We start from the raw sequence: 144,179 nt of genomic DNA on the forward strand, positions 1-144,179 counted from the left end.
AAATTGAGGTACCATTTAATCCAATGTTATACATTTTTACCAGATAAGCATGACATGATGGGTGAGGTACTAGATTATTGAATTCTGCCTATTAGGTATATTACAAGGATAAAAAAAAAATCACAGCTTACATTTTAATTTTTATATTTTTTCCCCTTAATAAAAATGTTATTTTTTCTATAATTTAGTTGATTTTGCAATAAAGCTTAGGTCTACTACGTAAGTATGGACTATTGAAAGTCACAGAAAAAAAATTAGAGCAATGTTTTATAAACTTTAGGAAATATTTGTACATGAATTCTGAAAAATACAACTTGCGGGAAATTGCGCATGAAGATATGAGTCCAATTAAACTGTGCCTCAGAACATTCCTGAAGCATAGTCTTCATCCTGCAGCATTTCTTCATCTTCAAGCTTCCTCTTGGCATTCCTTTTTGCACTTCTTGCTTCTTTGGTAACTTGAAGAACGAATCTTTTAGTTTCATGCACCCGTTGTCTGTCACAGGCAATCAATGGATCTTCCATATTAGAGCCACATTTTATGCCTAAATTTCTCAGGTCTTGCAACCTTCCTGTCAATCCATCATTGATACATTTCACTGCATCTAGTACACCAACTTTTAATGTATTTAGTCCTACAAAAACATTCTTGTGTAATCTTTCCCATATGCATTGGTTGAATCTTTCATTTATATTCTGAGTCCCACCATGAAGACATTTACTAAGCAAAACAGGGTCACTCAGGTCTCTAAAAATTGGTTTTATTTCATTCACAACAGGCTCAAGAAGTGTGTGCTTATGATGTTAAATTTGACCACTTTCTTTTGGTAACCACACCAAGAATCTGCTCCTTTAGTGCAAAGTCCGTGAACAGGATGTTCATCTGTGGACAACTTATGAAAGTAGGTGGCCCATACAGCTTTTCTCATTGCTGTAGCATCATTCAGAGTTGCAGATCATCTAATGGCCTGTCCATAATAACTCCGAAGAAGGTCTATTTCAGTTTCTGTCAATGTGCCTCGGCCAGAAAGAGATTTTCCTTCGGATAGCAACTTTCCTTTCATTCTCTTCGTAGCATCCTCAATCTAGCACCCATCCTCTTTTGCACATATCCACAACACTCCAGTTTTGTTACCAAGGTATCACCATAAACATTGAACTCATTAATTTTTTTGAAAGCTTTGGAGTCCCCATGGCCTAGGTACTTCGTATCTCTAACATTATAAATGGGCACCGACCTCTAAAATATTTTTAGAGCTCCATCGCACTCCATACCTCCACTGTAACCATCATAATTCTTAGAACATTGATGTTCAAATATGTCCTTCAGTGTTACCATGGCAGGTGCGGCAGTACTTAGATAAGCACTCAACATCAACAACTTTTCCATTCTCTAGAGAAGTAGCACTTACAACACCATTCAAGGAACGATGTCCTTGACATTGCCATGTCCCATCAAGTGCAACAGCACTAATATTTACAGTTCCTTCTACTACATGTTTCATAGATGCTTTAGACACAACTGTCAAGGCACCTAAAAGTATTTTTATGTACTTGCTGAACCTACTGGGAGGAGGAGGAAACTATCAAACCACAAAACTTTTGAGCAGCCTTTCTGCCTTTTCCTATTGCACATATTGCATACAGTAACTTCAGATTCACATCATATGAATTATATACAATGTTTGAAGTCATTTTTGAGGTAGATTTATTGCAGGATCTACACAGAACAACTAATTTTGATGCTAAACCCTTCCCGCTACTTTGTTGTTCAGTTATTTCCAGACAGCCTACACCATCACATTGTTTACATTTCACCACTTCCTTTACCAAAGAAGATAAGATGCTCACATCAACAACAAATAATCCACTACAAACAGCATCATTGTTAACACAAAAATTTGAATCACCAGGAGGCAAGCCATGTGGGAATTTCTTCCTTGAAGAACTGATACATAGTTTACTTTCAAGAGTGTGGCTTGCTTTGTTTGTGAACTGGTTACCACGGAATTTCCTTTTATTGAATTTCTTGATGTGTGGCAGTCCATATTTATTGCACACTAAAGTATATGTTCTTCCACAAATATATGTAGCATTTGGGCAACAAACATTCAGTATCACGTGAACAAACTGCTTCAGCAAAACAGAAATAAATACTAGCAAAGATAATCATTTGCAGACACTAGAAACCTGCACTGTTGCCAACATATAGAATGTATCATAGGTACAATCGCTGGAAAAAGAAAGTTCACAGTTCAGTTCTTTTCAAAATATTACTGGTTTCTGTAACAGAAATAAAGGGGGCATGGCAGCATACCTGATCATAGCTTTAAAATTTGGTATATATTGGTAATTTTTCATTTGAAACCCTGTAATGTATATATAAATGTAATCAGGAAACACTATAGAATTTAATAAAGACATAAAAATCGATTTTCCACTATTTTATAAGTACCCTATATCTTTAACGCACACACAACCCCTCCCCCCCTCCCCAGTATGAACAGCAGTTCTTTTTCCCTGTATTATCTACATGGCAGTTAAACTAGCAGCTTAGAGATCTCACACTTTTAAAGCTTCAACATACTGGGAGTATCATCTTATACAGCAGTTTCCTCTTGAAAACTGACATTTACTCTCCATCTCATCCATTGTCTTCAACTAGTGCAGTGTTTTATATGGCCACCCCAATACTGCAACCACCACAGTATTCGTTTGGACACTGAGCCATGTAGGCACCCCAAACAAGGTTTATGCTGCTATAGCAGTTACGGTTGCCACTGGGATGGACACACCACAGAACACTTATTCAGAGCTGACTTACAGGTATAACTTACGCACAATATCTTACAAAAGTGGAAGGAGAATGTCTGATCAAACATACTCCAAATCAAACTTCCTGGCAGATTTTATCTGTGAACCAAAAGGGGACTTTAACCTGGAGCCTTGCCATTTGGGGGCAATGTTCTTACTGAGCTATCTAGACACGACTCACAACTTGCCTTCACAGTTTTACATCTGCCAGTACCTCTCTCCTGCCTCAGGAAGTTTCAAAAACCACACCTCATTGCACTTCATTCTAGAAACAATGCCCCAGGTTGTGGCTGAGCCATTGCTTTGCAATATCCTTCCTTCCATGAATGTTAGGCCCACAAGGTGTGTGGAAGAACTGCTTTGAAGTTGTGAGTCATGCCTGGACAGCTGAGTCAGTAAGAGAGCATTGCCCATGAAAGACAAGGGTCTGGGTTTGGATGCCAGTCCAGTTGTTGTTGTTGTTGTGGTCTTCAGTCCTGAGACTGGTTTGATGCAGCTCTCCATGCTACTCTATCCTGTGCAAGCTTCTTCATCTCCCAGTACCTACTGCAACCTGCATCCTTCTGAATCTGCTTAGTGTATTCATCTCTTGGTCCCCCTCTACGATTTATACCCTCCAATACTAAATTGGTGATCCCTTGATGCCTCAGAACACGTCGTACCAACCGATCCCTTCTTCTGGTCAAGTTGTGCCACAAACTTCTCTTCTCCCCAATCCTATTCAATACTTCCTCATTAGTTATGTGATCTACCCATCTAATCTTCAGCATTCTTCTGTAGCACCATATTTTGAAAGCTTCTATTCTCTTCTTGTCTAAACTATTTATCGTCCATGTTTCACTTCCATACATGGCTACACTCCATACAAATACTTTCAGAAATGACTTCCTGACACTTAAATCTATACTCGATGTTAACAAATTTCTCTTCTTCAGAAACGCTTTCCTTGCCATTGTCAGTCTACATATCCTCTCTACTTCAACCATCATCAGTTATTTTGCTCCCCAAATAGCAAAACTCCTTTACTACTTTAAGTGTCTCATTTCCTAATCTAATTCCTTCAGCATCACCTGACTTAATTCGACTACATTCCATTATCCTCATTTTGCTTTTGTTGATGTTCATCTTATATCCTCCTTTGAAGACACCATCCATTCCGTTCAACTGCTCTTCCAAGTCCTTTGCCGTCTCTGACAGAATTAAATGTCATCGGCGAACCTCAAAGTTTTTATTTCTTCTCCATGGACTTTAATACCTACTCCGAATTTTTCTTTTGTTTCCTTCACTGCTTGCTCAATATACAGATTGAATAACATCGGGGAGAGACTACAACCCTGTCTCACTCCCTTCCCAACCACTGCTTCCCTTTCATTTCCCTCGACTCTTATAACGGCCATCTGGTTTCTGTGCAAATTGTAAATAGCCTTTCTCTCCCTGTATTTTACCCCTGCCACCTTTCAAAATTTGAAAGAGAGTATTCCAGTCAACATTGTCAAAAGCTTTCCCTAAGTCTACAAATGCTAGAAATGTAGGTTTGCCCTTCCTTAATCTATTTTCTAAGATAAGTCGTAGGGTCAGTATTGCCTCACGTGTTCCAACATTTCTACGGAATCCAAACTGATCTTCCCCGAGGTCGGCTTCTACTAGTTTTTCCATTCGCCTGTAAAGAATTCGGGTTAGTATTTTGCAGCTGTGACTTATTAAACTGATAGTTTGGTAATTTTCACATCTTTCAACACCTGCTTTCTTTGGGATTGGAATTATTATATTCTTCCTGAAGTCTGAGGGTATTTCGCCTGTTTCATACATCTTGCTCACCAGATGGTAGAGTTTTGTCACGACTGGCTCTCCCAAGGCCATCAGTAGTTCCAATGGAATGTTGTCTACTCCAGGGGCCTTGTTTCAACTCAGGTCTTTCAGTGCTCTGTCAAACTCTTCACGCAATATCATATCTCCCATTTCATCTTCATGTACATCCTCTTCCATTTCCATAATATTGTCCTCAAGTACATTGCGCTTGTATAGACCCTCTATATACTCCTTCCACCTTTCTGCTTTCCCTTCTTTGCTTAGAACTGGGTTTCCATCTGAGCTCTTGATGTTCATACAAGTGGTTCTCTTACCTCCAAAGGTCTCTTTAATTTTCCTGTAGGCAGTATCTATCTTACCCCTAGTGAGGTAAGCCTCTACATCCTTACATTTGTCCTCTAGCCATCCATGCTTAGCCATTTTGCACTTCCTGTCGATCTCATTTTTGAGACGTTTGTATTCCTTTTTGCTGCTTCATTTACTGCATTCTTATATTTTCTCCTTTCATCAATTAAATTCAATATTCCTTCTGTTACCTAAGGATTTCTACCAGGCCTTGTCTTTTTACCTACTTGATCCTTTGCTGCCTTCACTACTTCATCCCTCAAAGCTACCCATTCTTCTTCTACTGTATTTCTTTCCCTCATTCCTGTCAATTGTTCCCTTATGCTCTCCCTGAAACTCTGTGCAACCTCTGGTTCTTTCAGTTTATCCAGGTCCCATCTCCTTAAATTCCCACCTTTTAGCAGTTTCTTCAGTTTTAATCTACAGGTCATAACCAATAGATTGTGGTCAGAGTCCACATCTGCCCCTTGAAATGTCTTACAATTTAAAACCTGGTTCCTAAATCTCTGTCTTACCATTATATAATCTATCTGAAACCTGTCAGTATCTCCAGGCTTCTTCCATGTATACAGCCTTCTTTTATGATTCTTGAACCAAGTGTTAGCTATGATTAAGTTATGCTCTGTTCAAAATTCTACCAGACAGCTCCCTCTTTCATTTCTTAGCCCCAATCCATATTCACCTACTATGTTTCCTTCTCTCCCTTTTCCTACTACCGAATTCCAGTCACCCACAACTATTAAATTTTTGTCTCCCTTCACTACCTGAATAATTTCTTTTATCTCGTCATACATTTCATCAATTTCTTCATCATCTGCAGAGCTAGTTGGCATATAAACTTGTACTACTGTAGTTGGCATGGGCTTCGTGTCTATCTTGGCCACAATAATGCATTCACTATGCTGTTTGTAGTAGCTTACCCGCATTCCTATTTTCCTATTCATTATTAAACCTACTCCTCCATTACCCCTATTTGATTTTGTGTTTATAACGCTGTAGTCACCTGACCAGAAGTCTTGTTCCTCCTGCCACCAAACTTCACTAATTCCCACTATATCTAACTTTAACCTATCCATTTCCCTTTTTAAATTTTCTAACCTACCTGCCCGATTAAGGGATCTGACATTCCACGCTCCGATCCGTAGAACGCCAGTTTTCTTTCTCCTGATAACGACATCCTCTTGAGTAGTCCCTGCCCGGAGATCCAAATGGGGGACTATTTTACCTCCGGAATATTTTACCCAAGAGGACGCCATCATCATTTAATAATACAGTAAAGCTGCATGCCCTCGGGAAAAATTATGGCCAGTCCGCTATAAAGTTTAATCAGGAAGTAAATTTCCAAACAGGTCATGCTCCAGCTTCAGAACAAATGATTAATCTGAATGCTCCAAATGATTAATACCTCCACTCTACAAGGGGGCTCTATTAATAATTACTTCTCACCAGGGATCCTGCTCATTTAACCCTTTTGCAGATGCAATTTTTTTTTTGTAGTGAACTTAACTTTTTGTATTGGAAAGAATGCACAGAAAATGTTATGGGGGAGACAAACCAAAGACAGTGTTTTATTGGCAGAATGCTTAGAAGATGCAACAGATCTACTAAAGAGATTGCCTACACTACACTTGTCCGTCTTTGTTTTATAGTACTGCTGCCTGGTGTGGGATGCTTACCAGATAACATCAGTGGAGCACATTGAGAAACAAAGAAGAGCAGCATGTTTTGTATTATTGAAAACTAGGGGAGAGTGTGTCAACAGACATGATACAGGATTTTGGGTGGACATCATTAAAAACAAAGCTCTTTTTCGTTGAGGTGGATCTTCTAATGAAATTTCAATCACCAATCTTCCAATGCGGAGATTTTTCGTTGACGCTGACCAACATAGGGAGAAACGATCATCATCATAAATAGTAAAAGGGGTAGTACAGCGGTTAGCACACTGGATTCACGTTTAGTAGGATGATGGTTCAAACCTGTGTCTGGCCATCCTGATTTAGGTTTTCCATGATTTCCCTAAATCCCTGAAGGTAAATGCTGGGATGGTTCCTTCAAAAGGGTCTGGCTGATTTCCTTCTCAATCCTTCCCTAATCCAAGGTTGTGCTCTATCTCTAATAACCTCGTTATCGACAGGACGTTAAGACACTAATCTCCTCCTCCTACTCATTCTTATAATAAAATGATGGAAATTGGGGCTCGCACGGAAAGATATAGGTGTTCGTTTTTTTCCACACACTCTTTGAAAGTGGAATAGTAGAGAATTATTGTGAAGGTGGAAACCCAGAAATTTTGTTTATTGAACAATAAGGAAATGAGCTGATCCAAGACACAATAAAACTTATTGTAGAAACGAAGCAATGCATTCAGACTTCAAAGACACACAGTAGTGATCTCATCAGAAACATAAACTGATTATTGTAGCAGTTTTTATACACATGGTACAGGATCAGGCACATGCAGATGTGGTAAGACATATTAACAAAACTTTTGTAAAACTGTAAAGTTGATGGTGATTAGGCTTTCCAAAACCTTCAAGACAGTCTTATGGTAAGCATACTTCACCGGCCTACAGGAGAAATTACTTTGGTGGCAGGTATACTTCCCAAGGGCCTTTCAGTGTGAAATTCCTTTGTTATGGGTTGTAACTAATTCTTAATTGATCTGCCATCTCGATGGTATTTATAAAAAAAGTTACTTATTCAATGTTGACAGTCACTATGTTACATTGTTTTGAAGCTGTGGACCTGCTACTCAGTTCCACTAATTATACTGCGTGGACAAATTAACTCAAGCGCTTTTGAAAGAACTTTTCAGTATTTTGTTGCTAAAATAAGACCACTACATAGATGGGTGAAGAGGTATCACATTAGGTCAAGCAACATAAATGGAGCGAATCATATCAAAGAGTACATCGAGTAAAGTTACATTTCAGACATTTAAGTTGTTTTTTCGGGCATTGATACTGCAGACAACACCCCCTTCTCTCTGCCATCCAAAACACTGCCAAGCCATGGTGCCAAAGCATAGTGACCCCTTCACAGCAGGTGGAGATGATCAATCATCGTTGTGCTTTGCTGATGTTCTGTGTCTGTGATTTGTTCATCATTTCTGCACTTATCAATGTGAAGCATGCACAGCTGAATGTTTGCTATCTGATGCTACCTAAGATATATTTTTTACTTTCACAAGCAACTTTCGGTGGCCTAGGAGGATAATCGGGGAACGTTATTCCAGAGAATCTCGTGTTACACTTCAGATTTCTTCCATTTAGATGAAAGATGATGTGAAACTCAACTTGCATAACTAATAACAATATTTTTATAATCCAAAAGTTTCATTAAAAGACTATTGTTCTTCAACTTAAACTCTGATAAGAACAAACTCCATTTTACAACTAACAGTTCGGTTTATCATTGTGAAGCCTTTTAGCTTGTTTTCCAATTTGTGTAAGTATTTAGCAAGTGTTCACACAAATTTAGTGAAAGTATAAAAAGTTTATTTCTAAGTTCAATCTTTCTTAATAAACTTTGTTTAATTTGCTAGTGGATATTTATTTAACCTGGGGTTTGTTTGATGTCTAAATACGATCCATGGAAGCCATATGTTGTGTTACATCAGGCTAAACCACGATGTCATTACCGTTGCTCCAAGTAACCAGCTTTATGCTGTCTTTAAACCATAGTATATAACATCACTTGGTGCTCAAATGTACTCAGGTAGAAACAGGAACACGTGTATATTTGCTGTAAGGCGTTACATGCTGACATTTTGCTATATACTGCTTTCTGCAATCACAGATTTATGATAAGCCAATATGTACATATGGAGAATACGTCATTAGTGTAACCACCAGCACCAGTACAGCTTCCCACCTTTCACCTTATCCTTTAGGCAGATACTGTGTACATATATTGTCGTCTTTGAGATGCAGGTGTCCATATCCTTACCACTACACCTAAAAGAAACTGTACAGGTCAATCCTTATGTGTATGCATCTGACCCAGGTGTAGATCATACTATCCTTTCACTCTCCCAATATCATAATAATCTGCAGGCCATTCCTTCCATGGATGCACCTGACCAAGGTTTGGACCATCCTCTTTCTACAGTCCTCACACTCATTACTTTCCAACACCTACATAAAATTAAGTCTATATCTACATCTACATGGATACTCTGCAAATCACAATTAAGTGCTTGGCTGAAGGTTCATCGAACCACCTTCACATTAATTCTCTATTACCTGTATCTTTTCGTGTGAGCTCTGATTTCTCTTATTTTATGATGATGATCATTTCTCCCTATGTAGGTGGGCATCAACAAAATATTTTTGCATTCGGAGAAGAAAGATGGTGATTGAAATTTTGTGAGATGAAAAATGCCTTGTCACAATGATTTCCACCCTAAATCCTGTATCATGTCCATGACACTCTCTTCCCTAGTTCCCAATAATATAAAACATGCTGCCCTTCTCTCAACTTTTCGGATGTATTCTGTTAAAACCTATCTGGTAAGGATCCCACACTGTGGCAGCAGTAGTCCAAAAGCGTAGTGTAGGCATTCTGTTTTGTAGATATCTTACATCTTCTAAGTGTTCTGCCAATAAAATACACAACATTTTCTATGTGTTATTTCCAGTTTAAGTTTTTTGCAATTGTAATTCATGGCTATGTAGTTGAATTTGATTCATTTATAGAGTAACTGAAGTTTAATGGATTCCTTTTAGCACTCACATAGATGACCTCACTCTTTTCATTGGTTAGGGTCAATTGCCAGCTTTCACATTGTACAGATATCTTATCTAAATCGTTTTACAGTTTGTATATCTTCTGATCACTTTACTAGGCAACAAACGACAGCATCATCGGCAAACAATCTAAGATGGGTGCTCAGACTGTCTCCTAATAAGAAGCAGCAGAGGGCCTGCAACACTACCTTGGGGAACACTGGAAATCACTTCTGTTATACTGTTCTCGATTTGAATTCTGGAATATTTACTTAACCTTATTTGGTGAAGTAATTTCAGAAGGCTGTGTTTAGTAACTCTGCTTTAGCAGCCCTGTCATCGATAGTATTTCCATTGCTATCATGCAGAGAAGGCATTGATTTTGTCTTGCTGCTAGCTTACTTTACATACCAGAATCTGTGTGGATTTTCTGCCAGGTTTCGAGACAAATTTTCATTGTGAAAACTATTACAAGTGTCTCATATTGAAACTTACACTCAATTTTGAGATTCTATAAAGGATTGACAATGAGGATTTTGCATTTGTTTAAATTTGGTGTGCTTTTTAGTTGTTCCTGGAGTAGTGTTCTGAACCTGTTTTGTGTACCATACGGGGTAAGCTCCATCTTTTGTTAATTTATTTGGTACAAATCTGTCAATTGCTGTTGATACTATTTCTCTGTTCTACACTTACACTGTTAATTTGGAAGGAGTGGAGATTGTTTCTCAGGAAAGCGTCATGTGAATTTTTATCTGGTTTTGTGAATATGTATACTTCTTATTTATTTTTGGAGAATTTGGAGGTTACAATATTCAGTCTCACTACGACAACCCTATGTTCACTAATCCCTGTATACATTTTGATTCTTGTTATTAGCTCAGGATTATTTGTTGCTAAGAGATCAAGTGTGTTTTCACAATCATTACTATTCGTGTAGGCTCATGAACTATCTGCTCAAAATATTTTTCAGACAATGTGTTTAACACAATTCCAGATGATTTTTTATTCTTACCTCCAGATTTAAACAAGTATTTTCACCAACATATTGAGGGTAAATTAAAGTCGCTGCCAACTATACTGAAGAGCCAAAGAAACTGGTACACCTGCCTAATATTGTGTAGGGGCCCCTGCAAGCATGCAGAAGTGCTGCAACACGACGTGGCATGACTCGACTAATGTCTGAAGTAGTGATGGAGAGATTTGACACCATGAATCCTGCAGGGCTGCCCATAAATCTGTAAGAGCATAAGGGGATGGAGATCTCTTCTGAACAGCACATTCAAAGCATCCCAGATATGCTCAATAATGTTCATGTCTGGGGAGTTTGGTGGCCGGCGGATGTGTTTTCCTGGAGGCACTCTGTAGCAATTACGGATGTGTGGGGTATCGCATTGTCCTGCTAGAGTTTCCCAAGTCAATCTGAATGGATGCAGATGATCAGACAGGATGCCTACATATTGGTCACCTGCCAGAGTCATATCTAGGGGTATCAGGGGTCCCATATCACTCTAACTCTACATGCCCTACACCATTATAGAGCCTCCACCAACTTAGACAGTCCCCTGCTGACATGCAGGGTCCACGGATTCATGAGGTTGTCTCCATACTGGGGTACACATCGCTCGATACAATTTGAAATGAGACTTGTGCGACCAGGCAACATGTTCACAGTCATCAACAGTCCAACGTCAGTGTTGACAAGTCCAGGCAAGGTGTAAAGGTTTGTGTTGTGCAATCATCAAGGTTACTCAAGTGGGTCTTCAGCTCCGAAAGCCTGTATCAATAATGTTTCATTGAATGGTTCACATGCTGACACTTACTGATGGCCCAGCACTGAAATCTGCAGCAGTTTGCAGAAGGGTTACACTTCTGTCTCATTGAACGATTCTCTTCAGTCATCATTGGTCCCATTCTTGCAGCATCTGTTTCTGGCCACAGCGATGTCAGAGATTTGATGTTTTACCAGATTCCTGATATTCAAGTTACACTCATGAAATGGTCGTACAGGAAAATCCCCACTTCATCGCAACCTTGGAGATGCTGTATCCCATTGCTTGTGTGCCAACTATAACACCACGTTCAAACTCACTTAAATCTTGATAACCTGCAATTTTAGCAGTAGTAACCAGTCTAAGTTTATATATCTCTGTATTTGAATATGCATGCCTATACCATTTTCTTTGGCGCTTCAGTGTATAATTGTATGAGTTGGATACATGTTCGAAATTACACTCAAGTTTTCTTTGAACCTTTCAGTAAATGTATCACCTGAGTTGGGAGGTTGGTACAAGGATTCAATTATTATTTTATTCCAGTTACCAAGAATGACTTCTATCCATACTATCTCACAGGAACTATCTACTTTAGTTTTGCTGTACGATAAACCACTACTAACAGTAACAAACATGCTACCGCCAGCCGTACTTAGGCTATCTTTTCTGAACACTGTTAGGTCCACAGAAATTTTGGCTGAATGTACCTCCAATTTTAGCCAGCTTTCAGTGCCTATAACAATTTGAGCATGGTGCTTTCTATTAGCACTTGGAGCTCTGGTACCTTCCCAACACAACTACGATAATGTACCACTCTGATACCAATGGTTCTTAGATCTACGTTCTTCCTGTGTTCGAATTGCACCCTTTGAGACTGAGAAGTGTACTAGATTTACCCACATCCTTGAAAGTCACTTAAAAATCCTATTACTGTATCTGTGTTGGTTTGTTTAACTGCATAGTTTTATATACTTTGACAAACATTCTGTAAGTACAAGAATACAAGTCACCCCATCTCTAACTGTACATGTACTTAAGTGCTCATAAAAAAGTTAGCAGCTGTTAAATCATATAATATTTAGGGTATTATGGGGTATAACTTATAATTTAGTTGAACAATGGAAAATCCAGGATGGAATGTAACAATATTATGAGATGGAAAGTTGCTACTCATTATATAGCGGGGATGCTGAGTCGCAGATAGGCACAACAAACACACACACACCCCCCTCACTGGCACTGTGGTTTCAGTTGCCTGGGACTGCAGTAGATTGTGTGTGGTTTCAGTTACCCGAGACTGCAGTCGTGTGTTTGCGTGAGAGTTAGTGAGTGCGTGTTGGTGACGAAGGCATTAATCACTGAAAGCTTTAATTGTTAAGAGTCTCTTTGTTGTGCCTATCTGCGTCTCAGCATCTCTGCAATATGGTGAGTAGCAACTTTCCTTCTCATAATATTGTTATAATTTAGTTGAATATTTTTCTCCTTAACTTCTTGACATACCACACATGATCATACTAACTTTACTACTTTCATATTTAGGTTCTTAAAGTAATAAAATTTATTAATATGTTTAATTCATTTGCAAATACCGAAAAGTCTGTATCATGTATGTATAAACCATATTAGACCACCTCCTACATTCTTAGGTATACATAGCTTGCAATTAGGTATCATGTTATTTACTCTTTGGAATAAAATTCTGTCAGTAATGATCTATAACTCTGGTTCCTCTGTAAAATCACTGCATTTGTGCATTGCTGAAATTTAACACTAAAGTAATCATCTTCTTTTATTCCCTGCTGTATTCTTTAAGCTATGTTACCTACCTCATTATTAGTGTAATCTAAGGTTAAGAAATTAACACCAAAAATGACACCATGTCCCTCGGGATGTTTTATTTCATTCACAGTGAAAGGTAACATGGACAGTGGATCAGGGACAAGATTTTGAGAACCCTTATGTAATTTATTTCTGTTTGAAATTTTTGTAGAAATAAGGCCCACATCATTAGATAGTTATGTAATAGCTTACTTCGATTAAAAATGCCACTGCTTGATGGTCAGTATAAATAATTATCTTTGACCCCCAAAGTAATGTTTGAAATTTTTGAATACTCCAAATGATAGCTAGTATTTCATTTTCTGTAGCTGTGTTATTTAATTAATGATTATTAAGGCTTCTACTTGTGAAAGCAACGGTTTTGTGTTCACCAATTTCTGGATCCCATTCTTCCTGAAATAAGTCCGATACAATACTGTACTCTGACACATCTGTGGCCAACTTGAATGGTTCGTACATTGCAGGATGATTAAGCCTTTTGCAATGAGACTTTGCAAACTAATGGTGATATCTTTTTCCATAAAACTTCTGTAAATTTTCTGTTAGTAAAGTAAAACACTACTCTCACACTTTTAGGTGCTAGTAAGGTGTCATCTACATGGCTAATGAATTCCTGTGATAATTCTTTCCCCAAAGCTTTATCTAATGCATGAAAACACTGAAACCAAAATACTCAAGTCAAAAGGTAACACTTTGAATTGATACAAATTTTCATAAAACAGGAAAGCTGTATATTACTTCTAATTCTTGGTAATTTTACTCGCCAGTAATCATCTGTTGAAAACATTGAACTGAAGTATCTAGCTTGTTCAAGTTTAGCAAGCAGTTCATTGATGCATATAGGTCTGTCACTTTTAGTTTTTATATGTTTATTCAAAGTCTGTGTGTCTGAGAGGAGGTGCACCCCACCTTTTGCTTTCTTAGCCACTAATAACGGATTGTGACAGACACTTACACTACATTCAATTACCTGGTTTTCAATCATACTGTTTATTTCCTTCTTGTAGTGATGGTCGAAAACTTAGAAGTATGGGATAGGGTTTACAAAAGGAAGGACGTGGATCTTTTATTTTAAATTTACAAAAATACTCCCCTATTACTCCTGGTTTATTAAGGAATACTGTTCTACAGGGTGTCTCTCCTATGGATCATCAGGTGACTTTTCTCTGGTGTTTTAGCAGATATTTGCAATTTTGTTTCTGCAATGTGTAGCTGGAGTCAGCTCAAACAACTACTGCTTCTCTCGTCTTTCACACGACACCCATTGCATACGGCAACTGTCTTTTTGTTTATTTTTATGAGTAAAATGATTTTTAAAGCAAAATTTTGTGTGTCCATTTGACTGAGCCACCTTAAATTAGTCTAGTGTCATATTTGGTTTATTAGTGTGTATTAACAGGTACACTTAAACATGAGAAAAATACCAGCACCCCGGCAGTAACAGCACCAACCATGCCTGCGCTGACTGCTATTGCCACACAGCAGTGCTGCTCAGTAACTACTGCTGGAGTACTCGTTATTCTTCACATTTTACTGTCCACATTAATACATATCAATAAAACGAATGTCATACTAGATTAACTTGAGACCGTTCAATTGAATGGATATCTAAAAGTCTGCTTCAAAAAATCATTTCCTTGTAATGAGGAACAAATCACCATGTTCCATTGGTACTCGCTTCGCGTGAAAGACTTGATGAGCAGTATTTGTTTGGGCTGACTCCAGCTACACATTGCAGAAACGAAATTGCAAGTATCTGCCAAAATAACACAGTAAATGCGTCTGAGGACTCTAGGAGGAGGGGTATCATATATTTCCATAAAATGTTGTATTATTCCTTTTTCTGTTTTTCTCCTAAGAGGATAGGTTCATATGTTTTACTATATATTCGATTTTGATATCAATTATGGGTTCTTATCTAATGCTTAACTCTGCAGTTACCATTAGTCATATACTGTTATGTCACTCCATCTTGTTTATCAGTTTTATCTTAAATTGTACTAATCTTTAAAAACCAATAATTTTGCTTCAAAATCTAAAGTTACCATATTTTTAATTTACCAATCTAGACCAAATAATATTTGGAAGTTAGTGTTAAGCCACTACGAGGATTTTATATTTATTGGTATTTATTTTTACTGCAAATAATACCTACAATATACACACCAGTAACTGGTAGTATATGACACAGATCCTTATTCTGAATAAGTGTAACCTCCTTTTATGTGCGTGTTCTGCTGCCGCATGGTGAGTCGATTTTTTAGCTATTCAGTTACATTTCTTCTTCTTCTTCGCGCATGGATCACTTAGGACCATGCGTAATCAACATTTGTTGGCCTTCCTTTTCGCCCAGTATTCCTTCATAAACAACGAATGGGCTAGCTTTCGTTGTGTAGACCATGTATGTCGGTTAGTTTTTCTCTCTTCTTCCTCAAAACCCCGTGTGTTTGTGATTTTTCTGATTTCATTTCTATCATGTAGATTTGGAGACCCTAATTCTCTCAGGTCTTTTTCTGTCTGTTTGTACCAGTTCAGTCTTGTAGTTTTGTTCTTTAAAAATGTATGGATTTTGTGTGTTAACCTGTTTGAGTCCATTCTTTCTAAGTGCCCCATGAATTGGATTCTTCTCATGTGCATTGTGTCTGTTATTTTGGAGATATTTTTATATATTTCTGCATTGGATTTTGGCTAATGTACCCCATCTTTAGTTCTTGGTCCTAGGATTTTCCTCATTATCTTACGTTCTTTCACTTCTAATTCCTCTTTTAGTGTTCTGTGTTGAAGGTTTAGTGTCTCAGATGCGTAGAGAGCTTCGGGTCTAATTGCTGTTGTGTAGTGTCGTATTTTGCAGTTCCACGAGAGACTCTTTTTGTTGTAAATGTTTTTTGTTAACTGAAACGCCGTCTCCATTTTCTGGACTCTTGATCTGACAGATTTCTTTTCATTACAATTTTCTGCAATCCATTCACCTAAATATTTAAATTCTTTTACTCGAGAGATGTAGTTATTACCAATTTTGAGATCAGAAGGTGCATCTTTGACGTCAGTCATAAATTTTGTTTTTTCAAATGAAATTTGTAATCCTATTTTAGCTGCCTGTTCTTGTAATAATTCTAGCTGTTTCTGTGCATCGGTAATGTCTTGTGCGATCAGTGCCATGTCATCAGCAAATGCTAAACAGTGTAATTCTATGCCCTTATGTCTTGGTCCCAGTCTGTGTGCTGGTGCGCCTGCTTTTTTCCATTCTCCAACAACTTTTTCAAGAGCACAATTGAAGAGCACTGGGGACAGTACATCCCCTTGTCGTACTCCTGTGTCTATTTCAAATTCTGTGCTCAATTCTCCCATAAATTTTACTTTGGATTTGGTCTCCGTGAGTGTTTCTTTTATGATGTTTGTTGTCTTTTGATCTAGTCCAAATTCTGCTAATACTTCAAAAAGGGATTCTCGGTCTATACTGTCATATGCTTTTTTAAAGTCGACAAACGTGATGACATAACTTTTGTTTGAAGTACTATGTAAATATTTCATTGAGTTTTTCAAGTTAAGGATTTGTTCTACGCAAGATCGACCTTTTCTGAACCCACCTTGGTATTCGCCTAGTTTTGAATCCAGCTGAGGTTCTGCGCGGTTTACATTATACATATAAAGTTACATTATATTATGTAATATGAATAATATTTGTTTAATAAACAGTGATTGATAAGTGTCATTAAGAAACTGTCTTCTTCTTCTTCTTCTTCTTCTTCTAGGAGTAAGAACAGCAATAAATCCCTATCTCTCATAATGTGCGTCTACTTCCATGGACTGTTCATGACTGAGATGCAAGCTACTCGCACGTGCTGCACTCAGGCAGTGTGCTCAAGTAAAATACAGTGATTTAACTTTTGTTTTCTCCATACAACATGGAGGTACGGCTTTCTTTCCAACTTTAAAACCAATTTTGATGTTTGCTACAATGAGTACATAGAAATATTTAACTTGAAATGAACCAAATATAATATAGCATGTGACCACAGTTTTCAATGCAAACCCTTCAAATTTTATGCTACATAGTACTTGGAAATTAAGGACCACAGTAATTATGGCCATTACTGAAAAAATACACACATCATCATCAAGCTGTGATATGAAAGTATAAGATATGAAAGAAATCAATTTCGTGTGTCATTTAGTTTCTTCAGAGAGATTGTGAAGAAAATTTGCAAATCTGAAACAGGTCATTTTTAATTTTTTGAAGGAAAAAATAGAACATCTAACAAAAAAACTACCCAAGGAGTTAATGTAGCTTTGTTCCAGTTACATAGAGTACTTCTTACAGTTCAGTGTGACTTTACTGTTTAAAGCAAGAAAATCTGAAGACTAATTTTTCTCATTTACTGCTATCAGCTGCTTTGTGAGAACCACTCATCACATTCCCGTACGGCCTTTTCTCTTACTGCTGCTCATTATAATGATGGCAAACCTAAAAGTATTAACACATATTTCTAGCTTTTACAGTACATCAAACAACTGTTTATTTATAGGTAAGCCCATCAGCTAACATGCACAATTAATAAAATAAGCAAAACCAATCCATTCGCCTTTGAATTCGAAAGCAGCTGTTAACTCGGTCTCAATATGCCCAACTTCATGCATGCACACTAAATTTTGGAGCAAGGATTTCAGCCAAGTTTCCTTTCTGTATATTCCCTATTCTGCGCAGCAGCTGCAAACACCTCCTCCACCACTCTCAGTGGCAGAAGTAGCAGTGGGCAAACGGAACCCATACTGCCAAATTTGAATGTGCTAAGCATGATTTTAACTTGCATTTAATGTAACTGGGACTCCGACTTCCAAAAATGGATGTACTATCCAGGAATATGAGGCAATGAAGAACATACTACTGTGATTCCACTGTAGATGTGAAAGACGGGTAAGACAGTGAAGGTGGGCAAGTTTCTCCACCTAGAAAGCAGCTAGAGGCTCTCAGGACATACGCGATGGGAGACCCACCCTCTGCATCTGACTGGTGTCTCATAATCCTCCATTACCACAAGAAAACTAACAATGCTGACAAGTTGGTAAAATCTCAGAAAAGAAAACAAATGATAATGAGACAGTAAACCAATGACAGATGTAAAAGAATAAGAAGAATTAAAAAGGATGAGAAGGGCAGTAGCCTGGCTGGACCAGCACCAATGAAGGGCATCTGTGGACCTCAGGGTTGAAGGAGGCTCATCTCCAATTCCTCGAGTGACTGACGAGGCCAATATGCCTTACCTCACAGAGAGAGTGAGAAACTACCTTCACGGATAAAATGTAAAACCAAATCACGCGCCTTGGTGTCGTCTCATCGCACCATTTCAACAAGTTTAAGGCTTTACCATAAGGTGACCAAATTGGCTCAGTGCAGTAGGATGTGGGTCACCTTCAGACAGGCACCACGCCAACTGGGAGTGGATATTCATCTCAGAATCTGGCCATGGGTCAAGTCGATAGAATGGTAGTTTCTCTGCCAGAAGCACGAAGGGAAGACGGCCATGTGGACGTGATTCCATGTATTGCTCGCAGTTTGTTAGGAGAAACCAGAAGTTTTCCAAGCTTCCAGTTAATGGTGTGGAGTCAACCAAAGGTCTGGTTCCAGTACCTCTATCTCCAAAGATGGCTTCCTGGTAGCCAACTTGGCCAACTGGTAAGCAAGTTCACTCCCTGGGATCCCAATATGACCTGGGGTCCAGACAGGGACGGCTGACCGACCTGCTTGATGGAGGTCAGTAAGGAGGTTCTGATAGTCATGATCAATGGTCAATAGCCTGAAAATGGCCAATAGCCTGAAAATTTGTCAGGGAGTCACTGCCCATTAAGAACATCTTGCTGGTGCAAGAATGAACATAACTGAGGGCTTAAGTGGTGGCCAATTCTATAGTGAATACACTGCATCCTTTTGACAGTGTGTGTAGATCCTTGCACCCTGTATGTATGTAGGCAAAACCAATTCATCCGTTGACTGTAGAGCCATCAGTGTTACCACTTCCAAACCTAGAAATGCATCAAGGACAGCCAGGAACAGGCAGCAAAAAACCATCAACAGTGTCTTTCAGCTTAAAGGACAGGCTGAGACAGAGCCAAGAACCAGGTACATACACGACTGCTCCCTGTCAAGAAGTGGCAATGAGGGAAGTCACAGGTCACAGCAGAGACACTGTGTGCAAACTGTGATCATGACTCCAGCACTGAGCTTCTTTTGTGGGAGGTGGATCTCCCTACTAGCAAAAGGGTTATGTTAGTTAAAATGTTGACGGGGGGCAGCGAACGTGTATTGCGTAGTTGATAGTTGAACAGCAGCTGTTGGTGCTTGATCTGTAGTGGACACTGTTCACATCGCTGGTCTGAAAGGCGCCTGATGCAAGTCGGATGACACAATGGTGAATCAGGCCCAGCATCCGCAATGCTGATCATATACTAGGCTCCTGCAATCAAGATGGGACAGAATCGGAGCTTTGTGAGGCACCAAAAGTGTAGAACAGTAACTGAGAAAGCAAAGAGCACTGAGGTGTGACCAACATGTTTACTTAAGTTGGTGAAGATGGGAAAGCAAACTTTCTGACAGATTAAAACTATGTGTCAGAACAAGCCTCAAACTAGGACCTTTGCCAGTTGCTAGCAAATGCTCTACTGACTGAGCTACCCAAGCTCAACTCACGATCTGTCCTCACAGCATTACTTCTGCCAGTACCTCATCTCCTACCTTCCAAACTTCATGGAACCTCTCCTGCAAAACTTGCAAGACTAACACTTCTCGGAGAAAGGATATTGTGAGGAATGGTGTAGCCACACCTTGGGGTTGTTTACACAATGCCTTCGCAATATCCTTTCTTTCATAAGTGCATCCTTGGCCAATTTTAAGTGATCTTGTATTTTCAAAGTCAGTCTGTAGATTACTGAAATCTTCCATTTTTTCAAGATTTTTCCCAAGCGGTCAGTAATGTCCTTAATGAAAGGTAGGAAAACTCTTAGTTTCACAAGCGCTCACGCATCATTATGATTTCTGCATGGTGGTCTTAGCGATTTTTTTTACCTCAGCGGACGAATAACCATTCTTGAGCAATGCACTGATTGATGTGATGTTTTAATTCTGCATCAAGCAGCTCTGGTTTGCGGATGTTCCATGCTCTATCCACCAATATTTTTATGATGTCTCTTTTTTGTTGTGGGTGGTGGTTTAAATCCTGATGCAGGTAATGGTCTGTGTGTATGGGTTTTCGGCAAACCATGTGGCCTAAGCTACCATCTTCTTTCTCAAAAACTAGCTCATCCAGAAAATTTAATTTTCCACCTGACTGCTCCTCATGCTAAACTGAACCTTCATACTGATTCTGTTGAGATGTTTTTACCGGATGTGCTAGTTTTTAAGAAAGAAGATAGCAGCTTAGGTCACATGGTTTACCGAAAACCCATGCATACAGGTTATCACCTACGTGGGATTTAAACCACCACCCACAAAAAAAGTGAGGCATCACAAAAGATGCTGGCAGACAGAGCAATGAACATCTGCGAATCAGAGGTGCTTGATACAGAATTACAACATCTCATCAATGCACTGCTCAAAAATGGTTATTGTCCATGGAGGTAAAAAGAGCATTAAGACCATTGTGCAGAAATCATCATGATGCAAGAGTGCCTACGAAAGTTTTCCTGCCTTTCATTAAGGATGAAAGTGACCAAATAGGAAAAATCTTGAGAAAAACAGAACACCGCAGTAATGTAAAAACCCATGCGGCAGATAAGAGATCATCTAAAATCGGCCAAGGATGCTCGTCAATCCCTGAAAAAAAGCAAGAATTTATGGGATTCTGTGTCGTCGTGGGAATGCATACATGGATATTACAAAAAGAATAGTCAAAAACCAGCTAGAAGGGCACAAGGGCAATTGCAGAAGAGGGAAGGTTGACAGATCAGCTGTTATGGAATATTCTTTCTAGCCAGGAGACCACCCCATTCATCCTGGTATGACTCAAGTACTGGCAGCCATAAGCAGATACCATGAAACGCTATATGGTAGGCTACTGTGATTGTAAAACACCCCAGGAATTTCAGTAGGAAGGAGTAGCTGGTGAAATTGAACAAGATTTGGATTCCTGTGCTGAAGATGATGTGTACCGGTCTTCTACCATGGGGTGATAGCAACAGTGGATGACAGCAGTCGACAACAGCCAACTGTGCTCAGGTATTCAAAACACTGTGCAGAAGGACATGTAAAGGAATTTTGATACAGTAAGTAGTGAGCCCTGGTGTGAATTGGACACTCAAAGAAGTTACAATCACCCTTGAAAATGGATCCGCAGATGAGGATGAAACATTGGGTTTAAATGTGAAATCCATTCGACCAGGGGATAATAGCCCAGAACAGTTTATTAATTGGATCATTAACATTTTGTACTTATATTTTTTCTAGACCTTGAATTAATTTCACAAATATGTTAAATTTCTGACGCGTTCATGGCATGTGTATAAGATTTCAGTTTTGGCACTGCAAGGGTCTACGGATTGCGCGCAGCCATAACACGCACTTGCCAGCCGACCTGTCTAGAATGCTGACAATTTGCTTTGTCAGTAGACACACGTCCGGCCGCACTGCGACGCAGAGTATGCCACTGGCCGCCGGCCGCAGCATTGACTAGCGTGACCTCGGGCGCGAATATGTCTCTTTTCTTAGCTCACGATGGAGCCTTTCGATACGACCGTAATTAGCCGCTGTTAGGATGTCAGACATAGTGATGATGGGTGCACATAGTAAGCATGTTTTATAATCTGCCTTTGTTAATAAAACTGTTTAAACTTACTTCTTGTGGTCACGTATTGCTGTACCTCAAGGACCCACCGCTTACAAATCCTGACAAATATTTCGCCTAATTACCATCCGGGGCAACAACACAAACAAACACCCTTATAGAAGTGGTGACAGCATGGGGATAATTATTGAAAATCTACAGTCCTGAAGAGGTGCAGCAATATGTGAACTTCTGAGCAGCAGCAACAGCAGCATGAACACCTTTCGACTACGCAGGGACATCCAACGCTGGAATTCAGGTTGGTCTACTCCAGTTTGGCTAGAGTATGAAAGGCAGTGATGGATTTTTATTTTACATTTCTGTGACTCATTGGCATTAAATTAGATGAAATGTCGCAGTCCAGTCAGAGTAATGTTATCGATCTACAAACTGCTATTATCGAACTGCAAGAAGAGATTCGGCAGTTAAAAGCAGAAAGAAGCGAGCGTAACATTCCAAAAGACTTGGCAAATGATAGTTCATGCAGTACAGGTACAACTACAACAAAGATTTTTTCATTATTGCCATCATTACTAGTGTTTAGCGGGAAACCCGAAGATGATGCGAAGGTGTTTTATCGTAAACTTGAAGGTGCCGCCCTGTTAGGATCATGGACAGATTCCGATAAGCTAGTGGTTGCCAAATTAAGAATTCAGGGAGCAGCACAAGATTTCATTAGTGTGGAGCCTACTTGCATGAAAACAGAAGATTACAATGAGTTTAGAATGTTTGTTGTTCAGAGATTTAAATGTAAAAACGGGATCAGGTTACAGAGAGCAGTTTTACAGTTTTCGAATGCGACGAGATGAATCTATCGAGCAGTTTGCAGACAGAATTCAAAACATCAACGCTCAAACGTACAAGTTAGTAGAAGATGAAAATGAAAACCGCATTCAGTTGTTCGAAGCCGACTAGAAAGCCTCGGACACATTCATTCATGGGTTGCACGGAGAGGAAGTAAGCAAAGCTGTTTGATTGGCGCGATGTAAAACATTTCAGGAAGCAGCAGAATCAGCTGTTTGTTTCATTGAAGCACTAAGACGACCAAATGAGATGCAGAAACAAGAATGCAGAGTTTTCAACACAACAGTACAATGCTACAGATGAAATAAGCTGGGTCACTAGTGTAAGGTTTGTAAAGAGAATTGAATCTGCTATCATTGCAGGATGCAGGGTCATGTTTCGAGAAATTGTTGCAACAAGAAGAAAGGTAATGTGAACAACAGACAATCTGCCAGATCTTTATAAATGAGTACGGGGACGTAGGGGCCACCACTCCGTACGCCCCTTGCCAGAGACAGTGATTCCTGTTAGTTCCAGCAAAAATGACTTCATGATAGGTGCTGTATATCGTGGGAGAAACATCAAACTACTTATTGACACAGGAGCACAGACGTCATTAATGTGGTGTCACACAGATAAACGAGATAAATTGAAACAGCCGCTATTAAAAGTGCGAGGGTTAAACAGAGGAAAGCCATGTAACTATGGAGAAGTTGACGTAGAATTAATTCTTGGCCAAGGCCAAGATGAAGGTGAAAATAAAGATAAATACACAGCAATGGCGCAAGTAGTTTCAAATAACGAAATGCATTACGACGGTGTACTTGTATTTGATTTCTTGTCCACTAACAAGGCAGAGATATTTGTCGCAGAAAGAAAGATCAGACTAGGCCATAGCAACTACAACCTAGGAAATCGTTCTTCAGATCATACTCAAAGGAGCAGCAATACTGACGTCGTGGGAATGGACCACCCAAATGATGCATCAGTTCAAACAGTCCGAGTTGATGTTCAAATTGATCAGCCTCAGCAAATTCCCAAGGGAGCAGGAAAGACAATCTACGTTGAAGTTAAGTCACCTCGATGAAAGGAAGGAACTTTATTATTAATTGAGCGATCCGAAAAAAGTGAGTTACTGGAGACAATGAATTGTTATGTTGCTAGAAGTGTAGGTTTCGCTACAATGGTGAGACAGAATGTCGCAAAAGCCCCAGTTACAATAACGAATATGAGCAATGAGGATGTTGTTTTGCCACGAGGAACAAAAGTTGCTGAAGTGTCGAGCGTAAGTAACAGTAACATAATACAGATTCCAGATGAGGTAACAAATGCTGCAGTTATAAACACAGATTTTCGTAACAGTACCCCAAAATTACGAGTAGGCGAAGTTAATAATGAACTGAAGCACAAGATTTGGAAGAAGATAGAACATTTGATAGCTGATGAACAGAAGATATTAGCGCCTTTTTTGTTGAGTATGCAGATTTATTCTGAGAATGTGCAAATTTACCAGTCACTCATTTAGTTCAGCATTGTATTCATACAGGGAATGCAGCCCCAAACACAGAGAAACCTTACCAAATACCATTCAGTCAAAGAGAGTTGGTAGAAGACATGGTTAAAGAACAATTATAAGCCAGAGTTATAAAACAAAGAGATCCTTCAGACCCACCATGGTGTTCGCCTGTTGTAATTGTAACGAAGAAATCAATTTCTGTTGAACCACAGTTCCGTTTTTGTGTTGATTATCGATCTTTGAATGCTGTGACCACACCCGAGATTTAACCCTTACCAAATTTAGTGGAAACCTTGGATTACTTGAGCAGATGTCGAACTTTTTCAGTATGTGATTTAACAAGTGGTTATCACCAGTTAACAGTACATCCAAATAATCAAGCAATAACTTCATTTGTAACAGCAACAGGAGTATACAAGTATCTTCATATGCTGTTTGGACTTCGTAATGCTCCAGCTACATTTCAATGCCTGATGGATTCAGTTTTACAAGAGCTCTCCCCAACACAAGTACTTGTTTACCTTGATGATGTAATAATTTTTGGTGAAAACATGAAGCAGCATACTGAGAGACTACAAGCTGTTTTTGAGTGTATAAGAAGTGCAAACCTGTCTTTATCAATAGAGAAATGTCATTTTGCACAAAGTAAAGTTAACTATCTTGGTCATGTTATAGCCAGTGAAGGTGTTCGACCTGATCTGAAATTAATTGAAGATGTAAAGAAATTTCCTGAACAACAGAATTTGAAATAACTACAATCATTCTTGGGATTGTCAAATTTCTGCAGATGATTTATAGCCGGTTACGACAATATAGCACGCCCAATGATACAGCTACTGAAGAAAGGAGCCACATTTAATTGGTCAATAGAATGCAAAAAGGCAATGGAAGACTTAAAACTGCTCTAACCACAGCCCCAGTGTTAGCCTATCCAGATTTCAGTAAACCTTTTATTCTTTCAAAAGCTACATCAAATATTGCCATAGGTGCAATCTTGGCTCAAGAAGTTGATGGCCAATCTCATTTGCTTCCAGACAATTAAATAAAGCAGAATGTAATGATACTACTACTGAGAAGGAGCTTTGTACTTTGGTTTTTGCTATAACACATAACAGATATTTCTCAACTGGAAAAATTTTCAGTTATTACAGATTATGCCGCACTTAAATGGTTATTGAACTTAAAGGATCCAAGTTCCAGATTAACAAGATGGGCATTAAGACTGAGTGAGTACCAAGTTAAGGTTATTCACCGACCTGGTAAACAACATGTGAATGCTGATGCAATGAGTCGAAAAGTCAATGTTTGTGTTACAATGAGTCGAGAAGAAGAGTTAAAAGCAGCTCAAGAAGAATATCCACAATGCAAATTATGTAAAAATGATCAACGTTTTGTCGAAATAGATGGATTACTGTACAAAATCACTAGTAAAGGAAACCGGCTAGTTTTTCCAGAAAGCACGAAAGAGCGATACAATTCTTTATTATCAGGACATTCTGGTAAAAAAGCAACAAACATTAAAATAGCTCAAATGTTTCGGTGGCCAAGCCACGAAACTGACATTTTCGAGTTTGTTTCACAATGTGAGTCCTGTAACAGACAGAATAATGTGGGAAAAAGTAGAGCAACATTGCAAGAACTGCCAGAGACAAGTGAACCATTTCGACAAGTAGGAATAGATGTCATAGGACCATTGCCTAAGACTAAAGATGGAAACAAATACATATTCACAATGTTAGATCATTTCTCTAGATACCTTCTCATGATACCAATACTTGATCAGAGCACTGAGACTATAGCTAAAGTTTTGGTAAAATAATGGGTTCTTAAGTTTGGATCACCATTAAGTATAATTAGTGATCAAGGAAGAATTTTATGAGTAAATTACTTAAACAGACTTGTAAGCTCATGCAAATAATTCAATTAAGGACTACACCAGCACACCCTGAAGGAAATGGAAGAGTCAAGAGTGTCCACAGAACAATTATTAAAATAGTTAGCCACAAGACAACACGACCGCCAAGCAGCAGTACCACAGTATCGAGTTGGAGATCTTGTATATCTGAGCAATGTGGTGTTGAAGAAAAGTCAAGTCAAAGATTTTAAGAAGTTTTGGAAAGAACCTTATCCATTCTTGGAGGTGTTGTCGCCAGTCACTCTTAAGCTCCAACTGCCCTTTTGTTCGATTGTCGTTCATGTCAATCATGTAAAGCCATTTCTGGGTAGATTTCCTGTAGTATTGCAAGACGACGAGGACCGACCGAGAGGCAGACCTGCTGTTCTCAAACCCAGGAAGCGAGAATTGCGAGGTCACAGTCCAGACTTCGAGGCCGAGGCAGCGCCACGTTCCGAGCAATCCTGTTCCAGACACCCCTACAATCTGTGTAAACATGTGCAGTGTGTGAGTGCAATGCGTGTGTTTATTTCAGCCATGAGCTTATGTGAATGTGTTGTGAAAATTTAGTATTGAAGCTACTGCATGAGTGCACCAGTGAAAATATATCTTTTATTCCACAGGTTACCACAAGAAACTCATTTCTTTTATGTTTGTTGTTAACTCTAGTATTTAGAACTAATTAACCATGTTAATTTTTATTGTTAAGTTTGCTATGATAGCGTATTCTACTAATGCTGTAGTAATAGTACCACAGAGTACAGGTGTTTTGTTTGAACCACGATCAGACATAGTAGTTTCAACAACTAATGCAAAACTTGTCCTCAAGTACAATCTGAGTAAAATCCAGCAACAGTTCACTTCTGTAAAGAAGCAAATTGATCTAATTTGTTCTGTTAATGGTAATGATACAATTTTGGAAATGGGTACATCTTGGTATAATAACTGGATCACAGCCAAAATGCAGGTAGAGTCTACATTTGCAAATTATGAAGAAGAGATTTACTGTTTTTTAAAACTTTTGCCACACAACTTTAATTAGGTGTAAACGTGCCTGGTTTGTTTTTGGTGGGAGTATCCTTCGTACTGTATTTGGTACTTTAACTAGTAGAGATCTACTGGAAGTTAAAGGCAAAATATTAGCTCTTGAACAACAGTCCGGTACAGATTCAACTAACCTCTCTAATGAAATGATCATATTAAAGAATATGCAAAGAACCATCACTAACCACAGTTTTAATTGAACAGACTGTAAAGCAATTTATTTCACATTTCCACTTAATCCACAATGAAACGAATGCAAATATCCAAGAACTGTTCCAAGGATTAAATGCTGTGAGTGCACACTTAGATTTAAAAACTCTTTTGTTAAGGATTACTGATAGTTTATCAAATGCTAGAATTGATGCTCTTAACTTAAGAACAGCCTTAGAAAGTAGTTCAAATGATTGTTTGAGCAGTGTACTACTACATCCAGAACAATTTTTACACATCCTACTATCAGTTGAATGAAAGCTAGATGCAACATATACTGTGATTTACCCTGTTAACACAATTTATATGCTTACTATAAGTTAACCACCACACACTCTTTAATGATTGAAGATGAATTAACTGTTATTGTTTCTATATTCATCGCTAGATCAAAGCATAATTTTGAAATGTATAAGATTTATACTTACCCTGTGAAATGGAGATAGGCAGGTATTCATGTAAAGTACGTACTGAATGATTATCTACTGATCCGCAAGGATCGAAGATATTTTGTGTCCCTAAATGAAAATTATTTGCATATGTGTAAATGTAGTCATAAGTTAATTTCCCCTGAATCAGCAGTATTGTTAGATAGTAGAGTGTACAGCTGTGAGAAAGAATTGTTTATGATTCATCCCCCAAGAGATGGTTGCCCTAGAATTTTAACGCATCTTTATCATCCATTTCTTAAACGATCTTCTGAAGGTATAATTTTTTCATTTAACTCCACCCTTGATGTCACATTTACATGTAAAAATTATGGTACACCTGAGCTACCCTTTACACTCAAGTTGAATTTCACACACTGTGATTTATCATGTGAACTATTTGATATGCCTAGTGTATTGCCAACTACATTTCATGCAACTGGACATTTGCTATTAACGAGAATGTTATCTGTTTATTACAATGATTCATACATATTAACATATGGAAAGCATTCCTTTTCAAGTTTTTCTGAAGACAATAATTTAATAAGGACATCCATGAAAACGTAATCTCTTCCAATAATGAGTTAAACTTCATTAAAGCAGCAAATAGAATCACGTCCTTCGATTCATTCAGTAATGTTAATGCATACTTGATTGTCAGTATTGTGCTTTTATTGCTTTTATTAATTTGTCCTTTGTCAACAGCATTTGTCATGTATGAAATTGTCATCCTGAAGGCATGCTTCTCTGTACTGAACGTTATTGTGTCTGCAAATGAAAACCTTAAATTTGTAATAACAAATTGAAATTTCGCGCCGTTATCCTGTAAGTTGGTAAGCATGCTACAAACAGCGCGCAGAATGGCCTGTAGGTGGCAGCAGAGTGCAGATGCACACATACCATCATAGTACCAGTATAAAGATGGCCATTCCACCTGCGACTTGCACCAGGGAAGAACAGTGTTCTGTTATTCAGTTTTTGCTTCATCGATGAATGAAGGTTCAGTACTGTGATGCATGTTTGTCACAGCAGCAAGTCTACGAATGGAGTAGGAAGTTCGCAAATGGTGTGACTTCAGTGGAAGATGCTCCTCGTCTAGGCCAGGCACGAGTTGTGACTCCACAGAACATTGCAGCAGTTGAAGTCATAGTGAAGGAAAACCACCAAGTGACACTGAATGAAATTGCAGCATGTTTACAGATTAGTCATGGGTCAGCACACCACATAGTGCATGATGTGCTCCAGTTTCACAAAGTGTCTGCAAGATGGGTGCCACGGCAGCTGACTCCTGAAATGAGAGAACGACATGTTGATGCTTGTGAAGAACTTCTTCGGCGCTTTGAACGAGAAGGTGATGGCTTCCTTGCAAAAATCGTTACTGGGGACGAAGCATGGGTTCATTTCCACCAACTGGAAATGAAGAGAACAAGCAAGGAATGGTGCCATTCCTCATCACCAAAACCAAAGAATTTTCGAACAGGATCATCAGCAAGGAAGGTTATGCTGACTATCTTTTGGGACGAAAAAGGTGTCGTTTTGGAGCATTACATGCCTAGAGGGACCACTGTCACCAATGCACCATACACAGATCTCCTAAAAAATCAACTGCGGCATGCAATCAAATCAAAGCAATGCGGATTGCTGTCAGCAGGTGTCCTTTTGCAACATGACAATGCAAGGCCCCACACTGCCCGTACAACAGTTGCAACAACCACAGACCTGCATTTTGAGTCTCTCCCTCATCCACCATACTCACCAGACCTTGCCCCAAGTGATTTCCATTTGTTTGGACCACTCAGAGATGCAATGGGAGGAAAGAAGTTCCATTCTAATGAAGAGGTACGCCACGTGGTGCACAAGTGGTAGCGCAGACTATCAAAAGAATTTTTTTCTAAAGGAATTTATACACTTTGTAAGTGCTGGAGGACTTGCATTGAGCATGGGGGAGATTATGTTGAAAATTGATACAGCTTTGTACCACTTTTGCACAATAAATAATATTTAAAAAATATTTAAGGTTTTCATTTGATTCACCCTCGTAGATTCATAACGCCAAGGGGGTAGTTTTGAGTCACCAATGGTTGCTCTTTTTCTCTGGGGAGAGTAATGTAAGGATCTACGGATTGCGCGCAGCTGTACAGTATGTAACACGCGTTCACCAGCCGACCTGTCTGGAATGCTGACAATTTGCTTGGTCAGTAGACACGCGTCCGGCTGCACTGCAAGCACTGTACACCACTGGCCGCTATCTGCAGCGTGCAGTATTAACTAGCATGGGCTTGGGCGTGAATATGTCTCTTTTCTTAGCTCACCATGGAGCCTTTTGATACGACCGTAATTAGCTGCTGTTAGGATGTCAGACACAGTGATGATGGGTGCGCATAGTGTGCATGTTTTATAATCCGCCTTTGTTAGTAAAACTGTTTGAACTTACTTCTTGTGTTCACGTATTGCCGTACCTCAAGGACCGACCGCTTACAAATCCTGACAAATATTTCGTCTAGTTATCATCCGGGGCAAAAACACAAACAAACCCCCTTATATCACATTTTAAGTGATAACAAAAACTTTTTCCTCTGAACAATTTCATTATGTGGTGCAACAGTGTGACAATATGTGATGGGCAACATAAACAATATCTTTGCCCTTGTTTTTATAACTGCTGTGCATTTCGTTTTTGCCTAATTTCCAAAAATGGAAGCTTCAGTTTCACAATCTCAGGATTCTGTAGCCACATTTAAATATCACGATTCATTTAACAGCTGGTTCCTAGTTTCAGTATGTGTAACCTATCCTCCTTCCTTCCATTTCCCCATTCAAAGAGCATGTTTTCTGTTTTGCATTCATATCCTCTCAAAATATCTTCACAAACTGACATTTCTTTTATTCTCCCTATATTTTCTGTTGTAAATTTTCTTTTTAAATTTCTCTATGAATCTATTTTTATGATATATGTTCATGTTGTGTTGAGTATTCTTTCATTTCTTCACCTTATATGTTTTCCTGGGGATTTACTATTCCTACATCTGCAGATTTGGAGATTGTCCAGTGGATACGATTTCTGTTGCACCTAGTGTTGCTATTTTTGTGATACCACAGTTGTGTGTTTGTAGTAGTAATTTGTTTGCCTGTTGGAAGTGGAAATTAGTCAGAACTAGTGTCAAGTGCTGATGTCAACATGAGTTCTCTATCTATCTAACAGTACTATTTTATCATTGCCAACAACAAGCCATGGCACATTCAGGTTAGCAGCTGTTTCTAGTACCTACAAAAGCTTTCTACAAAATGAGAGTAACAATGATTCTAATACTGAATGTTACCTGTATAATTTCTCATTAAATAGGGTATCAGTTCATTAATAATGATCCTTGGACAGATTAGTTACTGCTATATTATAAGTAGCATTTTAGGACAATTCTGAGCCAAAGAGTGTTGATTTAACAATGTGAATGTGTTTGATTTACTGTTTAGCACAGAAACTTTCTATCTGCACAGCTGACAAACATCTGATGTGACTAAATGAACCTGCTTGATTCAGAGTGTCGTACAATAAATTTTCTAACAAGCTGAAGATACATTTCAGTTCCACATTTGTAATGGTCAACAATTAAATATCTTTTAATCAAGCACATCAAATTTTTTATATAAAAACAGTAAAGCATAATAATACCAATTGAAGCTCACATGTTAGGTGTTAAGTATGTATGTATGTCAGTTTTCCAGGATCCCTGAGACTCAATACGAATAAAATAATTTTATTGATCAACTATCCCCATGTTAATTTGATTAGCTACAAACTAGTCAGGTACTAAGTTTTTTATGTGTGTTTAATACACGAGACCATACCACTCATTCTCCACTATAAGAGTTCATCTGAAATTTACCACTGAACTGAATTTCTTGGTAAGAACATCATCCACAGGCAATTCAACTGTATTTTGAGCAGAAGACACTGTAGGATGCTTGTTTTCCTTATTTGAACAATTACCCCTCCCTGTCCGGGGAATGGTACCTGCCTTCTTCCACTGGCTGAATACATGCCTATGTGAACTGTCCACATTATTCTGGTTGATATTGTCAACATTTTGGAGAACCTGAGCAGAGGACTTTCTGTGCAATACATTTTTCTTGCTGATGCAACCAGCAGTTTCAGAATGCATATGTTCGTTAGTTTTACCAATTGCAGGCTTCTTAATGCAAAGGGTACTACTTCTGCCATAAAATGTATACTCAACAGCATCCAGTATTGGTACAGTATCAAAATGAACTCTCCTTTCATTTGGTTTTTTTATGAAACATTCTTTAGCATCTGCAATCAGTTTTGCAGAAGTTGGAAGGATACTTGTGTCACCTGTGTCTGCACTGAAAGAAGTGTCTTCATTCTTCATAGGCATATGGTACAAGTGTGGAGTTTTCTGCTTCCATGCTGTCAACTGAACATCACGATATTTATGCTGACTTTTTCCCTCAGTCATAAACCTTCCTTCAGCTGTTGTTGCTGTGTACAAATCTCTCTCTTTCTTTTGAACAGCTCGTTCTCTTTCAGCAACTGCAAACTCTTTTAACTGTAATGCTGCCTCTTTTCTTTTGAGCTCCTCCAGTTTTTTTGACAATATGTCCTGAAACTTATAGTCAAAGCCTTTTGAGAAACTGTCATTTGGTATCACCTGAACATCAGCAAGATTGGCAGCTGCAATGTTATCTTGTAGGAATACTTTAACCTTTTCAGTTGTTTCACATGGATTTTGCAGAGTTTGAAGACTTTTAGGTACAGATAACTTTGCATTAATGCAATCTTGAATGACATGGGAAAGAACAACAGGATTCTGAATTAAAACATCAACTGTTGGGCGATCACAGGGCTTAGAACTTAGCATTAGTGAAATTATGTTTTGGAGGTCTTCAGAATAGTGTGCTGGAATTCTTGGAAACCTGTAAGATTAAAATAATAACTGCATTAATAGTGCGAGAATATTAGCCAGGGTAACACATCTATTTTAACGCAGTCCAATTAAAATTATTTGATAGTTGACATCTGTCTTTTGCTGTTAGGGCATTGTCACATTGGCTGCTGGCTACCGCTCTATTATAGGTGATACAAAAACATGGTGTGGCACTTCACAAATGCTGTTAATATGTAACATGGAACAATGTTGGAAATGACTACCAGAAGTATATTGGTAATGTGAGATTCTCTGTTGACAGCTGATTTTAAGTGTCCAATGACTAAAATGCAATATATGACACATCTTGTAGCCCACAACCTTGTGATGTGCAATGTATCTGAGAAAATGATGTTCAATAATCTGTAGCAAAACTAAAATCATGATCATTTTGTTCACAATGATCAAGGCTAACCTCAATGAGCATGACAAAAAATTCAATTTCAGCGCTAAAAGTAAAATTTAATTTCTCACTATTATTGGTTTTTGAAACTGTCCTCACATTGGCTACGCCAGGTTCTGCATTACCAACCGACGAGCAGTCCTCACTGACATTTGGCTGCAGATTATAGGTTACACAGTCAGATTCCAAACAAAAATAATAATCAATTTTTTATTATATGCAGAAATAAAAAAAAAAAAAAAAAAAAATGCTACAGTCGATGTGATTCAAACCTACAATCTTCTGAGCTTCAGGTTTATATGTTAACCATTGTGGTCTGCAACAACACTGTCTTAAATAGTTGTATTTATAACTGTAGAGATCAAGTCACAATGATGAATATCATTTATGATGAAATAAAAGTGTCTGAACCATGATTCAGGATCCAAACATATCAATAAAGAAAGCTAGGCAAAGAACTGGAAGTCAACTAACCGACTGTGACAGTTTGGGAATGGCAAACAGTTTGGGCATGACGCTGAGCTCTCTGACTGGCGGAAACCAGCTCCAACATGTGAAGTGCCAACTATCCAGTAATTTTAATCGGATTATACACTTTAAATAATATACTTTTGAATTTTAGCTTTTTTGTATGTATTCTTAATATGGTGGTCATACAAAGATTAAATCTCAAGATATCTGATTAAACAACAAGGTACTCTAGCATGCATAGTCTCTTATATTTGAACAATGGATAACAAACAACTATTAGACCTACACAAAACTGAATAAAGCATCATAATATATTAAATGGAACATAATTTCATCTTACAAATATTCATTTGGGAAACAGAACCATAGAGTCCATGTCTACTGGTTGTTCTCAGGTTATTCAGCAGTGTCGCCATAATATAACTGCATATTTACTGATCCTTAGGGTACCACAATAGTATGACTTGTTATAAATGAAGTTACCTCAATATTTATATGTAGTCATGGAAACAGAATTACTAATGAAAACAAGGAATGGAATTGAAATTTTATTTGAGAGGGTGAAAGTCATTGTTAAAGAGATTGCCCCTGCTTGCGCTCTTGATCATATCAAAATAATACTTTGCAGATACAAACTATGTAATACTCAAGTTAAGGAATGCATTTTACATGCTTAAGATAAACACTCCTGGCTGAAACTTCCTGGCAGATTAAAATTGTGTGTCAGATCGTGACTCGAACTCGAGTTCAAGTCTCAGTCCAGCACACAGTTTTAATCTGCACTATCCCTGAGTTCCCTCAGGTGTATTGTACCCAGCAGAAGCTGCTCATTGATGAGAGCTACCAAATTGATGGGACTTTCTTTCCTAGATTTCACCCATTGTACCCAACAGTTCCAGGCACCATTTATGGGACTAAGATCAGCTGATTTAGTGAGCTAGCTGAAGTGTAAAAGAGTATCTGATAGTTCATAAAACTAGGGATATATGCGTACAGCCATGTGAACATGACTTTTGTCATCTTGGAAGATGGCAGAATCCACATCATGACGATGTAAAAGAAAGAGCAATTTTTGTTCACAGTAATGTTGGAATAAATATTCTGGTTCATGTTTGGAGTAACCTGAATGAGTGGGACCAAACACATTATGAAAAGGAAAGTTGTCACTCACCAAAGAGCGGAGATGTTGAGTCGAAGATAGGCACAACAAAAAGACTGTCACAATTAAAGCTTTCAGTCCTTAAAGCCTCACACACACACACACACACACACACACCACACACACACACACACACACACCTGCAGTCTCAGGCAACTGTAGCCACAACTATTACAAACGTTCGCAAAAGTCACATAACCACCTCCATCCTCAATTACACCCTCTATTCACTACAAATTAAACACCTCACTGGACGATCAGTACTCTAGACACCTTGTGTCATTTAAAAAAAGACAAAATCTTGACTCGCCAGGCTACACTACACACCTCCAGTAAGCTGCCGACAATTTTCTGTGTTGTTTGGTCCACTCAAGATTTGCAGCTTTGTGTGTTGCTGTGAACAATCGCCTTTTGTGATGTATCCAAAATAAAGTGGCACTGCATAAAGCTTTCTTCTATATCTAAATCATACTGCACAAGCCACCTAATGGTGTGTGGCAGAGGGTACTTTTGGTACCACTATCTGATCCCTACAACCCCGTTCCACTCGCGAATAGTACGTGAGAAGAATGATTTTTGGTAACCCTCTGTATGGCTCTAATTTCTGAAATTTTCTCCTTGTGGTCAACATGCGAGATGTATATGTGTGTGTGTGTGTGTGTGTGTGTGTGTGTGTGTGTGTGGGTGGGGGGGTGGGGGGAAGATAATATGTTGTCTGACTCCTCATGAAAAGTGCTGCCCCAAAATGTCAATAGCAAATCTCTCATGATGTACAACGCCTCTATTGCAGCATGTGTCAGTGGAGTCTGTTTAGCATCTCTGTAACGCTCTCTCGCCAGCTAAACGATCCCGTGATGAAACGCACCGCTCTTCATTGGATCTTCTCTATTAGTCCTGTCTGATAGGGATCCCAGATACATGAACAATACTAAAGAATCGGGTGAACAAGTGCCTTATAAGCCACTTCTTTCATGGATGAGTTACATTCCCTTAAGATTCTTCTGATGAATCTGAGTCTGGTGTCTGCTTTTCCCATCTTTTTTTATACTGTCATTCCACTTAAGATCGTTCTGGATAGTTACGCCTACATATTTTATGGCAGACGCTGTCTCCAATTGTTTGTCAACAATAGCGTAGCTGTACAGTAGTGGATTTCTTTTCCTATGAATGCGCAATATGCTACATTTATTTACGTTCAGGGCCAACTGCCAGAGCCTACACTATTCATCAATTCTCAGCAGGTCGTTCTGCAAATTCTGTCTTCTGGCGTTGCTACTTGGTATAGATAACTGCATCATCTGCAAATAGCCTTAAAAAGCATCCGACGCTCTCTACTAGATCATTTATATATGTTGCAAACAGCAACGGTCCTATCACATTTCGCTGTGGTACTCCAGATATTACCTTTACATCTGTCGATTTAGTTCCATTAAGAGTTACATACTGATTTCTATCTGCAAGAAAATCTTGAATCCAATCGCAGGTCTGCTCCGTTACTCCGTAAACTCGAATTTTTTCACTAAACAGCAATGCGGAACGGTGTCAAATGCCTTATCGAAATCAAGGAACAAGGAATCAACCTGTGCGCTGTTGTCTCGTGGAGGAACAGAGCGAGCTGAATTTCACAGGATCTCTTTTTGCGGAATCCATGTTAATTTTTATAGAGGAGACGTTCATTTTCCAAAACCGTCATAATTCTTGAGCATAAAACATGTTCCATAATTCTACAACAGATCGACATCAACGATATAGGTTTATAATTTTGTGGATCTGTCTTACAGCCTTTCTTAAAAACGGGAATGACTTGAGCTTTTTTCCAGTCGTTAGGAACCTTTTGTTGCTCAAGTGATCTATGATAAATTACTGCTAGAAGGGGAACAAGTTCTTTTGCATAATCTTTATAGAATCTTGTAGGTATCTCATCTGGTCCTGATGCCTTTCCATTACTAAGCGATTGTAGCTGCTTTTCAATTCCATGATCGGTGATCTCAATATCTGCCATTTCGACATTCATATGACGATTGAAAGGAGGGACAGTGTTACGATCTTCCGTGGTGAAACAACTTTGGAAGACCGAATTCAGTATTTCGGCCTTCTCTCTGTTATCTTCCACTTCGGTGCCAGTGTGCTCGCTGAGAGAATGAATAGATGATTTTGACCCAGTTACTGATTTTACATACGACCAAAATCTCTTTGGGTTTTTGCTCAGGTCGGTTGACAACGTCTTACTTTCAAAATCATTGAATGCTTCTCTCATAGCTCTCCTTACGCTCATTTTCACTTTGTTCAGCTTTTATTTGTCAGCTGGGTTTTTATTTCTCTTGAATCTGAGATGAAGGGCCCTTTGTTTACATAGCACTTCTCTAACATGGCTATTAAAGCATGGTGAATCTTTCCCATCCCTTAAAATCTTACTTGGAACATCCTCGTTTAAGGCATACTGAACGATGCCTTTAAATTATTTCAATTTGTTCTCCACATCATCATCCTCATCATCGAATATTTTATGCTGATGGCTGAGATATTCTGAAATTTGTATCCTGTCATGCTTGCTCAGCAAATATATCTTCCTACCTTTCTTAACATTCCTTGTAGGACCCGTTGTCATAGATGCTGCCACAGCCTTATGATCACTGATACCTTCCTCTATGTTAACTGATTCGATAAGTTCAGGTCTGTTTGTTGCCAGGAGGTCTAAGACATTACCATCACGAGATGGTTTTCTAATTATCTGTTCAAGGCAATTTTTGGACAGGACATCCAGAACAAGGCCACACGATTCCCTGTCTCTGGCATCAGTTTTGATGGCATAACACTCTCAATCTATACCTGGCAAGTTGAAGTCACCCCCTATTACAATGGCATGATCAGGAAAATTACTAATGATATTTTGCAAGTTCTGTCTGAATTGCTGTACAACTACAGGTCCTGACCCAGGTGGTCTATAAAAGCATAAGATCACTATTATTGACCGTTATTTAATACTTAATTTCACCCAGATTAATTCACATTTGAAATCCGTGATAACCTCACTATAGGCAACATTCACAATGAAGCTGGTCAATATGGACCTGTGGTCACTGATAGCAGCACTTACTGAAAGGTTTGAAACATTTTGCCATTAACAAGGCATTAAAGTCTTTTCTTGTCCCCATCAGTTAAGATCTGTTTACAACCACTATTCTTTACACTGTGTTACATCACTCATTGTAGACTTGGGCAATCACCTACAAATTGGTGTGGTCACAGGCACATCCAAATGCAAAGTTGCTTTCTGCCATTCTGTCACATTGACCCATCTTACTGTGCTGACACATCACTATACTGCCATAACATATGACCCTCCACCACTGGGTCATACGAGTCATATGAGGTCATACGAGTGCCTAGCACGAGTTATACACCATATATAGCACTCCAAAGTAACCAGTGTGCCCTTTTAAGGGGAGTGACTAGTATTTTGTCTGATGAGATTAATGTCCGCTGCAAAATAACATTACTTGTAATGGAAATGGAAATGATCGTATGGCGGCAGTGGTCGAGAGTGCCCAGGTAGGAAGTTCGGCGTGCGAAGTGCAAGTCTTATTGAGTGCGATGCCACATTGGGCAACTTGCGCGTCGGCAATGGGTATGAAATGATGAGGACAGCGCAATACCCAGTCGCTGAAGGGAGAAAAATCTCCCACCCCAGCCGGGGATCAAACCCGGGGCCCCCATGTGTGGCATTCCAATGCACCGTTAGGCTATTGGGGCGGACATTACTTGTAATGACAGTGACAGATAGTGTAAGAAGTCTGAAATATGAACATGTATGTAGGAGTAGCCATTGTAATATCCAGGCTGAAGTGCATAAATATACCATGAATTTTCAATAGATGTTGTTTCTTTTACATGTAGCCTATAAATGAAGGAGGACATGCTAAAGCTAAGGAAGAAAATTACTATTGCCCAAATCATAATAAAAATTAAAAGGCAATTACTAATATTCAGACAATGAGGTAAGCTACAGTACGCTGTGCAGATTCAAACAACTAAGTTTTAAAAAAAAGTTCTTAAAAGTGAGGCTAATGTTTGGTTGGAGAAATTAGAAGTGCAATTAAAACAGAATCCAATGATACACATAAATAATTTCCAATCAGATTATCATTCCTTGTTGAGGGTTCACAGTGAAGTTTTACATTCTGGTAAAAAGGACTTAAACAGATATAAGAAACTAGGAATTCTTGTGAATTGAAAGTGTATTTTATTTTACACTCCTATACATTACTCAGTAGTTTAAAACTGAAGATGCCTGCACAACAGAATATTATAAAGCCCATGTAATGGTCATAAAGAGCAAGATGTGTAATTTTGTTCATTCTTGACAAAAATTTCACATTAAGATTAAAGCTATGCTACTCTTATGTAATTATTACATGGCGATGATGAGGGAAAAAATGTTGGGCAATTTCACGTCAAATCAAAGAGGACATGCGCACGCGCACCACACACACACACACACACACACACACACACACACACACACACACACACACACAGAGAGAGAATGTTAATTTCCTTGTTATATTAACAGAGACAACTTATATAAGCAATATCTGCTTCACCTACCTGTATTATATAAAAAAGTCAGATTTTTACGAATTATTTACTCAAGAACCCTTGTCGCAAAACTTTTTACTATTGCACACACTATTCTTGGTTAATGTGTCAGTAGTTTTTGCAATCAAAGTGAGCAGTATTTTTCCGTGTAAAGTGTTAGAAATTTTTCAACAAGCATGTTGGTAACTCTGTTTCCAACTCTCTTCTGTTTATAACAAACGAGTGAGAACTTGCACATTAATCATTCTGCATAGAGTTTTGTGTCTGGTTTGAACTTTTTGTTAGGTGCACTTTCAGTGAGGAAATACAGTAGTGAAAGGACGACGTGTGTGGACTATAAAAAGACTCAAGAAGGTGGTGTTTAAGAAAAATGAAAAATACTTTATAATTGTTGGAAATCTATCAGAGTTATTACAGAAATATCTTGGTCCTCAAGTAACTGTGTTACCATCATATCTACTGTGCAGGAATTGCCATACTCACTACAACAAGAAATTTAATGATATAACCCACCTGAACAATCACCGTCACTGGAATGTGAAACTGAAAAAGACAGTGCAGATGTTTATAATCCTGGGCGTGAAGTTATTGATGCGTTGAATGTTAGCATTTCTGTTGTAGTCCGTAATATATTAATATATCCCCCCTTAAATTCCCAGGCAGGATAAGAGGCACAGGAAGAAAACAGCATGTACAAAGAAAAGTGGGGGGGGGGGGGGGGGGGGGGGGGAAAGAATTACACAAGCGGTCTTCAAAACTTTGTGAAGAGCATAATGTAGGTGCACTTGGTGCAGAACTTGAAGATAGTGACATGTGCACCCAATGTGACACGTGGTTTCACAATGTAAACACTTCTATCTCGGAGTGACCTATACTGAGAAGGTACATAAATACCCACTTCCTCATACTATTTAATTTTAAAAGCTCATAAAATAAAGAATAGAAAGGTATTTGGACTTGCCCAGATGCCTATTGTGGGCGTCCATTGCAAGATTATAAACTTAATGTTGCTCTGGAATATTACCTGAGTGAGATAATGTTTGCAGCAGGCAAAGTTGTAATGAGGCTGATGTTATCTCTGTTAGCGAAAATGGTGAAAAAGTTAAAAAGATATACAACAAGATCTGTAAGAGAAGCATGACTCCTGATGAAAAAGGTAAACCTGAATTTAAATATTGGTGTCACAAAATTCTATTCCTTACAACCAAAATGGGTAAAATGGCAGCCAGTGAAGGAAGTATGCACATGTCTTTACAACACTAATTTGAAACTTGTTAGTTTCACCATAAGTAGTGTCTCGGGGAACAGGTACACAGAGATGGACCTGATGCTTTTGTGTATATATCAAGAGCCGCATGGTAAATTTTGGCTAAAGGAGTGTGCAGTGTGTCCTGGTGCTGAAGGGATCACTGCTGAAACATTACATCTTCAGCGTACAGAGAAATGACATATCCTATGCATTGTGGGAGGGAGGAGAGTTAGTGAAGAAGGCAGTGGAGCTAGGGAAGTTTGTTACAGAGGGCAGGCATTGGGTCATGAAAGGAGTAGCTCCTCATAATATCCGCAGAATTCATAGAGAGGCCATAACAGAAGTAAAATCAGCCACATTCTAAAATACTGACACTTTGTTGACAACTGGTCTCTTGCTTCACAGAAAAAGTTCAAAGTTACCACTGGCACACATCAAAAGTGTCAATATTCACAAGAGTTACTCATTTCCTTGGAACACCATACTGCTTCGCTATCATCAGTGATGATGTCATTCATGACAGTGCACATGCATGCTACGCTGTCAGCATAATGAGTGATGAAATAGCATCTAGAGGCCATGCACTTCCTAAACATGTGTATGTGACTGATGGTGCAGCATCTCACTTTAAAAACCGCTTTCAGTTTTTATGAGCATGGAAAACACTACACAGGAATTAAGACAAAAATTGATATTTTCAGCAACAGGTCATAGAAAAAGTGCATTTATGCAGTAGGAGGTCTCTGTAAACACCATGCAACAAGCTTTAATTTCCAGCATGAAGCTGTTGATGCTATAAGAGATACTATTGAATTTGTACAGGCCATATAAAAATTACCACAAAACATGAAACACTTACTTCTAAATGAAAGTATATTAGGGGAATTCCATAAAAAAAGTCAGTGGTAGGAATTCAGTCACATCACTGTTGGGTTGCATCCTGGAGTGGCATATACAATGCAAGAGCAGTTCTCCACAAAATGCAGCCTGTTACTTTATGTGAAGTGCAGAGACCTCAGTATAGTTTAGAAGACTTTGTTGTGAGCAGTTTCATTTCTTGTGTGAATGACCAATCAGTGGTGGGTGGGACAAACTCTCGCAAGGTGTAAAAGTAACTGTCTCCTTTATGATACCTCATGGTCCGTTAAATCCTTTCAAATGGCCATTGTCAACAGATCATAATGAAAATATTATGAAAAGGATAGATTGCTACTCACTGTAGAGCAGAGATGCCGAGTCGCAGATAGGCACAACAAAAAGACTGTCAAACAAGTAAGTTTTCGGCCAAAAGGACCTTCAACGGAATTAGACAGAACACACACACACAAACCACTGTGTCTGGTTGTCAAGGCCAGACTGCAAGCAGCAGTGCATGATGGGAGAAGCAATTTGTATGGTGGTGTTAAGAAGGAGTCTGCGGCAAGAAAAGGAAGGGATAGCAGGGTATGGGTGGGGATCATAAAGTGCTGCTTGTGGGAGTATGCATACAAGAATGAGGTGGAGAGAAGATAGGGCACCTTAGAGGGGGCAGAAGGTTTGATGGAGGGCAAGGGGGGTGGGGGGAGGGCAGTAGAAAAGCAAAGAGGTAAAAAGACTATGGTTGTGTCATTGGAACAGAGGGCTTTGTAGTGCTGGAGTGGGAACAGAGAAGAGGATAGGCAGGTGTGGGACAAGGACTAATGAAGGTTGAGACCAGGAGGGTTATGAACCATAGGAATGTACTGCAGGGAGAGTTCCCACCTCTGCAATTGAGAAAAGCTGGTATTCGTAAGAAGGATCCAGATGGCACAGGCTGTAAAGCAGTCATTAAAATGAAGAATGTCATGCTGGGGAGTGTGCTCAGCAACTGAGTGGCCCAGCTGTTTCTTGGCCACAAATTGTCAGTGGCCATTCATTCAGACAGCTTGTTCATTGTCATATCCACGTGGAATGGACCACAGTGGTTGCAGCTTGTAGGTCACATGACTGGTTTCACAGGTAGCCCTGCCTCTGTTGGGATAGGTGATACTTGTGACTGGACTGGACTATGTAGTGGTGGTGGTGGTGGTGGCGGTGGTGGTGGTGGTGGTGGTTGGAGGATGTATGGGACAGGTCTTGCATCTAGGTCTATTACAGGGATATGAACCACAAGGCAAGGGGATGGGAGCAGGCAATATGTACATTTGGTGGGTAGTGGAAAACCACTTTGGGAGGGCTGGGAAGGATATTGGGTTGGACATTCCTCATTTCAGGGCATGACTAGAGGTAGTCAAAACCCTGGTGGAGAATTCGATTTAATTGCTCCAGTCTTGGCTGGTATTAGGTCACAAGATGAATGCTCTTCTGTGGCCACACAGTGAGACTTTGAGAGGTGGGTGGTGATTGGAGAGATAAGGCATGGGAGATCTGTTTCTCTATAGGTTCAGGAGGGTAATTGCAGTCTGAGAAAGCTTCAGTGAGACCCTTTGCGTATTTTGAGAGGTACTGCTTGTCATTAAAGATACGATGGCCACAGGTGGCCACGCAACATGGAAGGGACTTCTTGGTACAGAATGAGTGGCAGCTGTGAAGTGGAGGTAATTCTGGGGCTGCCATACCTCCACTTTGACAGCTGCCACCCATTCCTACCAAGAAGTTCCTTCCATAGAGCCTAGCACCTCATGGCCATTGCATCTGTAGTGACAAGCAGTCCTTCTCGAAATATACCAAGAGTCTCACTGAGGCCTTCCTTCACATAGTGTAATTAGGTTAGTAGGTTGAACTGAGAGAAAGGACCAAACAGCGATGTCATCGGTCCCATCGGGCTGGGGAAGGAAGTTTCCCATGACTTTTCAAAGGAGCCATCCGTGCATATGCCTGAAGTGATTTATGGAAATCACGGAAAACCTAAATCAGGATGGCCGGATGCGGGTTTGAACCGTCGTCCTCCTGAATGTAAGTCCACTGCGTCACCTTGCTTGGTCAGAGTGTAATTACCCTCCCAAACTTGTACCGAAACAGATCTCCTGTGCCTTATCCCTCCAGTCACCCTCCACCACCTAAGTCCCACCGTCTGCCCAGAGAGGAATATTCTCCGCATGACTCAGTACCACCCAGGACTTGAGGAACTTATACACATTCTCCACCATGGTTTCGTCTATTTCTTGTCATGTCCTGGAATGAGAAATGTTCAACCCACTATCCTACCCACCCCTCCCACAGTGGTATTCCGCAGCCCATCGAACTTACACAATATCTTTGTCCATTCCTACATAACTCCTCTTCCCAACCCCTAGCTCATGGCTCACATCCCTGTAACAGAGACAGATGCAGGACCTGTCCCACACATCCTCCCCGCACCACCTAGTCCAGACCAGTCACAAGTATCATCTATCCCATCAGAAGCAGGGTTACCAGTGAAACCAGTAATGTGATCTACAAACTAAGCTGCAACCACTGTGCTGCATTCTACACAGGAATGACAACCAACAACCTGTCTATCCACATGAATGGTCACCGACAAACAGTGGCCAAGAAACAGCTGGACCATGTGCTGAGCTTGCTGCCCAACACAACATTCTTCGTTTTAATGACTGCTTCACAGCCTGTGCCATCTGAACCCTTCCTACGAACATCAGCTTTTCTGAACTGCAGTGTTTCTGAACTGCAGAGGTAGGAACTCTTCCTGCAGTATATCTTATGTACCTATAATGCTCCTGGCTTCAACCTTCGTTAGTTGTTGTCCTATACCCACCTATCCCCTTCCCCATTCTAGCACTACACAGTCCTGTGTTCCACCGATGCACCCACAATTTTTCTTACTTCTTTCCTTTTCCACTGTCCCCCCTCCCTCCCCCCACACACTCTCCCTCTAACCTCCTGACTCCCTCTAGCTGCCCTACCTTCTCTCCACCTTGTCCCTGTATGCTCACTTAAGCAGCACTTTACCATCTCCCACCCCTATCCTGCTATTCCTCCCTTTCCCTGCCCCAGCCTCCTCCTTAACTCCACCACCCGGACTACTTCTCCCATCATGCACTGCTGCTCACAGTCTGGCCTTGGCAGCCAGAGACTGTGGTCGTGTGTGTGTGTGTGTGTGTGTGTGTGTGTGTGTGTGTGTGTGTGTGTACTGATGATCAAAATATTATGACCATCTGCTTAATAGCTTGTTTGTCCATCTTTGGAACGAAATACATCACTGATTTTGCTTATCAGGGGTCCAAGTTTGTTGGTAGATTTGTCGAGGTATGTGGCATTGCACAGGTCATGTAATTTGCATTCGTAGTGATGGCGCCTGATAAGGACCCAGGTAACAACCATGGGATTTACGCCAGGCAAATTTTATCACCAAGACATCAACGTGAGTTCACTATAAGGCTCTGAGACTACTGCTGAAAGAAGAAATTGCCACCGGGGAAGACATCAAGCATGAAGGAACACAGGTAGTTTGATTACCACCACAGGTTTCATGAAAGCACAAGAGAATGTCTCCCACAGCAAAGTTCTGCTCCCACGAGCCTGAGTCTGTGGAGTGCTGCACATTTCAAGCTGCCGTTCACCTCGATGATGGCATTTGTGGAGACAGTCATTGATCTAGTGTAGCAAAAATATGATTCATCAGAAGAGCTGACACGCTTCCACTGATCGACAGTTGAATCCCGATGGTTCCATGCCCTCTCCAGTCATAACTGAAGATGTCGTTAGGTCAGCATGTGAACATGTAAGGTTAATCTACTGCAGAGCTCCATGTTCAACAATGTACAATGAACGTTGTGCTCCAACACACTTGCGCGTGCACCATAACTGTGCTCTTCGGAAGAGATGTCACAGACCACCATCTACCCTACTTTACAGATAGACAAGCCACCAAAGCCCCGTTATGTGAAGAGTTGTGGACATCCAACCATTTAGCACCCAGTGGTAGTTTCACTATCCTACCACCTCTTTCTGTAGGCACTTACTAGAACGCGAACATTCGATCAGTTTCACCGGTTTCGAGATACCCATTCATAGGCTCTGTGTGATAAGAATCTGCCCTTTGTCAAAGTTGCTTATCTCAATAGATTTACCCGTTTGCAGCCCCATATCTTTGCTAGGATGACCCCCATCCATGTCTGCTCCACTTACATACTTTTATTACCAAGTTACATGCCTGCAAGGCCACCATGCGGTATCTGATGTCATGGTGGGCAGAGGTCATTGATCAGTGTATGTTGTCTAATTCCGATAAAGGCTTTTATGGCTGAAAGCTTACTTGTTTGAAAATCTTTTTGTTGTGCCAGTCTGCAACTCAGCATCTCCGCTATATGCTGAATAGCAATTAAGCCTTTTCATAATAGTATTACAATTTTTTTTTATATTTTCCCCTTTTGTTATGATATTTTCACAAATACTCTCACTTAGAGAGGTCCATAATGTTTTAACAAATCATCAGGAAATCAAAATATTTTAATTTTTGAGAGGTATCTTGTGGAACTTCAACATATATTTTTTCAGAAAACTTTGAAATAATGATGTGTCACATTCATTCTTGATCTGTATGATTTGAGAGGAAATCATCCAGTTTGTGTTCCATTTTGTCTATTAGATGTCAGCATCTGAGCATCATGGAATACATAAGAAAGGTGTCCACATTTATCTGGCCACCAGACAGATTGCAGGTAGAAAAATTACATTAGCTTTTCAAAATTCAGTTCAGTTTGTACACTATGTGATCAGAAGCATCCGGACACCTGGCTGAAAATGACTTACAAGTTAGTGGTGCCCTCCATCAGTAAGGCTGGAATTCAATATCGTGTTGGCCCACCCTTAGCCTTCATGGCATCTTCCACTCTCACAGGCATATGTTCAGTCAGGTGCTGGAAGGTTTCTGTGGGAAATGCAGCCCATTCTTTACGGAGTGCTGCACTGAGGAGAGGTATTGATGTCCGTCAGTGAGGCCTGGCATGAAGTCGGCATTCAAAAACATCCCAAAGGTGTTCTATAGGATTCACGTCAGGACTCTGGCAGGCAGGTCAGTCCATTACAGGGATGTTATTGTCGTGTAACCACTCCGCCACAGGCCGTGCATTATGAACAGGTGCTCGATCATTGTGAAAGATGCAACCACCATCCCCGAACTGCTCTTCAACAGTGTGAAGCAAGAAGGGGCTTAAAACACCAATGTAGCCACACAAAACAACAAGGGGTGCAAGCCCCCTCCATGAAAAACACAACCACACCATAACACCACCACCTCTGAATTTTACTGTTGGCACTACAAACACTGGCAGATGACGTTCACCGGGCATTCGCCATACCCACACCCTGCCATCAGATTGCCACATTGTGTACAGTGATTTGTCACTCCAGGCAATGTTTCTCCACTGTTCAATCATCCAATGTTTACGCTCCTTACACCAAGTGAAGCATCATTTGGCATTTACCACCGTGATGTGTGGCTTATGAGCAGCTGCTCAACAATGAAATCCAAGTTTTCTCACCTCCTGCCTAACTGTCATAGTACTTGCAGTGGATCCTGATGCACTATGGAATTCCTGTCTGATAGTCTAGATAGATGCCTGCCTATTACACTTTACAATCATCTTTAACTGTCAGCGGTCTCTTTCAGTCAACAGACGGGGTCAGCCAGTACGATTTTGTACTGTATGTCTCCCTTCACATTTCCACTTCACTATCACATCAGAAACAGTGGACCTAGGGATGTTTAGGAGTGTGGAAATCTCACATATAGACGTATGACACTAGTGACACCCAATCACCTGACCACGTTCAAAGTCCGTGAGTTCCGCAGAGCACCCCATTCTGCTCTCTCACGATGTCTAATGACTACTGAGGTTGCTGATATGGAGTACCTGGCAGTAGGTGGCAGCACAATGCACCTAATATGAAAAACGTATGTTTTTGGGGGTGTCCAGATACTTCTGATCACATAGTGTATATTCAATTTTATAGTTTGTGCATTTTAAATTGTATGCTCTCCTATCTTTACAGGATAAACCTCTGATCTGGACTCTTGCAATAAAAGTGCTTTATGAACTTCAGCAGACTTGCTCTCTTGTCAACAGAAATGGTCAAAATAATCATATACTTCACAAAAAGACAGATATATATGACAATTGTCAATGATTTATGCTTCAAAGCTACATTTAAATTACGTAACCCAACTGTTGCTAAATAGTTCTCATTTGCAACCTGTTTTATCAATTAGATTTATAAATATTTTACTGAACAAAGCTTTGAAATCCTTACGCTCATTTTCCTCTATACATTTACTCTTTAATAGTTTCTGTTAAACTAAAATGTACACAGTCACAAGATTTTTATGTTTAAATTATTTTCATGTTGACACTGCCTTCTTGTCTAGGGTTTAGAGTGAAGTTATGTACTCTGATGTAAAGGTATTTAGCGAACTCCAATGTAACATAAAGCAAATAATTATGCATCCCAACTAGTTAAAAAAAAATTAAAGACATTCCAAACTAGCCACACCTTCTACAAATTATTTGAATACTTAAATTCAGGAATGAATTCATTTTGTTACCTACAGGGCAGCTCGGTGATTATGACTTGGTCTTCATGGCCTGATCACGGGGTTGTCTTTTTACACGGCAAATAGCAGTGTTCATTGTAAAGCTGCATGAGAAGTAGTAATATACATAATGGGAGTAGTAAATATAACAGTTCACCTTGAGTAGTCAGAACTACAGAATACACATGAACATGCACGGCTGAATTGCCCTTGCTGCCTACATTTGACTGACAGTGTAGGTCGACTGGGGTTGGTAGTTTAATCATGTGCAGTGTCTGAAGGGAGGAAGGAGGGAATGTTAACTGACAGCTGGAGGGGGGTGGGGAGGGGGGACGATGACCGCACTCTTACATGTCTACAATGTGGCATCAGCGAGCTCACTCTGATACTGGCATAACAGAGATTAAGGTCATCCTCCAATCCTATGATCCAGGCCTACAAAGTTGACAGTTTTTCAAATGTAGCGTCATCTCTTAAAAAAATTACAAACTTTACTGACCATAGTATGTGAGCTTTTATTAATATTATTCTCTTTCATTGTGGGTGGTTTATGAAGTGCTCTAGGTACAAAAGATTTATGGGTTGTTCAGAATAAATACTGCGAAGAAGATCCTTCACCTATTCTACTGACACTGTTACTAAAGTTATATGTAATTCAGCATGGGAACAGTCTCAAATATCTGGTCTGGCTTAACACCACCGGACAGCAGTTGCCTCAGAGTGTGCCTGCTACAAAATCATTTGCTTAAATAAATGTTTGTAACAAATCTACGATTTTGCTTTTAAGCCAGGATTTTTCATTCACTATTAAACATAATTTATATGTTCTTTCTTTGATACCAATCAAGTAAATTTTTCATCAAATACGTGCCTAGTAAACTTCGCCAGGTTGGTTGATTGATTTGCGGTAAGAGACTGCTCATCAATCCCTCGGTCAAGACTCGTTCATCCAGAAGGAGCGATGTCCACCAGCAATGTTCTTGGATGAGGAAAATATGTAAAAGTCAGACTCTGAAGCCAATTCCAGAGCTGAAAAAACAATTTACAGAGAAGTAAAAGTACATCAAGTGGATCGGTACATAGGTTAGAGCAGACAAGTGGATTCCCAGGGCTCAGTCGTGTCAAGAGAAAACCCTCCCATATCTAGCCCCCCCCCTCCCCCTCCCTCTGCGTCCACCTGATTAAGGGCGAAGACAGCAACAGAGTAAAGAATATCTTCTACTCTGGAGATCAAGAACAGTAAAAGAAAAAAAGTGTAAAAATGTAATGGCCCTCAGTTGGATCATCATAAATAAAACAAAATGAGAGAAATAGTTAAGGCCATATATGGGCATCTTCCAGGGCTCTGTATGCAAAGAGGGCAGGCACGCCCCCAACCATGCCATCCCCAATCCATCATATGCAAAACATTACATAGGGTGATGACACCTACTAATCGACAGAGTGATATTCCTAAAATGGGAAACAGGTTGCAGCAGAAAGAGAGGCAAACTATCTAAAAGCACTTAAAACAGAGTAAAGGAGGGTGGCAGAGGTAGCAGACAAAGGAGGCATGGTCGAGGGTACGAGATGATGGCAACCCCAACCACCCTGCCACTGCGGTAGTTTAAAACATTATATCTGAGAATAAAAACCACTATCACAGAGAAAAAGGAGAACCAGCTCAATCGTCCAAAAGTTGTCTGCGAACAGAAGAGGCATAGATTCAGAAGACCACACTTAACATGGAGAGCCAGGAGGAGGTGGCATTCAACCAGGATATAGGCAACTGTCAGTTATGCTCCACAAGCACAATGCAGGAGTGACTCATCACATAAAATTGAACTATGGGTTACTCTGTTATGACCAATGCATAAGTGACACATAGTGCTGGATTCTTTCTGGGAGGATAGGAATGAGGAGCACCATGCAGCAGCGGTCTTCTCAATATCGCAAAACCCTATTAGAGGGCACAGGATTGTCAAAGCGAACGGGGGGCGAGTAGTCGCTTCTCTGTCCAAATGGTCTGCTAGTTCATTTTCCAGGATACCCACATGACTCAGGGCCCAGAAAAAAACAACTGAGCAGGCTGCATGATTAAGTTAAGAGAGAAGGTGGTGAATAGCAGGGATCACAGAGTAACAAATGTAACAATGGTCAATAGCCTACAGACTGCTAATTGAGCCACTAAATACTGAAATGCAGTCAACAGAGGGCCATTTAATAAAATGGAGGGCTGTGTTAATGGCCATCAGATCCACTGTAAAAACACTGCATGTCCCCAGCAACTACAGGTGTTACTGACATGCGGGAGGAGTAAAAATATATCCCAGACTATCCATGGTTTTAGGGCTGACAGTGTACTAGACAGTAGCACCCTGATGCTCCTGAAGGACTGAAAGGAACAGATGATGAAAGGTTCAAAAATGGTTCAAATGGCTCTGAGCACTATGGGACTTAACTTCTAAGGTCATCAGTCCCCTAGAACTTAGAACTACTTAAACCTAACTAACCTAAGGACATCACACACATCCATGCCCGAGGCAGGATTCGAACCTGCGACCGTAGCGGTAGCGCGGTTCCAGACTGAAGCGCCTAGAACCGCTCGGCCACACCAGCCGGCATGATGAAAGGTCATGCGGGTGACACACCTTAGGTCCTCTAAATAGACTGGTTCTGATTTGTGTCCCAGGTACTGACCAAAGGGCCATGTGTGAAAAAAAATTAGGGGAGTACTTTCTAAGAAGGGTAGGCGGAGCTTCTTGCAGAGGGCTTTAAGGCACATTATGATCGGTACTTCCACCTAGGGAGATGGGAGGTGGGCGGTTGAGGGGGTCAATGTTCCTCTTATGCAGAAATAACATAATATATTGGGCAATCATGAAAGTGTCAAACAGCAATTGCATAGGTCACTAAGAGTTGGTACAATTGAAACTGAAGAGGCAAGATCCCCACTTCGTCAAGAAACTGCCTGTGGGACTAGTTTGGAAGAGCCAGTGGCGAGCTGAACTCCACAGTGATGCATTGGGTCTAACAATTTCGATGCTGAAGGTGCCGCAGAGCCATAAACTTGTCAAAAATAATCCAAGCAAGACTGGACCAATCCCAAGAGTTGTGTGCAAGAAGCAGAGAGTGTTAAGTTTTTGCAATAAGTCAGTCTTTAGTTGACAAGCATGGGGCAACCAAGTCAGCTTATTGTCAAGGAGGAGTCCCCAATATCAGGACTGTGCAACAATGTCCAAGAGCTGCATGCCCAAGAAGAATTCTGCGTCGGGACAGACCACGGTATGATGACAAAAATGCATGACCTGTGTTTTTGCAAGAGAGAACTGGAAATCATGGGAAAATGTCCAAGCAAAGGGGCTTCGGATGGTGTTTCAGTGATGGCATCCAGCTATGGCTACAAAGTGGAAGCAATACCAAATACAAATGCATCAATGCTGAGTGTGTGGAAGACCAGTGGTCTGACCAAGACCACTAGCCATTGATGGCAATGAGAACGAGTGTAAAACTCACACGGAGCCCTACAGTATACCCTACGCTTGTACTACTGGAGAGCTGAATGAAGTATCAACTCTAACCTGGAACAACTAGTGGCATAAAAATTGACAAATCAAGATGGGTGACTAAGTAAAATGTGATAGCAGCAGGTGGGAGTGTATGCCTTACATAGATAAAAAAAGACTGCAATGACGTGTTGGCATTTTAAAAAAGCCTGTTGGATTGCTGTTTCCAACCATAACAGATGTCTCTGATTGTCCCTCCCAGTATCCACACTGACAGGGAAGCAAAAGGTCATAAGGTTTAAGTACTCAACGTAACTCTGGGCAACTATCCTTTCAAGCAGTCTGCAGAGCACATTGGTGAACCTAATTGGCCAGTAACTGTCAATGGATGTTGAGTTATTGTCCTGATTAAGGATTGGAATGAGGATACTATGAGCCAAATACTCTTAAGGCCAAGGAGATAGAGCCATTGAGTAACAGTCAGATAATGTATCATCCGAGTGGAAATGCCGTCAGTGCCCGGGGTTATATCATGAGGTGAGGCAAGAGCCTGAAGCAGTTCGCTGTCCGTACAGTGACTGGTTCATTATATAATTTGGCATGCAGAGGGACAAAGGAGAGGGGGCTGTCTTCAATATGTCACTTATGCATCCAGAAGGCAGCCGCATAAGAAGCAGACACTGACATTGTTGCAAAGTGGATTGTGAGGTGTTAGTCAAGAGCCAACATGTTCATACAGAGACCACTCAAAGGAAGAGGCCCAATGCAGTTGTGGATCTTTGGCAGCCCCAGAAGCCCAGGAAGGATGGCCCACACCTGGAATGAAGAGGCGTACATTTCCAGGGAGGAGACACAGTGCTAGACAGTGAGCATTACGACAAAACTGGTTAAAGGTGATAAGGTTGTTCTGTGAAGGACGTCGCTTGAAACATGCAGGACTCTTCAGCAATCCTGAACAGCTATTGCAATGTCTTCAGTCCACCATGGTAAGAGGCGGCGATGAAGGGGACCTGTAGAATGGGGAATGTCAGTTCCAGCGGCGTGAGCCATAGCATTGGAGAGATCTCTCACAACCTCGTTGATGCTATCTGACAGAGAGGATCAAAGGTAACAGCAGAGGCATACATTTGTCAATTAGTTCTTTGATGCAAACAACATGGTAGTCGGTCCATCTGGCGGTGTCAATGAAGTGACAGGACAATTGGAAAGTGGTACTGTCACAAAGATTGTCATTTAGTGACCAATGTACTGAATCCACGAGATTGAGGGAAGAGATCTATAGCTCAGAAGGTGCCTTGGGCAACCCTAAGGTGGGTAGGAGTGCCATCATTGAGGAGGCACAGATCATGATTGGTAAGAAACTGGTTAGTTAGAAGGCCCCTACCAGATGAAGTTATAACCCCCCCTCCCCCTCTCCATAGGGACTGGTAAGCATTGATGTCCTCAAGTAGGAGAAAAGGGAGCAGGGGGTGGGGGAGGGGGGGTACTACTGAGCTAAGGTGGTCAACTCACCTTAAGTAAGTGGCCTGCAAGAAGTGAATAAACATTGTGAATGGTGATCCTGCGTTTGCATCTGCACTGTTATTACTTCCAGCATAATACAAAGGGGAATCCACTCTCTGACATCTGTGTGAACCAATGTACAAAACCCTCCAGATACCCTTTCAGGCCCAGCCCAGGATCACAGAATGCATGACAACCACAGAGCTTTGGGAAATGGTAATCGATGAAGTATATTTCTTGTAGACCAAAACAAATTGCAGGAGATGATGAAATATAGTGTTGTAGTTGTGGCAGGTGACAGTAATATTCATTACAGTTCCACTGAATATTTATGTTATGGGTGTCAATTTAGGTGTGAAGGGTGGATGATCACTGTCTGTTACTGATGGGAATGGAATCACATCAACGAGCATTGATTCACAATCCAACAGAATGGGGAGATCTAGTGCCTCTGGGGCCAATGGAGTAACCTTGTCCCAATTCTTCTTCTTCTTCTTCTCCTCCTCCTCCTCCACCACCACCACCACAGCCTTTGGTGGCTGTGATTCTTGCAAGGGCCTAAATGCAACAAGCGTGGGGACAGATGAAGAGTGAGCAACCCTGGGACCCACAGGCTGTGCTTCCTTCTGCCATTGACCGGCATCGGGCCTCTGATCTGTGAGTTTCCAGGATGAGGGGTCCTGAGATGGTACCCAGACACTAGTAAATGATGGAAGAGGAAGCGCTTCATGAGTGATAGGACGAAATGTTTCATGTCTTATCTGTGCACCTGGGCTTCAATTTTTTTACAGGAGGACATTCCCTTCAAAAGCTACGATAAAGGCATCTGTATCTGTTCAGTTATCTCTGGAACCTTTCTGGATGCACAGGACAAAATGTACACTTTGCTGCTTGAACTTGTTTATAGCTCCATGTCTGTTTGAAGAGTAAGGCGATGATTCTTTGGACAATATTTAAAGAAGTGTGTGGAATAATGGTCGCTGGTATGTCACATACTTTTGTCTGCCTGAAGAGCTGTAGACTGTGCAGCAGGGAAGACTCAATAGCAATCCACTGCACTATTTTCCCCAATGACTCAGCTTCTCCAAATTTCTTGAATATGTTCCACAAAAAGTAATGGCTTTGTCACATTAAATGCACCCCCAGCAACTTGAGTACGCACTAGGTATTGGATAAATTGTTTTGGTTCTAGACATCTGGCTTGTGCCTATTCCCATGGGATAGCCAGGGTATGATTATAACTGTCCACATTGAAATTTCTATTACTGTCTGAAGAAATGGCCGGATCACAACAGAAATTGTTTTAGTGTAATTTAATATGTTTCATGTGCGAAACACCTTCCCTGGTGGCACCTACTCCAATCGTGGGCTCTCTCCGCAGTTGCCACCCAGTCGTATAGCAAAGGCTATGTGGCACAATGTCTGTTGCTAGGAGTCCTGATGCCCCAGGACAATGGGCATCTTTTTCTTTGTCATGCATGGGCAACTAGCAGCTCAAGAATCAGCAGTGTGGCCCTATGTTATCAGTGGGTCAACCAAAAGGGTACATAAGAACATCACTATGCAAGAATGGCTAAGACGTTGCTCTGAAGCCATGGTGTATATGTGGACAATAAACAAAAATTCCTGGGTTTTCTGGTTAAAAATACACTTTTTCCCAGACAAAAATATGCTTTTTCTGTGTTAAGTGACAGTATACTTTTCCTCAGAGCTGTAAAATTTACCATTCCTTTGAATGGTGAAAGTTTTACTTTTGCTTTTGTCAGCTAATCATAGTTCACGTCACAGGATCTCACCAGCCAATGACAACAGATATTCAAAGCACAGGACATATGATGTAGTCAGCCAGTGGCAAACATCACCGTTAAGTGAAAAACTCATGGTTTAAATTAATACACATATAGTATACCTACATGATAAGCTAAGCTTTCACATATAATATTGGTGTTTTTTGTGTGTTGCTCTTTACAAACACAAATGTGCCAGTAAGATTTTAAACAATGGCATAAATGGCTGGTCTTCTCAGATCCAAATTTTTCAATATGGCTGGTCCTCAGGATACTAAGATTTGAATGAGAATCAAATGCTCAGTGATTTAAGAAATTTAGTGCACATTTTCACGGATAACAAAATTCATCTTTCATAAAAGGAAATTTACTTTGAAAGTAACACTTCTCAAACTGCCAGTCACAATATTTCCCTTGACCTGTTAGAAGTAGGTGTGTTTGAGTAGTTGCCAGAGAGCACCACAAAACATGGGTTACTGCGCTTGTGCAGCTACGATGATGTACTCTGCTCATTAATGCCTTTGATCGCATTTCTGTTTGGAATTTCATATGTACAGGGGCATCATATGACATGTGCAGCACAGCAGCATGTTGTTCGGAGGGGACATACAGGATCATTGTACTTACGACAATTGTTTCATCATTTCCTATCCAGATAAGGAATGCAAAATAATAAAGCAGTCCTTGGCATAATATTCTTTTCAGAACTAGACTCTACTACTATAGCCAAATATGTTGCTATCTGGTGACTTTATCATAGATTTTTTTTAATTTTTTTTTTTATTCGTAGTCTGCAATGCTGTTATGTAGCACTTCCAGTCAGGTTTACATCCACACAGCACTGCAAAAAGCTACTAAGAAGGAATACAAATTTCTTGGAAAAAAAGCCACCAAAACAGATGTTTGTATACATCAGAACTAAGGACAATAAGTTTCTGATGACTTTTTCAAACTGTATAAAAAATTAACACAATTATCTGTGGAGCCAAGAAACCGTATAACTGGCAGTTTTTATTCAACTTCAGAAGTAAATATAAAGCCTTGTGGGGAGTTGCAATGATAAAACACAGTGTAAAGTCAAGCCTAGTGGAGGTACCAGACAAGTGTTGAGACATGTCTTGTAGTTGAAAAACATTATGTTTCGTGGATGGCAGATTTGTAAAATTCTGCTGAGGCTTTCAGTATATTTGAAACAAAACATTTTATTCATTACCACTGACCAAATTTGCCTGCTTCACCTTCAAGTGAACATTTACGTATGTTCGTAAGTATACAGCATTAAGAGTGCTTACAATATGACATAAAAGGAACAGGACATCAGAGAATATGCCAAGAGCATCAGAATTTCGTAAACCATACTGAAATGCACAATTTGGCTTAAAGTGCACACTCATATGTCCAAATTCATACTGAAGTAGGTACCTACTTGGTATTAGCCTTTCAGTGCGGTTTTCAAGATGCCAATTTCCTTGGAGAACCAGTGCTGCATTATCTCGTGTTTGGTTCTTTCTTACGATATAATGCCAGAAAATGAAAATGTGCACTTTAAGTCAGCAAACAGTTGAACCAGCCAATAGTGTTGTTGAAGCACTTCATTTCAAATAAACTGACTGTCTTTACAGAAAAGAATATTAAAAGCCAAATTTCAAACAATGGAAACTCCAGGTAGGATTGTCAATAATGTAGGAAAAAGACAGATTGCTTCTTACTGTAAAAAAGACATGTCAATATGCAGACAGGCACAAGTAAAAGACAGCAACATAAAGTATTTGTAAATTGAAGGCAGATCACTACTATCAGCTGCAGTGGGACATTACTCACAATCAGCGGCGACAAACCAAAATGTGTACCAGAACGAGATTCGAACCAGAGAACCCCTGCTTACGACGCAGGTGTGGTAACCATTGCGCCATCCGGAACACAGCGTTATCGCAACTGCACAGACTGTCTCGGTATGCATCGTGGTCAATCCACACTCCCACTGAGCACCACCTATCTGTTGCGTCCTGCATCTGGATCTTCTACATGGTGATACTTGTGGCAAGGGGGTGGGACTGGGAGTGGCATAGGAATGGATTAGGATGTTGTGGAGGTTTGGTGGGTGACAGAACACCACTTTAGGTGGGTGGGTAGTACCTTAGGATGTGTCTCATTTCAAGTCATGATGATAGGTAATCAAAGCCCTCACTCCTCTGTGGCTGGTTCTTTAGCAAACTGACAAAAATAGCATCATTGTTCTGCAAGGCAATTAAAGCTTGATTGCTAATAACTTGAAAATAAAACAAAATCATAAAACTGCAACTAATAACATATTTGTCTTTTGTAATTGTTGTTGTTGGTGTGATCATCAATCTGAAGACTGGTTTGATGGGGCTCTCTTTGCTACTGTATCCTGTGCAAGCCTCTTCATCTCTGAATAACTAGTGCAACCTACATACTTCTGAATCTGCTTAAGGTATTCGTCTCTTGGTCTACTGCTAAACGATTTTCACCACCCACACCAAGTTGGTGAGCCCTCAATGTCTTAGAATGTATCCTATCAAAGAAATCTTTCTTCTAGTCAGGTTGTGCAACCAAATTTCTTTTCTCCCCAGTTCTATTCAGTACTCATCATTTGTTATGTGATCTACCCATCTACTATTCAGCCTTCTTCTGTAGCATCATATTTCAAAAGCTTCTATTCTCTTCTCATGTAAACTGTTTATCATCCATGTTTCACTTCCATACATGACTACGTTCCGAGCAAATACTTTTAGAAAAGACTTTCTAACACTTAACTCTATACTCAATGTTCACAAATTTCTCTTCTTGAGAAATTATTTTCTTGCCATTGTTAGTCTACATTTTACATCCTCTCTACTTCGGCCATCATCAGTTGTTTTACTGTCCAAATAGCAAAACTCATCTATTACTTTAAGTGTCTCGTTTCCTAATCTACTTCCCTCAGCTTAGCCTGATTTAATTCATCTACATTTCATTATTATTGTTTTGCTTTTTTATGTTCATCTTATATCCACCTTTGAAGACACTCTACATTCCATTCAACTGCTCTTGCAAGTCCTCTGCTGTCTCTCACAGAATTACAATGTTATTGGCAAACCTCAAAGTTTTTATTTCTTCTCCCTGAACTTTAAATTATTACTATAAATTTTTCTTTGGTTTTCTTTGTGGCTTGTTGATTGAATAACATCGGGGATAGGCTACAAACCTGTTTCACTCCCTTCTTAACGACTGCTTCCCTGCCATGCCCTCGATTCTTATAACTGCCGTCTGGTTTCTGTAGAAGTTCTAAACAGCCTTTCAGTCCCTGTATTTTACCTCTGTTACCTTCAGAATTTCAAAGACAATATTCAAGGCAACATTGTCAAAAGCATCCTCTAGTCTACAAAAGTTATAAATGTAAGTTTGCCTTTTCTTATCTTCTAAGATAAGTCATAGGGTCAGTATTGCTTTGTGTATTCCTACATTTCTCCGGAACCCTAACTGATCTTCCCCAAACTCGGCTTGTACTAGTCGTTCCATTCTTCTGTAAAGAATCCATATTAGTATTTTGCAACTATGACTTATTAAACTAATAGTTTGCTAATCTTGACACCTGTCAGCACCTGCTTTCTTTGGAATTTGGATACTACACTCTTCTTGAAGTCTGAGGGTATTTCACCTGCCTTGCACACCAGATGTAACAGTTTTGCTATGGACTGCTTTCCCAAAGCTACCAGTAGGTCTGACAGAATATTGTCTACTCCTGGAGCCATTTCTTCACTTAGGTCTTTCAATGCTCTGTCAAATTCTTCTTGCACTATCATGTCCCTCATCTAATCTTCATCTATATCCTCTCCCATTTCTATAATTTTGCCTTGAAGTTCACCTTCCTTGTATAGACCCTCTATACATCCCTTCCACCTTTCAGCTTTCCCTTCCTTGCTTAGGAGTGGTTTTCTGCCTGAGATCTTGATATTCATACTACTCCTCCTCGTTTCTTCAAAAGCCTCTTTAATTTTCTGTCCCCTAGTGAAATATGCGTCTAAATCCTAACCTCTTTTTTTTTTTTTTTTTTTTTTACGATTGTATTTCCTTCCGCCAGCTTCATTTGCTGCATTTTTATATTTCTACTCTCATCTTTAATTTCAATAACTCGTGTCACCCAAGGATTTCTACTAGGCATTATCATTTTTTTTATTTGATCCCCTGCTGCCTTCACTATTTTATCTCTCAAAGCTACCCATTCATCTTCCTAATACTTCCTCAACAACCTCTTGTTCTTTCAGCTTATACAGATCTCATCTCCTTAATTTTCTACCTTTTTGCAGTTTCTTTAGTTTTAATCTACAGTTCATAACCAATAAATTGTGGTCATGCCTTAAAATTTGAAATCTGGTTCCAAAATCTCTGTCTTACAATTATATAATAAATCTGAAACCTTTCGATGTCTCCACATCTCTTCCATGTATTCAACCTTCTTTCATGAATCCAGCACCAAGTGTTAGTGATGATTACGTTATGATCTGTGAAAAACTCTATTAGGCACATTCCTCTTTCACTCCTTTTCCCCAGTCCATATTCACCTACTATTTTTCCTTCTCTTTCTTTTCCTACTATTGAATTCCAGTCCCCCATCACAATTAAATTTTCGTATGCCTTAACTATCTGAATAACTTCTATTATTTTAACATACATTTCTTCAATCACTTCAGCATCTGCAGAGCCTAGTTGGGATGCAGACTTGTACTACTGTGATGGGAGTGGGCTTTGTATCTATATTGGCTACATAATGCATTCACTACGCTGTTCAGAGTAGCTTACCCGCATTCCTATTTTCTTATTCGTAATTAAACAACTCCTGCATTACATCTAACTTCAATCTATACATTTCCTTTCTTAAATTTTCTAATCTACCTACCAGATTAAGGGATCTAACATTCCATGCTGCAATTCAAAGAAAGCCAGTTTTGTTTCTCCTGATGACAACATTCTCCTGAGTAGTTCCCACCTGGAGATCCGCATAGGGGACTATTTTACCTCTGGAATATTTTACCCAGGAGGATACCATCATCATTTAACCATATAGTAAAGCTGCATGTCCTCAGGAAAAATTATGGCTGTAGTTTCCCCTTACTTTCGGCCATCTGCAGTACCAGCACAGCAAGGTAGTTTTTGGTTTATGTTCGAAAGCCAGATCAGTTAATCATGCAGATTGTTGCCCCTGCAAATACTGAAAAGTGTGCTGCAGCTCTTCAGGAACCACATGTTTGTCTGGCCTCTCAACAGATACCCTTCCAATGTGGTTGCACATATGGTTCGGCTATCTGTATCACTGAGGCAAGCAAGCCACCCCACAAATGGCAAGGTCCATGGTTCATGCAGGTAATTATGTGAATATATTTTGATTCAATTGATAGCTCCTGCCCACAGAAATCCATTTTGTTTTCATTTGACATGAGAGCTGTAAACAAAGAGAAGACAGCAAATTCACAAAACATAAACATGGGTCATGTGGAGGTTATCCCTCTGTACCCCTACAATTGAGACTGCTCTGTGCATGCATGAATCTGCCAGCTTGAGCATGGCAGAAAAATTTTTCTGGGTAACATCTGGCTGCTTGCTGCTACTGCCTGTACAGCTAACAGCCACACTTCAAGTGGCTGAAAGTGGGAGAAGGTGCCGCTCATACGTAACTTCAGCTCTGCCCATGAGGGAGAGCTCACTGGCAACTGCTCAAACGAACCTAATGTAAACAGTTGTGAGGTCAAGCTCATCGAAAGTAGTTTGTAGTTGTGAGGTATTGCATAGTCTTCATCTTAAAGCATTTGACACATTTTACTGTTGGCAGTCAGTTTGTTGTTGAAAATGGTACATTTCCTTGGCAATTAATTTTTATTTTATTTTATTGTTATTCTTTCAGTTATGTTTCATTGCTGTAGTATTACTCTATAGTAGTGGGATAAAGTAAAATTCTTTGTTAGGGTAAATCCTTATCAGTCAGAATTACAAAAATTTAACTGAAAACTACAACAATGTAAATCCACAGAATTCTGAAAAATTCCTGGGTTTTCTCGATTTTCTCTCAGATGAAAAAATTCCCCGTTTTTTTCCCATATTTCCCAGTGCGTGTACACCATGTGAAGCACAGTTAAGAGACTATGCAAGTATCGTGCCCAGATGATCTTCAACACTGCACATAGTAGGTGCTATTTAATATGTTCTTCTCCAGTCACTCCACAGTACAAAAAAAATTTTGGAAAATGGTCAAACCCAGAAGGGGACAAAAAATTACTTCAGCCAAAAGATGACAAATCAATAAATATTTTGACAAAGGAAAGCAAAACATTGGGAGTAGCTGTGTCAACATCTACATCTACATCTACTTGGATACTCTGCAAATCACATTTAAGTGCCTGGCAGAGGGTTCATCGAACCACCTTCACAATTCTCTATTATTCTAATCTTGTATAGCGCGTGCAGAAAGAATGAACACCTATATCTTTCCATACGGGCTCTGATTTCCCTTATTTTATTGTGGTGATCGTTCTGCCCTACGTAGGTAGGTGTCAACAAAATATTTTTGCATTTGGAGGAGAAAGTTGGTGATTGGAATTTCGTGAGAAGATTCAGTCGCAACGAAAAACGCCTTTCTTTTAATGATGTCTAAGATTTTTGAAAGTACAAGGGAAATGACCGAAAATGTGAAATTACAAGATGTAACACTAAGTGGACAAAATAAATAAATGAATGAATGTTTTGGGTGGGGTGGGAGGTTGTGAAAGGGAGAACCTCCCCCAGTTGGCTTTGATACCATTCCCTGTCATCTGTTATACATCTAGTACTAACTTTTCACTTTAATTCTGAGTAAGACTACATGAAACTATGTTCTGAACATGAAACTATGTGTGAACGCAGTTAATGCAAAAGCAGGGACATCAAGCTAAAAGTCGGTTTCCCTCACAATAATTATTAGTAGTATGTGTTATTACTTTATCATTTAGGTACATACCTTCCTGCAATGATTTTCTGAGCTAAGTGTTTGATATTTGAACCCTTGAAAGGCGGCCTGAGGGAACAAAGTTCATAAACAATACACCCAAGCGACCACACATCAGATTTTTTGCTGTATGTGCCACCCATTATAACCTCCTGAAATAAGAGAGACTAATTAGTAGCAACTACCATTTACATATGCCATAGATTAGTCTACACAGTTCACAAAACCTTCTTCAGCTGTCAGGTGAGAGAATTCACCTGTGACACTTATTCAGCCAGCTGTCTGATACTGTAATATACATGGGAAAAATGCAGTGAAAAACATGTGTATAAAGTGGGCGATGGTACTAAATTATGTACCCATATTTATAGCCAACTGGATAGACTTTTTTATCTATTGAATTTTATGTAACCAATTATAATATTTTTTAAACATTGATTACTTCCATTGATACATATTCATAGCCAGAACAACAAATCAAAGCCTGAGAGAGAGGGGGGGGGGGGGGGGGGGGAAGTGTCTTTTTTCTATTACTTGTTTGGGAAATGAAGCCACATTGATCATCCTTTCATGTTGGATGCTTGGTCCTGACAATCGGTTCTCCATGGTGGTATGGCTGTGTATGCTACCAATATTTTCAATATTCATATCAGCGAATTAAATTTATTAATTCACAAACACAGAAAAGAGCTTCCAACACCAGAAAGATGATTACGTCAAAGCCATGCCAAGCATTAGGAAAACTGCCTAACAGAAGTATTGTGTCTATTTAGATTTACACTTGGCTGCTTTGGAGTAACTAAATGTAGATTAAATTTTCATTTCGGTGTACCTAAGCTCAGATGATGGTCTTGGAAACTCTATATCCTGAACTGGAACCACCTTTATTATTGACATGGATGGAGCAAAAAAACTGTGTGTGGTGATTTGAAAGTGCATGTATAAGAAACAGTTAATATTGAGAGACAATTTAACTGATGATTCCAGATCAGAGTGGATTAATTATACACATTATGAAAGATTACAAGCTTTCAGCATATGCAGATATCAATGACAAGAAAATTATTTTTGAACTTGCAAAACCACCCACCACTATAATAAACATACGCTTTTTCCTCTGTTGATTTCCCACGCAGTGAGACTACACCATACTGAGAGAAAGAGAGAGAGAGAGAGAGAGAGAGAGAGGGGGGGTGGGGGGGAAATTTGTAGAGAGAGAGAGAAGGGGGGGAGGGGGGGAATACCAACAGCTTCTGCAGTGGCCAAAGTAATAGAATTTGTACTGAAAAATCAATTTCTCAATTATTTTGAAGATGACATGTCACAGATTATACAACATAGATTTCAGAGAGGGAAGCCCATTGATATGGGAGTGTCTGCTCTGGTATGAAAATAGATGAAGAGCAAGAACCTATATCAATAACATTTACTGACTTACGTACATCTGACTGCATATCACATTAAACCTTTTTAAGAAAGCTGAAGTGCTATGATGCTACTGCTGTTGCCCTGACAAATTTAGAAAACTGGCAACAGATCGTATCTATACAAGTGTCATGCAAACAGATGCTAGAATATAGCAACCTAAGGGAACCACTTTTAGGCCTCTCCTATTCCTAATATTCTAGATGACTTGTGCTGCAATGAGCAGATATGTTTGATTGCATATGATACAACTTTATTATCTAGTCGATTTGAAGGTTTTGTGTTAGGCAGCAAGAATGTCCTACTACGTCTGTAGAGGGCAGTGACACATAATTTTAATTATTAACAAAAAATTAGAAACTGGACTGTTACAGACATTATCTTCATCCAGCTGGGAGTAGTGCATCTTCGGTCAATATCTATATCTATATCAATACTTTGCAATTCACCTTACAGAGTATGGTACCCAATACCACTGCTAGTCATTTCCTTTCCTGTTCCACTTGTAAATAGAATGAGAAAAAAAAGACTATCTATATGAGTCCTAATTTCTCGTATCTTATATTTACTGTCCTTGCACAAAATGTATGTTGGAGGCAATAGAATTTTTCTGCAGTCAGCTGCAAATGCCGGTTCTCTAAATTTTCTCAATAGTGTTCCTCGAAAAGAATGTCGCATTCCCTTCAGAATTCCTGTTTGAGTTCCTAAAGAATCTCTGTCACACTTGTGTAGTGTTTGAACCTACAGTAACAAGTCTATCAGCCTGCCTCTGAGTTTCTGTGTGTCTTCCATTAAAATGATCTGGTACAGATCCCAAATACTCAAGAAGTACTGAAGAGTAGGTCACACTAGCGGCCCACATGCTGTCTCCTTTACAGCAGAACCACATTTTCCAAGGAGTCTCCCAATAAACCGAAGTCAACCATTAACCTTTCTTACTACAATCCTCACATGCTCGTTCCATTTCATATTGCTTCTTTGCAATGTTACTCCCAGATATTTAAACGGCGTGACTGAGTCAAGCAGGACACTACTAGTGCTGTATTTGAACATTGTGGGTTGGTTTTACCTACTCCGCTGCATTAACTTGCCTTTTTCAATATTGAGAGCTAGTTGCCATTCATCACACGAACTAGAAATTTTTTCTATGTCACCTCGTATCCTCCAACAGTCACTCAATGGTTACATCTTATTGCACATCACAGCATCATCAGCAAACAACTGCAGACTGCTGCCCACCCTGTCCGCCAAATCATTTATGTACATAGAGAACAACAGTGGCCCTGTCACACTTTTCTGGGTCACTTCTGAAAATTTATTATATTCAAACTGAAATTATGTTCCAGGAGTCTGCAGCAAAACAATGTTAGGGATATTGGTCTGTAATTTTGTGGGTCCAGTATTTTGCCCTTGGAGAAGTCACTCGCACTTTTTTCCAGTTACTTGGATCTTTGCACTGGGTGAAAGATTCACAATAAGTGCAAACTAAGTAAGGGGCCAATGCCATAGAGTACTCTTTGAAAAATTGAAATGGGTTCCATCCGGAACTGGTGACTTATTTGTTTTCAACTCCTTCAGTTCCTTCTCTACAAGAGAGACTGTTATTGTAAAACGTGAACTTTCACAGCTGGAAATGTCACAGTTAATAAAATGTTCCAGGCTATTATGTCGTGGTAAAATGGATTTCACCTCAAAACCCAAAGTTTCGTCCCCATCTGCGGACAGATGGGGATGCTTATTACTATGTCGTGTGTGTGTTGGGGCTTATGGGCACTCAACTATTACTATGTCATCCATGTCTGTTCGTTGGTCACAGGACGGTATGGTTGTACAATTCTCCTGCGTGAACAGTTTCTTGAACATGAAATTTAAAACTTCGGCTTTCGTTTCGCTATTTTCAAGTGCCACACCAGACTCGTCAACAAGTGACATGAACTCATGTAGTGATTTTACATATGACCAGAATTTTCTCGGGTTCTTCGCCATATCTTTTTCTGAGGTATGATGGTGGTGGTAACTGTATGCTTTGGGCATAGATTTTTTTCACAGACGCACGAATCTCTACTAACCTTCGCTTGTTGTCATTTGCATGTTATTTTTTGAACCAAGAGTGCAACAGCCTCAGTTTCCTCAGTAGTTTCCGAATCTCATTATTAAACCATGGTGGGTCTTTCCAATCCTTAATCCATTTATTAGGCACATAATTCTTTAGACCACAATTTACCATCTCCTTAAATTCTGCCAATAATTTCTCTAAGCCTATTTTTGGAATTAAGTGACGTCAATACACTGTCTCAGTTAGATGCTAACAACTGCTTACCTGCTCTTTCTAGCAGAAGTACTCTCCTAGCCTTCTCGACTGACTTATTAAATTTCATAACCATAGTTGCTATAATGACATCATGATCACTAATCCCAGTTTCTATACTAATGTTGTCGATTAGGTCCGGCTTATCTGTAGCTACAAGGTCCAAACTATTTCCATTGCGTTTGGGCTACTGAGCTAGCTGCTCAAGACAGTTTTCAGACAAGTTGTTCAAAAATACTTCGCATGACCGTCTTTATCTACCCCCTGCAACGAATCCATAAGACATCCCAGTCTATACTCAGAAGATTAAAGTCACCACCAACTAACTATGCATGATCTGGGTATTTACACACCACTGACCACAAACATTATTTGAATGACTCTAGAATTGTCATAGCAGAATTGAGTGGCTGTTAAAAACATCCAACAATTAATTTGGTTTCACCTAGAACAGTTATATGGCACTTCACTGTCACTCTCAACTTCAGCTTTAATAGAGAGAATATTTTTGTCAACTATACCAAACACTCCCTCTCCTGTGGCCTCTAATCTGTCTTGCTGATGTACTTGTATGTTCAATGACTCACTAAATATCTCAAAGCTCTCCACTTTAGGCTGAAGCCAGCTCTTGCTTCTGAGAATAATTTGAGTATGAGAACTTTCCCAGAGGGCCGCAAATTAGGGAACTGTGTTATGAATATCTTGACAAATTACAGATAATATTGTGATAGTTGAAGTGTCTTTACTCTGAACGCAGTCTGACATCTTTTGCTGCGTATTGATTGGAGAGTGTTCATCAGAGTACCTCAAACTACCACATAGCCTAAAAAACCCTCATGTGCACTCTACTAGTACTCTGCTACCCGAGTAACTGCTTCTTTCGTGTAATGCACCCCTGACCCCTAAAGGGGAGTCCTACAAACTCCAGCTGATAATACAGACCAGTCAAGACTGTCACAGAGTTGACAAATCCTTTGGTTGAGACCGTCTACTCAGCTCCAAACAAAAGGACCCCGATGAACTCTGGCAACAATGCTGCAAACTGCGAGAGCTGCTTGCATCTCATGAGTGAGGCCACTAGTCTTAAGCACTCCCACCAGCCACCTATATGAATCGAGGATGCCTTCAGAAACCATGTGACAGGTGCCAACTTGAGCCACAACTTGCAGATGACTGCACCCTGCATGCTCAATAGTTGCAGGCAAGGCCACCTCCACATCTCGTCTTAAATTCCTTTAATTACATAAAGAAAACTGGGAAGCCTTTAATATCAGGCATGAAAACCACTTTACAATGTTCTAAAATTGTCAGTTATCCAAAACATGACAGCTTTCCTGTAGCAGAAATAAGTACGTTTAATATGCTGCCTCCTGAAGCTGAGTTCTCACTACTGGAAAAGTTTAGACCAAAATTCAGGATACTATTTAAAACGTTGACCTCTGTTATCAGTTAATAATTTTTTTAGACTGATGTCAGAAAGCGGACCTGTGGAACAGCTAGAGAATGCACCTAAATCTGATAAAGTTAGTTAGTTATGTTCCGTGGATCATTTAGCACGATGTATCAGAATGACTGTAAATTAATTTGTGCATACGGTTACATTCTGAACATTTCTAAGGTTTTTTTCCTTAATTTTCTCTCTCTCTATTTTACAAAAAGAAAAAAGATGGAGGGCTGTGAGTTAGTAATTCCTACCCACCATCTTCTACACATTACAGTAACAGAAATTCTTTTACACAATAGGAGTTGTGAAGGGCAATCTTTCGCAGTTTGTTATCATTTCTATTTTGTTGTCTGTTAGACATTTTACATCACTGGGTAAGTCATCAAAAATTCTTGTTGCAGAATTGTAAGTCATCAAAAAGTTTTGTTGTAGCATTGTGCACCATCTTTTGTGCTTTAGACAACCTTAATGTGGAGTAATGAATGCCATTTTTCCTTCTGGTATTTTAATTATGTACCTCACTGTTCCTTTTGAACTGTAATGGATTATTTACAACATACTTCATGAGGGAATACATACAGTTTGAAGCAGTAGTCAGAATGTCGGACTCTTTAAACAGATGTTTACAAGATGATCATGGGTGAGCACCACATATTATGCTTACAGCACGTTTTTGTGCAGTGGAGAAGATAAGTTACCCCAGAATATTACTCCATATGGCATTATTGAATGAAAACATGAAAAAGTGTCAACTTACTGATATGTCTCTCCCCAAGATTTGCATCGATTCTAAGTGCAAATGTGGCTGAACTAAGTTGTTTTAGGAGCTCTAAAAGATTTTCATCAATATGGATCCTTAAGATTTTGAAATTTACATCCTATTTATGATTTCATCACCTTGTGTTACACTTATTATTGATGTTCCTTCTCTAGATTGTCGCACAGATGACAAAATTGTAGATATCGAAATAGATGACAGAGGGAGAGAGAAACAATTAAAATCTCTCTAAAGAGGAAAGGCCGCTGGACCTGATGAGATACCAGTTCGATTTTACACAGAGTACGCGAAGGAACTTGCCCCCCTTCTTGCAGCAGTGTACCATAGGTCTCTAGAAGAGCATAGCGTTCCAAACGATTGGAAAAGGGTACATGTCATCCCCGTTTTCAAGAAGGGACGTCGAACAGATGTGCAGAACTATAGACCTATATCTCTAACGTCTGTCACTTGTAGAATTTTGGAACATGTATTATGTTTGAGTATAATGACTTTTCTGGAGACTAGAAATCTACTCTGTAGGAATCAGCATGGGTTTCGAAAAAGACGATCGTGTGAAACCCAGCTCGCGCTATTCGTCCACGAGATTCAGAGGGCCATAGACACGGGTTCCCAGGTAGATGCCATGTTTCTTGACATCCGCAAGGCGATCGATACAGTTCCCCACAGTCGTTTAATGAACAAAGTAAGAGCATATGACTATCAGACCAATTATGTGATTGGATTGAAGAGTTCCTAGATAACAGAACGCAGCATGTCATTCTCAATGGAGAGAAGTCTTCTGAAGTAAGAGTGATTTCAGGTGTGCCGCAGGGGAGTGTCGTAGGATCGTTGCTATTCACAATATACACAAATGACCTTGTGGATGACTTCGGAAGTTCACTGAGGCTTTTTGCGGACGATGCTGTGGTATATCGAGAGGTTGTAACAATGGAAAATTGTACTGAAATGCAGGAGGATCTGCAGCGAATTGACACATGGTGCAGGGAACGGCAATTGAATCTCAATGTAGACAAGTGTAATGTGCTGCGAATACAGACTGAGATTCATTGGAAGAATCCTAGGGAAATGCAATCCGAAAACAAAGGAAGTAGGTTACAGTACACTTGTTCGCCTACTGCTTGAATGCTGCTCAGCGGTGTGGGATCCGTGCCAGATGGGGTTGATAGAAGAGATAGAGAAGATCCAAAGGAGAGCAGCACGCTTCGTTACAGGGTCATTTAGTAATCGCGAAAGCGTTACGGAGATGATAGATAAACTCCAGTGGAAGACTCTGCAGGAGAGATGCTCAGTAGCTCCGTATGGGCTTTTGTTGAAGTTTCGAGAACATGCCTTCACCGAGAAGTCAAGCAGTATATTGCTCCCTCCTACGTATATCTCGTGAAGAGACCATGAGGATAAAATCAGACAGATTAGAGCCCACACAGAGGCATACCGACAATTCTTCTTTCCACGAACAATACGCCACACACCGTCAGGTGGTTTGCGGAGTATGGATGTAGATGTAGATGTAGTACCTCTAGATGTGCAGAACTGATTATGCTGCATCTTTTTAATATTGAAGATGAGACCACTCACAGAAAAGCAGTCAATGATACTTTTAATAACTTTGTTTACCATTTCTTCTGTTTCTGTACATATGTTTGGATTGAATACGATACCAGTGTCATCTGCAAAAAGAACTAATTGTGATTGTTATACAGGGTGGTCCATTGATAGTGGCCGAGCCAAATATCTCATGAAATACGTGTCAAACGAAAGAACTACAAAGAACAAAACTTGTCTAGCTTGAAGGGGGAACCACGTGGTTCTATGGTTGGCCCGATAGATGGCGCTGCCATAGGTCAAATGGATATCAACTGTGTGTTTTTTTTTTTAATAGGAAACCCCATTTTTTATTACATATTCTTGTAGTACGTAAAGAAATATGAATATTTTAGTGGGACCACTTTTTCCGCTTTGTGATAGATGGCACTATAATAGTCACAAACATATAGCTCACAATTTTAGACAAACAGTTGGTAACAGATAGGTTTCTTAAATTAAAATATAGAACGTAGGTACGTTTGAATGTTTTATTTCGGTTGTTCCAATGTGATACATGTATCTTTGTGAACTTATCATTTCTGAGAATGCATGCTGTTATGGCGTGATTACCTGTAAATACCACATTAATGCAATAAATGCTCAAATTGATGTCCATCAACCTCAATGCATTTGGCAATACGTGTAACGACATTCCTCTCAACAGCGAGTAGTTCCCCTTCCGTAATGTTCGTGCATGCATTGACAATGAGCTGACGCATGTTGTCAGGCGTTGTCGGTGGATCACGATAGCAAATATCCTTCAACTTTCCCCGCAGAAAGAAATCCAGGGACATCAGATCCGGTGAATGTGCGGGCCTGGTGCGGTGCTTCGACGACCAATCCACCTGTCATGAAATAGGCTATTCAATACCGCTTCAACCGCATGCGAGCTATGTGCCGGACATCCATCATGTTGGAAGTACATCAGGATTCTGTCATGCCGTGAAAGATCTTGTAGTAACATCAGTAGAACATTACATAGGAAATCAGCATACATTGCATCATTTAGATTGCCATCGATAAAATGGGGGCCAATTACCCTTCCTCCCATAATGCCACACCATACATTAACCCGCCATGGTCACTGATGTTCCACTTGTCGCAGCCATCATGGATTTTCCATTGCCCAATAGTGCATATTACGCCGATTTATGTTACCGCTGTTGGTGAATGATGCAGCTTCGTCGCTAAATAGAACGCTTGCAAAAAATCTGTCATCATCTCATAATTTCTCTTATGCCCAGTGGAAGAACTGACATGACGTTCAAAGTCATCGCCATGCAATTGCTCATGCATAGAAATATGGTATGGGTGCAATCGATGTTGATGTAGCATTCTCAACACTGACGTTTTTGAGATTCCCGATTCTCGCGCAGTTTGTCTGCAACTAATGTGCGGATCAGCCGCGGCAGTAGCTAAAACACGTACTCGGGCATCATCATTTGTTGCAGGTCGTGGTTGACATTTCACATGTGGCTGAACACTTCCTGTTTTCTTAAATAACGTAACTATCTGGCCAATGGTCTGCACACTTGGATGATGTCGTCCAGGGAACCGAGCAGCATACGTAGCACATGCTATGATCACAATAGCCATACATCAACGCGATATCGACCTTTTCCGCAGTTGGTAAACGGTCCATTTTAACACGGGTAATGTATCACGAAGCAAATACCGTCCGTACTGGCGGAATGTTACGTGATACCACGTACTTATACGTTTGTGACTATTACAGCACCATCTATCACAAAGCGAAAAAAGTGGTCCAACTACAACATTCGTATTTCTTTACGTATTACACGAATATGTAATAAAAAATGGGGGTTCCTATTTTAAAAAACGCAGTTGATATCCGTTTGACCTATGGCAGCGCCATCTAGCGGGCCTACCATACCGCCATCTGGTTTCCCCCTTCAAGCTAGACGAGTTTCGTTCTTTGTAGTTTTTTCGTTTGATGCTTATTTCGTGAGATATTTGGCCCAGTCACTATCAATGGACCACCCTGTATACTAGATAGAAGACTATTTACATATATAAGGAACAGTAGTGGTCCTATGGCTGAACCTTGAGGAATTCCGTATGTTGTTCCTCCCTGGTCAGAATTATGTCCCTGGACTGTCTTGCTTGAATTACTATGTACAAGAGCGTTCTTTTGGTTAGATATGACATTATCCATTGGTTGCCTGCACCATAAATCCCACAAAATGTTAATTTATCGAGAATACTGTGATTCACACAGTCAAATGCCTTAGAGGGGTCACAGAAAATACTAACTGGCACTATTTTATTATTTAATGCTCATAAAACCTGGTGAGTAAACGTGTAAATGGCAGTCTCAGTAGAGCAACCCCTCTGAAACCCAAAATGTGATTTGCTAAGGATACTATTGTTGCTAAGGTGAGATACTACTTTAGAAGACATCATCATCTCAAAAATTTTGGAGAATGACAGCAGTGAAATAGGTCAGAAGTTACTGACATCTCCCTTATCACTTTTTTTAAAGAGGAATTTAAAAATGGCATATTTCAGTTTCTCTGGAAAAATGCCTTGAGTTAGTGATGCATTACATGTTTCAGAAAGAACTAGGCTTATTACATGGGAAGAAAATTTTAACGCTCTATTGAAAATATCATCAAAACCAGATGAGCTTTTATTATTGAGAGAATGTGTAATTGGTAATACATTCACATGATTGGATTTTATGAAAGTTACATTTTCAACATGTTGCTGTTATTTTGCTCTTTAACTGTTTGTCCCTATGCTTTCTACTTTACTTGAGAATTGAGTATTAAATACATTTGCTACCTGTGATTCATCATTTATACCCCTTCCATTCAGTTCAATAGTGACGTCTTGTTCTGTGGCTGGTTGTCCTGGCACTTCACTCCATTTCATATAGCCTTAAGTTTGTTGTCAGAAGTACTGATTTCTGACCTTATACCCTCTCTAACTAATTTTTAATTGTTTTTGTAGTGTGCAACTACTGCAGGATCCCTACTTCTCCTTGCCAAAAGATACATTTTCCTTTTCCTTTCACGAGATACTTTAATCTCTCTATTGATCCATTATTTTTTTACATGGCTGTTTAGTGCCCTTTCTGATTAGCTTATGTGGAAAGCTGTTTTCAATTATATGGATTTATCATGGAATAGATTTAATTTTATGTTTGCATTTGCTTATTACATATTACATCCCATGTCATCTCCTGTAAACTATAAACACATTTGCCCTGGAGTCGTTACTTATCCTAGCTGATTTCCACTGAGAAGTATCCATACTGTAACGCATATGTTGTTTATCCTAGCTAACTGTGCATCATGGTCAGAGAGAGCATTTTAATTGCTTGCTCTGCAACAATATTATGGAAAGGACAGTTGCTACTCACCATGTAGCAGAGATGCTGAGTCGCAGATAGGCATAACGAAAAGACTTTCGGAAAATGAGCTTTACTTTCGAAGAATGCCTTGTTTGCCAAAAGCTCACTTACCAACAGTCTTTTTGTTGTGTCTATCTGCGACTCAGCTTCTCCTCTATATGGTGATTAGCAAATATCCTTTTCATAATATTTTTATATGCCATTCCGGATTTTCCATTGTTTAACTGCTTTGTGTGTGTGATAGACACCACAATTAGGAATACAGATTCCTCATAAATAATTCAAAATTTCCCAGTGGGGATCTATATACAGCTGCAATTAAAAGTGAACTTTTGTCAGCTTTAATTCACAAGCACACACTTGTGTGAGCTGATCACTACAAAATATACTTATCTCAATGTTTTTGAACATGTGTTCTGTCTTAATGTACGTAGCAACTCCTCCTTTTCCTATGTTATTTCTGCATGGGGTAGGCTGAAATGGTGTAATCTTTTACATGTAACATACTTACACAGGCACATTATTATTTTTTTCAGACCTTTAAATTTTCCTGACAAGAAGCCCTTCTACCTTACTACTCATTCCTGTAATATTTTGATGAAATAGCTAACCTTAATTTTCTATGTGTTATGAACCATTTTGTGGGGCTCTTCTGTTATTTTCACTTCTTTGAAAACAGGGTTCCTAAATCCTGATTCTAACCTAAAAATATGCCTCTCAGACACCAGTAAGCTCAAGGACCTTGATATGTGTGATGGTAGCTCCCCCCCCCCCCCCCCCCCCATATATTATCTGCAAGAAGCTCAGCCAACCTATCTGTCCCTCTTTTATTCAGTTGTAGGCAATATCTAGTATATTCTCATCTCCCAATTGTAGCAAGTGGCACAGCAGTCATACGAGATTTCATTTCACTCAGCAACAGTCTGCTCAACTCAGTGTTCACACGGTTCACAGCCGTGTTTACCCAAGGATGGTCACAGCACTGCAGGACCTCCACAAAACTCACATTTGCTTGTATAGCTGGTAGTCCCATTTCTACTGTCCTTTGCCACACTATTCCCTGCTCCACCAGCTGTAATAACCTGATCCTCTTTGCCAAAATCTTGGCGCAAATTCTCTACATCCTCTGTCACCTGGCTAAGGCTAGCACTTGGCTTCACAGTAGTTGTGACCTGATATACTCTCACTAATTTGTTGGTTGCATGGTTTGTGGGATGGAAGGGACCAGACTACAAGGGCCATCGGTCCCCACTAATTTGTCCCATATCATCTGGCCTATACCCCTCCCATGAGTGCTACCTTGCAGCAAGGCTCTTCTCTTCCTACTCTCTTTTGGTAGTGACCTACAATGAGTTTGTTTGCTAGAAGTCTTCTGTACACTACTGTGACCTACTGCTGGGTTACACTCTTCCCCTCCTACATCAGTTAACAAGTCAAATTTATTTGTTATCGTTTGCTCAAATATAGGTGATGTTAAAGAGCTGTTCTCCTTTTGCCCACTGTTTGTTACCTTTACTCAATCTCACAGATCTATTACTCCCTTTAACCTATCTAGTTCAAATTTCACATTATCTAATTCAGCCTGAAGGGTACAAATCTTTGTCTCCTGCTCTGTGATTCTGCTGTCTTTTTTGCAAAGCCTACAGTTCCATAGGTGAGCCTCGTTGAGTTCCCCATTCAGTTCCCCACTATAGTCAAACCAGTTGTTATATTATGACTAATTTTATTATTATTAATTTAAGATGCTATCACTTTTGACTAAGTAAACTACTGAATGCCTATGTCTCATAATTATTTAGCAAAACACTCATCTTACAAGTTTTATTAATATTTTAATATATTTCTACTTTATTTCTAATTTACTTAATCTACTTTATTCCTAATTGTATGTATTCTTGAAGTGTAAAATTGACATAATTTGTCTTTCCATGACTGGTGAATGACTAAGATTTGGTAATAAAGGCAGTAAAACATCTACTTCATGAAAAATTCTGTGTTTATAAAACTCAGTTTATGAAGTTTAAGCAAATACAGTATACTCACAGGACTCATGTAGTAAGGTGTGCCAACAAACGTCTGACTACAGCTACTGTCACTATTTAGAATACGTGCCAACCCAAAATCACCAAGTTTTGCATTGTTATCTGAATCTAAGAAGACATTTGCTGGTTTCACATCTCTATGCAACAATGTTCCAGATGGAAGCTGGGAGTGGCACGCTTGAAGTGCGCGTGCTATCTGATAGAGAACACGCCATATAAATCCTTCGTCTAGTGATAAATTCCTCCTGAAATCAAATATAAAATAATTAGCTTCTATAAATCTAGTGCTGCAACATAACTTGGGAATCAAGGCGACTTAAATTAAGGGACATAAAAAGAATATTGCATATTAATCTGTCAAACAGTGTTGCAAAAGAAACAAAATTTAAATGGTAATCTCTCCACAGTTTCATATTAAAGCAAATTGGATAACTCACTTTATACATTTTGTTATAAGTACAGAGAGGTCACCTCCTGGGCACCATTCCATTATTATATATAAAGTAGCTGAAGTTTTATCAATTATGCGATCATGGTACTCGACAATGTTTGGATGATGTAGGCCGCTCATTAAATTCACCTCGGAGACAAGGCGCTGAGAACACACACGGATTTATCTATGTATGTCTTCTGTAACAAATGAGTCTTTAAACAAGAGGATGTAGACATTTATTTGTGGCCACAGGCTGCAAAGTTTAACAAATCATTTCAGTGTCATAGGAAAAACAAGTCACAAAAACAGAGCAAACAGTAAAAGTGTTTATACAAGTCCTTGTAACTGTTACTTGCAGAAAAATGCCAAATGAAAGAGATATTTTTGTTGTCTACAACATTTTCAGCATTTCTTGAACACTATGGAGTTTTTGGATACTTTAACTCAGTTGCACTAGTATAGATTTAAAAGCAGATGCGGTTCACAATAAAGCTACTTATGTGTGGCTTCTTTCTGCTGAAGCCATTACAAAGTCTGTCAAACATAAACCATTCCAGAAAAGTTTAAGTGCTGCTTGAAATCATAATTTTTTTATACACAGCAAAAGTTACAGTTACCAGTACTTTAAACTTTGTGGTAAGTTACTCGGAAAAAAAGCTCTACAATAGCTCACGCAACGAAAGCACAGAATGGTAACCACTATGTGGGAAGCACAAATAGGCTCAACACACTTACAGTTTATTTACGAGAACAATTCATTTACACTACAAAGGTAATAAATAAAAAGAGAATTGAGATTTTAAAGAATAATTTGTCAAATAGAGTGGAACATTGTGCACAACACTCCTGGTGTGAATAAAAAATAAAATCTGTTCTGTATCATAGTCATAGGCTACTTTGAGAACTGTTTTCCTAAGAAATTAACCAATGTACCAGTAAGTAAGATAACATGCATGTAGACCCTATGTTATAATGGAATCAAAATACTGTGCATAACTAAGAGAGCATAACTTAATCATAGCTAACACTTGGTTCAAGAATCATGACGGAAGGTTGTATACATGGAAGGAAGAACCCTGGAGGTACTAAAAGGTATCAGATAGTTTATATAATGGTAAGACAGAGATTTAGGAACCAGGTTTTAAATTGCAAGACATTTCCAGGGGCAGATGTGGACTCTGACCACAATCTATTGGTTATGAACTGTAGATTAAAAATGAAGAAACTGCAAAAAGGAGATGGGACCTGGATAAACTGAAAGAACCAGAGGTTGCACAGAGTTTCAGGGAGAGCATAAGGGAACAATTGACAGGAATGGGGGAAAGAAATACAGTAGAAGAAGAATGGGTAGCTTTGAGGGATGAAATAGTGAAGGCAGTAGAGGATCAAATATGTTAAAACACGAGGGCTAGTAGAAACTCTTGGGAAACAGAAGAAATATTGAATTTAATTGATGAAAGGAGAAAATATAAAAATGCAGTAAATGAAGCAGGCAAAAAGGAATACAAATGTCTCAAAAATGAGATCGACAGGAAGTGCAAAATGGCTAAGCAGGGATGGCTAGAGGACAAATGTAAGAATGTAGAGGCTTATCTCACTAGGTGTAAGATAGATACTGCCTACAGGAAAATTAAAGAGACCTTTGGAGAAAGGAGAACCACTTGCATGAATATTAAGAGCTATGATGGAAACCCAGTTCTAAGCAAAGAAGGGAAAGCAGAAAGGTGGAAGGAGTATATAGAGGATCTATATAAGTGTGATGTACTTGAGGACAATATTATGGAAATGGAAGAGGATGTAGATGAAGATGAAATGGGAGATATGATACTGCGTGAAGAGTTTGACAGAGCACTGAAAGACCTGAGTCGAAACAAGGCCCCCGGAGTAGACAACATTCCATTAGAACTACTGACAGCTTTGGGAGAGCCAGTCCTGACAAAACTCTACCATCTGGTGAGCAAGATGTATGAGACAGGCGAAATACCCTCAGCCTTCAATAAGAATATAATAATTCCAATCCCAAAGAAAGCAGGTGTTGACAGATGTGAAAATTACCGAACTATCAGTTTAATAAGCCACGGCTGCAAAATACTAACGCGAATTCTTTACATACGAATGGAAAACCTGATAGAAGCCGACCTCGGGGAAGATCAGTTTGGATTCCATAGAAATGCTGGAACACGTGAGGCAATACTGACCCTACGACTTATCTTAGAAAATAGATTAAGGAAGGGCAAACCTACATTTCTAGCATTTGTAGACTTAGGGAAAGCTTTTGACAATGTTGATTGGAATACTCTCTTTCAAATTCTGAAGGTGGCAGGGGTAAAATACAGGGAGCGAAAGGCTATTTACAATTTGTACAGAAAGCAGATGGCAGTTATAAGAATCGACGGACACGAAAGGGAATCAGTGGTTGGGAAGGGAGTGAGAGAGGGTTGTAGCCTCTCCCCGATGTTATTCAATCTCTATATTGAGCAAGCAGTGAAGGAAACAAATGAAAAATTCGGAGTAGATACTAAAATCCATGGAGAAGAAATCAAAACTTTGAGGTTCGCCGATGACATTTAATTCTGTCAGAGACAGCAAAGGACTTGGAAGAGCAGTTGAACGGAATGGACAGTGTCTTGAAAGGAGGATATAAGATGAACATCAACAAAAGCAAAACTAGGATAATGGAATGTAGTCAAATTAAGTCGGGTGATACTGAGGGAATTAGATTAGGAAATGAGACACTTAAAGTAGTAAAGGAATTTTGCTATTTGGGGAGCAAAATAACTAATGATGGTAAAAATAGAGAGGATATAAAATGTAGAGTGGCAATGGCAAGGAAAGCGTTTCTGAAGAAGAAAAATTTGTTAACATCGAGTATAGATTTAAATGTCAGGAAGTCGTTTCTGAAAGTATTTGTATGGAGTGTAGCCACGTTTGGAAGTGAAACGTGGACGATAAATAGTTTAGACAAGAAGAGAATAGAAGCTTTCGAAATGTGGTGCTACAGAAGAATGCTGAAGATTAGATGGATAGATCACATAACTAATGAGGAGGTATTGAATAGAATTGGGGAGAAGAGGAGTTTGTGGCACAACTTGACTAGAAGAAGGTATCAGTTGGTAGGACATGTTCTGAGACATCGAGGGATCACCAATTTAGTATTGGAGGGCAGCGTGGAGGGTATAAATCGTAGAGGGAGACCAAGAGATGAATACACTAAGCAGATTCAGAAGGATGTAGGCTGCAGTAGGTACTGGGAGATGAAGAAGCTTGCACAGGATAGAGTAGCATGGAGAGCTGCATCAAACCAGTCTCAGGACTGAAGACCACAACAACAACAACAACAACAACAACTAAGAGAAGACTACCTGGCATCAAGGACAGGGTTAAATCACATTACAAACTATACTGTAAATTCTAAGCAAAGTCATCAGAACATCAAACATGGTCCAGCTATGTTTGCAGCACACAATTACTGCTGCAGGCAATTTAAAAATGAAGAAACTACAAGGGGTAGCTTTAGGAGATGAAATAGTAAGAGCAGCAGCAGAGGATCAAATAGGTAAAAATACAAGACTTAGCAAAAATCCTTGGATATCACAGAAGATATTAAATTTAATGGACCAGAGTAGAAAATATAAAAATGTGACAAATGAAGTATGTGAAAGGGAATACAAACATCTCAAAAATGAGACAGACAGGAAGTGCAAAATGGCTATGAAGGAATGGCTAGAGGGCAAATATAAGGATATAGTAGTATATACACTAGAGGAAAGATAGATACTGCCTACAGGAAAATTAAAAAGAGAACTTTGGAGAAATGAGAACAGCTGTATGAATATCAAGAGCTCTGATGGAAAACCAGTCCTAAGCAAAGAAGGGAAAGCTGAAGGTGGAAAGAGCTTATAGAAGGCTTGTATTAGGGAGATGAATTTGAATGAAATGTTATAGAAATGGCAGATGACATAGATGAAGATGAGATGGGAGATATGATAACAGAAGAAGAATTTGACAGAGCATTGAAAGACCTAAATCAAAACGGGGCCTCGGGATTAGACAGCATTCCATCAGAACTACTGATGGCTTTGGGAGAGCCAACCATGACAAAACTCTCCTGATTGGTCTGCAAATTGCACAAGACAAGCGAAATACCCTCAGACTTCAAGAAGAATGTATAATTTGAATTCCAAAGAAAGCAGGTGCTGACAGGTGTCAAAATTACCAAACTACCAGTTTAATTAGTCACGGTTGCAAAATGTTAACATGACTTCTTTACAGAAGAATGGTAAAACTAGTAGAAGCTGACCTCATGGAAGATCAGTTTGGATACCAGAGAAATGAAGGAACACCAACCTCATGTCTTATATTAGAAGATAGGTTTAAATGGCAAACCAATGTTTACAGCATTTGCAGACTTAGAGAAAGTAGACTTACAGAAAGTTTCTGACAACGTTGACTACAATACTCTCATTGAAATTTTGATGGTAACAGGGGTAAAATACAAGGGCAAAAGGCTATTTACAATTTCTACAGAAACCAGACAGTATTTTTAAGAGTCGATGGGCATGAAAGGGAAGCAATGGTTAAGAATGGAGTGAGACAGGATTGTAGCCTATGCCCGAAATTAAATCTGTACACTGAGTAAGCAGTAAAGAAAACAAAAGAAAAATTTGATTGGGAGTGCAAATTAAAGTTCAGGAAGAAGAAATAAAAATTCTGAGGTTTGCTAATAACATTGTAATTCTGTTAGGACAGCAAAGTATTTGGAAGAGCAGTTGAACGAAATGGACACTGCCTTAAAAGAAGGTTATAAGATGAACATCTACAAAAGCAAAACATGGATAATGGAATGTAGCCGAATTAAACCAGGTGATGCTGAGGGAATTAGATTAGGAAACGAGAAACAAAAAAGTAGCAGATGAGTTTTGCTATTTGGGCAGCAAAATGGCTGATGAAGGCCAAAGTAGAAAGGATATAAAATGGAGACTGGCAATGGAAAAAAAAGCATTTCTGAAGAAGAGAAATTTGTTAACATCAGATACAGATTTAAGTGTTAGGAAGTCGTTTCTGAAGGTATTTTCTGGAGTGTGGCCATGTATGGAAGTGAAACATGGACGATAAACAGTTTAGACAAGAAGAGAATAGAATGTTATGAAATGTGGTGCAACAGAAGAACGCTGAAGATTAGATGGGTAGATCACATAACTAATGAGGAGTATTGAATACAATTGGGGAGGAAAGAAATTTGTAGCACAGCCTAACTAGAAGAGGGGATCAGTTGGTAGGACTCATTCTGAGACATCAAGCAATCACCAATTTAGTGCTGGAGGGAAGTATGGGGATAAAAATCATAGAGGGTGACCGCAAGATGAATACATTTAGCAGATTCAGAAGGATGTAGGTTGGAGTAGTTGTCTGGAGATGAAGAGGCTTACACAGGATAGAGCAGCATGGAGAGCTGTATCAAATGAGACTGAAGACCATGACCACAACAACAACAGTTCTTTCTACACATTTCCATTCACGGATGAGTATGGAAAGCATTTTCTGGAGAAGTTCAAGTAGCAGAGGTAGTATTTCTAGAATACGTAAGTGTGTTATTAGACTTGTATGATAATTCTGTAGAGCCCTCAAAAAACTGGGTATCTTGACAACTGCTTCACAATATACATATTGATTAATGTCCACTGTTGTTGGTGTTGTTGTTATTGTTGTTGTGTTCTTCAGTCCTGAGACTGGTTTGATGCAGCTCTCCATGCTACTCTATCCTGTGCAAGCTTCTTCATCTCCCAGTACCTACTGCAACCTGCATCCTTCTGAATCTGCTTAGTGTATTCATCTCTTGGTCCCCCTCTATGATTTATACCCTCCAATACTAAATTGGTGATCCCTTGATGCCTCAGAACACGTCGTACCAACCGATCCCTTCTTCTGGTCAAGTTGTGCCACAAACTTCTCTTCTCCCCAATCCTATTCAATACTTCCTCATTAGTTATGTGATCTACCCATCTAATCTTCAGCATTCTTCTGTAGCACCATATTTTGAAAGCTTCTATTCTCTTCTTGTCTAAACTATTTATCGTCCATGTTTCACTTCCATACATGGCTACACTCCATACAAATACTTTCAGAAACGACTTCCTGACACTTAAATCTATACTCAATGTTAACAAATTTCTCTTCTGCAGAAATGCTTTCCTTGACATTGCCAGTCTACATTTTATATCCTCTCTACTTCGACCATTATCAGTTATTTTGCTCCCCAAACAGCAAAACTCCTCTACTACTTTAAGTGTCTCATTTCCTAATCTAATTCCCTCAGCATCACCCGACTGTCCATTCCGTTCAACTGCTCTTCCAAGTCCTTTCCTGTCTCTGACAGAATTACAATGTCATCGGCTAACCTCAAAGTTTTTATTTCTTCTCCATGGATTTGTCCACAGTTAGTAGTACCAAAATATCTCTTTTCACAAAAAATAGTGAAAAGCACAAATATAACACTACGACCAAAAACAATCTCTGTAAAGTCTTCACGTGACTAACTTTAATACAGAAAGGAGCCATGTAAATGGGCATGCATGCATTCAGCTACCTACCAGAGCAAATGTTACGCGAATAAATTATGTACTTTAGTGGAATTTATGACTGTAGTAAAGAACTTTCTGTAGGGAAACTCCTTTTACTTCACTGAACAGTATCTTCAAGGAAAATTAAAAGTAGTATTTATGTCAATTTACAGTTAAAATCAGTAATCTAATACAGTAATTTCACTGTATTGTACTTAAATTAAATGTAGATTTTTGAGTTCTTTCCACATCCCTGAGGCTACTTTCCATGGCATCCAGTGAATATGACTAATGTAACTCACAAATTCAGTATGTACAATCAAGCACTGCTTGTATCAGTAGCAGGATATGGTCCCCACACCTGAACCACAGACAAAACATAGTTGCTATAGCTAAATGTGTCAACAATTATCCGTTCTTTTGCTATCAGAGCATGTGAGACTCCACAGGTTTTGTTGAGGAATAGCAGGACTGCACTCGATACGAAAGAAGAATGGGACAACGGTACGTGAAATACTTAGTGTAGCTACATACATAAGTTCCAAAACCAATGTCTCAAATTTATATCAGAACCAAGAAGAACAAGAGGTGAATCATCCTCAGAAACATGCACTTATGAGTTCCTTCCAAAAACTGGTGAGAGAAATTTCACATGCTGTTGTAAGGCCTTCTCCATTATTTAATTTGAATGTCATATAAACGATTTACCTCCACTGCATCCAACAGAGAAAGACACATTCTGTGTAATTTTTTTTTTTTTTTCTAGGAAGGCTGGTACAACACTTGTGTTGTCAGTGTATTTTCCCTTTCTAAATACTCACAAGGAACTCTTAAAATAGTGTGTTTTCGTACCTTAAGAACATCTGAAATGGGGGCTGTACAGGTTTTTATTTTAAATGAAATTATGGTAAAACTTCCTGAAGGATTAAAACTGTGTGCCGGACCGAGACTCGATCTCGGGACCTTTGCCTTTCATGGTCAAGTGCTCTACAAACTGAGCTACCCAAACACAACCCATCCTCACAGCTCCAATTTTGCCAGTACCTCACCTCCTACCTTCCAAACATCACAGAAGTTCTCCCGTGAACCTTGCAGAACTACACTTCTGGAAGAAAGGATATTGTGGAGTTATGGCTTAGCCACAGCCTGGAGGATGTTTCCAGAATGAAATTTTCACTCTGCAGCGGAGTGTGTGCTGATATGAAACTTCCTGACAGATTAAAACTGTGTATTCTGGTATTTTTTTGGCTCCAGAACAGCAGTGCCATGAAAAGAGAAATTCAAAGACAGCTTATTTGTATTTATGAGAAAATTATGAACCAATAATGCTCTTAAAACTATTAACATTTTTTGTGGGTTGAGTAACACAGCGCACTGAAGTTAATGACACTTAATGGAAATATGGAAGACTGTTGACTGATATTTATTCAGTAGTGTACACTGATACCACCTAATATGGTGTTTAACCAACTTTTGCCCAGTGTAGTGCATCAAGTCGACGTGACTTGAACGCAAAAGGTTCTGGAAGTGCCTTGCAGGAATACAGAGCCCTGCTGCCAATATATCTGCCCATATTTGCAAAAGTGTTGCAGGTGTAGGATTCTGTGTAGGAACTGACTTCCTGATTATGTCCCGTAAATGTTTGATGGGATTCGTGTTGGCTGATCTGCATGGCAAAATCATTCACTCAAATTGTCCTGAATGTTCTTCAAACCAGTTGCTAACAATTGTGGCTCAGTGACATGGTGCACCGTGATCTATAAAAATGCCATCATTATTTGGGAACATGAAGTCCATGAATGATTGCAAATGATCTCCAAGTAGCTGAAAATAACCATTTCGAGTCAACGATCAGTTTAGTTGTACCATAGGACTCAGTTCATTCCATGTCAACACTGCTCACACCACTATGGAGCCAACACCACATGTCTCAGTGCCTTGCTGACAACTTGGGCCCATGGCTTCGTGGGGTCTGCACCACACTCTAATACTACCATGAGCACTTATCACTTTAAGTCGGAACTCATTTGACCAAGCCACAATTCTCCAGTCATCTAGGGTCCAACCGATATGGTCAACGGCTCAGGAGCAGCACTGCAGGTGATGAAATGTTGTTAGCAAAAGCATTCCCATACATCTCTCTCCAACTAGCAATCCGTATTCAGAGTCTGCTAATTCTCACTGTGCGCACATATTCATCTCAGAAATCTTCTCACATGAATCACCCGGGTACAAATGGCCGGTCCGCCACTGCACTGCCCTTTTATACCTTGTGTATACAATACTACTGCCTTCTGTATGTGTGAATATTGCTATCCCACGTGACTTGTCACCTTAGTGTACTGGCGTTCTGAAGATTTGAATGAAGTAATAGTGGAATAACTGTCTATGTACATGAGGTTTGTAGTGATGTCTGCCAAAATCCTTTACAGTATGTTGCTCCTGAAATTTATATACCGTCCAATAAATGGTATAGCATGATTAATTTCTCATTTCTAATAATCAGATTAGGCCCTAAACATAAAAATCACTTGATAGACATTCCATTATCTGCAGGCACTTGCTAGATAATAGAAGGTTTCTATTCTGTATGAGTTAAATAAAATGGTATCACATACTAAGAGAGATTGGATGTGCTCAAGATGAGATGTTCCTGTGAAACATGTTGTCCTCATACGTCCCATGCTCAGACATCTTACCTAACGAGATTTTTGTTGTTGACACCTCAAGCTCCTATCTTATGGTTTTGCTTTGTATAAACATATAAATGCTTTGTCATTTTTAATGTTTACTTTGAACGTATTAAACAGAAAGAAAAGGTTGCAGATGTGAGTCATGCTGCCATGGGATGGGAGGTCCACAACTGTTCAGTTCTGAGGAAATTTGACAGTTTCTTTATTTAGTCCCTCTCATTTGCATAAATACACAGTTTTGCTGTAGTGGTTATCGGTTTCGGGCTGACACGCCCATTCTCAAACCAAACATCTAAAAATTACTAAGTACATGTTGTACAATAATGTTTACATACAATATGCATGTCCATATTAAAAATTCTTATATGGTCACAAATATACTTCTTTGTTAACCATAACTAGCCACACAATATGGTGCCAAAAGGTGTGCATAAGTTATCTGCTAAAAGTCAGACTGTGGGCACACATCTTCCCACTGATATTAGCATGTGTCTACTGTTGCTTCTGATTGACACAACCAAACTGACAAATATTACTTTCAGTAGCCAACAGGACATCTTAGTAGTTGTCGCCCTCAAACATATGCACATGGACCGACACCCATTGTCATTTATTGGTAACATTTTTTCAAAAATAAAAACATATCAATTTTACATTACAGAAAATGTTAACAATTTTGTTTCACAAAATAATGTAGCATCCAAATGTAACATACAAAGCCAGGGGGTTATGACATAGTGCACATTCCTGTGTACAACCCTGTATTTTTTATTGCAGGGTACAGTATCAAGAGTTACTACCTTCCATACAGCGAGTAAATGCCAAAATCTAAAATATGATTTTCTTTAAATTCTATGTTATCCCCACACTGTCTGAAGAAATAAAATATGGTGAAAGACATAAAACTGTCCCCCCATGAACCATGGACCTTGCCGTTGGTGGGGAGGCTTGCGTGCCTCACCGATACAGATAGCCGTACCGTAGGTGCAACCACAACGGAGGGGTATCTGTTGAGAGGCCAGACAAACGTGTGGTTCCTGAAGAGGGGCAGCAGCCTTTTCAGTAGTTGCAAGGGCAACAGTCTGGATGATTGACTGATCTGGCCTTGTAACAATAACCAAAACGGCCTTGCTGTGCTGGTACTGCGAACGGCTGAAAGCAAGGGGAAACTACAGCCGTAATTTTTCCCGAGGGCATGCAGCTTTACTGTATGATTACATGATGATGGCGTCCTCTTGGGTAAAATATTCCGGAGGTAAAATAGTCCCCCATTCGGATCTCCGGGCGGGGACTACTCAAGAGGATGTCGTTATCAGGAGAAAGAAAACTGGCGTTCTACGGATCGGAGCGTGGAATGTCAGATCCCTTAATCGGGCAGGTAGGTTAGAAAATTTAAAAAGGGAAATGGATAGGTTGAAGTTAGATATAGTGGGAATTAGTGAAGTTCGGTGGCAGGAGGAACAAGACTTCTGGTCAGGTGACTACAGGGTTATAAACACAAAATCAAATAGGGGTAATTCAGGAGTAGGTTTAATAATGAATAGGAAAATAGGAATGCGGGTAAGCTACTACAAACAGCATAGTGAACGCATTATTGTGGCCAAGATAGATACGAAGCCCACGCCTACTACAGTAGTACAAGTTTATATGCCAACTAGCTCTGCAGATGACGAAGAAATTGAAGAAATGTATGATGAAATAAAAGAAATTATTCAGATTGTGAAGGGAGACGAAAATTTAATAGTCATGGGTGACTGGAATTCGAGTGTAGGAAAAGGGAGAGAAGGAAACATAGTAGGTGAATATGGATTGGGGGACAGAAATGAAAGAGGAAGCCGCCTGGTCGAATTTTGCACAGAGCACAACATAATCATAACTAACACTTGGTTTAAGAATCATGAAAGAAGGTTGTATACATGGAAGAACCCTGGAGATACTAAAAGGTATCAGATAGATTATATAATGGTAAGACAGAGATTTAGGAACCAGGTTTTAAATTGTAAGACATTTCCAGGGGCAGATGTGGACTCTGACCACAATCTATTGGTTATGACCTGTAGATTAAAACTGAAGAAACTGCAAAAAGGTGGGAATTTAAGGAGATGGGACCTGGATAAACTAAAAGAACCACAGGTGTACAGAGATTCAGGGAGAGCATAAGGGAGCAATTGACAGGAATGGGGGAAATAAATACAGTAGAAGAAGAATGGGTAGCTTTGAGGGATGAAGTAGTGAAGGCAGCAGAGGATCAAGTAGGTAAAAAGACGAGGGCTAGTAGAAATCCTTGGGTAACAGATGAAATATTGAATTTAATTGATGAAAGGAGAAAATATAAAAATGCAGTAAGTGAAACAGGAAAAAAGGAATACAAACGTCTCAAAAATGAGATCGACAGGAAGTGCAAAATGGCTAAGCAGGGATGGCTAGAGGACAAACGTAAGGATGTAGAGGCCTATCTCACTAGGGGTAAGATAGATACCGCCTACAGGAAAATTAAAGAGACCTTTGGAGATAAGAGAACGACTTGTATGAATATCAAGAGCTCAGATGGAAACCCAGTTCTAAGCAAAGAAGGGAAAGCAGAAAGGTGGAAGGAGTATATAGAGGGTCTATACAAGGGCGATGTACTTGAGGACAATATTATGGAAATGGAAGAGGATGTAGATGAAGAAGAAATGGGAGATATGATACTGCGTGAAGAGTTTGACAGAGCACTGAAAGACCTGAGTCGAAACAAGGCCCCCGGAGTAGACAATATTCCATTGGAACTACTGACGGCTGTGGGAGAGCCAGTCCTGACAAAACTCTAGCATCTGGTGAGCAAGATGTATGAAACAGGCGAAATACCCTCAGACTTCAAGAAGAATATAATAATTCCAATCCCAAAGAAAGCAGGTGTTGACAGATGTGAAAATTACCGAACTATCAGCTTAATAAGTCACAGCTGCAAAATACTAACACGAATTCTTTACAGACGAATGGAAAAACTAGTAGAAGCCAACCTTGGGGAAGATCAGTTTGGATTCCGTAGAAACACTGGAACACGTGAGGCAATGCTGACCTTACGACTTATCTTAGAAGAAAGATTAAGGAAAGGCAAACCTACGTTTCTAGCATTTGTAGACTTAGAGAAAGCTTTTGACAATGTTGACTGGAATACTCTCTTTCAAATTCTAAAGGTGGCAGGGGTAAAATACAGGGAGCGAAAGGCTATTTACAATTTGTACAGAAACCAGATGGCAGTTATAAGAGTCGAGGGACACGAAAGGGAAGCAGTGGTTGGGAAGGGAGTAAGACAGGGTTGTAGCCTCTCCCGATGTTGTTCAATCTGTATATTGAGCAAGCAGTAAAGGAAACAAAAGAAAAATTCGGAGTAGGTATTAAAATTCATGGAGAAGAAATAAAAACTTTGAGGTTCGCCGATGACATTGTAATTCTGTCAGAGACAGCAAAGGACTTGGAAGAGCAGTTGAATGGAATGGACAGTGTCTTGAAAGGAGGATATAAGATGAACATCAACAAAAGCAAAACAAGGATAATGGAATGTAGTCGAATTAAGTCGGGTGATGCTGAGGGAATTAGATTAGGAAATGAGGCACTTAAAGTAGTAAAGGAGTTTTGCTATTTGGGGAGCAAAATAACTGATGATGGTCGAAGTAGAGAGGATATAAAATGTAGGCTGGCAATGGCAAGGAAAGCGTTTCTGAAGAAGAGAAATTTGTTAACATCCAGTATAGATTTAAGTGTCAGGAAGTCATTTCTGAAAGTATTCGTATGGAGTGTAGCCATGTATGGAAGTGAAACATGGACGATAAATAGTTTGGACAAGAAGAGAATAGAAGCTTTCGAAATGTGGTGCTACAGAAGAATGCTGAAGATTAGATGGGTAGATCACATAACTAATGAGGAAGTATTGAATAGGATTGGAGAGAAGAGAAATTTGTGGCACAACTTGACCAGAAGAAGGGATCGGTTGGTAGGACATGTTCTGAGGCATCAAGGGATCACCAATTTAGTATTGGAGGGCAGCGTGGAGGGTAAAAATCGTAGAGGGAGACCAAGAGATCAATACACTAAGCAGATTCAGAAGGATGTAGGTTGCAGTAGGTACTGGGAGATGAAAAAGCTTGCACAGGATAGAGTAGCATGGAGAGCTGCATCAAACCAGTCTCAGGACTGAAGACCACAACAACAACAACAACAACATAAAACTGTTACAACTTTTTCGAACTACATTATTTATGTAACCTTTGGTAACAAACCTAAGGCTACACAATAAACAAACATTACACAGCACCATATTGAGCATCATCTGACACAGTTGTCATCCATGGCACGAAGGCCATGTTCAAAGCCAAAACCGTATCTGTGCATTGATCATACAAGGGTAAAATCATAAGTAAAAGGTCCCCGTCAAGGGGACTCCACTCGACCATCTCCAAATCTAATGTAATTTGGTGTGAAGGCTCTATATGGTCTTTGATGGTTATATACCAAATTTCTGTCCAATATCTACAATGGTTGAATTTTTAGGGGCTTTTAAAGACAGGACACACATCTTCGCATCACATACGAAGGTGCAAATGTGCTAAGTTTGCTAGGCTATTTCAGAAGTTCTAGAAAACATTTGGTCATTTACTTTAATATACATAGACACCTGTCTATTCTGGATCACACTATGGAAAAAAATTAGGAGCCTACACACATCTAAATATAGATAGAAGCCTCTAAAGTGGCTAAAAAGTTTGTTGCACTATTCTGAGAGCCAAGGTTTGGCTGACCACTGCTACTTTTCACATTAACCAATCACACCAAAACTTCAGAGAGTTATTCCTACCTGTGATGTCTATATATAAAACAAATTTAATTAACATTGGGTGCCTAGATGAAAAGATATGCATCTACAAAGTTGACCAAAATTTTCTATGTGCAAATTTTAATTTTTTTGGGGTGGGGGTGGGGGAGGGATCTGGAGAATATCTCAACTGTCTTTTGTGCAATACTTTTTTTCTTGCCATGACTGGAAAGAGCATAATTTATGCTTTCAAAACTATATTGTGTAATTTCTGGATCTTGCATTCTGATGAGTAAGAATACGTTTCAAAAGTTGTTATTTAAGCACTTCCAGAAGATTGGAAAGAGAAATATTTTGCTCATCAAGTCCCAAGATTAATTTTTTTTCATTCCAGTATATAAATCAGTTTCAAACATTAATTTAAAACATACCATAAAAATAAGTATAATACACAACACAGAAAATTTGCAAAACAAAAATATTGGAGAGTCAGTTCCACTTTTGGTTAAACAGTTCTTCAATTTTGTCAAGGACAGATTGAGGATAACTGTATTGTCTTCCTGATGATGATGTTTATGGTGCTTCTAAAATCATGAAAATATCCAGAATGAGAATTTCACCCTGCAGCGGAGTGCGCACTGATATGAAACTTCCTGGCAGATTAAAACTGTGTGCCGGACCGAGACTCGAACTCGGGACCTTTGCCTTTCGCGGGCGAAGTTTGGAAGGTGGGAGACAAGGTACTGGCAAAAGTAAAGCTGTGAGGACGGGGCGTGAGTGTTGCTTGGGTAGCTCAGTTGGTAGAGCACTTGCCCACGAAAGGCAAAGGTCCCGAGTTTTAATCTGCCAGGAAGTTTCATGAAAATATGTTGCTTAAGATTCCAGCAGGTGTCTTTAGCAGTTGGCCAGTGGAAGGAATGAGCAGAACCATGTGGGTGCATAAAGCTGATTAGGACATCTTGTTCATGTGAAATGTCACACACATTTCCAACCCACCAAAAACTGCCATGTATATATGCAACGTAATATCCTGGTTGTAAACATGAAATTGAGATTGCTGGAATTTCTTCATCTGTTTCAAAGGCATTAACTGTGAATGATGTAGCACTGTGAAACTGCTTACTCTGAGCTGATTACAATTAATTGGCTGAATCTGACGATTTTCTCTTGTTCCAGATATTGTATGTCCCATGGCAAACATTGTTTCTTGATCAGGCTAATTTTTTTTCAGTTTCTTCTTTTGATACATAAAGAAAACTTTATGCTTGGAATACTATCATCATCACAGAATTTAAACAAATCATATCGAGTCAATATTTGTAAAAACAAAGATGATGTGACTTACCAAATGAAAGTGCTGGCAGGTCGACAGACACACAAACAAACACAAACATACACACAAAATTCAAGCTTTCGCAACAAACTGTTGCCTCATCAGGAAAGAGACAAGGAGAGGGAAAGACGAAAGGATGTGGGTTTTAAGATAGAGGGTAAGGAGTCATTCCAATCCCGGGAGCGGAAAGACTTACCTTAGGGGGAAAAAAGGACGGGTATACACTCGCACACACACACATATCCATCCACACATATACAGAACGTCTGTACATGTGTGGATGGACATGTGTGTGTGTGCGCGAGCGCACACCCGTCCCTCCCCCCTCCCCCCAAGGCAAGTCCCTCCACCCCCGGGACCGGAACGACTCCCCACCCCCCCCCGCGCACACGCATGTCCATCCACACACGTACAGACGTTCTGAATATGTGTGGATGGATATGTGTATGTGTGCGAGTGTATACCCGTCCTTTTTTCCCCCTAAGGTCTTTCCGCTCCCGGGATTGAAATGACTCCTTACCCTCTCCCTTAAAACCCACATCCTTTCGTCTTTCCCTCTCCTTCTCTCTTTCCTGATGAGGCAACAGTTTGTTGCGAAAGCTTGAATTTTGTGTGTGTGTTTGTGTTTGTTTGTGTGTCTGTCGACCTGCCAGCACTTTCATTTGGTAAGTCACATCATCTTTGTTTTTAGATATATTTTTCCTACGTGGAATGTTTCCCTCTATTATAATCGAGTCAATATTTGGTTATTTAAGGGCTTCTGCAGATTAGCATGGGCTGCTAGTCTTTTCATTGTTCCTCCAGTGCCATCACAAGGCGATTTACCGTGGCTTGTTCCATTCGGTGTGGGCTGGGCTGTTTTGGGGGACGAGACCAAACAGCGAGGTCATCGGTCTCATCAGATTAGGGAAGGAAGTTGGCAATGCCCTTTTTAAAGGAACCATCCCGACATTTGCCTGAAGCTATTTAGGCAAATCACGGAAAACCAAAATCAGTATGGCCGAACGCGGGATTCAACCGCCATCCTCCCGAATGCAAGTCCAGTGTGCTAACCACTGCATCATCTCGCTCGGTCAGCAGTGATGCCAAAATCCTTTTCGTGTAGACATAAATTGAGGAAATTTTTGTAGTTCTTATACAGAGCAGCTGAACCATCACCAAAGTAATAAATGATCTTTTTTTCAATCTTTGTCTTTAAATACACTATTAACTTTACTTGAAAGGCATGGACAGCAATGGTATCATGATGAAGACACTTGCTGATCATACAAATGGTAATATTCTGACATTCTTTACCACCAAAACAGACAACAAATGTAATGGGGTCTGACTATTCTCCCCATTACATCCTTGCACAGCATTTTGAACAACAAATGAATAATTCTCAGCAAGATCCATCAATATAATTAATTCATTTTCTGCAAGATTTCTTTTTAGCTGCTCAAGATATAAACTTTGGTGTTTTGACACAAAGTGATGGCTTTTTAAACAGGTAATTTTCAAAATTTGTGCCTCCATGAAATCTTCACCAGTTCTCTGACATGTACCCAATGTGTGTGCCAGTATAGACCTGTTCCTTGTAATCCACTGTTTCTTCCGGGTCATAATATTTAGAAGTATCTTCAAGAAACACCTCTAGTTGCACTTTTCCTGGATATTCCTCACAACATTGCAGCATACAATCTTTTGACTCCATACTGTGTACAGTTTTTTCCATCGAATCCTTGTAGTCATCTTGGATGGATGTTACTGAAGCCAACATTAATTTGACATTTTGATGAATTGCACATGCACATACTGAATGTGATCCAGAAGCACCAACTGTAGTACACCATTTTGACCAGAGCTCACAACATTTTTAGAAGCTCAGTTGATTTCCATATTGCTTACAATAAGCAATGAACATTTCCTTTAAGTAGCAAAGGAGCAGGGGTTTCTGCTGGTGAAACTTTTCCTCATTTATTCTTTCTGCAACACAATCCTTTTTGCCAGAACATGAGCGAGAAAACTCCTTATCTTCAAAGAAAGTGACAGCATTTTGTTTTACTTCATTGTTAAGTTCTTTTTCCTCTTCAGTTTGCAGGTGTTGCCAAAATCCCATATTTCATCTTTAGTTTCCTAGCCTTCTTCACCATTGTAGTTGAAACAGCAAATCCTTAATAGTCCAGCCATTTGGGGCCGAGGTCAAAATTTGAAGTTTACTGTAATTACTTGAAGTCCGAAACTTAATCTTAAGTTCGTCAATTAAGATGCCCACATCTTTACATTTTTGGCACTCTTCCATTTGTATTTGAGCAATACCTACTTGGTTCATTACAGCAGCTGTGGCAATTAACTTAGTAAAGCTGCCTTGGGCTTTCAGAACTTTGCATTGTATATATCCCACTGAATCCCTTTTGCTGATCTGTTGAAGTTTTAATGGTGACCCTCCAAGTAACGATAATGAAGTATTAGCAGTAAAGCAAGCATCAATAACATCCATGTCTTCAGTGGATGGTAGTTCTTGCTTATCCTGGTGGGATGATTCTTTTTGGGCCACTTCATGTCTACATTTGGTACAAATTTTCTGACCAGGTATAAAAACTTCATTACTCAGTAACTTCAACCTATCAGACACTGCAATGGTTACTGGTATTAAAGGCTTCTTGATTACATGTTCTTCTATACAAAACAGGTTGCAGAAAGTCTTCTGCAGGAATGGAAATTTTGTCATCAGCAAGGCACTATGGTATGAACAAATTTGGGCATCCTCATTAAAATAAAGTCCAGAGCTAAGTTGTCAAGGCTCCTTAACTGATTGTAGTTGACTTCTACCATAATATAATGGTGATGAAATGTGACAATAAGCTCCATCTGATGAAATTTTGAAAGCTCATGAATATCCTGGTTTGAAGCATAGCAGATTCAGACGTGTTTGTATATAAAATATACAGATTAGTGAATCAAAGCATATTGCTTTAGTGCTTACAATCAGCTACAAGAAAGATTATTGGTTATTCACACACTCAGATTGTACAATGTCACCACCAAAGAGCATATCACACATCAGGCTGACACTGTAAAAACTCCCAATAATGAAAGCAGCAACTGAAGGTGGTGATTCAGCAATGTATCACTGCTGTGAAGATAGTGCCTTAAAAAACTATTGCTGCTTTATAATGCTGATGGAAACCGAGTGACAAAGCATATATGCACCAACATGCATTGTAGGGTTAAAACATTCTAAAGCAAAATAGTGTTCCATTATAATCTTCTATATTTTATACTTTTAAGAGCATTTTTTGAGGTTTTATTATATTGATATTCTGTGCTGTAAAAGGACGTGAAAACACTTCTTATTAGCATAGTTACATTCCATAGACCACAGGTGAATCTTATACTATTAAAAGACACTACAATTACACAGTTTTTGATTTACATCCTCAAACTACTCTCCCCCCCACCCAATAATCCATTTTCCCCACTTTTGATAGGTGTTCTTACTTATACGTATGCAAGATCCAGAAATTAAACAATACAGCTTTTTCCAGCTGTGGCAAGAAAAAAAGGATTGAGCAAGACACAGTTGAGATATTGCCCCCCCCCCCCCCCCCCTCCCCCTGAAAAAAATGCTAAAATTTGCACACAGAAAATTTTGGCCAACTTTGTAGATGCACATCTTTTTATCTAGGCATCCAATGTTAATTAAATTTGGTCCACGCATAGACGTCATAGTAGTTTTGGTGTGATTGATTCATATGAAAAGTACCAGTGGTCGGTCAAACCTTGGCTCTCAGAATAGTGTGACAAATTTGTTAGCCATTTTAGAGGCTTCATCTATATTTAGGTGTGGCGAAATCCCTGTTTTTTGCCACCGAGTGATTCAGCGTAGAGAGGTGTTTATGTATATTAAAGCAAATGACCAAATGTTTTCTAGAACTTCTATAAAAGTCTAGCAAACTTGGCACATTTGCACCTTCATATGTGATGTGGGGCCTCTCTTCAAAAGCCCCTAAAAATTCAACCATTGAAGATACTGCACTAGAATTTGGTATATTAACATCAAAGAACATATAGAACCTTCACACTAAATTTCCTTAGATTTGGAGATGGTTGAGTGGGGACACTTTAGTCTTGTTCCCTTTGACATGGAATGACCCAGAAGTATTATACAAAAATGCTAACAATATCACATGGCGTAAGGCTACATTACAAAAGAGCCTGTTAAAATAATATAGGCCATTATAGCACTTGCAGACAAATGGTCATACACTTTTTCAAATGTAACAATGAAAATAATCAATTATTACTGACATATAATGTAAAACACACAGGTTTAACTTTTACAAGCATTCAGAGCCTGTGGCTCCTTCTGGCAGAAGAGTTGAAGGAGAAAGGAGGGGTGAAGAAAAAGGACAGGAGAGGTCTAGGAAAAGGGGTACAGTTTAGAAAAGTCACCCAGAATCGCAGGTCAGGGGAAACTTAGCAGATGGGATGAGAAGGAAAGACTGATTGTTGAGGACTGCACCGGAAGAGATTTGAAAACCTGAGAGCCTTAAGGTGGGTGACAGGGTAATATGCAAGACAGAGATTACTACTAAAACATCATGCACGAGTTAATAAGAGTGAAAAGCTACGTGCATTGTATGTAACAGAGGTGGGAGGAGGGGCAGCGAAAAATAGACAGGTCAGAAACTGAAATATGTATAAAAGTAAAATGGGGTGAAGAAAGAAGTAGTTACTGTGAACAAATGCTGAGATGGAAGTAATTACTGTAAATTAAGGCCAGGTTGATAGTGACTTCCAAGGACTTGTTGCAGTGCTAGTTTCCACCTGTAGATTTCTGAGAAACTAGTGTCTGGGGGAGTAATCCAGATGGCCCATGTGGTGAAACAGGCAAGGAGGGCATGACTGTCATGTTGTAGAGCATGCTCTGCAACAGGATACTGTGTGTTGCCGGTATACACCTTCTGCCTATGTCCATTCATCCTGACTGATAACTGGGTGGTAGTCATGCTGATGTAAAAGGCCGAGCAGTATTTACATAACAGCTCGTATATGACACGGGTTATTCCATGTCAAATCAACACTCCTATTTTACCTCACCATTTTAGATTTTGCTAAAATTTAGTATAGTGGGTGCTGAGACGAAGAAAAATTCCAAATTTCAATTTTTTATCTCAAACCATTCCTGAAATACGGCTATGTAAACTTTTCAAAAACCAGCCAAAAATGTGTGAACGAACTTTTTTTAAATTGCTCTAGACACTGCTCTAATTGAGCCAGAGAGCTGAGAAAGGTGTCATTTTGCATGCTCTTTACAGGGATAGCTATACAACAAAACACAGGTTCTAACGAATAACCTTTTTCAAAATACTAATTAATATTTTGATTTAATTTTTTTACAAAAAGTACATACTTGAAAATTTTTAAAATATTTCCACAACTACTTCATACTGTTGTAAATCACGTAGCAAAATATAAATGTGGGATGATGATGATGGGTTCATAGTCAAAAAAAAATTATTCTGGACTCTTATTCTTCACTAACAGCCGTAGTTTGAACAAACGGACTTTTAACAAACAGGAATTTCATTAAAATATACTGAAAGGTAAGTAAAAAAAGTATTAGAAATATCAAAACATCACCTTATTAAAACAAAACTAATTAGTATATTTCATAAGTGATTACTTATTTTAATTTCATACAACTTAAAAGTATATCAACTGATAAAAGATAAAAGTTTGAGCATTTAACTACAAACTGAAACAAAGTATGAAAAAGCACAAGTATTTACATAATAGTTCTGGTCCATGGTGTTTGGAATGGAACTATTAAACAAAATTAAATGCATAATGCTTGTTTTTGGGTAACAGGAATCTATACATAGCTAAATTTAACACAATAGGTGCTAACAGTAATTTTCAAACAACTTTCTACAAAATATACATTAACACTAACCTGAGACAAAAATTAAGTTTTGAGTTGAAAGCAGTTTCCCAATAAATTGTCTTGGAACTTCACAGACTACATTTTAATAAAGCCGACTGGGTTTGTTTTACATCACTTTCATTAAGAATGTATGTTCTCCCTGTCGGAGTAAATGGATTTACTTTCTTGAGAACATTCACAGGATATCTGCACCTGCAGGATGGGAGAATGACTTAGCTGGTCCACGTGGATGAAGAAAAGTTATTTTCACTTCATCAAGTTCATTGTTTTTTTCTAAAATTTACCCAAGCCACCAGTTTCTGCCATATACAGTGGTGACATAGCCTGATACATCTTGTAACATCAGTTTGTCTGGTGATGTAGTTACTTCCCTCTCCCAACTCTGCATATCACCTGAAAAGTATTTGACTATTAATTTTGATGTAGTGTTGGGAATGAAAGTGTGAAGTAGTTGTGTTCCTTTGATTGTCAATGCCTCTTCAAGCTGGCTTTTTAATAATATTTCTCAAGCAGCATAGTATTCTTGAGTGGAATATGCAAAATCAACTTTTGTGATATTATCTACTGCCCACTCAAATAGATCTCGTGGGGTTTGGATCCGATTTTCGTTTGGCCTTTGCAAACTTGCATGAGCTGCCAGTCCCTTTAACTGAACCCCCTACTCCATCACAAGGCCCTTTCCCATGTGCGGTCACTGAAAAGTGCCACTCAGCTTTTATATTGAAGTCTTCCTCATGAAGGCAAAGGCTCAGGAAGTTTCTCTTATTTTTGTACTGAACAGCAGAACCATCAGAATAATAGTATTTTTTAAGCTTTTGAAATTTATTTGTTAGATAAGAAATAAGCTGCTTTTGAAAGGTGTAAACCACAACTGTATTGTGCTCCAGGCAATCGAAAACAATGACAACGCGCATATGCTCAATTTTGTCTTTCTGTTTGTAATATATAACAAAAGGATAAATTGTAATCTGTTGTCTTGTCCAGCGGTAACTCTGAGCTTCATCCTGTAGAACTATACTATAATTTTCCAAAAAATCACATATGACAACAAATTCATACGGTTTTCTCTTGTGGAGTTAAGGAACGTTCGTTGTTGCTTGACAATGAAGTAATGCTGAATCAAGGTAGACTTCTTACTACAAAATAAATCTATGAATTCTTCAGAAGTTTTCTGGACAATTTCCAGAGTACAGTGGTCAACTGACATCCACAGTCGGAACTGAACTTGTTCAATTAAGTTTTCATCAAAAGTGTGTTGTAAAATTTTACACATGACAGTTTCTCCTGGGCAATATTCACAGTTTCTCATGTTGCAATCAACTGCTGATGGGTTGCAAAGCATTTTTGCAATGCACTGCTTATAACTGTTTAAGTCGCTTTTTGTTACTGTATTTAGTTTGGCATTTTCTATCATTAATTTTGTTTTGGTGAGTTGTGCACACACTGACAGTGTGCGTGCCACTCCAGCCAGAAAATACACAATGTTTCAGTCTCAACTTAGCAAATTCAGAGAAACCTATTTTTGTGTTAGGAAACTTGTATTTAAAACGTCTGTAAGCTTCTTTAACGTTACACGAAATAGGTCTTTTTGATATTTTTGTTTTACTTCCACTTGTTTGTGTAATTGTCACACAATCTTTAATACCTGGCACTGCCCAGCTAACTTCATCATTTTCATTAAATGAATGTACAGTTTTGACAGTTCCTGTTGGTAAACACTTCCCTGGTTTTGGGTTTGGATCTTCCATGAATTCTTTCTCTTTCAAAATGTTTTTGGACTGCCAAATCAGGAGCATTAAATTCCCTCATTATTTTCCTGACACTTCACTTTTCAAGTAAACTTGTAAGAATCATTAGTTATTTTGCTCTATTTATAGTATTAAAGTCTGTTTTGAGATTTTGAACAATGGATTCATCAGTATCAGTATCTGACGAAGTTTCAGCAGCAACAAAAAGTTTACGTGTCACTGGTGAGGAGATTTTTTTTCACTTTTGATTTGGCATAATGCCTAGATGTTACTTTTTTCTTATCAACTGGTGACTCATCTAGTTCTTGAAGTGATGTGTTGAGTGTTGGAACAACGACTGAAGTTGCAGTGAAGTCAGGGTCTTGGTCTGGGATGATTATCTCTGATCCAGAAGAAACTTCTTCAACACCTTTAACATTGATGGGCTCTGGTGTATTTTTCAATGTGGTTACACCTTCCCTACATTTATCACAAATCTTGCCACCACTAGGTATCTGTGGAAATAATTTGGGCACCTATGCTGTGACATTTCTCAGTTTTTTCTGCCTCTAATAAAATGATTTGACTTCTTCAATGGATTACAACACTGCACTCTTACAGCACTGCACCTTTTACTTGGTTCCATATTGATACAAGAACCACTTATAAACTCTCCTTCAATTTATAGATTTACTTTTAAATGAACTATTAAATATACTAGATACAAACTGGTCAACACAGAGGTAACGATTGATTTTCACTAAAACCACAGTACACAGTAATGCTGTAGGCACACTAAGCCTTAGAAGGTAACAGTCTCATATCCTCTCAACAAGGCTCCAGTCTCTGAATGATTGTACAAACATCAAACACTGTGCTTGTTTCAACTTGTTCATAATGTGCTGCACACACAAACAGGAACACAAGCATGCTCAGCCTTCATACAGTGGCTAAAGTCTGTGCTAATGAAATGTGCACTTTTGGACCAGAAGTTTTACATCAATAGTCTACTTACAAGTTTTTCACACCTCAACATTGTGTTTTGCCAGTTAATAGACTATTAGTTTAAACTGTAAGAAACTTAAAAAATAAGCAATTAATAATAGAAAATGTTGTTTAGTTTTGTTTCAAGAAGGTGATATTTATAGTACTTTTTTACTTTCAGTGTATTTTAATGAAATTCCTTTTTGTTAAAGGTCAGTTTGGTCAAACTACGGCTGTTAGTTAAAAACATGAGTCCGGAATAATTTTTTTTAACAATGAACCCATCATCATCCCACATTTATATTTTACCATGTGATTTACAACCGTATGAAGTAGATATGGAAATATTTCGAAAATTTTCAATTATGTGCTTTTTGTAAAAAAAATTAAATCAAAATATTAATTAGTACTTTGAAAAAGGTTATTAATTAGATGCTATGTTTTGTAGTATATCACTGGAAAGAGCATGGAAAATGCTGCAAAATGACACCTTTCCCCGCTCTCTAGCTCAATTAGGGCACCTCCTAGGGCAACTTAAGAAAAAAAGAAAAGGCCAGTTTTTGAAAAGTTTACACGACCATATTTCAGGGATGGTTTGAGGTAAAAAAAATTGAAATTTGGTATTATTCTTAGTTTCAGCACCCACTATAAGTATGCCAACTTTCGGCAAAATCTGAGAGGGTGAGGTAAAAATTTTATTTGAAATGTGTTGATTAGACATGGAGTGACCCATGTGTCGTTTCACAGGTGTATTGCCATTTATCTGCATGTTGTAATGGCACATATTCTTTGTAACACTCTTTTATAATTCAGCCTATGCAATGATATATTACTGGAATTTTAATGCAATACTTTTGCTGCTATTTTACACATGTATGATCTATGTACAACTAAGGTTTTAGTTTTGGTGTCACCTTTGTGCCACGGATGATTGCATATAATTTGAAACAGATAGAACTATTTTGTCTCACACACACACGCACACAAAAGCATATTTTATCATTGACTCCCTGTATGGGAGTCTTGGTACTGTATTCTGCAAGAAAAATCCAGGGTTGTACACAGGAGAGCGTAGTGAGTCACCATTTCCTGTCTTTGTATGTTTCATTTGGATGTTGTGTTATTTCGTGAAAAAATTTCATGAAATGTGAAATTGATATTTATCTCCTTTTTAAAAATGACAATGACTGTGGTCGCACCATAGAAAACTAACAGGCAGCCATACAGATGCACGTATGTATGAAGGCAAGACTGACCAAGGCGTTTTGTTAATTATTTAAAGTAATATTTGGCAGTTGTTTGTGTCAATCTGATACAACAGTAAACACACAGGCTACTAGCAATGTGAGTACTTGTCGTCCACAGTTTGCTTTCTGTACGTAAATTATTCACACCTTATGGCACGATATTGCGTGATTCCCTACCGTTAATAACAAGGTATATTCATAAGCATACAAGTACCTTTAATATGGAATGTACACTATATTAAATTTTATTTTACAACATGTACGTTGTAAGTTTTAGATTTGTGGTTCACCACTGCAGCAAAAATAGTACATTCATGGAACTGAGACAGACAAAATTAAGAAATTATCACACTTTATAACTACGAAAAGTTTTGGGCACCACAGTTCCTCTAACGTTTCTACAGTCTTATCGACTACAGAACTTCGGACCTTTGTCTCTACAGTGTAGCTCTTACCCACTGACCCACACTTACACGATATTACATTGTTGGTACTAACAAAATATGTAGAATATCTGAAATTATCAGCAGATCCCAAAACGCCAAGGTACAATGTTAACAAACTCGCTACATTTGTGCTATAGGGCATCTACATTCGAGTTCATGATTTCAAACACAATTCAATTGTTCAAAGTATAGTCGTTCCTACGGATATTTATATTCAAGACCCGTGGAAATCATTAGGGCGTGTGGAAACTGAGTTTGCAATCACACGGACACTAAAATCTAAATATTGCAACTATTTTGAATTATGTAACAGTTCTTCCGTCACACCTTCTTCTGTTCTTGTGATAATGTTCCATATTTTATAGTCTTCCACACATAATACTTTCCAGTAGTTCGGTTTCTAACTTTGAAGCACGTACCGAACGAACCGGATCCTATCATACAAACAGTTTCATATTCTAGAAGTTGACAGTTCATAATGACAACTCTCCGTTCACTCTCACAACCGTTGATAGTAAAAAACTGCCATTTTTAACGATTTAATCACATACAAAAAGAGGAGCATACGTGGCACAATGACATAAACAAAATAATGATTAGTTGCGTTCTTGTATGGACACCATACTCTACACAATGACAGAAAACAGTACTCGGCATTTAAACATTTAAATTCGTAAACCACTGCTGCAAAACCCCGCGTCAACGCTATTGGTTGTTGCGGAAACTAGACAGTCAAAGACTATCGTGTATAAAAGGATGGAGATACTCTACATACGTGACTACATTTGTACTCAGAAAACTACCATGAAGTGCGTGGCAGAGGGTACGTCCGTTTGTATCAGTTATTAGGGTTTCTTTCCGTTCCATTCACGATTGAAGCACGAGAAGAATGCTTGCTTGAATGTCTCTGTGAGTGCTGTAGTTATTCTAATCTTATCCTCACAATCCCTACGGTATGTGAGCAATATGTAGGTAGTTGAAATATATTCTTAGAGTCATCATTTAAAGCCAGTTTTCCAAATTTTGTTAGAAGACGTTCTCAGGATAGTCTATGTTAATCTTCAAGAGTCAACGTATTAGTGTTTGTAAAATGATTCTTTCATATAGTGTTCTTTAAAAAAATTACGATCATTCCACTTGGGACGTGTGGAAGGTACATTAACTTATTTGTTCCAGTTGTAAATATTTGTCATGTATTATTGTTTTTCTGACATGTTCTACATCCTTGGGGACCTCCTCACTATGGATCAATTGGAATGAAAGTAAATTTAATCTAATCTAGTCTGCCAGCACAGTTTCTTCAGTATCTCTGTAACGCTTTCCGACGGATCAAACAAACCTGTAACCTGTGACTGCCCTGGTCTTGTGTGTTCAATATCTTCTGTCTTCTGTTAGTTCCATTTGATATGAGCACTACACGCTTGAGCAATATTCTAGAACTGGTCACACAAGTGATCTTTAAGCAATCTCCTTTGTAGACTGATTGTAATTCCCCACTATTTTACCAATAAACCGAAGACTGCTACTTGCTTTACCTCTGACTAAGCATATTTGATCATTCCATTGCCAAGGTCAGGTCTCTCTGCAAGGGGGACACCACAGATGTCAATAATTATCGGCCAGTAACCTTGAGTAATGTACTCAAGAGTGGTTAGCCATCTCAACATAATGGGATGCTTAGTAAATCACAGTTCGGATTTCAAAAATGCTGTTCCACTGAGATAGCAATATACAATTTCACTGTCAACATAACAGAGTCTTTAAATAGTAAAATGTCACCAATAGGAATTTTCTGTGACCTGTGCAAAGCATTTGATTGTGTGAACCATGACATTATGATACAGAAATTACAATTCTACGGTATAAATGGAATAGCACATGAGTGGTTTAAGTCATACTCACAGAACAGGAAGCAAAAAGATTCCGTATATGGGTCAAGTGATTTAAATAAGTTTGCCACTTCATCTAACTGGGGTGAAATTGCATTAGGTGTTCCACAGGGTTCAATCATTTGTCCCTTTATGTTCTTGATACATGTGAAAGATCTCCCTTCGAATCTGAAAAAGGAAGCTGAACTGACACTGTTTACTGAAGATACAAGCATCAATATTAATCCAGTAAAAGAAATTCCAATTGAAAATGATACAAATAAGGTCTTTGGGAAAGTCGTTAATTGGTTTTCTGCAAATGGGCTTGCTCTAAGCTTTAAAAAAACACAGTACATCCAGTTTTCTGCTGTGAAAAGTACAGTTCCTTCAACAAATATAACACATCAACAGAAGTCAGTAGACAGGGTACAGCATACGAAGTTATTGGGGGTACATATAGATGAGAATCTTAATTGGAAAATTCGTATTTTAGATCTTCTAAAGCGACTAGGTTCAGCAGATTTTGCAATCAGGATAATTGCCAATTTTGAGGATATAGAAATTAGGAATCAAACATACTTTGCATACTTTCACTCTCTGATGTCATACGGAATAATATTTGGGGTAACTCAGCATTTAGACAAAAAGTATTCAGTGCTCAAAAGAAAGTGGTTAGAATAATGTGTGGGGTTCACAGTCCCACATCTTGTAGGCATCATTTTAAAAGCTTGCGAATTCTTACAACAGCCTCACAGTACATTTACTGACAAAAAATTTGTTCTTAACAACATGGACCAGTTTAAAAAGAACAGTGACATTCAGGATTATAATGCCAGAAAAAAGAAAGACTTACACTATCCTTTACTCAACCAATCTTTGGCACAGAAAGGGGTAAAATATGCTGCTATACGAATTTTCGATAAATTACCTGATGAAATAAAATGTCTGACAGACAGCATTAATAGCTTCAAAAATAAATTGAAATCATATCTCCTTGACAACTCTTTCTATACCATAGATGAATCCTTGAATAGGAATAAATAAATCTATAAATACAGTATATGCATTTAGTGCCATTTAAGGGAATGGATTAGATTAGATTAGATTAGATTAGATTAATGCTAGTTCCATGGATCATGAATACGATATTTCGTAATGATGTGGAACGAGTCGAATTTTCCAATACATGACATAATTAGGTTAATTTAACAACATACTTAAGTTAATATAACAACTTTATTTTTTTGTGTTTTTTTGTTTTTCTTAATTTTTTTATTTTTTTATTTTTTTTCAATATTTTTGTTTTTTTTCTTTTTTTCTTAATTTATATCTAAAAATTCCTCTATGGAGTAGAAGGAGTTGTCATTCAGAAATTCTTTTAATTTCTTCTTAAATACTTGTTGGTTATCTGTCAGACTTTTGATACTATTTGGTAAGTGACCAAAGACTTTAGTGCCAGTATAATTCACCCCTTTCTGTGCCAACGTTAGATTTAATCTTGAATAGTGAAGATCGTCCTTTCTCCTAGTATTGTAGTTATTCACACTGCTATTACTTTTGAATTGGGTTTGGTTGTTAATAACAAATTTCATAAGAGAGTATATATACTGAGAAGCTACTGTGAATATCCCTAGATCCTTAAATAAATGTCTGCAAGATGATCTTGGGTGGACTCCAGCTATTATTCTGATTACACGCTTTTGTGCAATAAATACTTTATTCCTCAGTGATGAATTACCCCAAAATATGATGCCATATGAAAGCAATGAGTGAAAATAGGCGTAGTAAGCTAATTTACTAAGATGTTTATCATCAAAATTTGCAATGACTCTTATTGCATAAGTAGCTGAACTCAAACGTTTCAGCAGATCATCAATGTGTTTCTTCCAATGGGGTAAATAACTGAAATATTAATCTTTAACTCTGTCCTGTTATATATATATGAAAAAACCTTGTTTCGTATGTGCTTTTCTTGTGCACTTGACACGTTCCACATCATAACAGCCACTGTACCGTGCAATTGATCAATGGAACATGCAACCAACCAACTAACTAATACCTCTACAAACGCTTACACCCAGGTATTTGTACTGATTGGTAGATTCAACAGTGACTCATTGATGTTATACTCGTAGGATATTATACTTTTTCGGTTTGTGTAGTGCATTTTACATATTTTATCATTTAAAGCAAGTTGCCAATCTCTGCACAACTTTGAAACCTTACAAAGAATTGACTGAATATTAATGCAATTTCTTTCAGACAGTACTTCATTATAAATAACTGCTTCATCTGCAAAAGATCTAAGGTTACTATTAATTTTGTCTGTAAGGTCATTAATATACAACATGAAAAGCAAGGGCCTCAGCACTCTTCCCTGGAGCACACCTAACATTACTTATGCATCTGATGATGACTCTCTACCAAGATAACACGCTGCAGCCTCCCTACCAAAAAAATTCCCAATCCATTCACAAATTTCACTTGATATCCTATATGATCGATGCTGTTTGGAAATCAAGAAATACTGCACCTACGGGATTGATTACCTCAGATGTTAAGTCCCATAGTGGTTAGAGCCATTTGAACTGCACCTTCCTTCCTGCCGTGATCCAAAGATTTCAGTATATAATGTGAGGAAAGTGCCAGTTGAGTTTCACATGGTCGAGATACCCCATTATGTTTGAGCTCAGAATATCCTATAACAAATCGATGTCAACGATATTGGACGGTAGTTTTGGGGATCACTTCTACTACCTTCTTGTATATGGTGTGACCTGTGCATTTTCCATGAACTAGGCACAGTTTTTTTCATCCAAGGGATCTACAATGGGTTATAATTAGAAGAGGGTGTAACTCAGCTGCAAATTCAGTATAGAATCTCATAGGGATTGCATTGGACCTTGGAGCTTTGTTCAATTTCAACGATTTCAGCTATTGCTCAACACCACTGACACTAATACTTATTTCACTCATCCTTTCAGTGGTACGAGGATCAAAGCAGGGCGACTCTCCTGGGTTTTCCTTTGTGAAGGAACATTTGAAAATTGAGTTAAGCATTTCAGTTTTTGCTTTGTTATCATCAGTTTCAGTTCCTGTCTCCATCGACAGAGACTGGACTCTAACTTTGGTGCCACTATCAGCCTTTACAGCTCTTATATACAACCAGAATTTCTTTGAGTTTTGTGAAAATTCATTTGACAGTATTCTGTTATGGTAGTAAACGAAAACTTCATGCATTACTCTCTTGGCAGCCAAAGGCGGTTCATTCAGTATCTCTCTATCTATAGCCCAGTGTTTTGTTTTACACCTATTATGCAGTAAGCACTGTTTCTTTAGAGGTTTAATATCGGTGACTGTATGCTGTGGAGAGTTCTTCTCATTATTAACTGTTCTACTGGATACATATCTAGCCAGTGCATGGTCAATTATTCTTTTAACGTGAGCCATAGTTTCTCTTTATGCTCGAGTCATGTGCCAAAAGCTTCATGTTCCTCATTGAGACATGACACTGCTCACATGTTATCTAGCTTACTGCACATATATACCTTTCTGCTTGTATTAGTTGTCGTTTGTACTTTGTAATCATTATTGCCACAACTTGTCATTGTCACTGGTACCAGATTAGATGTGAATATCATTAAAAATATCAGGTATGTTTGTTGCCATTAGATTCAATATATTACCATCGTAAGGGGTTCTGAATTATCTATAACGATTCACAGGATGTCTTATATTGCTCACCACTAATAAAACTGTAATTTTCCCAATTTCTTGCTGGATGACTGCCATCTCTAAGGGGAACTAAGGTACAAGTGAACAGGGGTTTTCTTTAAATTTTCTGTTACATAAGGAGATACATCTGGTGGGCAATAGAAGGATCCAGTTATCATATAATGCCAACCCCTGATACTGAGAATTGCTCAAACAATATCACATGCAGCTTTATTTTCTATCACAGTGAATTTGAGTTTTTTGTCTATTGCCACAAATACGCCATCGCCATTTCCCATTTATCTGTCTTTTCGACATATACTTAAATTTCTCCAAAAATCTCATAGCTATCAATTTCAGTTTTCAACCAGCCTTCTGTACCCAGTATTATGTGAGGTTCACTGCTTATCAGGTGCGATTCGAACACTGACAATTTGTTGTGAACATTTCAGGCGGTTAACCATTAGGGTTTTAATACTCTCACCTGTGGGAGGTATTTCTTTTGGTCTTATTCTGATACCTCTGGGTTTCCTACAGCTATCCTTATTTGTGCTGGATGGAGAGTCACCTAATCTAAAACGTTCAATTAGTACAAGTTTTACATATAATATTAGACAAGCAATGAAAATTTGCAAATGCATCCATATCATCATCCCAGAGACTAGTAAAAGCCGATTCTCACTGGAAGTCAATGGACTATCATGTCACATCCTCCATCATGTGAGGGGGCATTCACACTCGACGTCACGTCACATAAATTCGCTTGACCCAGTACCAAAGAGTGAAAGTGAGGTTATGTAATACCATACATCATACAAAAAGTTGGAGTATAGTATTGGAATTGAAGAACTAATAACGATAAAGTTTATTAATGGCTGAAGCAAACTTCATAAACATAAGTTCTTGATCCATTTTACATGGTACGCCGCTGAGAAGTGAAACACCATTTCGAAATATGGACATTTATTTGTTAATGAAAAAATATACATTATATGCCGCAAAGCAATATTTATGAGGTAATAAATAGAGCTTGCTTACCTTAACCACTATTTTTTCTCACTTAAGTAATGTCATATAAACAACTGATTTTTGTTCTTAGTTACAGATGACTATTTATTTATTTACTGAAGATTTATTTATTTAATGAAGTTTGCTTCATCAATATATGTTCTAGGCGTCAGCTCTGTTCTCTTACTGTACTATATAAACAAATTTTTTCCAGGAATCTGACCACACTTATTGAAGAATATCAACCGGAAAAATAACCATATCGTTATGAAACATTTGCAATCATCATGTGGACGAACAAAAGAAATAAATCTACCCTTATAACACGTGTTTGTGAGACGAAAACATGTTAACTTGAAATGTTAGCTTACAATGGCAACACCATCCAAACTGTTCTACTGAGAACCCTACTTAGATATTCAGATGCCTTTCACTGTCTAGGTTACACTATAGCATCTTATTCATGTAAACTTACATACGAAAAGAGGAGCTGTTACATACATTAAAGCCAGGTTCACACATACAACAAAACTTTGCCATAGGTAGTGGCACACTGAAATTGTATGTGTGAACTTATAGTTTTCGGTGGCGTAACTTAATAGACACAACTTTTGTTATGGAACAAAAATTTCAGTTTGGATGTATTTAATTACCCCACTTTCTTTCCTCCTTTGCTCCTTTGTGCTGGCTGTATTTCGAGATACGAGCATTATGTCGTAATTCATTGTGGAGCAATTTCTGGTGAACTCCATTCGATTTCAGTGTGTTTTCATTTCATTACTGGAAAAAGTCAACACAGTCTTCGGCAGAAACACTTTTGCAGCTTCTGGAACTACAAAAAGAAAAAGCTTCATTTAATATTCTCTAGCAGTGTCTGTGTGTGTGTGTGTGTGTGTGTGTGTGTGTGTATCTTTCAAACCAATGATGAAGCCCAGAATCTTGAAAGATTTTTAGATTAATAAATAAATAAACTCAATACGTAAACAAAAAAGAGAGTTGTATAAACTTGATGATTTGTGATACCAAGCAGTGTATAAATTGTGATTATATGCAGCAAATAGCCCCCAAAGTCTAATATAGCAGCATAAAATTAGTTATTCGAATTGGCTAGATCAACAGATACCAAAAAAATTCTAAAATCTTAGGAGAGAGGCAGATGATATTTACATGCTAACAGCTGGTTAGTCTAACTGCTGGTTAGTTTGGCACAGTATTCTCGTCTTCGAATGTTATTTCTTTTGCAAATGAGTTTGTGGCCCATGATTTATTCCTGAACACAATCTGTTCTCAGATCAAACATTTGGGTTTCGTCTTCCTTGTATTTAACTCTTGGCACGGTTCTAATGACATAAACTGTACTATAACATAAATATCCACCCATATAATCGAAACAAGGCCCCGGGAGTAGACAACATTCCATTAGAACTACTGACGGCCTTGGGAGAGCCAGTCCTGACAAAACTCTACCATCTGGTGAGCAAGATGTACGAGACAGGCGAAATACCCTCAGCCTTCAATAAGAATATAATAATTCCAATCCCAAAGAAAGCAGGTGTTGACAGATGTGAAAATTACCGAACTATCAGTTTAATAAGTCACAGCTGCAAAATACTAACACGAATTATTTACAGACGAATGGAAAAACTGGTAGAAACCGACCTTGGGGAAGATCAGTTTGGATTCTGTAGAAATGTTGGAACACTTGAGGCAATACTGAACTTTCGACTTATCTTAGAAGAAAGATTAAGGAAAGGCAAACCTACGTTTCTAGCATTGGTAGACTTAGAGAAAGCTTTTGACAATGTTGACTGGAATGCTGTCTTTCAAATTCTGAAGGTGGCAGGGGTAAAATACAGGGAGTGAAAGGCTATTTACAATTTGTACGGAAACCAGATGGCAGTTATAAGAGTCGAGGGGCATGAAAGGGAAGCAGTGGTTGAGAAGGGAGTGAGACAAGGTTATAGCCTCTCCGCGATGTTATTCAATCTGTATATTGAGCAAGCAGTAAAGGAAACAAAAGAAAAATCCAGTGAGAAGAAATAAAAACTTTGAGGTTCGCCGATGACATTGGAATTCTGTCAGAGACAGCAAAGGACTTGGAAGAGCAGTTGAATGGAATGGACAGTGTCTTGAAAGGAGGATATAATATGAACATCAACAAAAGCAAAACAAGGATAATGGAATGTAGTCGAATTAAGTCGGGTGATGCTGAGGGAATTAGATTAGGAAATGAGACACTTAAAGTAGTAAAGGAGTTTTGGTATTTGGGGAGCAAAATAACTGATGATGGTCGAAGTAGAGAGGATATAAAATGTAGACTGGCAATGGCAAGGAAAGCGTTTCTGAAGAAGAGAAATTTGTTAACATCGAGTATAGATTTAAGTGTCAGGAAGTCGTTTCTGAAAGTATACGTATGGAGTGTAGCCATGTATGGAAGTGTAACATTGACAATAAATAGTTTGGACAAGAAGAGACTAGAAGCTTTCGATATGTGGTACTACAGAAGAATGTTGAAGATTAGGTGGGTAGATCACGTAACTCATGAGGAGATATTGAATCGGATTGGGGAGAAGAGACGTTTGTGGCACAACTTGACTAGAAGAAGGTATCGGTTGGTAGGACATGTCCTGAGGCACAAGGGATCACAAATGTAGCATTGGAGGGCAGCGTGGAGGGTAAAAATCGTAGAGGGAGACCAAGAGATGAATACACTAAGCAGATTCAGAGGGATGTAGGTTGCAGTAGGTACTGGGAGATGAAGGAGCTTGCACAGGATAGATTAGGATGGAGAGCTGCATCAAACCAGTCTCAGGACTGAAGACCACAACAACAACAACATCATTTTCAGTTGATGTCATGTTGAAAACTGTGCAGCTATGTAGAACTTGTGGCGTTTTATGTCTATGTGTCAGTGCCTCTACGGAAAGCCCCAAGTTGCATGTTTGAAACTGGCTTAAGGCAGAGCACATATTCAAAAACATTTGCATCTACGGCTATACTCTGCGAACCGCTGTGAAATACATGGCGGAGGATACACGCTACTGTACCAGTTATTGGTGGTTTTTACCATTCCATTCACATATGGAACTGGGGAAAAATAATTGTTTAAATGATTCTCTGCTTGCTGTAATTAATCTGATTTTATCCTCATGATCCCTTTGGAGAGATATGTACTGGGTTGTATATCCCTATGCTCATCATTTAAAACCGGTTTTTGAAATTTTGTTAGCAGACATTGTTGGTATAGTTTCTGTCTATTATCAAAAGTCTGCCAGTTCAGTTTCTTCGATATCTCTGTGACACTCTCCCAGGAATCAAACAAACCTGTGACCATTTCCCTGCTAGTTCAATCTGGTACAGATACCACACACTTGAGCTGTATTCTAGGATGGACCACACAAGTGATTTATAAAAAAAAATCACCTATGTAGACTGATTGCATTTCCATATTTTTCTACCAACGAACCAAAGACTGCTAACTGCTTTACCCAAGATTGTACCTATGTGATTGTTCGACTTCATGTTCCTAGTAAGTGTTACACCCAAATATTTGCATGCATTTACAGATTCCAGTTGTGACTTAGTAAGATTATATTCTTAGGAGACTATGTTTTTTTTCGTTTTGTGAAGTGCACAATTTTACGTTTTTGAACATTTAAAGCAAGCTGTAAATCATTGCAACACTTTGAAATTTTATCTAAATCTGGCTGAATATTTGTACAGCTTCACTCTGACTGTACTTCATTGTACATAACTACATTATCTATGAAAAGTCTGCAGTTACTATCAGTAATGCCCATAAGATCATTAATATACAACATGAATAGCAATGGAGCCAACAAACTTCCCTTGGGTACATCCGAAGCTACTTCTACACCTCCATCCAAAATAAAGTTCTGTGACCTTCCTACCAAACAATTGTTAATTCAGTCATATATTTAGTCAGAAACTCCATATGATCGTACATTTGATAATAAGCTAGTAGGTGTTGGACTGATTCAAATACTTTTCGGAAATCGAGAAATATTGCACCTGCCTGACTGCCTTGATCCATGGCTATCAGGACGTCATGTCAGGAAAGTGTGAGTTGGTTCCCATGGTCTATGTTCATGCTCGTTGGCATGGAGGAGGTCGTTCTGTTCGAGATACCTTATCGTGTTTGAGCTCAGACTATGTTCTAAGATTGTGCATCAAATCAATGTCAAGGATGTTGGAGGTAATTTTACAGATCACTTCTGCTACCCTTCTTGTAGAGAAGTTGTGAAATGCATTTTCTTTCAGGTCTGGGATACCGTTTTTCGTTCGAGGAATCTACGAGAGATTATAGTGAGAAGAGTGGCTAACTCAGTCGCAGACTCAGTACAGAATCTGATAGATCTTTCAATTTTAACGATTTCAGATGTTTCTCAATGCTACTGACACTGATCCCTATTTCACTCGGGATTTTACTGGTAAACGAACATCCGGAAAACAGCCCTAAGCATTTCTTCTGTTTCCAGTCTTGTCAATGAATACTAATGGATACTAACGTTGGTCCCACTAACACCATGCGCATATGACTGGAATTTCTTTGGGTTTTGTGAAATATCATTTGACAATAGTCTGGTACGGTAGTCATGAGAGGCTAGACACATTGCTCACTTGACTGCTAAACATGTTTCATTCAGCATCTCTCTATCTGCAGCCCTATTGTTTTATACCTATTATGCAGTGGCCTGTTTCTTCAGAAGTTTCTAGGCTGTGATTGCATACCATGGAGGATCTCTCTCATTATGAACTGTCCTACTGGGTAGATATCTATCCAGTGCTGATCAACTCTTCTTTACACTGGAGCTGTAGTTTCTACATGCTCCTGTCCTGAGCTAAATGTTTCAAGTTCCTCATCGAAGTACGACACCATTGTTTCTCTGTCTAGTTTGCTGACTTTATAAATCTTTCCACTTCTTTTAGTTGCCCTTTGTGTTTTGGTATACATTTATGCTATAACTGCCTTATGGTCACTGATACCAGTTATGATGTGGACCTCCTCAAAGAGATCGGGTCTGTTTGTTGCCATTAAAACTAATATATCTCTGTCGTCAATGGGGCTCTGAACTATATGTTATATGCAGTTTTCAGAGAAGACATTTATTAACCGTAAGTATTCCAGTTCATTGTTTGATGATTACAGTATCCTCCAATGATTACAGTATCATTAGGGAAATTTTGTAGAAGCGAACTGTGGTTTTCTCCAGAGTTTTCTTTTACATCAGGAGGAGTATATGATGGTAGATAAAAGAAACCTATTACAATTTTTTGCCCACCATTGATACTGGGGCTTGCCCCAACAGTCCCACATGCAGCTTCAATTTCTACCTCAGTGGATTTGAATTTCTCACCTGCTGTGAAAAATCACTATCTCCATTTCTCATTTCCCTATCCTTCAGTATGAGCTTAAATTTTCCCCAAAGATCTTGCCACTGTCAACTTCATGTTTTATCTGTGCCTAAAATTAATGAGCTGTGGTGCTTTTGAGGAGCGCTTCAAACTGTAGTACTTTAGCCACTAGGATTTTGATAGAAGCATCTGCAGGAGCCATTTTTTGGGGCCTTATACTGATACTTACGTGTTTCCCACAGCTGTTGGATAAAAAGTCACCTAATTTAAAAAACGCACACACTTGAGTAGTTGCCTCTGATGTATAGTGCGTACCTAACTGACTTAAGGAGACTCTACAAATCTTAACCCTTAAGCGAAAGTCAAGGAAGTCACAACCTAGTTTGTCAAAAAAATGTTCAAATGTGTGTGAAATCTTATGGGACTTAACTGCTAAGGTCATCAGTCCCTAAGCTTACACACTACTTAACCTAAATTATTTTAAGGACAAACACACACACCCACGCCCGAGGGAGGACTTGAACCTCCGCCGGGATCAGCCGCACAGTCCATGACTGCAATGCCTTAGACCGCTCAGCTAATCCCACGTAACCCTTGCAGCCTCTGGTTCAAGCCTTCCACTCTCCAAAGAAACAGGAGGCCATGATCTGTTCTGCGAACTATCCTGCAGTTTTTGAGCTTCGGTGAAACTCTGTAAGCATGGCTGGTATTTTCAGCGCTTTCTGTAAGTTTCTGAAATGAACCAAATGTGACTTCATGTCTGGCCGAATAGTCTCTTCAGTATGCTGAATGAGGCTTCCAAGGATACACACTAAATGTACCTGGTGTTCCTTTCCAACCTTGCTGCTTTTTCCCTAAGGGGTACCATTATTCTGTACTGCCAATGTTTAACAGACTTCTAACCATTTGCATATGCTCCCCTTGACAAGGGAGAAGGTAGGTTTACCCAAAACAGGTGAAGTGAGTCCCACTGGTTCAGTTTCAGTTTCAATGGGAGACAGTACCTCAAACTCATTTGTCAGATGGATCGTTGAAGCACCATGAGTTCTTCCTGGTCCCTGTGTACCCTGTAGAGGATGCCTAGACCCATCATTGCCACACAACTACCAGTCAAGTGAACATTTAATGATGGGGCTCGTATTTCCTGTGGGAGAGAGACAGTGTCCCCAGGAGAGGATATTACATGAGGTAACTTTTGTACCTCTGGTACACAAATCTGGTAACCCTCGAAACACTCCCATTTGCAGCAGCTTCCAATTGCTTGACAGTAGTCAGTGCAATTTCCAGCCGCTTATTAATATCAACCAACTCATATCCTGACCGAAATAGCGAACACAGTGGAGGTGCATTATGGCTGGTGCATTATTTAACAGAACAGTAAAATTTTATGCCTAGTGCAGTATTTTACAGAACTGCAAACAAATAACTTTATACTAAGCTTTCTGATTCTCTTCTAATTTATGCCTTTGATATGTCACAAATTTTATCCACAGTCTTTAGGAATTTAACTAATTTGTGGGCAAACATGAAATCCCTATTACAACAGAAAACTTGGAACAAGTTTTGCTACAACACTAAAACAAACAGATTTTCTAGTGATCAGCACATAGATATCTGTGCTTGTGAATTAATATGGAAAAACAATTAACTTTTGATTGTAACTGGATAATGATCCCCAGTGGAAGATTTTGACTTGTTGATAAACATTATGGATTCCTTATTATGCTATCTGTCAGACAGCAGGAAACAGTCAATAGTCTGTAGTGATTTCAGTGTAGATTTTCTAAATGACTCTGATAGGAAAAATGTTCTGGAAACTTTACTTGGAACATGATCCTCAGTGGAAATCGGTTGGAATAATTAATTATTCCAGGACAAACATTTTGAAGGATAATTTAAAAGAGATGACCTGCAATGAAATGTATAATGAACTAAATGCTGAAACAAAATTTAAATTGTTCCTTGATAAATCTATATCATCATTTGAAAATAGCTAGCAACATAGGCTAATCAGAAGAGACATTAAACAACAATGTAAAAAATCTGGTACTCTAGAGGGATTGAAGTACCTTGTGAAAAGAAGAGGGAAATCAATTTGTTGTCAAGAACAAGTAGAGATCCTGCTGTAGTTGTACACCACAAAAACTACTCAAAATTACTCATAAAAGTTACTAAGAAATCAAGAAACATGCACATTACCCCACGAATAAATTAGTCTGATAAAATATTTAAGGATGCATGGGATGTAAAAAACGAGAGACAGGCCAATAAGCTACAGAATAGGATAACATCGCTATTAATTTAAATGACGTTCTCTAAATTATCAGTCAGAGGTTACAGCTGTGTTTAATAATCGTTTCCTAAATGTGGCAGAAGATATACGCACGAACAGTTAAATCAGTAGCATATGTGGTACAAACAGCTTTCATTAAATTGAATCATATGGACGTCTAACACACTTCTCCCTTTGAAACTTAGAAAATTATGTAGTCCCTCAAAAACAAAAGCTTGTCTCGATTTGATGGGATTTCCAGTAGAGTACTAAGAACTTGTTCCCAAATAATTAGCATTTTCTTTCTTGAATCATTTAATGCATCGTTAACTCATAGCATTTTTCATAGATACTGAAATATGCCATTATTAAACTTCTCTATGAGAAAGATCATATGTGAGGTGTCAATAATTACCAACACATTTCACTACTGTCATTCTGACATCATTTTCTAAATATTTTGCAGACATAATGAATTCGAGAATAGTATCTCATCTGAACAACAATAATATTCTCAGTGAATCACAGTTTATATTTCAGAAGAGATACTTAACAGAGAATGCTATTTACAAATTCATTCATAAAATTTTATAGGCACTAAATAGCAAAATAGCATCAGAACTGAGTGAAAATAATAATTGCTCACATAAGAAATAATTAGATGCCCCATGGCCCACCTGACACTAGATTGTAGAATTACAGCATGCCTGTAAATATCCAGGATGCGACTAATAAACCACAACTGGGAGCCCAAGCTAAGTTGTAACAAATTCCTTAAAATCTCCTTATGCTCGTCGATGGCGGTAGTTTCACAGGGTAGCGGTAATCAAGGCAGTCACGTCAAGTTATTACAATACAATAACAGAATTGATATCTGACATGAGTTAACTATGGATCAGCAAATGTGTCAGTCATACAGAAGTCTTAGTACAAGCCTCAGTACACACCATAGTTGAAAAAGATCCTACTACAGTAGCATTACACAGATGTGACTTTGTCAGTGTCTTGCCACGGAATTTATTTAACACTATTACAGAAATAGACGAAGTGCCAGTTTAGCTGGTACAAAATTGTCATATAGCTGGAAGGCTAGGTGCTAAGCTGCAACCTGTCAAGTGGCAGACACAAGTACATGTTATCATAGGAAATGGAGTTATGTGGGTAAGCATATTAAAGTTGACGTGATATAAACCCCAGTAGAACAAGTCAGTAAGCATTAAGAGCTAAGTATTACCAGGGAATCAAAACAAATTTTCGAAAATAACGAGTACACCTGGTGGTAGTTCATCAAATCACTATTATGAAAGAGTCAGTAACAAAATCTATACATGTGATAAGCACTGGAAACTTCTTATCTTAATGCACAACAGTAACTAGAAATAACAAACATACTTCTCAAAATAAGAATTAACAAACATATTTTTGAAGTTCTAAGGTTTTGAGGAGACACGTCGTGTAACAAAAACGTATGTGTACCACATTGATGTAATGGTAAATGACATGTTTTGCCATAAATACTACTCCATTTTGTGGACAAAGTGGGAGGCTGTTGACAGAAAAATAAGATGAATGCTACAAAGCTAGGTGACTGAACTGTCTCATTCCCCACACTGTAGTCCATTACTAGCAGTTAATGAAACTATGACCAAGTAAATTTAGTTTTGGCTGCATGTACTAATAAAAAATAATTGTGCTAGCTTCCATGCAACCTGAAAATTTAGAAGGGCAATTGCAAAAATTTCATGGAGTGCTCTATTTACCTGGCCTTGAGCTGAGATGTTCATACTGAAAGGTTGTATTGTCAACTGAATCTATGAAATACACAGCTTACGTACGTTCTGGCAGAAGTTACCACTCATGTTTTTACTTTTTGAACTTAACGTATGTTCTGATATGTTTATTATGATGCTACAGTCAGTTCTATGGCATGACCTCTGTGATAAAATAACATATGTTAATGACATCCTGACTGCTATTGCTACATAAGCGAAACACTTTGAATTACTGAACAGAATATTTTGTAAATTTTTGTAGGCTAGAGTGAGTTAACTTACAGTAAGGAAATTTTGATTATGAGGAACTTACATTTTTATGTCATATCATGTCTCCTTCAAGAATAACATCTGTTCCTGATAAAATAAGTGCAGTAAAAAATTTTCCAGCTTTGGAATCTAAACGGCAATTAAAAGCAATTCTTGGTCTCTGTTCGTTTTTTCTGGCTATTTTGTTCATGCGCAGCTGCTTAATAGCCCATCTCTGTTGAGTTTGTTGAAGAAGAATGTCATATGGTTTTGGACAGATACATGTCAGATTTCGATGCAATAAACAATGCTTCGTTAAATTCTGAGATCATGTGACACAACAACATGAGTTTAGGTTTTTACATTGCAATTGCATCCTTTTCGGAAATTGGTGCTTGTTACTTCAAATACCTGAGAAGGACAGTACAATCGTAGCTAACATGACCGATTTCACCAGTAGAATCCTTTCAGAGTGTGAGGCTGTATATTCAGCTTCAAAAACTATAGCCATAATAACAACACTCAAGAATATCAACTATTACGTTTATGGAAACACATTAAAGTACACTCCTGGAAATGGAGAAAAGAACACATTGACACCGGTGTGTCAGACCCACCATACTTGCTCCGGACACTACGAGAGGGCTGTACAAGCAATGATCACACGCACGGCACAGCGGACACACCAGGAACCGCGGTGTTGGCCGTCGAATGGCGCTAGCTGCGCAGCATTTGTGCACCGCCGCCGTCAGTGTCAGCCAGTTTGCCGTGGCATACGGAGCTCCATCGCAGTCTTTAACACTGGTAGCATGCCGCGACAGCGTGGACGTGAACCGTATGTGCAGTTGACGGACTTTGAGTGAGGGCATATAGTGGGCATGCGGGAGGCCGGGTGGACGTACCGCCGAATTGCTCAACACGTGGGGCGTGAGGTCTCCACAGTACATCGATGTTGTCGCCAGTGGTCGGCGGAAGGTGCACGTGCCCGTCGACCTGGGACCGGACCGCAGCGACGCATGGATTCACGCCAAGACCGTAGGATCCTACGCAGTGTCGTAGGGGACCGCACCGCCACTTCCCAGCAAATTAGGGACACTGTTGCTCCTGGGGTATCGGCGAGGACCATTCGCAACCGTCTCCATGAAGCTGGGCTACGGTCCCGCACACCGTTAGGCCGTCTTCCGCTCACGCCCCAACATCGTGCAGCCCGCCTCCAGTGGTGTCGCGACAGGCGTGAATGGAGGGACGAATGGAGACGTGTCGTCTTCAGCGATGAGAGTCGCTTCTGCCTTGGTGCCAATGATGGTCGTATGCGTGTTTGGCGCCGTGCAGGTGAGCGCCACAATCAGGACTGCATACGACCAAGGCACACAGGCCAACACCCGGCATCATGGTGTGGGGAGCGATCTCCTACACTGGCCGTACACCACTGGTGATCGTCGAGGGGACACTGAATAGTGCACGGTACATCCAAACCGTCATCGAACCCATCGTTCTACCATTCCTAGACCGGCAAGGGAACTTGCTGTTCCAACAGGACAAAGCACGTCCGCATGTATCCCGTGCCACCCAACGTGCTCTAGAAGGTGTAAGTCAACTACCCTGGCCAGCAAGATCTCCGGATCTGTCCCCCATTGAGCATGTTTGGGACTGGATGAAGCGTCGTCTCACGCGGTCTGCACGTCCAGCACGAACGCTGGTCCAACTGAGGCACCAGGTGGAAATAGCATGGCAAGCCGTTCCGCAGGACTACATCCAGCATCTCTACGATCGTCTCCATGGGAGAATAGCAGCCTGCATTGCTGCGAAAGGTGGATGTGCATGCTCTGTTGCCTGTGTCTATGTGCCTGTGGGTCTGTCAGTGTGATCATGTGATGTATCTGACCCCAGGAATGTGTCAATAAAGTTTCCCCTTCCTGGGACAATGAATTCACGGTGTTCTTATTTCAATTTCCAGGAGTGTATTTTGAGATCAACAGGATCTGTGGTTCAAATGGTTCAAATGGCTCTGAGCACTATGGGACTCAACTGCTGAGGTCATTAGTCCCCTAGAACTTAGAACTAGTTAAACCTAACTAACCTAAGGACGTCACAAACATCCATGCCCGAGGCAGGATTCGAACCTGCGACTGTAGCGGTCTTGCGGTTCCAGACTGCAGCGCCTTTAACCGCACGGCCACTTCGGCCGGCCAGGATCTGTGCTTTTTGTTAACCTGTAAGTTACTTTTCCCTGGAATTGCAGAACAGACTGCATTCTGGAATGAAATTTTCACTCTACAGTGGGGTGTGCATTGATATGAAACTTCCTGGCAGATTAAAACTGAGTACCAGACCTAGATTCGAACTTCGGACCTTTACCTTTCGTGGGCAAGTGCTCTACCGACTGAGCTACCCAAGCACGACTCACGCCCCGTCCTCACAGCTTTAATTCCGTCAGTACCTCGTCTCCTACCTTCCAAACTTCACAGAAGCTCTCCTGCGAACCTTGCAGAACTAGCACTCCTGGAAGAAAGGATATTGCGGAGACATGGCTTAGCCACAGCCTTGGGGTTGTATCTAGAATGGAATTTTCACTCTACAGCGGAGTGTGCGCTGATAGGTAGGAGACTAGGTACTGTGAGGATGGGGCGTGAGTCGTGCTTGGGTAGCTTAAGGGGTAGAGCACTTGCCCGCCAAAGGCAAAGGTCCCGAGTTCGAGTCTCGGTATGGCACATAGTTTTAATCTGCCAGGGAGTTTCACATCAGCGCACACTCTAGAAACATCCCCCAGGCTGTGGCTAAGCCATGTCTCCGCAATATCCTTTCTTTCAGGAGTGCTAATTTTGCAAGGTTCGCAGGAGAGCTCCTGTAAAGTTTGGAAGGTAGGAGACGAGGTACTGGCAGAAGTAAAGCTGTGAGGACGGGGCATGAGTCGTGCTTGGGTAGCTCAGTTGGTAGAACACTTGCCCGCGAAAGGCAAAGGTCCCAAGTTTGAGTCTCGGTCCGGCACACAGTTTTAATTTGCCAGGGAGTTTCAGAATTAAAACACTTCATCATCACCAGAGCTTGAAGAAGTACATGCATATGTACTTGTAATTTTTCTATTCTTTTAGTTAGGTGTTCACTAACGATTTATGAGTAAAAAACATAATATATGCAATTCCATACCCGTAAACGTGGACAGAAAGTGTAGTCACTGTTTTTATACTGTGTATTCTGAACTGAAAAGAATTTGTAGTGATAGTACTGAATGGTAGTTACCATTTAAATAGGTTTTCTGTAATGTGTTAACATTCTGTCAACTAAAGCCTAACATATTGAACAATGCATCGCAAATTAAGTATTCGAATGGATTTGTGTGCAGTGGATAACATCTAAAAGGACAAAAATTACTTTGAAACTCAATTTACTGCATGTACAGTATACCATGAAGTTTCGACAGTATACCATGAAGTTTCGTTACTAGACAGGTAGGAAGAAGGAACACTACAGTGTCTATAGAGAGACGCTTGCTTCTCTTTTGAAGAAACTTAAAGACATAGTTTCATTATTTGAGTAATCGTTACCTATCAGATATTAACTACTTATTATGAGTATGTGTACATAGGAGTCTTTAAATTCTATTGAGCAAATAATTGCTCATTTAACTGTAATACTGAAGTGAATGAACTAATATGAACTCCATATTAGCTGCAGTGGTACTGATTTATGTTCATAAGATGAAATTCTTGAGCCTAAATGGAGAAATGAAGCATTAACTTCAGACAAATATGATAGACGAAAGTTTTAATGGTAAGTTGTATGTGTGTTAAGACACAATGCTCCTTTGAATGAGCTTTCCTTTATTTTCAATTTATCTTGCATGTATTTTAGCGTGTACACACACCTTTGGTCTGCCATGTGCAGAGGATTCTGCTTTGGTGGGATAGACATTAACTGTTGCCCATAGTTTAAATTGTGCTGAACACATATAGCTGAAGATTCTTAACATGAAATCTGTTTAACATCCATCTAACCATTCATTCACCCATTAGAAAGATCGAATATTAGCATTGCCATAAAGCACAAGGAAAAATGTGAAGATGAATGTGAAAAAACTAATCCTTTAAGATAAATACTGCTAACGGATACTTCTTTTCGTTACAAATGATGGTATCCCCAGGATAAGTTCGAAATGTGACTGTTTAATATAAGCAACACAAACTCTAAAATGAAACCTCAAATGTTGAAACGATGGTGAAATCTTTGCGTGTTCCTTAACAAACAGTTAGAAGTTTGTCAATGAAATAAGGAATTTGCTGGTAGACTAATGTCTGAGTTAAATCCAATGATTGACGTGTGTTGCTGTGTGCAACTGGACTGTTTCGATGACTGATGCTTTGAGGAACGTAAAAATTTTATTTGCTGTAATTTAGTCCCAGGAGCAATTGATTTCCTGTGGCCCAATGAGTTAAAGAGGGATATTCTTGAAAAAATTGGCATTGCATTCCAGATGCACATGCAAATGTTCAGACATGCTGGCTACTGTGAGTAGCACTGACTGACTGTGTACCGTACATCTGGGAGTGATCTTGGCGACAATCTCCAAACCTGATTGCCAAAACAGAGTGTCACATAAGTGGTGTTGTTACAAAAACTTAAAAACATGACCAAAATAGAGAGAAAATCTAAGTTGATCATGAACCATTCTGTGCCTACTGTAAATATTCATAATGTATATGACTAACTAAACACTCTTTGTGATGTTCATTGATAAGAAACATTATTTATTTCCTACAAGGAAACAAGGAGGAGGAGACTGATTACTAGGAAATCGTGATGTAGGTTTTGTTACTTCACTTGTCCATAAGGTGGCTCTGTTGCATTGTACTTATGATGTCCCATGTCAGAAGGCGCTATGAATCAATGACAGACCCATTCATTACTCAGTGCTATTCAGAGGCTTGCAGTACAATGTGATAACGCAGTAATGGTACAGTTTTACTGAACTCACTGACATGCACCTTGTGTATGGGGAAGTAAGTTGCAATGCTCTCACTGCTGAAAGGCTGTACAGGGAATGATTTCCTTACAGTATCATTCATCAAGCTGAGTAATTATTTGTCTCAATCGACGAATGTGGGAGACTGATTCAATGGAACGAAGAAACGAGGGACCTGGCAACATGAGGACCACTCGCACACTTGATTTTGAAGAGGATGTGTGGAATGTGTTCCAGAGGACCTCACTACAAATATTTGTTGTATTGCATGCGAAATGGCGCTGCACATACTAGCAAGTTGCAAGTATTACATGAACAACAATTAAACCTATATCACCCACAATGAGTCCACACAATGCTTGTGACTGACTTTGCTCTGAGGTCACATTGTGTCAGTGGTTGCTCCAACAATGGACTGATCGAACAGATTTCCTCCAAATCGTGCTGTTTACTGTTGAGGACTCATTTGATTATGATGGTATTTCTAATAGCAAGCATGTGATGAGGAAAGCTGTCATCTTGTAGTAGAGTCACACCATCAAGTACGTTTTGCTGTTGATATCTCATTGTAAAATATATTCTACCTGGCCGTCTGAATGGCCCCCTGTACTTAAGGTCCATGCAACCTGAGTTGTTGGAGAACATACCCTGGCTGTTCGTGAGAGGATGCGGATACAACATCAACTGCCTCAATTCAGTGTGGATGGCTGCAACCATCTCAATATTGTATTTTCTGGTCGCTGGATTGGAAGAGGAGGTCCTATTGCATTGCTTGTACAGTCACATGACCTGAATAGCCTTGATTACTTTCAATGGGGATACTGAAGTCAGTTTTGTATGCGACCCCAGTGGATACAGAGATGGAATTAATTGTCAGAATGGTAGGTATCTGTGATGTGATTTGAAGCATACCAGGGATATTTGTCAGGCTGCATCAGAATCTTATTTGCCATTGTCCTGCTTGCATTGAGGATGATGGTCATCAGTTTCAGCGCATTTCGTCATATATAGGAGAAATGGTTCGTTCATTGCGTCAATGATTGTATTCGCAGTTAACTATAACTAATGCAAATAAAAAAGTACACAGTAATGTTGAGAGATTGCAGGGCACTCTCACTTCTGATCTCGTGTAGGGATTACGATCTACTGTGATTTGACTTCATACATTATGATGAAATGGTGGGCAGTAGTTTATGGTTTTGTTTGCGTGCTCTAGGGAAGAAAATACAGTAAGCTTTACCTGCGTTCAAAGGAACAGGTTGCCGACTTAAATGACTGCAGTAAAAGCACGGCGTTGGTGGGCCGACGAAGCGCGTTTTCTCTGGAGAAAACGTCTGTGTGCCGCGGTCGCATTGTGCAGAAACACATTAAGATGGCGCTGGACGACAGGCAGACGTCCAGGTATATGGCCTAGCGCCAAAAAGTCGCCGACAGCACATTGTAGGCCCTTGTTATGGAGCATGCCACCAAAAGGAATGTAAACATTCTGCGAATCTCCATGGGACAGGAAAACTAACGTCCAGACATCCAGACTCTGTTTCAAAACATGTTTTGTCAATGGACGAAGCTGTCTGCGTGTTTATGGCCGTTCTTTGCAAACTTTGAAATGGACACAACAGGGGAGATAACAAGCTGTTTATGGAGGGCTGCTTCCACCCTGTATTGTGTTAGCAAAAGAGACGGCAAATGTGTGGGAAAGAGGCCGCGTAGCTGAATTTCTTTTCCGTTTTCTGCCAAGTTTCTGGTTGGCCAAATCGGTTTGCAGTGCAAAGACCATTCTCCGAGCTGAGAATGCCGGCTCCAGATCGTGATTGGCTTGTGTGAAGTGGGGGAAGTAAAAAAAGAGTAATGTGCTTTTGGAACCGAGCTGATAGGAAGTGGTGAGAAAGGAAGAAGGGCCACTCTCGTACAAGTCTCTTGTACTGGTGCTTCGCTAGTAAAGAACTGCAGGTCTCTACCTAAACGGTGAGACTTGTGTCCTTTGCTAGTTGCTTATACCATCACGGTCACAACGACTGATGTATCCGTGTACTTATTTGTCTTGAGTCTGCCGTCCAAACATTTGATATATTCCGACAGGCACAGTCGCGGGACAGAGCCAAATTGGTTTGGCAGACCAGAAAACGAGTCTACCTGCACTCTGGAATCAATCAGGGTTTCAGAGGCTCATAGGGAAGTACCTGCGTTATGGATTAACTGAACATGAGACCGAGTACTTGCATTTTTCGGGAACGCGGATTTAACAATATATTGCCGCTGTTCATGACTTCAGTCGCCAAACGCATCGTGGTGAGCCGCCTTGACCAGTAGGATGGTAAAGTATTCGCTTCTGCGACATAGGGCTATAATATATATTTCTCAGCATCCTGTTCTTTCGAACAATATTTTTCCTTTTTTTTATATGGTAGAATATAGATGCTTGGTGGTGGCGTAGTTTGATGCCATAACCCGAATTCACGTGTATGAAGTGAGATAGAGCGAGTAGTGTTCTGGTTAGTGTCGTGTGTCGATCCCCAGCAGATCACTTTGTCCACCATAGATCCCATGTTAGTAAGGCGTTTGTTAAATAAAAATTTTTTGGTATCATGTTTCTTTAATAATTTTGTTGTCTTGTCACGTTTAAGATCAATAAATCGATTGTGAATTAGGCTACAACTTCTCCCTGAGTTCTGATTAACAGTTCCTTCGCATTTTTATGGCAGTCTAGATCTGAAACATAAGGAGTAGCGTTTTCATTTGGTGTCCACTGTGTGGATCTTTTACTACATTACCAGTGATCTTCTTTCAATATGATTTGATTCCTGTTATCTCCTTAAGCTGGTTTCACTGACCCCAGTTTCCGTGCCTCAAATTGTTCACTGGAGCATGCTCTATGTTCTGTTAATTTTGCACACTCTTACAGAAACACCATATATATATATATATATATATATATATATATATATATATATATATATATATATATATATATATATTTGTGTGTGTGTGTGTGTGTGTGTGTGTGTGTGTGTGTGTGTGTGTGTGTACATGTATTTTATGTCTTTCTAGACAGGAATTCTTTTATTTGTGTTTTTAAAAATTTTGTCTCAGCAAGACTGTAATTTTTATACAAAGATGTTACTGATTCTGCTGTACATTTGTTTTATGAGATTGAGCCTTTGCAGAACATCTGATGCCCACATGAGGACAACATGATTAATTTATGACATTCTGTATCAGTGCAACAAGAAACTCAACACGTGGATCATCTTGTCCTGACTATTAATGTCTCTCAGCCTCTCCCATTTCCTGTCACCTGTAATCTGTGGATCTATGTCGTATGCTTTAAAAGGACAAAAGGGTAAAATTTCAGTATTTCAAATATTTAATTGTGAGAAGTGAGTATATAAGCTGATTGTCTGTAAGATGAAAGTTCAATCTGAAATCCCCATTTACCTGAGTTGTTTCCGTGAACACCAAATTTTAACAAAGATTATTGAGGTACAGACTCTACGGACTAAAGGAAATGAAACATATTAATGTACATGTAACCATTTCTTGTATCATATAGAAATGAGATACAGCAAAATGATTTAGATAAAAGGGTCACATATTGCTGCCAATGGTCTTAACCTTGAAAGTTATTTCCAAGGTGTTTTTTTAAAATGGGAACCATAACATTTGATCTCAGTTTTGAAAAGAAAGGAAAATTTTGCATATAAAATGATACATCATTCAAGGCCATGTCAAGGTTCAGAAAAGGTGAATTAAGCAAATTTGTTTTTAGTTCTAGTAGAGATTAACTCAGAATAGAGGAAGTATGCAGCAAAATACATTTGATACAAGTTGGAAGGGGCATAAGGGGTCACATATCATTAGCAGTAACTATGATCATAAATGTAATCAACAAAGATCACTTGAAGGTTGGGTTTTGTTTCATGGCCTCCTTTTTGTGACGCCAGCTTTGGAAAGAATGAACTTTAAGTTTTAATTATTGGTGAGAATAAATACAAGAAAACATATAAATTTTATTTTGACATTTACAAGACCGAAAAACATAAATAAAAGTTAGATAATTTATTTCCAAGCTGCTGAGTGAGTCCCCTCACCTGTCATTCCTTGGGATGTACCTTCCAATTAGTATTTAACTTTGTATTTTGCTGTATTCTTCGCCTTTCCAAATCAATCCCTACGAGAATAGAAAACATATTTGCTTACTTGACATTTTTCAGACCTTGGTATGACCTTGAATAACGTATCATTTTACATATAAAATTTTCCACTATTTTCAAATCTTAAATAAAACATTAAGGTTCCCATTTTAAAAAGTCCCTTTAACCTCCAAATTACCTTGAAAACAATTGGTGTACAACTGGATTTGCACTGAGATGATACTGTCATCATAAGTGATGATTAAAAGTAGTCACTGATTGCATAGAGACTGTATGATTACATAGGGACTTGGACAAGTAGCATTGTGCCAGGATATAAGTAACTTTCTGTCTGTAGGAGAGTAAGCAAACACTTCGGGCTGTACCCATGCAGATATCTCCAATATGCTTCTGTGTTTGTCAGTGAATGTCTTTACCTGTGGTGCTGTCATGAGGTACCAACTTTTTGCATGAGATATCAAGCAGGATAGCACAGTGGTTAGCACACTGGATTTGCATTTGGAAGGATGACCCACATTCGGCCATCCTGATTTGGGTTTTTCATGATGTCTTTAGATCACTTGAGGCAAATGGTTCCTTCGAAAGGGCATGGTCACACTCCTTTCACATCCTTCACTAACTTGAGCTCCATCTCTAATAACCTCATTGACAACAGGAAAATAAACACTAATTTCACCCTCCTTCTTACAAGAGACATTGTTCAGCAGTGGACACCTCACTCACATTTAAAACAAAGTCCTGGCCCAAGTGAAACTATAAGTTTTGCTTCGGTATTTATAATCTTGTAATGACATCTTTCCAATATTTAGGCCTAAGCCAGATACTCATAAGTATAATTTCAAAGTTTGTGTGTGACATTTGGATGTTTTTTATGATACCATAAAGAGTAAAAACTCATTTAAAAGCTAATATTACAACTTTTCACTTAAATACGATGCAATATTAAATTTATTCTTTACCAATTTCTGGAGCTCTCCTTTGAGGAAGTGAACTGAAAGACACTGTAATGTAGTTGATTTCGTTTATTAAAAGGTATGCTGACAATGAAATCCTTATTATTTCCTTCCTCAAACCAGCTGGACAAGTTTTGAAGTTTGTCATACCAGAATCTGAATATACTGCAGTACATCATTACATTTCGTCATTTTTAGAACAAAGTGAGTTAATGCGAACCCACAAATCAGTTTTCACTATTAGTTAATATACTTGTTTATTCACAAACAAATTGTATCCATATGTCATAAAATAGACACCATATACTTCTAGCACATAATGTGCACATAAACACAATGGCAAAACCTTTACACACCAAAGTGGCACACCCTACCACTATAGCATAGTAGACATGCTCAGAACAATGTGTTTTGGACAGATCTGTAACATGATATATCACTGAAACTACATATTTTCGTAATACTCAAGTATAAATATGAAAACCATCAAATACAGCACGTTAGTTTCAAAGATAGCAGCTCTCTCTGACGCCAATGGTGGCATCCCTGTTGGCTGTCAAATCACATCATGTCACATCACAGCACAGTTCTACCTGTTTCCCAGACAGACTGTTTTGATGAGTGACATCATTATCCATTGTTGATCACATGACCCTTAAGCTCGTTTCCATGCATCACAAAGTCATGCATACTTCGTTTAGTCATGCTATTAGTGGATGATATCAGTTGTTATTTGGCATGTTTGTTATTTGATATTTTTGTTATTTGTTATAATTTTTTCATTTCGTTATTTTAATTTCATAACGAATTACTAAAGATTAATTGCAGGAGTGAGACAGCTGTGTGAATTGTATGACGTAAGTGTACTGAATTCCCCTCTCTCTATTACATTTATAAAGAAGACTTTCATGTATAATGGTACCGTTTATAAGATTTTACAATGAAATGGATTGTAGTATGGCTGCAACTTGAAGTGAACAAAACACTACAGGTAGAACCAGACTGATTAGTAAGTGGACTTTATTTGTATTTTGTCAGGCATTTGTAATGTTTGATAAAGAAATGAACTGAAACGTTCAGGCGCTGCAGCAGTGCCAAAACGCTTTTCTGTGATGCATACATAAAACAATGCATTAGAGTTGCTTGTTTAGGAATGTGTTTGTGGCAGGCTTATTTTATGTTAAGTAGCTCTCTGTATGGCATGTGAAACAGTTTTGCAAACATCAGTAGTCAGTATTTATGTGGTTTCACTAGCTAAGCGCAGTAAAAATAAGGCCCTTACACTATTAAAAGCGAAGTACAAGCGTAAATCCCGAAGGGAAAGATATTGAGGGAGATATGACATACAAAAGTTTGCAGAGGACTGGCAAATGAACTTAAACAAACAAATTTTTCACAAGGTGTGATGACAGCTTGTAGCACTGAGTTTTTTTTAGTAATTCTGGGTGCAGTTTCACATAACATATGAAAAAAATTGGTGCTTCAGCTTCCTAAAATGTTTATAAAATGCCGTTTCCTCTTCTTTGAGTTCCTTGTAGGGTGTGTGAAATTCTCGTTCTTTACCATGTAATGACATGCACTGATGTGCCAAAACATTATGCCCAGTGCCCACTGTCACATTAGATGTCACATGGTGGCATTGTGGGCACATTACATGGTAACAAAAGTAGGTATGCGGAGCACACATGGATGTGGGATCACCCTAGTGAAGACATGGGTTGCAAATGGGGGCATAGCCTGAGAATAAGTATCTCGAAAATGACGAGCTGGGCGAATGTTCACGTGCTACTGTTGTAATCGTCTATCGAAAGAGGTAGGAGGCAGTGAAAATAACATTAAGCGCTAAATGACTGGACGTCCAAGACTCTTCAGAGGATGTGGGTTTCGGAGGCTTGTGTGCACTGTAAGTACAAATAGGGTAGATGGTGATATGTGGAATTTCTGCCAAAAGAACATAGTACAGGTCCATCCACAAGTGTTTCAGAGCAAAACATTCATTGTACATTGATGAACATGGAGATCTGCAGCAGGCCACCCCTATGTGTTTACACATTGATCCAACAGCATCGTAAATTAGGATTGCAGTGAGCGTGGGACAACAGGTATTCGGCTGCCAATTAATGGAAGTGTGTCGGAGTTATCATGAATTACATTTTTGCTACACTAGGTCGCTGGTCTTCTCCACAAACGCCACCAACGAGTTGATTGATGGGTTGAAAGATGCAGTGCGTCACGGACGCAGGCTTGTGGGAGTAGCATTATCTCTCCCGTTTGTATGGGACACGCTGACAACTGTGAATCACTTGCATCCCTTCGTGCTTGATGTCTTCCCCAAAGGTGATGTCATCATTCACCAGTATAGATGTCTGTGTCACTGAGCCAGAACTGTGCTAGTGGTTTGAGGAGCACTAAAGTAAACTCACTTTGATGTCTTGGCGACCAAATTGGCCCATTGGAACCCATCTGCGTCGCTATCAGACGCCATCACCGTGTATGCAAATCAGTGGCTCATAGTTTACGCGCATGCATAGGTATCTGATACCACATACTTCCACAAACATACCAACGAACTGTCAGATCCCTGATACTCAGAATCAGCGATGTATTTCGTTCCAAAGACGGACAAACAAGCTGTTAAGCAGGCAGTCATGATGTTTTGGCCACTGGGTGTATTTCAAACTCATAGTCTTTGTTTGCATTTTTTCGTACTTCAGTCTTCCTCCTCTAATATGATAACTTCTCTTGCAATCTGCAAACCATTTGACTTCATTAAATGTCATTTTCATACAAATGTGGACTCGAGTAGTCACATATATAAGCTACCGCATTGTGTATGTACACTTCACACATAAAAAACAGTTGAGAATCATCGTGTAAAGCCCGCAATTCCAGCAGAAAAACAGTTGAGAGCAACCAGGCCTGTATAGTGGCGGCTGTGGGACAGCCATATGAGCTGTGATCATGTGACTTGAATTTTCTTGACATGGCGTAAAGTTATGGACTGTACTGAAAAACCCTGACGTGACGATGCTGTAACGTGATTGTGCGACGACAGCCAGTGTGAACTGGCCTTAAAGTGGCATTAAGAAGTTAAATCATTTGGATTACACAAGGAATAAAGATATTATGTGGAAAAAAGGAGGCAGTATCTACTATCTGGGAACAGCTCTGATGTTAGCATTGTAATACATTTCAAAGAACACTGAAAAATATTGAAGCAAGTAATTCAGAAATCGAAGCAGCTTTATTATGAGAAAAAGATAATTACATCAGGCAACAAAATAAAAACTGTATGGGATATAGTGAAGAAAGGGAAAGGTGGGGCCATATAGGAAGAGGAACAGTTAGCTCTAAAAACATATGAGACTTCGATAACAAGTGCATGTAGTGTAACAAACTTCTTAAACAAGTACTTCGTTTCTGTTAATGGCAGCTTGGGGTTATCAGCTTCAGTGAACAGTGCAATGGAGTATCGGAGACCAGTCTTTAAAAGTAAGTTCAGCAAAATGGATGACACTCACGTCTCTCAAAGAAATAGCATCCATCATAAAACCCTTAAAATCTAAGTAGTCTAGTGGGTATGACAATATGTCATTGAAGTTAATCAAAGAGTGCTCATGCGGGTTGAGTTCTTGTGTAATCAATCTCTTATCAGTGTAACATTTCCAGACTGGCTAAAATAAGCCTCTTTACAAGAAGGGAGATAAAGAGATACCATCAAACTGTCGACCAGTTTCACTTTTGCCAGTTCTCTCAAAAGTATTCGAAAAAGTTGTGTTCAAGCATCTCCTTAAGCAAATAATATATTGTCCAAGTCACAGTCAGGGTTTCTTAAGGGTTTTGATATAGGAAGCTGTTTACACTTACAGTGAGAAATTACTTAATTCATTAGATAATAAATTGGAGGCTACTGGCAATTTCTGTGACCTTCAAAAGCCTTTGACTGTATGAACCATAGCATTCTCTAAAGTAAATTAGATAATTGTGGTGTCACCGCCAATGCCGCAAAATGGTTTGTCTTATCTATCTAACAGGAAACCAAGGATGTCTTTGAGAAATACCAGTGCAGCAAGCAGTCAGTCTTCATCTGATCAGAAATTAGCTACATGTGGTGTCCGTCAAGGTTCCATCTTGGGTCTGTTGCTTTTTCTTGTGTACATTAATGACCTCTCGTTTGTTACATTGCCAGATGCCAAGTTTATTTTGTTTGCAGATGATGAAAACATAGCATGTCAAGTACAGATTTAGAAATAGCTGCTAAACAAATTGTCACTGACATTAACAACTGGTTTAAAGCTCTCATTAAACTATGAAAAGACTTACTATAGGCAGTTCAAAATCTGTAAGAGATTTCCTTCCATCATGTGTATAGCATATGAAGACATGCAGATGAAAGAGGTTGGCAGTGTTAAATTTCTGGGATTACTACTCAATAATAAATTCAATTGGGAAGGACATTCCACAGAATTGCTTAAGCGCCTAAGCAAGTCTGTATTTGCAGTGAAAATGATGTCAGATGTAGGAGATATAAATATAAATAACTTTCACACTTTGCTTACTTTCATTATATTGTGACATACGGGATCATATTCTGGGGTAGCTCATCAAACCGAGTACAATGTTTTAGAGTGAAAAAGCGTGTAATTAGAATCATTTGCGGTGTAAATTCAAGAACATCATGCAGAAACCTGTTCAAGGAATTCGGTATTCTAATCACTGCTTCTGAGTGTATTTATTACTTAATGTAACTTGTTGCAAGTAATATATTTCTATTTGCTACAATAGCTCAATATATAGTATCAATACTAGGAATAAGAACACTCTATATAAAGACCAAAAAACACTTATCTTGGTCCAAAAAGGGGTCCAATATTCAGGAACACATTTTCAATAAATTGCCAGCAATCGTTAAAAACTTGGTTTCAGATTCAGCACCGTTTAAATACAGTTCGAAAGACTTTTTGATAGACAATATCGCGATAAGAGCTGTGATAGTCATATAGTAACAATGGAAGAACCTCACTTCGATATACTTTCTTTTGGAGATATTTCCAGTCTTCATACCGCTTGTGGATGTAAAACTACTGTTTCGTGACATTTCTGTTATTCCCGATTTGAGAGAACATTTCGCACTTTATTATCAGTGGATGTTTAGTATCTGCCATCCGCTGTAAGAATAACGATCACACATCATAGTTCTGCGAATATGTAGAGGAATTTCTGATGTTTCCAGGAGAAGGGAGTTGGTGGGAGAAGAATACATAGCTCCAAGGCAGATGCATAAGCTTCTGTACTGCAGCTTATTCAGTAGTTTTAGGTACTTATTAGCACCAGTGTGATAGACCATGCATCCATAGTCCATGTGGCAACGTATCAACGTTGATAGAGGGTGAGCAGAGTGTTGGGGTGTGCCGCCCATCATACTCTTGTCACTGAACTGATAAGGTTCAATGGTTTTTCACACGTACTGACGATGGTTTGAATATGAGGTATCAAACTCATTCTGGAATGACACCCAGAAACCTAGCCTGGGATCTCAGTGATATTTTATAACCAGAAAGTCTTACACTATTCAAATAGTCTGGCATAATTTGGTTCGCGAAAGGAACAAGTACCGATTTTTCTGCCGAAATCTGTAACCACAGCTATGTAATGTTTGATCCACTGTGCCCATCGCCTTTGATAGCTCACACACAGCCTGATCCATTACTCTTGTCGACACATACAAAAAATATCATGTGCATACTGGAGGATTTTAACTGGAAAAGGAATGATCATCGCCAGTTCATTAGTATATAGTGCAAAGAGTAGGGGGCTGAGGATAGCTCCTTGTGGAAGACCTGTTGTAAGACAACGTGGTCCAGTTAATTTATTTTGGAACTGAACCCATATGTGTCTTTCAGTGAGTCAAGTGCCGATCCCATAAATCAGTTGTGGCGGGATTCCAATGGTTTCCAACTTCCATAGCAACACAGGTATAAGAACAGTATCATACATTCCAACTATAACCAGGAATATAGCTGTTACATTCTCTTTTCTTGCTGTTGCGTCATAGATCTCTGAGGTTGAGATATTTAAATTATCTATTGTTCCCTTGCCTTTTCTAAACCCATACTGGCTTGATGGCAGGGTCTGATTAGATTCCAACCACCATTCCAGGCGATTTTTTACCAGGCATTCTAAAGTTTTACCAATTCAGGAAGAAAGAGAAATAGGTCTATATGATTTGGCCTGCTCTTCATCCTTATGTGGTTTCTGATGTGTCGACAGAAGTGCCGACACAGTGTTATTTTGAGGGGGCCGATAGGCACTCTATCTAACGCAGACGGGCGTGAATTCTGGAACAGGATAACTATTGAATGGTAGCAAGAAAAGTACGTAGCTGCTTTATACTTAACTTTATTCGTTGATGAATACAGCGTTCTTCTGGAGACATTTATACTATAACTCTCAAACTATGTAAGGCTAATGGCGCCTTGCTAGGTCGTAGCCATGGACTTAGCAGAAGGCTATTCTAACAGTCTCTCGGCAAATGAGAGGAAGGCTTCGTCCGTATTGTCGCTAGCAATCTCGTCGTACAACTGGGGCGAGTGCTCGTCCGTATCTCAAGACCTGCCTTGTGGTGGCACTCAGTCTGCGATCACACAGTGGCGACACGCGGGTCCGACATGTACTAAATGGACCGCGGCCGATTTAAGCTACCACCTAGCAAGTGTGGTGTCTGGCGGTGACACTACATTCCTCCCCCGCAAATCGGCGAACGGTCATGTTATAAGGCTTCCGCCCGCCGTGGGTAGGACCCCATGTTGACGTATGCGATGAGGTGGGGAGCCTAACAACAGGCGAGGCTGTGCCACCCGCACCCGGCCATTCGGTCCGAGGGGAGCTAGGAAACGCCTGAAAACCTAGTCCAGGGTGCACGTCAACATGCGGTGTATGCGCCCGTAAAGAGACAGGAGGGGCCGAAGGGTCGACCTCCATTGCGTCGGGGTATCCGACGCGCGATGACGTCATGTGGTCCGGAGCGGGCGGGAGTTCCATGGCGGAGGACAGCTGGTCACGGGAAGCGATCGGCGGCGCGTGACCCTGGGAGGCGCTTGGCGGCTGCAGCGAAGCGTCGAATGTGGGCGGCGCCGGCTGGAGTACCGGCGGCTGCGGCGGCGGCGGCGGCTGCGGCGGCGCGTCGCCATGGGGCAAAATGGAAGGCATCGTCGGTAACACCTGGGAATGAGGCGAGCCAGTAGATGGGTCCCCAGGGTGCTGACCGGACGGCACCGTCGCTGAAAGCAGACGGGGAGCGGCAGAACCCGTGCGACGACAGAGGCGCAGCTGATTGAGATGCCGACGCACCTCACCAGAGGCCCCCAAAACCAAATACATCGCGCGGCCGAGGCAGCGAAGAATGCGCCCTGCGAGCCAACGCCGTGAACCTCGATAGTTGCGACAAAATACAACGTCGCCTGGAGCAAAAGCAGGAGTCTGCCGCTGCACAGGAACCTGATGCGGTGGATGCAGCAAAGACATCAAGGTTCGATGAGGACGACCATGGAGCAACTCAGCCGGCGAGCGACCATCCCGGGGCTGAGAGCGATACGATGACAAAAAGAGCAACAACGCGTCCTCCCGAGAATGCGACTCTTTCAATTTCAACATCTGTGACTTGAAAGTCCGGACCAATCGTTCAGCGGCACCGTTTGACTGAGGCGAAAACGGCGCGGATGTCAGATGTTGAATACCATTGGCCTGGCAGAATGACTGAAATTCTGCGGACATGAATTGTGGGCCATTGTCGGAAACAATAGTCTGCGGAAGAACTTCAATGCAAAAGATAGCAGACAACGCTTGGATGGTGGCGGAGGGCGTCGTGGAAGACATCCGGACAACAAAAGGAAAATTACTGAAGCCGTCGACCAGAACCAACCATCGAGCATTCCAGAATGGACCAGCAAAATCAATGTGCAAGCGTTGCCAAGGGGAAGTGGCTTTTGGCCATGCAAAGACTTTCCGCGGCGGTGCGGATTGTTGTTCGGCACACGCCATGCAAGAAGAACACATATTCGTAATCGCAGCATCGATTCCGAACCAAGTACAGTGCTGACGAGCAAGTTGTTTCGTTCGCACTATACCCCAATGTCCTTGGTGAAGAAGCCGTAAAACAGAGGACTGTAACGAACTTGGGACCACGACTCTGGACTGATAATTATCAGAACGCAACAACAAAACACCACGTCGAACAAAAAGTCTCTCCTTGTGAGCAAAAAATCGGCGAACCAACGGATCCTCGATCCGAGACTTTGACAAAGGCCATTGCGTAGCAACAAAACGCAAAACAGTAGCAAGGGCAGGGTCAGCAGCTGTGGCGGTAGCTACACGACGAAAATCAATCGGAAACGATTCGACCACTTCATCCGTTTCCGAATCAATGAACATGCAAGCAAGTTCGGAAGAATCGAATGCTTTATCCTCAGCAACAGGCAAACGGGACAACGCATCAGCGTTGCCGTGCTTAGCAGTGGACCGATACAAGATATCGTAGCGGTACTGCGAGAGGTAAATAGACCAGCGAATGAATTTCTGCGCTGTACGTGAAGGTACAGGCTTGTTCGGATGAAAAAGCGATGTCAAAGGTTTGTGGTCTGTGATGATGGTAAAGTGACGACCATACAAGAAATCATGGAACTCAGTAACACCAAACACGAGAGCCAAAGCTTCTTTCTCTATCTGGGAATAATTTCTTTTCGCAGACGAGAGCAATTTGGACGCAAAGGCAATAGGGCGATCATGGGAGCCAACTTTGTGCGCAAGCGCAGCACCGATCCCGAAATCCGATGCATCTACCATCAACAAAAGGGGTTTCTGGGGATCGAAAGGCGTGAGGCAAGGATTAGAAAGCAACGCCGATTTCAACTGGCGAAAGGCGCGTTCGCATTCCGTCGTCCAGACGAACGGAACACCCTTACGGCGTAAGCGATGAAGCGGAGCTGAAATGGAAGAGGCATTGCGCAGAAAGCGATGATAGTACGTAATTTTATCCAACACACTCTGCAGCTGCTTCACATTTTGAGGGGAAGGCAAATCTTGTATGGCACGGAGGTGCTCTGGACTCGGATGTATGCCTTGGGCATTGATGACATGGCCCAGGTATGGTAAGTCACGAGCAAAAAACACACATTTGTCCTTCCTCAAGCGAAGACCATTTTGTCGCAAGACCTGAAATAACGTTCGTAGGTTCGCAAGATGATCTTCTTCTGTCTGTCTGGAGATCACTATATCGTCCAGATAGTTTGCTGCAGTAGGGACCGACGCACAAATAGTTTGTAAATATTGCTGAAACAATGCAGGGGCGGATGCACACCCGAACGGCAGTCTTTTGAACCTGTACAACCCAAGATGCGTGTTAACCACCAATACGCGCTGGGATTCGTCGTCCACCGGTATTTGCAAGTACGCATCGGCTAGATCCAACTTCGAAAAATATTTTCCCAGGCACAGTTTAGCAAAAAGATCTTCCGGGCGGGGCAAAGGAAAAGTAGCAGTCACTAGTTGTGGATTCACTGTGGCCTTGAAGTCCACGCAAGGTCTCAATTTTCCGGAAGGTTTTGGCAAAATTACTAAGGGTGAGGCCCAGAGAGAAGCTTGCACACGTTCAATTACACCCTGTGATTCTAGATCGTTTAATGTTCTTGCGACCTCATCATGCAATGCGTGGGGAACATTGCGCGCTCTGAAAAATTTCGGTTGCGCGTTTACTTTCAGTTCCAAATGTGCTTCATAGTTTTTAGCGCCACCTAAGCCCAGTGCAAAAATGTCTGCAAATTCGTCACACAGACGAGAAACACTGTCTGAAGGCACAGTTTGATTCACTGATAGGACCTGATTTACAATAGACATGTTAAACAACTGAAATAAATCTAAACCAAACAAGTTCACTGCAGAAGAAGAACGAAGAACGTAAAATGACACAAGTTTTGTTTGTCCTTTATATGTTGCAAAAAGAGTGCACTGTCCTAACACAGGTATATTCTGTCCTGAATAACTATGTAACTTAACATTTGCGGCCCGCAATGGAGGTGCGCCCAGTTGTTTGTACGTGGCGTGATTGAGCAATGAAACTGCAGCTCCGGTATCGAGCTGGAAACGTATGACCTTGCCATTAAAGTCCAAATCTACAAAAAGTTTATTGTCCTGCTGACGACAAGAGCGACTGTTTTGTGCAATTGGAACAGACACTTGTACAGAATCACTTGCTAATTGACGTGATTTCCGGCGACGTCGACGCACAGTTTGTGTGGGACGAACACAGTCACTGTTAGAGAAAGTGGCACTGGACGAATCGGAATTAACTACATGAATGTCCATGGGCGAAGGTCCAAGATCCTGAGTGTCCTTGGTTCGATTCCTGCGCGAAGCAAAGGGCCTGGAATGATTGTGATTGTCTGATCGGAGCTTTTTCTGGCAAACACTTTGAGCATGTCCTTTCCTATTACAGAAAAAGCAAATAGCTTGGCGTGACGGGCAATGTTCACGCGAATGTCTAGTAGCACACCGCGGGCATGATTTCACTGCATTTGTGGGCTGGCGCGGCACACCTGGTTTAGAGCGCGGCGGCAGCTGCGTTTGTGTGCGCGAGGGCAGTTGACCGGGCCGCGCAGCTCGCCCGGCGGGCCGGTTAATGTTACACACTGCTGGCGAAGTTTCGAAAGATTCCTGAGCACAGTCAAGTGTGTCTTGTCTATCCAATATGTCTATCACTTGTTGAAGGGAGGGATTAACTAGTTTCAAAATGTGCTCCCGTATGCGAACATCAGAAACGTTCTGTGCAATTGCATCACGTACCATTGTATCTGAATAAGAAAGGCCACAGTCACAGTCAAAGGCACAGTCCCTAGTAAGTCCTTGCAATGTTGCTACCCACTCCCTATTAGTTTGACCGGCCGTACGTTTTGTACGAAAAAACGTATACCGTTTTGCAACCACATTAACTGTTTCTTTGAAATAGGCATCTAAAGCAGACAAAATTTCCTCGTAGGACAGAGTTGCTACATCTCGTCGGGGAAACAATTTCACTATCACACGGTAGGTGGACACACCGACACAAGAAAGCAAAAATGGCTGCCGCTCATTACCTTGAATTCTGTAGGCGGCTAGATGGAAGCCGAACTGTCGGGACCATTCTGGCCACGACTCGTGCGCCGCATTAAAACTGCGAAACGGCGGTGCAACTGCATGTTGTGGCTGCGGTACCGGTGAAGCGGCGGCTGCCGCATCGGTTTGAATGGCACTTTGACCCTGGACGAGCTGTCCAAGGGCATCCAATAACGCCTGCGTCTGCTGATTCTGCAAGCGATAAAATTCGGACAGTACATCTGGCGAAGCCATGACACAAATAAATGTAAGCAATCAGAAAGAACACTTTTCCTTTAAGCCTCGTCGCCAAATGATGTGTCGACAGAAGTGCCGACACAGTGTTATTTTGAGGGGGCCGATAGGCACGCTATCTAACGCAGACGGGCGTGAATTCTGGAACAGGATAACTATTGAATGGTAGCAAGAAAAGTACGTAGCTGCTTTATACTTAACTTTATTCGTTGATGAATACAGCGTTCTTCTGGAGACATTTATACTATAACTCTCAAACTATGTAAGGCTAATGGCGCCTTGCTAGATCGTAGCCATGGACTTAGCAGAAGGCTATTCTAACAGTCTCTCGGCAAATGAGAGGAAGGCTTCGTCCGTATTGTCGCTAGCAATCTCGTCGTACAACTGGGGCGAGTGCTCGTCCGTATCTCGAGACCTGCCTTGTGGTGGCGCTCGGTCTGCGATCACACAGTGGCGACACGCGGGTCCGACATGTACTAAATGGACCGCGGCCGATTTAAGCTACCACCTAGCAAGTGTGGTGTCTGGCGGTGACACCACAGTTTCAGTATGGGTACCACTACTTGAGTTGTCCAATCTTCTATAAGCATGCCATTCATCCATATTTGTTTAAATATCTGTAACAGTTTTCTGAGTGCTATGTCTGGGAGATTTTCTATCATCTGATAGTGTATATCGTCCGTACTGGGAGTGGAAGTCACGCTCTTTTTAATACCATTCGTCAGTACTTCATACGAAAACGGCACCCCAAGCCGATGATTGTGATCCCGTTGCTCCGGGAGGCAATATGGCTGCTCGGCTGTGGAAGCTGGTGAGATTAAATTCACAAAGTCTTCAAGCCATGTGTCACTTAATGGCTGATGCATAGTGGAGTTTTTGTTTTTGAAAAATCTTAATTTCTTTCAAACATCAGCAATACTAACATCGTTATTAAAGATGCAGAGAAATTTTACCAGTTATTCTTTTTACTGTCTTTTAACCGCCTTCGAACTTTCGCTGCTATTTTCTGATATGCAATCTAGTTTTCTGCATTTTGTTGTTTACAGCAGTTACTGTACGCAAGTTTGCGCTGTGCTATGGCTCCAGAGCACTCTGGTGTCCACCAGACTGAGGGACATTGCTTCAAAACGGTGACTTCCTTTTTTCTTGGAATAAGAATTGTTGCAGCATCTTCAGTAATTGAAATTAGTTGTTGGTAGGCCTCTTTCAGAGCTAACAAACTGTTAAAAGATTGAAACTTCGCCTGGACTGTTGCAGTATACTTTGGCCAGTCAGCATCCTTTATTTTCCACCTGCTGATTGGGTAGATAATTTCCACTGTATTTATAGGTACGTCTATTGTGATTTCCAAAGGGAAATGATCTGAGCCAAGAGGGTCTCGTTTGACAGTCCACTCCGTTACAGAGGTTGAAGTCAACAGAGCACAATGCCAAATCGACGGCCGACGGTCGTCTGTTTGGGTTATGTATCATAGTAGGAGAACCATCATTTAGAAGAATCAAATTGAACTTTTCAAAACGTGTAACTAACTTTCTGCTATCCACGTCATCTATTACGCAACCCCACAGTGAGTGGTGTGTGTTGAAGTCTGCATGAAAGAGAAATGGCGTTTGAAGCTGGGCTACAAGCTGTTCCAGTGAAAGATCTTGTATTTTACACTTAAGTGGTTTGTAAATGGTGACGATGATGAAAGCGCCGTTAGGACTGTAAATTACAACAGCAACTACCTGTCATTCTGTTGTCCTAATAGTGATGTCCAATTTTTTAAACTTAATTGTCTCTCTAATCAACATGGCTACTCCTCCTCCTTTTCCATTGTCTCTGTCGTTTCTGAGAATAGCGTATCCTTTGAATTGTATTCTTTGGGTTGGCTGAAACCAAGTTTCGCAAATACAAGCTACCGGTATGTGGTTGCTGCTAAGCTCCTGATAAAGACATTCTCTGTTGGAGATTGCTGACCTTGCAGTCCACTGGAGTATATTAAAAGCCATTGTAAGATTCGCATAAGTCTTCTACAGCATTACATATAAGAGCAGCCTGTGCCGTTACCATGTCTGTTTCATTTTTAAGAGAAAGATAGATCTGCATTATTAAAGCACAAAGGACACCGCCGCAAGCCGGTCCCAAGCCCGGGCCCATCTAAAAACAAGAGGATGGGGAAGTGTGGAGGGGGAGGAGTAACAACCTCGTAAAAAAACCAGGGTCCGTCCGGCTCCAGATGGTAGCACCCTGTCATAGGGCCCCTGCCTAGGGTTACTAGGTGAAACCCAGCCAACGGTCTCAATGGCGGAAGAGGAACAATTTCCCAACGGCAGAGAGAGCGGAAGAGCTAACTCCAGGGCTTACTACCTTGGTTTTAATTTCGGATTCGGGGCAACCCGATCCCCCAATTTATTATCCAACAATTACTGCAAAGCATGATGGGAACGTCGTCAAAGATAGACACTACTCCAAGAGGTAGACCGAATGGCAAATCCTCCGTTGTTCGTAGTAACAATGCAAAGGGGTCAAAGGATTTTGGAGGACCCCAACCAACATGTATGCAGCCCTCAACACTGAAATTTAAGAAAGCAACTATGTTTGCAACCCTAAATGTAAACTCTCTAATTAAAGTAGGAAAATTGAAATTATTGATTGAAAAGCTGAACCAGAAAGAAATTTTAATATGTGCATTACAAGAAACAAGGTTTTTAGATGAAACTGCTTTAGATTTTGAAAACTATCGTTTATTTAAAGGAAAACCAGGTAAAATCTTAATGAAACAAATGCCATACCTGGGAACAGCATTTCTGGTACATCACTCAATTTTAGATTCAGTTACTAACTTCTACTCGAGTTCTGAGAGACTATCCATTCTTGAGATTAAATGTAAAAACAAAGGATACTCTATAATCAACTGTCATGCACCCATAAACCAGGACAACAAAAATAACCCGGAGAAAGTTGAAGAATTTTGGGAGATACTTGAAATGGAACTGGATAGATGCTCAAAGAAGAACATAAAAATGTTAGTAGGCGATTTTAACGCACAAATAGGAAGGGAGAAAAAATACCATGGAACAGTAGGCCTCTTCCCAGGTCACAAAAGAACTTCAAAAAATGGAGAAAGGCTTATAGAGGTATGTAGGCATTTCAACTTGAAAATAATGACAACACATTTCAAAAAGCTGAGCCGAAAAACTAAAACATGGAGATCACCAAATCCACTTCTCGGAGAATTCCAAATTGACCATGTGGCTATCTCACTTCATTGTCAAGAAGAAATTCAAAACACTAAAGTGCTGAAAAGCCTTGATGTTGATTCAGACCACTATTTGACTACGATTAAATTCAGACCACTCCCATTTCGAAAAGAGAAGAAAACCTTTTACAAAATTCCAAAATATAACACAGAAACTTTAAAAAATGAAGAAATTAAACAACGGTTTCAAAGAGCATTGCACAAAGATAGCGATGGCATATCCACAATAAATAAGGAAGCGGGATGGGAGGAGATCAAAAACGAAATAGTTGAAATAGCAAAAGAAAATTGTCTCGTGAAAAGAGTAAGAAGACATCCATGGTGGGACAATGAATGTGATGAGAACCTGGAGAAGAGACAGAAACTGTGGCAGAAATGGAACTCCACAAAAGATCCTCAAGATCTTGACAATTTTAAAATCCAGAGAAGAGAAACAGCTAAGCTTTTCCGTAATAAAAAAAGAAGACAATTTCAGGATAACCTAGAACAGATTGAGGAAGACTTTAAAAGAAATAATTCTAGAGATTTCTACAAAACTTTTAGAAAACAGCTAACCAAATACCAATCCCCAAATTTATGTTTCAAAGATGAAGAGAACAAGCTAGGTTTGACAAACAAGACTAATTGTGAAATATTAGCAAAATATTTCGAGAATCTACTAAATTGTGAACCACCCAAAGATAAAATGAGTTTTGAAAACCACCGAAATACTAATACCGAGTCAAAACCTCCAGACGCTGAAGAAATAAAACACATAATACACAGTCTAAAAAACAATAAAGCCCCAGGTGAAGACTCCATAGTACCAGAAATCCTAAAAATAATGGATACCAACCTCCCACAAGTTTTGGAACATATGTTTAAGAAGATCTGGGACGAAGAAAGAATTCCTGAAGACTGGCAGTGTGCCCTGATACACCCACTACACAAAAAGGGGGATAAGATGAATGTTAATAATTATAGAGGGATCTCGCTACTACCAGTAGGATACAAAATTTTGTCAAGGAAATTACTTCAAATCGTGGAGCCAGTTCTGGATAAAAAAATAGGTGAATATCAAGCAGGTTTTAGACAAGGTAGATCCTGTGTTGAACAAATATTTAACCTGAAAACACTAATTCGTTACAGAATCTCAAGAGGCCAGAGATTTGCAATAGTATTTGTAGATTTCAAAAAAGCATACGACTCGGTAGATAGAGAAACATTACTGAAAGTATTGGAAGAATTTGGGGTCGATAAGAAAACAATTCAAATTATCAAACAGACGCTAACAAACAGTAAGGCCAAAGTTAAATTTATGGGTGAAATTTCAAGGAAGTTCGAAATTAAAACAGGTGTTAGACAAGGTGATGGTTTATCCCCAATCCTCTTCAACTGCGTACTGGAAAAGATATTGAGAATATGGAAAGAAGAACTCAAAGGCACCAAGAATGACATCAGAATTGGAACAAAAAAAGAAAAAATAGAAGTGGACTGTTTAGCTTTTGCAGACGATCTGGCAATAGTTACAGAAAACGAAGAAATAGCTCAGAACTACCTGGAGAAACTACAAGAAGTTTCGGCCAGAGCTGGACTGCAGATTTCATTTGAAAAAACCGTGTATATGTCTAATCATAGAAATAACAAGAAAAATCTTATTACTAAATACGGCAATATTAAGAGAGTAGAAAAATTTAAGTATTTAGGTGAAATAATTCAAGTGAATGGTTTAGACAAGAGTGCAAACCAGGCGAGAGCAAGGAAAATGGAATTTGCTTTTCAAAAAACCAAAGACATATATAACAAAAAAAACATTTCGATTCAAGCTAAATTAAGACATTATAAAACTGTCATTAGACCAGAATGCCTGTATGCATCGGAGTGCCTAACTCTTAACAAAAAGGGGGAAATAGAAAACATGGAAAAGAAAGAAAGGAAAATTTTGAGAAAAATATTAGGACCGAGAAAGATTGGAGAAGAGTACAAGCTAAAGAGTAATAAGGAAATATACAAAACTATTGAGAAAGTGAGTGAGGCAATGCGTAAACGCAGACTAACGTTTTATGGTCACCTGTCGAGGATG

The 144,179-nt window shown here is 39.6% G+C and overlaps 1 protein-coding gene across 6 annotated transcripts; it reads right to left on the bottom strand.

Annotated features, from left to right (window-relative positions):
* Positions 1 to 31,613: 31,613 nt before the first annotated feature.
* LOC124796352 (serine/threonine-protein kinase Nek2-like) lies at positions 31,614 to 101,860 on the bottom strand. Of its 6 annotated transcripts, none has more exons than XM_047260502.1 (5): positions 101,227 to 101,641; positions 75,462 to 75,619; positions 75,026 to 75,269; positions 62,080 to 62,219; positions 31,614 to 32,932 (listed from the first exon to the last, which is right to left on the bottom strand). In XM_047260502.1, exons 1-5 carry the CDS (start codon positions 101,314 to 101,316, stop codon positions 31,870 to 31,872), a joined length of 1,695 nt encoding a protein of 564 aa, XP_047116458.1. In that variant the 5' UTR covers positions 101,317 to 101,641; the 3' UTR covers positions 31,614 to 31,869. The 6 variants fall into 6 exon arrangements, with proteins under 6 accessions (XP_047116458.1, XP_047116459.1, XP_047116457.1 ...); XM_047260503.1 differs by lacking the exon at positions 101,227 to 101,641 and adding an exon at positions 84,636 to 84,776; XM_047260501.1 differs by having other exon boundaries at positions 31,615 to 32,932; positions 101,502 to 101,860.
* Positions 101,861 to 144,179: the final 42,319 nt, after the last annotated feature.

The sequence above is a fragment of the Schistocerca piceifrons genome, chromosome 4, assembly GCF_021461385.2.
Source record: "Schistocerca piceifrons isolate TAMUIC-IGC-003096 chromosome 4, iqSchPice1.1, whole genome shotgun sequence".
Lineage (NCBI taxonomy): Eukaryota > Metazoa > Arthropoda > Insecta > Orthoptera > Acrididae > Schistocerca > Schistocerca piceifrons.

Coding starts and splice junctions, on each gene's coding strand:
- LOC124796352 (XM_047260501.1), bottom strand. CDS start 101,651: ATGAACTGTCAACTTCTAGAATATGAAACTGTTTGTATGATAGGATCC. Junction 62,220..75,025: donor CACCTTACTACATGAGTCCT/GTGAGTATACTG, acceptor CTCTTATTTCAG/GAGGTTATAATGGGTGGCAC. Junction 32,933..62,079: donor CAGAAAATCATTGCAGGAAG/GTATGTACCTAA, acceptor TTAATCTTACAG/GTTTCCAAGAATTCCAGCAC.